At 43.2% G+C, this 144,179-nt stretch overlaps 2 protein-coding genes, 2 long non-coding RNA genes, 1 other non-coding gene and 1 pseudogene across 11 annotated transcripts in view; 3 read left to right on the top strand and 3 right to left on the bottom strand.

Moving 5' to 3' along the window:
* The window catches only part of NYX (nyctalopin), a 26,086-nt gene extending 2,369 nt beyond the window's left edge, over nt 1-23,717 (bottom strand). Inside the window, exons 1-3 of the mRNA XM_025276412.3 lie at nt 22,793-23,717; nt 22,367-22,444; nt 1-1,661 (exon numbers count right to left, since the gene is read on the bottom strand). The exon at nt 1-1,661 is cut by the window's left edge and continues 2,369 nt beyond it. Coding sequence (XP_025132197.1) covers nt 250-1,661; nt 22,367-22,403 — 1,449 coding nt within the window. The 5' untranslated portion in view covers nt 22,404-22,444; nt 22,793-23,717 and the 3' untranslated portion in view covers nt 1-249. The remainder of the gene's footprint in view (nt 1,662-22,366; nt 22,445-22,792) is intronic.
* Nucleotides 10,220-10,897, top strand: LOC102391264 (annotated as a pseudogene).
* A 14,901-nt stretch (nt 23,718-38,618) lies between the features above and the next one.
* Nucleotides 38,619-83,457, bottom strand: LOC123332013. The gene is made up of 4 exons (XR_006548843.2): nt 82,453-83,457; nt 72,105-72,161; nt 70,603-70,646; nt 38,619-38,795 (listed from the first exon to the last, which is right to left on the bottom strand). It is a non-coding gene; the product is annotated as an uncharacterized LOC123332013 (long non-coding RNA).
* On the top strand, nt 83,457-106,440 carry LOC112582121. Of its 5 annotated transcripts, XR_006548842.1 has the most exons (4): nt 83,804-83,945; nt 84,154-84,267; nt 85,453-85,587; nt 98,916-99,304. It is a non-coding gene; the product is annotated as an uncharacterized LOC112582121 (long non-coding RNA). The 5 variants fall into 5 exon arrangements; XR_003106701.3 differs by lacking the exons at nt 85,453-85,587; nt 98,916-99,304 and adding an exon at nt 89,050-90,048 and having other exon boundaries at nt 83,457-83,945; XR_003106700.2 differs by lacking the exons at nt 85,453-85,587; nt 98,916-99,304 and adding an exon at nt 106,178-106,440.
* Nucleotides 106,441-108,756: 2,316 nt separating this feature from the next.
* DDX3X (DEAD-box helicase 3 X-linked) lies at nt 108,757-123,607 on the bottom strand. Of its 3 annotated transcripts, none has more exons than XM_006048699.4 (17): nt 123,450-123,607; nt 120,622-120,679; nt 119,045-119,092; nt 117,211-117,343; nt 116,083-116,238; nt 115,903-116,002; nt 115,127-115,262; nt 114,116-114,201; nt 113,845-113,943; nt 113,576-113,736; nt 113,119-113,263; nt 112,894-113,038; nt 112,531-112,712; nt 112,321-112,438; nt 111,887-112,040; nt 111,508-111,647; nt 108,757-111,327 (listed from the first exon to the last, which is right to left on the bottom strand). In XM_006048699.4, the coding sequence occupies exons 1-17, from the start codon at nt 123,492-123,494 to the stop codon at nt 111,248-111,250; spliced, it is 1,986 nt and encodes a 661-aa protein (XP_006048761.1). In that variant the 5' UTR covers nt 123,495-123,607; the 3' UTR covers nt 108,757-111,247. The 3 variants fall into 3 exon arrangements, with proteins under 3 accessions (XP_006048761.1, XP_006048762.1, XP_044793377.1); XM_006048700.4 differs by having other exon boundaries at nt 111,508-111,644; XM_044937442.2 differs by having other exon boundaries at nt 119,045-119,089.
* A 20,097-nt stretch (nt 123,608-143,704) lies between these two features.
* Nucleotides 143,705-143,777, top strand: TRNAG-CCC. The gene has a single exon. It is a non-coding gene; the product is annotated as a tRNA-Gly (tRNA).
* The last annotated feature ends 402 nt before the right edge of the window (nt 143,778-144,179 follow it).

The raw sequence follows: 144,179 nt of genomic DNA, 5'->3' as shown, positions 1-144,179 counted from the left end.
CTTTTTCAACTGATGCTCATGTGACAAGAGCAGAAATCCATAAACCCCACCCTCCCACACAGGGTATTTCCCAAGGTCCTCCTCTTCCCAGGTCACCTCTGATGGCAGACTGGTCCTTCCATCCTTCGCTGAAACTTCCACTCCCTGCCCCCATCCTGTGCCCCTCTCCCCACCAACCACCATCCAGCCCAGTTAACAACCTCCCCTCTGCCCCGCCAAGGCAGTCTGGGCCACCCTGGTGTGGCACAGTCAGTCCCTCTGGAGGACAAACAGCACGTGCTGGGCCACACTGAGCAGGAGACCAGAGCCCACGAGAAACGGGGTCTTGTGGCCCGAGCCGCCTACCCCGAGAGAGGGAAGGCTGTCGGACAGCGAGGTGTTGACCGGCCCCTTAGTGGTATTGGCTGCCTCCGCCACCGGGGCCCTCGGGGCCAACAGCTTCGAGAGGAGGCTGCTGAACCTGCTCACTGTGGTGGCCGCCGGCTCTGGGGATGAGCCGGGACTGGAAGCCGTGAGGTTCAGCTCGTCAGGGTCCACACAGAAGCCTTCGGAGGAGCGCCCGAAGGCCACCTGGCGGAGGTCGAGGCCAGCCACCGAGCCCGGAGAGGCGCAGGGCACGTCAGCGGTGCGCCCAAAGCTCTCCATCCAGTCCCGCAGCCACTCCAGGCGGCAGTCGCAGCGCCACGGGTTGCGGAAGAGGAAGAGGCGGCCCAGGAAGAAGCCGGGCTGGAAGGCAGCCCAGGCAAGCACAGTGAGGTGATTGCCGTTGAGATGCAGGGCCAGGAGGCCCGAGAGGTTCTGGAAGGCGCCCTCCTCCACGAAGGCGATGCGGTTGCGGTCCAGGTAGAGCAGCTCGAGCTCGGCCAGCTCGGCAAACCAGGCGCGCACCACGCGGCCCAGCGCATTGCCGCCCAGGTTGAGCGTGCGCAGGCGGCGGAGGCCGAGGAAGGCATCGGCCGGCAGCGCGGCCAGCAGGTTGTCGTTGAGCAGCAGGTGTTCCAGGGCGCTGCAGTCGCGGAAGGCGCCGCCGTGCACGGCGCGCACGCGGTTGCCCTGCAGGCTGAGCGAGCGCAGGCGGCGCAGGCCCAGCAGCGAGCTGGAGGCCACGGCCTCGATGCGGCTGCGCTCCAGGTGCGCATGCGTCAGGTTGGCCAGGCCGCGCAGCGCGCCGGGCACGCGGCGGAACAGGTTGTCGAAGGCGGCGAGCTCGCGCAGAGCGGGCAGCTCGGCCAGAAGGCGCTCGGGCACGCTGAAGAGGCGGCAGACTGTCAGGTCGAGGCGACGCAGGCGGCCGAGAGCGGTGAAGGTGCGCGCGTGCAGGTAGCGCAGGTCGCCGTTGTGCGCCAGGCTCAGCTCGGCCAGGCGCGGCAGGCCCTTGAAGGCGCCGGGCGTGATGAAGGACAGGTTGTTGTGGCGCAGCGACAGGCGGCGCAGCGACGGCAGCGTGCCAAAGGCCCGCTCGCCCAGGAAGCGCAGGCCGTTGCGGTCCAGGTCGATGGAGGCCGCCTCGCACGGGAACTCGGCCGGCACCCTCAGGAGGCCCGCGCGGTCGCAGCGCACGGAGCAGCGGCGCTCCACGCTGCTGCAAACGCAGGCGGCCGGGCAGGCGTTCACGCAGGTGTCCTCGGCAGCCCGGGTGCTGGGCAGGCCGAGGACCATCGCTAATGGGGACGGGGCGGGGAGGGAGGAGAAAAGACAGAAAAGGCAGCTGTCAGCCACAGGATCTCCCCAGGTTGGATCCTATCCCTCCGCGTGGCGGGATGCAGCCATCCACCAAGTTCTCAAACGTCCCGCGCGGCACTAGTTCCACCTTCCAGACCTTACTCAGGTTTTCCCACCCATCATGTCCTTTCCCTTGGCTTTCCAGTTCTGTTCATCAGCAAAACTCAACTGGAATCCGGCACCTGACCCCACCCTAACTACTCTTCTCCTGCCTGTATGATCGCTTGTGCTCTCCTAGAATAGGGCCCAGGAGGCTCGTTGTCTGCATGCATAGACGGACCTGAACAGCATCACTGTGATCTCTGCTCTAGTCTTGTGCTGCCCAGTCCCTAGCCCCTAGCCACACTTGGCTGTTGAACATTTGAAATGTGACTAGCCTGAACTGAGGTGTGCTCAAAGTGAAAAATACACACCAGATCCCAAAGACTTGGTAGCAAAAGAAGGTATTTTAAACATTTTTTTTCTTTTTGGCCTGGGAGACATGCAGGATCTCTGTTCCCTGACCAAGGACTGATTTGTGCTCCCTGCAACTGGAAGCACGGAGTCTTAACCACTAGACCACCAGAGAAGTCCAAAAAAAATTATTTTAACTATCTCATCAATTTTTATATTGGTTACATGTTAAAATGATACTTTAGATATATTGGCTTAGCTAATATATTAAAATCAATAGCAGTGGTTTCTTTTTACCTTTTTTATTGGCCTGCTTATAGAGAATTAATGGCAACCCACTGCAGTATTCTTGCCTGGAGAATCCCATGAGCGGAGGAGCCTGGTGGGTTACAGTCCACTGGATCGCAAGGAGTCGGACACGACTGAGCGACTTCACTTGCACTTTCTTTCACTTTCAGAGAATTTAAACATGTGTGGCTTGCATTATATTTCTATTGGTGCTGCTATAGTCCCTCCCACCATAAGAATTCAATTCCTGAAAACCCCTACTGAGTAAATTAAGCCTCATGAAGAAGGGAGAATTAGGGACTTCCCTGGTGTTTCTCATGATGTACTCTGCATATAAGTTAAATAAGCAGGGTGACAGTATACAGTCTTGACGAACTCCTTTTCCTATTTGGAACCAGTCTGTTGTTCCATGTCCAGTTCTAACTGCTGCTTCCTGACCTGCATATAGGTTTCTCAAGAGGCAGGTCAGGTGGTCTGGTATTCCCATCTCTTTCAGAATTTTCCACAGTTTATTATAACCCACACAGTCAAAGGCTTTGGCATAGTCAATAAAGCAGATGTTTTTCTGGAACTCTCTTGCTTTTTCCATGATCCAGCGGATGTTGGCAATTTGATCTCTGGTTCCTCTGCCTTTTCTAAAACCAGCTTGAACATCAGGAAGTTCACGGTTCATGTACTGTTGAAGCCTGGCTTTGAGAATTTTGAGCATTACTTTACTAGCATGTGAGATGAGTGCAATTGTGCATCATGAGAAACGCTGGGCTGGAAGAAGCACAAGCTGGAATCAAGATTTCTGGGAGAAATATCAATAACCTCAGCTATGCAGATGACACCACCCTTATGGCAGAAAGTGAAGAGGAACTCAAAAGCCTCTTGATGAAAGTGAAAGAGGAGAGTGAAAAAGTTGGCTTAAAGCTCAACATTCAGAAAACGAAGATCATGGCATCTGGTGCCATCACTTCATGGGAAATAGATGGGGAAACAGTGGAAACAGTGTCAGACTTTATTTTTGGGGGCTCCAAAATCACTGCAGATGGTGACTGCAGCCATGAAATTAAAGACACTTACTCCTTGGAAGAAAAGTTATGACCAACCTAGATACCATATTGAAAAGCAGAGACCTTACTTGGCCAACAAAGCTCCATCTAGTCAAGGCTATGGTTTTTCCAGTGGTCATGTATGGATGTGAGAGTTGGACTGTGAAGAAAGCTGAGTGCTGAAGAATTGATGCTTTTGAACTGTGGTGTTGGAGAAGACTCTTGAGAATCCCTTGGACTGCAAGGAGATCCAACCAGTCCATTCTAAAGGAGATCAGCCCTGGGTGTTCTTTGGAAGGAATGATGCTAACACTGAAACTCCAGTACTTTGGCCACCTCATGCGAAGAGTTGACTCATTGGAAAAGGCTCTGATGCTGGGAGGGATTGGGGGCAGGAGGAGAAGGGGATGACAGAAGATGAGATGGCTGGATGGCATCACCGACTCGATGGACATGGGTTTGAGTGAACTCCGGGAGTTGGTGATGGACAGGGAGGCCTGTGCTGTGATTCATGGGGTCGCAAAGAGTCGGACACAACTGAGCAACTGAACTGAACTGAACTGGTCTTCCTACTGCAGGGGGCATGGGTTTGATCCCTGTTGGGGGAACTAAGATCCCACATGTGATACGGCAAGGTCAAAAAATGGGGTGGACAATTAGGGACTAGATTGGGAAAACCTATCAATCTTTTTCTCTAACGGTCACTATACGTAAGCCATAATGACAGCACACTAAATAAACTATCATCTCACACATCTCAAAAAGTACTTATGGACACTGTGTGGTTAACTTCCATTCACCAGCCTTTGTTCTCTAGAGCCTTTTTTGCACATTACAGGAAAGGACTGGTGCTTATAAATTAATTTTGTTCTGAGCATTTGAATGGAAGATCAGCTACAGACTTCCAAAGCCCTCCAGGTGGCTCGCCCCCTGCAGGAAAGCAGAGTGGCATGGCCTGCTTCCATGTGGTAGCCAGAAGTCCTAAGCCTCATCTTGAGTTCCAGCAGAAAAGGCAGCATGGAGGATGCACAAGTTTTATTCTCTGGACAGGACCAGCTGGCAAGTGGGCTCTGCTCCACCTGAAATTCTTGCAAGAGGAACAAAGGTACCCAGATGTAAAACCTGACCACTGTTATTCAGAATTTCTACCTGTCCTCAGCAGCATTCCCCAATTCCTAGCAAACACCCTGACTTACCACGCAGTCTCTGCCACTGTGTACACATTACCCTGCTTTGCCTAACCAAGCCTTTGTGGGAACCTGAAGGTGTGGCCACAGAAGGAGTGTGTTGATATGCTTGCTGCTGCCTCTGTAGCTTTGCTCAGCTTCCAGCTGTCTTTTCAGTACATCTGTTATGGACACTCATGTTTTTCTCAGCTGCCAGGAAGGGGATTCAGCCCTGTGAGACTTGGCTAGAGAACACTCAGCCCTTTGAGCAGCCCTTGAGTTGTACCCTGTAGCTAGTTCAACATTCTAATGTTCCAGAGACTTCGCTTTCCCTTCTCCCAAAGAAGTGTGAACTAGACACCAAGGTTCCAGCAAGGTTCTTGGACCCTGTGCTGGACTTGGCTGTAAATAGGGCAGCAGCTGGGCGGGACAGACACCCTGTTAGAGAGACAGGGCCAAGAATACAACCTTAACTCCAGGCATTGGCTGGACAGAGGCCGAACCTTTTTCTATTAACTCTTCCAACTGGGTCAAGCAGAGGCATCAGGTTTCCTTACAAAGAGTCCTTCATTCTACTCTCTTCTCCTTTCTAATTAAGGGAAGTGCACTCTCAACAATATGACTCATGTTTCTACTCCACAATAGATAATATTGTTCCAAGCGCACTGTATGGCTCAGTAAATATTTGCAGAATTAAATGGAATTGATGCCTTCCTCTGTAACAATTCCTGCTTGGGAATGTCATTTATTTTTAAAACTTTGTCAAAGAATTCATTGGATTATGACAGGATATATTCCATTTGTTTGTATAACACAAGAGATCAAATTTTTGGCTGTTTCGCTGCCAGTTTTTTTTTTTTTTAATACATGCAAAAGGTGGAGGTGAAACATTTTATTATATATCCTTTTTACCTTGTATATTTTGAGCCATATGAATGTATTACCTATTTCACAAAATAAAAAAAAATTTTTTTAACTTTAAACACTCAAGATGTTGTCACTATTAAAGACCTGTTTTCAACCTCTGAAACTTTGATAGCCATTATGAACAATAACTGATTTACTGGATTATTTAGTGAAGTTTAAACTGAATCAAGTAAATTCTTAGAACCGACAACCAAACTCCAGTATGGGTTTACCCAACATGAAGGCTAAGTGTATTCCTAGTGATCCAGAAAACAGGGCACCAAAACAAAACTTTATAAAATAGTAACATAGGGACTTCTGATGGTCAATGGTAAAGACCCTATGCTTCCACTACTGGGGGCTTGGGTTTGATCCCTGGTTAGGGAACTAAGATCCCCGTATGATGCACAGTGCAGCCAATAAATTAATTATTAAAAATAATAGCCGATGCAGGAGACGTGGGTTCTGTCCCTGGGTTGGGAAGATCCCTGGAGGAGGAAATGGCACCTGATCCAGTTTTCTTGCCTGGAGAATCCCATGGACAGAGGAGCCTGGCAGCCCACAGGCCATGGGGTATCAAAAGAATCCGAAACAACTTAGCAACTAAACAACAACAACAAAAATAGTAACATAGTTGGGCAAATTCTGCTTGCAATAATGGCAGGGTAGGCAATGGCACCCCACTCCAGGACTCTTGCCTGGAAAATCCCATGGACGGAAGAGCCTGGTAGGCTGCAGTCCATGGGGTCGCTAAGAGTCAGACACGACTGAGCGACTTCACTTTCACTTTTCACTTTCATGCACCGGAGAAGGAAATGGCAACCCACTCCAGTGTTCTTGCCTGGAGAATCCCAGGGATGGGGGAGCCTGGTGTGCTGCCGTCTCAGGGGTCGCATAGAGTCGGACACGACTGAAGTGACTTAGCAGCAGCAGCTTGTATCAGACTGACATTCCTACTGATTGCTAGTGTCAACTCTGGAAAAACATTTTTAAGAAATCATTTGAAATGGAAATCAACTATACTTGAATGGAAAAAGAAAAATCATTTGAAGGCACTTTTGGAAACAAACTTAAACAGGTGGCCAGAGGAGATAGGACCCTTAAATGAAGAGAAGCAAACTGGGTGAGAGGCACATCTAACTGGCTTTTCCTCTCAGGGCATTTTCAAGTCCACCCTGCACATGGGCATGCATGCTAAGTCACTTCAGTCGTGTCCAACTCTTTGTGACACTATGGAAAACCCACCAGGCTCCTCTGTCCATGGATTCTCCAGGCAAGAATATCAAAGTGGGTTGCCATGCCCTCCTCCAGGGGATCTTCCTAACCCAGGGATCGAACCCTCACCTCTTATGTCTCCTGCATTCGCAGGCAGGTTCTTTACCACTAGCGCCACTTGGTAAGTCTACTTGCTTGGCAGTAGAGCTCAAGCAGAAAGCAAGAGTCTTACTGGGCTGAGAAATTAAGAGGTCAGAGTGTATAGCAGCAGCAGTGGCCTGAGGAGGGAAACCATGAGAACGAGGGAGCTACAAAAGAGGTGCCAGAAAATTGGCACACAGACTCTCCTCACTTAGATCCTTGTTTGAGTCCTCAAGTGTGTGTGGGGGGGGAGATGACTCCAAGGAGCCAAGAATGGAAGGCCAAAAGCATTAAACAGAGATTTCAGCAATTTCCCAGTAATGGGAAACAGATTAAGAGTTCAAAGTCCACCAAGTTAGAAGGGCTTATAAAATACTTCCAGCTTTCCATTGAAACCCCAAAGGGTCACACCTTAGGAATAAAGACCATTTCCCAGGGCAAAGGGTAAAACTAAACTAGGCCTTCCCTAACAAAGACTGCAACCAAGCTTCCCATGGATCAAGGGGATCTGCCGGTAATTTAACCAAATGCCAGAAGAAAATTCAGCACGCTTCAAAGGAAGATAAGAGAATGTTGAGTTTCTGTAACTACTATCTACAATATCTGCTATACATGAAATACTACTAGATATGTGAAGAAGTTCCTCTGTCCAAAATGGACAAATCTAGTAGTAGTTGATGTATAGCAGATATTGTAGATAGTAGTTATAGAAACTAGATTCTCAGAAGCCTGGCAGGCCACAGTCCACGGGGTTGCAAAAGAGACGGACAAGACATACCGACTAAACAAGATTGTTAAAACAAGATGTGAAGAAGCAGCAAAACATGACATTTCTCAAGAGAAAAAAATACAGTCAACAGCAGCAGACACAGTGACAGCCCAGACATTGAAATTACAAAACAAGGATTTATTATAAATGTTAAGGAATTTATAGGAAAAGATGGGTATAATGGATGAAGACATGAGGAATGTGAATTTTAGAAGAGGTATGAATCAATTATATATATATTTTAAAAAGAGGTATGGAAACTATGAAAATGAACTTAATAGAAATCTTAGTACTGAAATAATTCCATATCTAAAAAATTTTTTAAATCATTGAATAAGAAAAACAGCAGACTAGACACAGAATATTCATGAATTTGAAAGAAGTCAAAATAAATTACCCAAAATGAAGCTCAGAGACCAAAAAAAAAAAAAAAAGATTGGAAAAAATATCCAGCCTCGATGACCTGTGGGACAATATCAAGCAATTAGACTAACGTGCATGTATTTGGATTCCCAGAGGAGAAAAGAGAATATGGCAGAAAAATAATTGAAGATAGTTTCCAAAATTGGGTTAAAAACACAAAGCTCGGCAAACTCCCAACTAATATCACACACACAAACACATTTATCTAGGCACATCACAGTCAAACTGCTGAAAACCAAAGTAGAAAATTCTTCAAAGCATCCAGAGAAAAAAGACACATTACATAGAGAAACATCAATTTAAAAATGATGCCTGGCTAATTAGCAACAAAGGAGCCATAATACAATAACATGATATCCTTTTTTTCATAAACCAGGAATGAAATGCATCTTAATTAAGTTATTCAACAATTTCAAAGTTTGCATTTAGAACCATTCACAGAGTTCTTTTTAAGCTATTAATTTCACACAAAGCAATGAAGACGTGTCTAGACAAATGTTCCTTAAAGGAAGTATCTTAAAACCTTTTCTGAAATGGCTATATATACTCTTGTGCCCAAACATAAAATATATTTTAAACTGCTGAAAGAAACGCAAAATCTGGCAACCTAGAATTCTATATCCAATAGAAATATCTTCAAAAATGAAGTAAAATAGATGCTTTCAGGTTAACAAAATCTGAGAAAATGCATCTCCAGCAGAGCTTCTGCAGAGCAAGAAATGAAGACATTCTTTAGCTTGAGGGAAAATGACACTAGATGAAAGTGAGATCCACAGGAAGGAATGAAGAGCCATGGAAATGGCAAATATGCCACTAAATATGAAAGACTACTCTCCTCTCACCTTAATTGCTTAACAGACAAGTGACTGTTGAAAACAAAACAACAATGTAATAATATGTAATGAAATATAAAATGAAACATTTACATATGTTTCATATGTAAATGAAAAATCCAACCATAGCATAAAGAATGAGAAGGGAAGTACACTAAATTGTACTCTCCGAAGGATCTTATGTTAGACATGAAACTGTATAAGATTTATTCAAAGTAGACCGTGATACAGACATGATGTAAGGGACAGCACCACCAAAATACCTGCCTGGGCCACAGAAACCATGCTGCAAGCCCACCTGGGTGCTGACTGCCTCTTGACACTTTTAAAAATGGGCATTGCAACGGTGGTGTGGATTCCATCAATTAAATGGAGAATGGGGAAGCAAAGGTTTTCCCCAAAACCTTTAATGTGGGTTTTTGTTTGGGGTGGGTTTTTTCCCCAGCTCTGGAGTTTTACTTTTAAATCTTAAATGATATACTGCAGGCCTCAGGCATAACAGGCAATGAGCTGGTGAAGAACCAATGGAAAAGTGTTCCACAACTCCCATGTTAGCTCACAGGCATCTGAATATATGTCTGTGGCCCACAGAAAAAGCTGGAGAAGATAGCTAGGGGATGCTGTATCAGCTACTGCAGCCTTAAAGTTGGTATCTCTTTGGACTTTAAAATTGTTCCCATGTAGCTTATTTTATTTTTGTTTAATCAAATAGACAAGAGAGTTTTTCCATGCCAGGGGGAGATGGGGACAGTAGAGCATGATAAATCAAAGATGCATATTGCAGCTCCTAGAAAATAAAAAAGAATACTGACTCCTACCTCACAGCATACACAAAAACCCATTTTAGATGGACCATAGATCTCAATGTAAAAGCTAAAATTATAAAGCTTCTTGAAGATAACACAGGAGAATATCTTTGTGACCTCATCGTAGGTAAAGATTTATTAGGGGGAAAAAAGCATTAATCATAAAAGGAAAAAAGTAATAAATTAGAGACATCAAAATTTAAAACTTCTGCTCTTTGAAAGACACTGTCAAGAAAACAAAAAAACAAGCACAGACTGTGAGAAAAGATATTTAAGGTATATTTATATATATCCTTTGTATATATCTCATAAATGACCTGTATTCAGCATTTGTAAAGAACTCTCAAAACTCAATAAGAAAATAGGCAATAAATTATAATAATTTATTAAATAAATATTAAACTAAATAAATATAATTTTATAAATAAGATTAAATAATAAAGTATAAGAAATAAATCACCCAATTAATAAGTGGGCAAAATATTAAAAGAAACACTACCAAAAAAAGATATACAGGAGACAAAGACATGAAAAGATGGTCAACATCATTAGTTGTTAGGGAAATGCAAGGTAAAATATTCACCTATTGCTCTCTCTTCCTTGGTGTGCTGCCTATAGAGGTGGCAGATAGCTCTTACTCAGCATCATGGCCACCTTCAGACCCCTCCTGAAGCCCAAGATCCCGAAAGGGGACCAAAAGGTTAATCCAGTACCAGTCAGAACAATGTGTCAAAATTAAGCAGAACTGGCGGAAACTGAGAGGCATTGACAACAGGGTGCACAGGAGATTCAAAGGCCAGATCTTGATGCCCAACATCAGTTACTAGAGCAACAGGAAAACAAGGCACATGCTGCCCAGCAGCTTCAGGAAGTACCTCATCCACAATGTCAAGGAGCTTGAAGTACTGCTGATGGACAAAAAATCTTACTGTGCTGAGACTGCTCACAGTGTCTCCTCCAGGAGCCTCAAGGCCATTGTGAAAAGAGCAGCCCAGCTGGCCATCAGAATCACCAATCCCAACACCAGCCTGCACAGGGAAGAAAATGAATAGACAGCTGGTGTGCACATTTTGTTTGTGCTAATAAAACCATAAAACTCAGAAAAAAAAAACAGTTACCTATTAGAATGACTAAAATTAGAAAGACTGACCATACAAAGTGTTGGAAAGCATATATAACTATATCTCTCTTATACTGCTGGTGGGAATGTTAAATGGTATAACCACATTGGAAACAATGTGGCAGTTTTTTTAAAAGTTAAACATATACCTGCTTTATGATCAGTTCATTCTACTTGTAGGAAAATAAAAGCACATGTTCATACAAAAGGCTAGAGCATGAATGTTCACAGTGGCTTTATGCATAATAAACCAAAGGTGGAAACAATACAAACACCCATCAAAAGTTGAATAGGTAAATAAATTATGATATATGCATACAATGGAATACTACTCGGTCATTAAAAGGAATAGATTATTGATATATGCAACATGGATGATCCTCAAGATAATTCTGCTGAAAGAAGCCAGACAAAAATGAGTACATGCTATATGATTCCATTTATAAAAAATTTTAGAAACAACAAATTGGTATATAGTAACAGAAAGATTAGTGGTTGCCTGGGGATGTGTGGGAAGGCATGGAGGGGCAGAAGGGAAGGATTATAAAGGGGCATGAATTTGGGGGGTGATGGATATGGGATATATTCATTGTCTAAGTTGTGCTGATAGTTTCACAGATCAGATCAGTCACTCAGTCGTGTCCGACTCTTTGCGACCCCATGAATCGCAGCACGCCAGGCCTCCCTGTCCATCACCAACTCCCAGAGTTCACTGAGACTCACGTCCATCGAGTCAGTGATGCCATCCAGCCATCTCATCCTCTGTCGTCTCCTTCTCCTCCTGCCCCCAATCCCTCCCAGCATCAGAGTCTTTTCCAATGAGTCAACTCTTTGCATGAGGTGGCCTAAGTACTGGAGTTCCAGCTTTAGCATCATTCCTTCCAAAGAAATCCCAGGGCTGATCTCCTTCAGAATGGACTGGTTGGATCTCCTTGCAGTCCAAGGGACTCTCAAGAGTCTTCTCCAACACCACAGTTCAAAAGCATCAATTCTTCGGCGCTCAGCCTTCTTCACAGTCCAACTCTCACATCCATACATGACCAATGGAAAAACCATAGCCTTGACTAGACGGACCTTTGTTGGCAAAGTAATGTCTCTGCTTTTCAATATGTTATCTAGGTTGGTCATAACTTTCCTTCCAAGGAGTAAGCGTCTTTTAATTTCATGGCTGCAGTCACCATCTGTAGTGATTTTGGAGCCCCCCAAGATAAAGTCTGACACTGTTTCCACTGTTTCCCCATCTATTTCCCATGAAGTGGTGGGACCGGATGCCATGATCTTCGTTTTCTGAATGTTGAGCTTTAACCCAACTTTTTCACTCTCCACTTTCACTTTCATCCAGAGGCTTTTTAGTTCCTCTTCATTTTCTGCCATAAGGGTGGTGTCATCTGCATATCTGAGGTTATTGATATTTCCCCCCGCAATCTTGATTCCAGTTTGTGTTTCTTCCAGTCCAGCGTTTCTCATGATGTACTCTGCATATAAGTTAAATAAACAAGGTGACAATATACAGCCTTGACGAACTCCTTTTCCTATTTGGAACCAGTCTATTGTTCCATGTCCAGTTCTAACTGTTGCTGCCTGACCTGCATACAAATTTCTCAAGAGGCAGATCAGGTGGTCTGGTATTCCCATCTCTTTCAGAATTTTCCACAGTTTATTGTGATCCACACAGTCAAAGGCTTTGGCATAGTCAATGAAGCAGAAATAGATGTTTTTCTGGAACTCTCTTGCTTTTTCTATGATCCAGCGGATGTTAGCAATTTGATCTCTGGTTCCTCTGCCTTTTCTAAAACCAGCTTGGACATCAGGAAGTTCACAGTTCACATATTGCTGAAGCCTGGCTTGGAGAATTAGGATATACCTTAAATATGTTTAATTTGTTATATATCAGCTATACCTCAATAAAGCTATTTTTTTAAAAAGATACTGTTTGTATGTATGACTTGTATAGAGAATATAAAAACTACTCCTATGAATGAAGAATGAGAAGACAAACTAAATAAAAATGAGTAAAAGACCAGAACACTTTACAAAAGAATTTATTAAGTAGCCATTAAGCACATGAAAAGGTGCTGTACATCATTAGCCATTAGGGAAGTGCAAATTAAAATTACAATCAGGTTCCCTACACACTCACTAGAATGGGTGACAACCCTAAATACTGGTAAGGATGTAGAGCAATGGGATTCTCTTATATCACTGATGAGAATGGAAAATATAATTCAATGACTTAGGAAAATTTTGACAGTATCTATTAAAGCTAAACATATGACTGTGTCCTAGGTATTCACCCAAGAGAAACGAAAAAGAAAAAATGTCCACATAAACACTGTACAAGAAAGTTCATTGTGGCTTATTCATAATAGAACAAAACAGGAAATTACTCAACAGCAGAGAAATAAATTACAACATAGTCATTCAGTGGAATACGACTCAGCAATAAAAAGGAACAAACTACTGACACAACAAAAACATGGTGAGCAAAAGAGGGCTGAAATAATGCATTCGACACGATTACACATACATGCAGTCCCAGAACAGACCTACCTGAAGTGGTTCTAGGAGCTCAACAGCACATGGCCTGCAGATGTATTCTACCCCCAAAGACAGCTGATATGCACAGGACACAGTGTGGGAAGTATGGCACCGTATGTTGTCCAGGTGATATAAACACGTCTACTACTTTTCAAATTAATAATAGTTTATGGGTTTCTTTTGCTCTTCCAACAACCAACTTTTAATAAGTATTTGCTCAGGGTAAAGTAATGCTCAAAATTCTCCAAGCAGGGTTCAGCAATATGTGAACCGTGAACTTCCAGATGTTCAAGCTGGTTTTAGAAAAGGCAGAGGAACCAGAGATCAAATTGTCAACATCCTCTGGATCATGGAAAAAGTAAGAGAGTTCCGGAAAAACATCTATTTCTGCTTTATTGACTATGCCAAAGCCTTTGACTGTGTGGATCACAATAAACTGTGGAAAATTCTGAAAGAGTTGGGAATACCAGACCACGGGACCTGCCTCTTGAGAAACCTATATGCAGGTCAGGAAACAACAGTTAGAACTGGACATGGAACAACAGACTGGTTCCAAATAGGAAAAGGAGTACATCAAGGCTGTATATTGTCACCCTGCTTATTTAACTTATATGCAGAGTACATCATGAGAAACGCTGGGCTGGAAGAAGCACAAGCTGGAATCAAGGTTGCCGGGAGAATTATCAATAACCTCAGATATGCAGATGACACCACCCTTATGGCAGAAAGTGAAGAGGAACTAAAAAGCCTCTTGATGAAAGTGAAAGAGGAGAGTGAAAAAGTTGGCTTTAAAGCTCAACATTCAGAAAACTAAGATCATGGTATCTGGTTCCATCCCTTCATGGGAAATAGATGGGGAAACAGTGGAAACAGTGTCAGACTTTATCTTGGGGGGCTCCAAAATCACTGCAGATGGTGATTGCAGCCATGAAATTAAAAGATGCTTACTCCTTGGAAGGAAAGTTATGACCAACCTAGATAGCATATTCAAAAGCAGAGACATTACTTTGCCAACAAAGGTCCGTCTAGTCAAGGCTATGGTTTTTCCAGTGGTCATGTATGGATGTGAGAGTTGGACTGTGAAGAAGGCTGAGCGCCGAAGAATTGATGCTTTTGAACTGTGGTGTTGGAGAAGACTCTTGAGAGTCCCTTGGACTGCAAGGAGATCCAACCAGTCCATTCTAAAGGAAATCAGTCCTGGGTGTTCATTGGAAGGACTGATGCTAAAGCTGAAACTCCAGTACTTTGGCCACCTCATGCGAAGAGTTGACTCATTGGAAAAGACTCTGATGCTGGGAGGGATTGGGGGCAGGAGGAGAAGGGGACGACAGAGGATGAGATGGCTGGATGGCATCACTGACTTGATGGACATGAGTTTGAGTGAACTCTGGGAGTTGGTGATGGACAGGGAGGCCTGGCGTGCTGTGATTCATGGGGTCGCAAAGAGTCGGACATGATTGAGAGACTGAACTGAACTGAAGCTTGCTATATCTTTTAATTTAATACGACAACCCTGCAAAGTAAGTATTATTCTCTTCTCACAAAAAAGGAAACTGAGGTCCAGGATAATTAAACAACACCAACCTTTGATTTCTGTCTTTTCCACTGTACTGTAGTATCCCTCACCCCCCACCCCTAACCTTTCTGAGCTTCCCTTTCTGTAACTGAACTGAAAAGCCTGCACTTCCTGACCCTGGAGGGCCCTTCTGGCTCTCATTTCCACAGCTGGACAACAGCTGTTGCCAAGCAACACATCTAAGAAAAAATACGCCACTTAGGGTCCTGTGTGTCTCTGTAGCCTTCTCCGAGTCACAGCTGTTTGGACTGCAGGTGAACATCTGACCTGCTGCTGCTAAGTCGCTTCAGTCGTGTCCAACCATGTGCGACCCCAGAGACGGCAGCCCACCAGGTTCCCCGTCCCTGGGATTCTCCAGGCAAGAACACTGGAGTGGGTTGCCATTTCCTTCTCCAATGCATGAAAGTGAAAAGTGAAAGTGAAGTCACTCAGTCGTGTCCAACTCTTAGCAACGTCATGGACTGCAGCCTACCAGGCTCCTCTGTCCATGGGATTTTCCAGGCAAGAGTACTGGAGTGGGGTGCGATCGCCTTCTCTGGAACATCTGACCTAGGTAGAGTTAATCAGAGCAAGAGCTAAAGACAAGCTGAGGAAACTAGTGTGCAGAGAACTAAACCGGCCCCGAGGATCCCAGAAAAGGAGATCAGGGAGACTGCAAAGCTCCTGGCCAGCCTTTAGAAAGCATAAGGCCCTGCTATAGCTATTTCTGAGACATTTCCCTGTTTCCATTTCAGAAACCTACTCAAACCATCTGTATGGACCAGTGCCCTTTTCTGGCTGGTCACCCACAACCTTCTAACTACTGTTAGTACATTTAGGGAATTGCCTATATTTTAAGTTCTGCCTCCTCAAGTAGAAACCAGAAACTGTCTTTTCTCAACTTCCCTTGCAGTTAGGCCCCAGGCATGTGACGTAGCTCTGCCAATCCCACACACCCAGCAAGGCTTGACTTCAGAACTTGGTGCCAGGCAGAAACTATTATCTGGCCAAGATGGTTCCCATGGTGGATTTCTGGCACCCGGCACCCAGCACGTGGTGGCCATTGGATCTTGCTGGAACTGCCCCCTACCTGATTTAGACATTGCTTCCGGGGGTGGACCTCCAACCAGAAAGTCTGGGAACACCTAGCATCTCTGAATAAACCCCTTCTCATCTTCAATGACCTGGAGTGGGTTCTAAGGTTTGCAATGCCATTCCTGAGCAACATCCTAAGTGAGACAGGTTCCCTCAAGTACCATCGCCTTCTGGTTCCTCCCCCTCCCCCCCTCCCAGAACCTCTTGAATTCTTCACCTTGAAAGAGAAAAAACAACTCAAACTTGAGACCAGGCAGCGCCTGTCAACCAAAACGAAGCTCTGTGCCATTCATCACCAGGAAATATAGAAAATGGAATCAAAAATTGTTTATGCTATCCCTGATTTTTTTTGAAATTCAAATGAAAAGTGGTCTCTCCTGGAATCAGAAGTGATCATTCCAAAGACAAATCTCCTTGGCTGTCCAGAGCTGAGTTCCATGGGAATACCTTGGCCAAAAATACATTTGCCAAATTAAAATAAAGATCACAGTGTGTGAGAAGAGAAAGTCAAACACTGGCAGTTGCTTAGCAATTTATTTTCCCCCATTGGAATTCTAGGGAAGGATCCATGTGGAAATCTGAAAAGTCTTCAGTGCTTTTATTCCCAGCCTGAGGTAAGGAGGGGAAGATGAGAAATTCAGCAGAACCAGCCTTGGCTCAGCCTGCCTCTGTCATAGCTCCCGTATTCCCGTGTGGGGGTTTTCCAGAGCATTCAGTCTGGAAACACTCACCCTGAGGCAGCGGCCTGTCACTCTAGATGTCTCATAAACTCTGATGACGCTGCCTTTTTTGGTTTTTGTTTTATATCTCAGTTTCCTCACCTGTTAACAGGTTGACAATTGTGAGGAACAGATGACTGGTAATGCTTGAAATAGCTATGAAAGCACTGACGCCAACGGCAGGTGCCATGAGCTGCTGTTATCACAAGATTAAACCTCACCAAAGGATCAGTACTTCAAGGACCGGGTGAATATCTGCCCAAGGGTGGAATACAAAATACCAAGTATGAGAATATTGAAGTTGTTACTACAAGTTAGACTGCAAAGGAAGAATTTAGAATGGTTCGCTACCTGGGCTGCATATTAAAATCACCTACGGAGCTTTTAACCAACTCACCAGACTAATTACATCAGAATTTTCCAGAGTGGAACCAGGTATCAGTACTCTTAAAGCTCCACGGGGAATTCCAATATACAGCCCAAGTCAAAAACCAGGGGTCTAGGTGGACCAACTTTATAAAGATGGGATTTGCCTCTGAGGTATAAAGTGTCACAGGGTATAACATAAATTTGGGCTTCCCTGGTGGCTCAGATGGTAAAGAATCTACATACAATGCAGGAGACCCAGGTTCAATCCCTGGGACGGGAAAATCCCCTGGAGAAGGGAATGGCTACCCACCCCAGTATTCTTGCCTGGAGAATTCCATGGACAGAGGAGCCTGGCTGGCTACAGTTCATGGGGTCACAGAGTTGGACACAACTGAGTGACTTAACACTTTCACTCACTTTAAACATCAAAGTTACCATATGCCCCAGCAGTTTCACTCCTGGGTGAAAGTAGGTGTTCTAACAAATACTTGTACACAAATGTCCCACAATAGCCCAAATATCGGAGAAGGCAATGGCACCCCACTCCAGTACTCTTGCCTGGAAAATCCCATGGGCAGAGGAGCCTGGTAGGCTGCAGTCCATGGGGTCGCTAAGAGTCGGACACGACTGAGCGACTTCACTTTCCCTTTTCACTTTCATGCATTGGAGAAGGAAATGGCAACCCACTCCAGTGTTCTTGCCTGGAGAATCCCAGGGACGGGGGAGCCTGGTAGGAGGCCATCTATGGGGTCGCACAGAGTCGGACACGACTGAAGTGACTTAGCAGCAGCAGCCCAAAGATGGAAGCAACAAATGTTCATCAACAGGTAAATGGACAAACAAAACATAGTCTAGCCACAGGGTGGAATGTTAATCTGCCATAAAAAGGAATGAAGTACTGACCCATGCTACAATATGGCTGAACCTCAAAAATATTGTGCTAAGTGAAAGCAGCCAGACACACAGGCCACATATGATTTCACTTATATGAAGTATCCAGAATAGTAAATCTATGGAGAAAGAAAGTGGATTAGTGGTTGCCAGGGGCTTAGAGGAAGAAAAGAGTGAGGAGTGACTGCTAAATAAGTACTGGGTTCCCCTTCGGGATGTGATAATGTTTTGCAACTGGACAGAGAGGAGAGTTTCACACCATTGTGAATGTACTAACTGCCATCAAATTCTACACTTTCCACTTGTTAACAGTTCATCTTCTGTTACGTGAATTTTACTTCAAACAACAACAACAACAAAATGTTATAAGCTCTCCCTGAATTGGGGAAAACACCGGAAATGGGTCTCTGCCTCAGTGTTCTGGTCCAGCCCCCAAGCTGCAGGAGGGCGGCAATGGCCAAGCTCAGATGCCCACAAAATGATGTCTCTTTTTTAATTTTTTAGAATGATGTCTTAATGCAGACCAGCTGAGGGATTTCTCTGCAGGTCCTCGGCTTTTCAAGTATGTGCTTTGGCCCCTTGAGGTTTGCTAGGAAAACAGTTACTCATGGAGTTTCCAACCACAGAATGAGTTTGAAGTGTTTCTTCGTCCTCATTGTTTTCAAAGAACTTGTGTCTCATGAAACCAAAATAGCAAGGGAAAATATGGTCCGTTTTCTGATTTCAGCAAAATCTCTTCAGCCACTTTGGCTCTACAAGTCATTCCCCTCTCCTGGAAAATGCGATCCCAACTACTCCAGAGACCAAGCCCCAGTGCTGGATGTTCAGAACCAAATAGGCTGAGAGAAGCAGAAATGCAGTGAGGGGGACCATCCCACGGCCTCTCATCTCACGGGGACCCCATAACTTGCTTCTCACATCATGCAGAGATTGTGACAGAAAAGAAAGGATCAAGGATTCACACTGCAGCTTTGCCGGACAGTGTGAATCATGGTGGGTGGATTGGTTGGTCTTCAGAGAGATGGTCTGCTGATGGCCTCACAGGCCCTGTGGATCTTGAGGTGGCGAGCTGTCCCATCTGAGGCAAACACTAGGCCTCAGAAAGTCCTCCAGGCCTAAAGATACTTGGCCCAAACTGGAAACAACTTAAATGCTCAACACTAGGGCAATGGATAAATAAACCAGTACACCCCAACAAGGGAAAATTACTTGGCAATCAAAAGGAAGGAGCTACTTCTCTATGTAATGACATCAAATCTCACACACATACTGCCCGGCTCTCCGCAGCACCTGGTCGATAACGAAGGATTTGTTCTCCTGGGGTGCAGCTGTTCTCTCTCTCTCTACATACCACCTTCCTTTTTTTAAGTCATGTTGATTCAGGTATAATTTACTTACAATAAAATGTCTCCATTTTAAGTGTATGTAGTTCAGCAAGTATGACAAACATAGACACCCGTGTAACCCCCACCCTAATCATGATTTAGAACATTCCTGCCTCCCAAAAAGTTTCCCCAGGCCCCTCTGACAGCAGTCCGCTTCCCATCCTCTGTTCCAGGTAACCACTGATATGGTTTTTGAAGTACAGCCTTGCCTGTTCTAGAATTTCGTGTAAACAAAATCAAATGGTTCTTTCAGTCAACATTACATTTGTGAAATTCAGCTCTGTTGTTCCAAATACCAGTTGACGATTCTTTGTTATTGCTCTGCAGTGTTCCATTGTATGAATGTACTGCCATTTGTATATTCAGTCACCTAGTGATGGACATTTGGATTGCTTCCAGTTTTCAACTCTTGTGACTAAAGCTGAGGTATGGACTCGGGTGCAAGTCTTTTTGTGGACATGTGTTTTCATTTCCTTTTTATATAGGAGTGGGATTGCCGGCTCATATGGTAAATTGTTGAGTTACCACCCAAGAAACTGCCTAACAGTTCTCCACAGTGGCTGAACCATTTTGCATTCCCACCAGCAGACTTTGAGAATCCCAGTTGCTCCACATCCCCACCAACACTTGCAACAGTCATTTTGATTCCAGCCATCCTGGTGGGTGTGAGGTGGCATCTCATTGTGGTTTGGGTTTGCATTTCCCCAATGACTACTGACATGAAGCATCTTTTCATACACTTACTAGCATTCTGTATATCTTCCTTGAAGAAATAGCTATTTAAAAATATTTGCCAATTTTTAAAAATTGGGTTGCCTTATTAACTGATTTGAAGAGTTTCATATATATGTGTGTGTATATATATACACACACATACACATATATGGACTTTCCTGGTGGCTCAGTTGGTAAAGAGTCCCCCTGCAATGCAGGAGACCCAGGTTTGATCCCTGGGTTGGGAAGATAGACTGAGAAGGAAATGGCAACCCACTCCAGTATTTTTGCTTGGAGAATTCTATGGACAGAGGAGCCTGGCTGGCTACTGTCTATGGGATGGCAAAGAGTCGGACATGACTTAGTGACTAAACCACTATATATGTGTGTGTGTGTGTGTGTGTGTGTGTACACAAATGCAAAAGTTTTATCAGATATTGTCATGATTCAAATCTTAGCAGCTTCACCCATTCAACAACCTAACCCTTATCAAGCACTCTGGAGACAGGAGGTAAATAAGACAGAAACCCTGGGCCTCATTAGACACTCATGGTTTAAAGCAAGCCTTTGGTGAAGACCCCTGTAAAGCAGGATAAGGAAGAGGTATATTGTGCTGCGGACAGCAGGAAGACCCTGCAAGGGTTGCCATGGGGTTGGGGGAGAGGAGAGGCCAGGAGACCTCATGTCCGGAGAATTTCTCTTTCCGTTTTGCTCCACATTTACCCTGCTATGAGCCACCTCTGATTCCACCATGACCTTGTTTTGTCAGGCTGATTCAGCCATTTTTCTCTAGCTGGGGAGGTGGAGTCCTATCCCTGCCTGCTTCTTCAGGAACATGTCATCTGTAATCCTGTGCCTTGTAGTCAGAGTAATATGGTCTGCGCTGCTGAGTGTGTTTTAAATGAAAGCGCCAGGGGATGTGGAAGACGGTCATTAATTTTAAGTGCGTCTATTGTTAGCAAATGATGTCACCGCTCAGCTCTCCAACTTGTCACAAGAAGTCTGGCTGTATTTCGGGTCTCTGCAGCAGGGACAGTTCCTGTTTGGCAGCATACCGGTTATGAATACTGTCTGCTTTCTGTGAGGAACAGGAGAGCTTTGGGTACAGATTGAAAATCATGTTGGCTCTTAGAAGCAAACATTCTGTCCCAGTGAGTCAATCAAATTTCATATCCTTTCTAGGTAGGAGAAATGGCAAGGAGCTGGCTGTTTGTAATTATATAAATGTCAACCTCTGTCCTTTGGAGTCTCCTCCAGCTAGGAAGTCATGTCCTATTTATCATACTGTTCCCTGTGCCTTGTTCCAATTTTTTTTTCTCATTTACTTATTGAGTCAGCCATTAAAGAATGTACATTTCTCAAGGACAAAGGCTATGCAATTCTCTCTCTCATGATATCCCTAGAGTGTATTGAAGGTACAGTGTGTACCTGTTGATTCCTCGAATAGAGCAAGCTCTACTTTTTGAAAAGGTGGAATTAAAGAGTGAGAAAATTCTATTATTGAATTCTAGAATTATCTGGTAACATTTTCTCTGTCAGCACAGCAGAGGCCTATTACATGGGTCGTTATAACCTCAAATAATTACATTCACTCGAGGGTCAGGAAAACAGATCCTTTGTCTAGATCATTTGCTGCAGAACTTAACAAGGGATTTTTCCTTGGGCTATCTGGGTTAGGTTGGAACAGCCAGAGCTGTAGAGACGTGAGAAAAAATTGGGGCTGAGTCTTCTTGTTGTATTAAAATCCATGTAACAATAGAACCAAAAAAACTTAGAAAAAAAATTCTAAACATCCCTAATCACATAATTCTAACATGATATGTTTCATGTCATAGTCTTCCTTTAGGAAGATGATTTTCTTAAGGAACTGAGTTTTTTTTTTTTTTATAAACTAAATGAGCTTAAAATAATGGGATTAGAAAACCACTGTAGTTTTTTGGTGATTACACCAGTGAATTCATATCTGAAATTAGAATAAGAAAACCACCAAGAGGTTATTTCATATATTTGGCTCAGGAAACAACAATGAAAAAAAAAAAAACCCACCTGCATTTTCCTCTCGTGCTCCATCCCCTCCCCCATGGTCACACATTCAGTGAAGCCTACTCAGAAGAATTGGTGCCCAGGTTCAGCTTTCATGGAAGCCACCTGAAGCCCATGGTTCTTAGGCAGAAGCCCTGCGGTTTCCACACATCTTCGAGCATCTTCTACAAGCTCCCCAACCCCTGCACCCACTGGCAGGTGTCTGCTAGGGGATGAAGGAGGGGGCCCTGGAACTCACCATGCAGCAGCAGGCTCAGCATCCCACAGCTTTCCATGTGCCTGCTGGCTTAGAACCACCCAGCTGTGGAATCCCTACCTGAGGGGAGAGAACACAGGTCACCGGGTGCCCAGGAGGGGTCACTGGAGAACCAGGTCACTCAGGCCCCTCCCTATACCTCCACTTCCTCATGAATGCCCTGCCTCTCCCCTTCTTCACCGCACACCTCTCTCCCCATCATCCTGATGTTGCCTTAAGAGAAACCAGTAACAACAGCCAATCAGACATGCCCCCCCTACCCCGCCAAATTGACAGCTTGGATCTGTTTGGAAACCCTTCCGTCAAGCTAAAACCTGACAGCAACTCAGACGGACTCACTGACAACCCAGCAAGGAAAGGACAGAGAGGAAACCCAGTGTTCCCACATGGTCCCCAAATGTCGCTTACCATCCTAGGGGTCTGCTTGATCCCGCTCCTCCTCCGAGGTGCCCTTCGGCTCCCCCAGCCCATCCATCTCCCGAATCAAGCAGCCACAGATGTTAAAAATGATTCGACAGAGAAGTAAAGTGAGGGCAGGGAGGATGGTGAGCAGGAGGAGAGGAGAAATAGTTGCTGGTGCAGGTTTGAGTACCTATTTTTCTTTCTCCAGATTTAATGGCAGGGAAATCCTGTATCAGATGAGGATTAACAGAGATGAAAGAATGTGTCTGCCTTTCGAATCACCAAAGCCAGTGACAGATTTTGCTGACACACCAATCAGCTTTATTCCCAGGCCTTGGCTTCTCCATCTGCCTGGCCCCTTTCTCTCCTTAAACCCTCCACAGACCCCGCCTCCTGCCCTGACCCTAGCCCCAGCCTCAAGCAATGAACAGCCAGAAACTGGCTTCCCGCCACCCAAATAGCATTATCAGCATTTTCAACAAGGATGTGTCATAGAACTTGGAGATGTGGGGAAGGGGCAGAACAGCTTAAAATAATGATGTTTTCTTAAAATGAACGCTGCTGCTTTCCTTTCTCTGTTGAGAAGCTGATGGCAGATGATCCAACAACAGACTGCCGTGGGCCTATCACCAAGGCTAGAGTCCCAGCATTGAAGTCGAGGCGATGCTTGCCCTCCCCCACCCAAGGCAGCAGGTCTGTGGCCATTTTCAGAACCTGGCTGAGATTTCCCAAATCCACCAGAACTCAGAGCGTGGCCTCAGACCAGCAGAAGCATCTGGGAACTGGTTGGGAATGGGGAAGTCTCAGCACCCCCACCCCAGGCCCCTAGAGCCAGCATCTTTATTTTAACAAGATTCCTATGCATGGAGAAGACTCTTGAGAGACCTTTGGACACCAAGGAGATCAAACCAATCCATCCTAAAGGAAATCAACCCTGAATATTCATTGGAAGGACTGATGCTGAAGCTGAAGCTCCAATACCTTGGCCACCTGATGCGAAGAGCCGACTTGTTGGAAAAGACTGGTGCTGGGAAAGACTGAAGACAGGAGAAGGAGACAAAAGAGGATGAGATGGTTGGATGGCATCTTTGACTCAGTGGACCTGAGTTTGAGCAAGCTCTGGGAGTTGGTGACGGACAGGAAAGCCTGGCATGCTGCAGTCCATGGAGTCACAAAGAGTCAGACACGACTTAGCGACTGCCCACCAACAACTATGAGCCCTAAAGCGGAAAGCCCTGGTTCAGGGGAGTGGTGGAGGGGCTCTGCTCAACGTGATGACAGCGGTTTAGGTGTCCCTGCATTCTTCTGGCCCCATCAGATCCACCAGGCCTGACTGTAGGGTCTGATCCTCTGCTCAGCAAGTTCCTCTGCTCGCCAGGTATCCATGGCAACCTGCCACATCCTGGCTGTCCTGGCCTGGAACCAGGCAACAGAGACTGCTGTGCCCTGGGGAATTGTTGTTTTCTTTGGGTCTTGAAAGTCAAAATATGGCTGCACTTGTCATAACCTCTGCTAGGAAAGAAACTATACTGGAGGATCCCCTCCCCCCAAAAAAATGAAGTCCCTATTCCCAGGAGTGGGCCCTCCCTGCTCAGGTGGGAGCAGTGGGCAGCACTACCCTGGTGACCACTCATGCTGGGGGCATTCTTGCAGACTTCTTTCCAAACCTTGGCCCCAAGAAGCCTCTGCTCTGCCACCAGCAGGCCACAGGCTAAAACACAACCCTGAGACCAGACTGTTAACACCTAATGACCATGGGCTGCGCTTTCCAGGTCCACCTTGCCTTCAGTCTTCAGCAGGCTTGTGGGCCTGGGGTTCTGGGCCAAGGGTCTCCCTGAGGAAGACTGCCTCTGCCTGTGAAATCAGACATTTCTCCTGAGTGCAAAGTAAGGAGCAATGAGAAGCCTGTCAGGCGAGAGACGAAGGAGGGCCCATTCACCGCACCAGCTAGTCACACTGACCGACTGGGGAACAAGGAGCCTGGTCATCAAAGACTAGTTCCCAGGGGGTTAAAAAAAAAAAAAAAAGGGCAAGAAGGGAGGGGGTGTCACAGGAAGTGCGATGGACTGCCGAGCCCCTGAGGAGAAACACCAGACTGGATCCTGTCTTCAGACAAGACAGCTCCCCGCCACACACACACACACACCGCCACTCGGAGGTGGGGGCTGCCTGCGCTGGCTCTCGGTCTTGATGCAGCTGGTGGCTGATGAGAGGGGCAGGAAAAGGGAGGAGGGGTGGGCTAAGTGAGCACGTGACATAGAGGCGCCCGGGATGCGGGGCTTTGCCTTTGCAGGTGGCCTTCTAGAAAAGCTTCCATCAGCAGTGGGGGCGGGGGAGAGCTCTAGCGTTTCTTTGTCATTCCTGCTGCATTGGTTTGGAAGCCGCCAGCAAGACTCAGCACGGGGCCGCTAATGAAAAGACAAAATTCGTCCACGGGTTCAGGGGTTCAGACTTCATCGGCCTCAAATGGGCATCCTCGGGGAGGAAGGGGGCGGTGCTGGATACTAAACCAGATTCTTTCCATTTCTCTGCTGCCGACTCCTGCTGGCCTGCGTGTACACACACAGACCGCAGGGAGACGAGACCATTGTGCAGGGTCAGCGCGCGCGGGCATGTTCAGCCTGGCACCGAGTGAAACAAAGCAAGGTGCCCCGTTGCATTTGATAGGAGGCGGGCGGATGAGGCAAACTCCCGGCCGAGCCCCGGAAGGAAGTCAGAGATCGCTTCCTTTCACGCTTTTAATGAGCCCGGACCCAACTGCAACATGAAATGGCGTTATGCTTAGTTCGGATCCCCCAAAGACAGATCCTGGGACAAGGATACAAATGAAAGTACTGGATTTGTGAAGCGACTGTGGAAGCCCCAGCAGGAGCCTGGGGAAGGTAGAAATCTATGGTGTTATCAAACAGACTGGCGCTGTGAGCCAGCAGAGCCTAATTCGCGGAGTCGAATGTGGAGCCTAATACACAAGCAAACGCTGCGAGACAAGACTGAGCACACGTCTCAGACCGATCTCCTCCGCAGGGCAGGGAGCTGGGGCACTTGTCCACCCACTCCCACCCTTGGTAGAGGGTGCTCCCAGAGGAGATGGGGAGCCACTTCTCTTCCAGCAGCCTCTGGCGAGCAGGCTAAATAATGGTGATGCACTGATTCCTAAAGAAAACGTCTTTCCAGGCTTTTATCTCTTGTAACAAATCAGGGGACTGGGGGAGTAATTAAGCTTCCCCGATTTGGTTGTTGGTTGTGTGTGCTCAGTCTTGTCCAACTCTGCGACCCCCACGGACTGTAGCCTACCAGGCTCCTCTGTCCATGGGATTTTCCAGGCAAGAATACTGGAGCAGGGACTTCCCTGGTGATCCAGTGGTTTAAGAATCCACCTGCCAATTCAGGGGACACAGGTTCGATCCCTGGTCTGGGAACTGAAAATCCCACATGCTGCAGAACAACTAAGCCCAAGTCCACAACTAGAGAAAAGCCCAAGTGCCACAACTAAGACCCAACCAGCTGTAAATAATTAAAAAAAAAAAAAAAATACTGGAGTGGGTTGCCATTTCCTCCTCTGGGGCATCTTCCCAACCCAGGGATCAGACCAGCGTCTCCTGCATTGGCAGGCAGATTCTTGACTACTGAGCCACCTTGGAATCCCTTCCCCAATTTGTCATTGATAAAGAAATGCTGATTGGGACTTCTCTGGCAGTCCAGTGGTTAAGACTTTGCCTTCCAAAACTGGGGGTGCAGATTCAATCCTGGTCAGGAGCTAAGATCCCACATGCCTTGCAGCCAAAAATAACCATAAAACAGAAGCAATATTGTATCAAATTCAATAAAGACTTTTAAAATGGTCCACATTTTTAAAAAATCTTTAAATTAAAAAAAAGGAAAGAAGTGCTGATGACCAAGGAGGCATGGTACAGGGAGGGGTATCAGGACTTTTGCTCTATGCAGAGCTGCCCTGGGATAGGCTGTAAGGTCTCACCCTCCTCTGATGGGTGAGGCTGCCCCTCAGGGACTCCACAGCTGGTGGCCTCACCCTCCATTGTGCAGTGATACTTGGAGGTGAAGCCTCTTGTTCTGAGAACACAGATTCGCCTCCCACCTTTCTACATCATGGTCACAATTCACAGACATTCCGACCCTGGATGGCCGGTCCTCAAGGCCTTTGCTCCTTTCTTTCTGAACTTCTTCACCCGCTGAAACCCCAGCCTTCCCATAGGCTTAGCACAAGTCACTACCTCCTCTAAGAGATGAGACCCTCTTGGCACCCTCCCTCCTTGCCCACAGGGATCAGCCCTGACCTTTGTACTGTTTCAATGGTCCAGGGCTGTGGTGTGGTCCCACTGCCGTAACGTCTGACAGTTACCACCCTCAGACTGGGCAAGATGAAGGACCAGGAGTCAAGGTGCCAAGGACATGCGCACAAGATTCTGGGTAACTGGGACCTCAGGACTCCGTGCCCAACAGATTCTGAACCCGATTTTGTTAGTCTATCCTCCTGGGGGTAGTCTTAAACAGCAGCCGTTTACTTGAGGACATGTGTGAGATAGGGCTTCTTTTGTGGCTCAGCTGGTAAAGAATCTGCCTGCAATTCAGGAAACCTGGATTCGATCCCTGGGTTGGGAAGATTCCCTGGAGAAGGGAAAGGCTACCCACTCCAGTATTCTGGCCTAGAGAATTCCATGTACTGTATAGTCCATGGGGTTGCAAAGAGCGACTTTCACTTAATGGACTTAATGGACACTTAATGTGTGAGAAAGGGCCCTTGTGGTGTGCAATGGACACAGGCAAGAAAGAGAGGGAAGCCATGCCACAGCCCTTGAGCAGGGGCACTCTCTCTGCCACCACGTCCCAGGTGAAAGTGAAGTCACTCAGTCATGTCTGACTCTTTGCGACCCCGTGGACTGTAGCCTACCAAGCTCCTCCATGGGATTCTTCAGGCAAGAATACTGGAGTGGGGTGCCATTTCCTTCTCCAGGTAGTGGTGCACAAATGTCTGCCAATAAAGCCCATGTGAGAATTGGGGGAACACGACAACTATAGAAAAAGACTGGGGCACACGACAGCCTTGGCCCCTGACCCCAGCTTTTTCTCTGACTTACTCTGTGGTCTCAGGACAGATGCCCCCGCTTCCTATGCCTTACAGTACTTGAAACTATTCCATAATTTAGTCCAGGCCATTATTCTTCAAGTAGGGAAACTAAGGCCCACAAAGGTTAAGTGACCTGCTCCCTGGGGTGACAGTGAAGTGGAGGTAGAGCTAGGACCCAGTCCTCCTGCCTCCCAGTCTCTGGGTTATTCTGGCACCCTAGTGAGACTGGAATACCATGGATCCCCATCTCCCTGGCCACTCCCGCTGCCTGTGCTCCAGGAAGGGGGAAAAGAGGAGGGAGCCCCTCCCCTTCTCGCCAGGCACCTCTAAACTACCTCCGCTGAAACCTTTCTGCGGCTCCGGCATTTAACTCCTTTGTTCTCTGTGAGCAAATCAGCCTACTTCCTCTCACTTCCAATTTTCCAATGGAAACTCAGCTCCTAGGGGCCTGGTTAGATCAGCCTGTGCTCAGGGGCCGCGGTTCTGGAACTGGGGGGAGCGGAGGGGCAGAGGAAACTGTGCCTTCATTCTGCTGACTGCCGGTGGAGTGACGTCGCCCCAACTGCAGGCCCAGACATAGTCAGGGTGCTCACACGCCTTTCCATCCTCCCCAGGGCGGAGGGCGTGCCACCGCGCAAATGGAGGTGCAAGTAGGCAGCGAGTCACATGTCTGGACGTTTCGGCCTAGTCCCTCCTTCCATCCCTCCCTCCCGGGGCGTTGGAGAACTAGTTCAGCTCGCTAACCCCGGTTAGCAACCACTCGTGACACGGTGGGGTTTTTTTCCCCTTAAGGTCACGTCCTCGGGAAAACTCTACAGCTCCCGCCCGCAACCACCGGCCCAACCCCCACCCCTCGGGGAACGAAGAGGCGGAGCCGCCGGGCGCTGAGCCCCGCCCCCGCCAAGCCCCGCCCCAGCCACTGCAGTCACCAGGGGGCGCTGAGGCTCCGGTTCCGGGCAGGGCGGCTCCCACTCCTCGGCCCCGCGCCCCCGCGGGCCACTCTCACCAGCTCGGCGAGGCGGGGTGGGGGCCCGGGAAAGTCCCAGGGCGAGTCTGTGCCGGAAACGTTAGTCACGCACCTGGAGCCGCAGAATATCCGGCTGGAAGGGATGCCAGGGCGAGGGCTTGACTTGTCAAAGGTCACACCCTGAGGAAGGTCACCCAGAGCCTTGCCCTCCTGACCCCGCCTTGTAACTCTGACGGTGCCTGGTACCGTGTTTGCTCATCTGTAAATAAGAGCTGGCTCAGGATCCCTTCCTGCTGTATCACTCAGCAAACGCTGCCCACTGCCCAAAGATACACCTCCTTGGAGCCTCTTATATTGCATCAAAAAGTGAAGTGAAGTCGCTCAGTTGTGTGCAATTCTGCGACCCCATGGACTATCAGGCTCCTCTGTCCATGGGATTTTCCAGGCAATAGTACTGGAGTGGGTTGCCATCAAAAAGTAGATCTCTTCATTTCCCAGTAAAAGGGGCCAGAGCTCCTTGAAGAAGTCTGTTTGCAGGTCTGGGGCAGGCAAAGTACATGATCCTGGAACATCTCATTATTTCAGAAGACAAGGCATCAGAGATATTTGAGTAGAAGGAAAGTTGAGTGGTTCCACTGGCCAAAGATGGGCCAATAAGAATAGTGACTATAAAATGAAATAAACAGTTTTGTTAAATCCATGACTTTGGAAGTTACTAGGGCATTTTTTTCCAAGGTGATAACTAAAGGGAAAGAATCAAGCATTTATCTTGCCTTTTCTTTTGTGGACTGTATTTCAGGATAACCAAATATGCTAGTTGATGGGGGAATGTTTTTTATTTATAAAAGAAGCACAGCTAATAAATGCAGAAGTGATAGAAGGAGGAAATCACTATATTGCAATGAAATCATGCATCCTACCAATCTTTCTTAAACATTCCCCCAAATGCCCCCCAGACATTAGGTACCTTTTGATGTGATATAATAGAAAATACACAGCTCTACCACTGAAGTCTGGAACAGAAAAAAAGAACCTGAAGCTAATCAAGCCTTCAGATCTAGCTACCATTTAAAGAAATGTGAAGGATGGAGAAATATGTTAAAAGACTCCAGAGATACAATAAGCTAAATATATAGACTGTGGAAAGTTCTACAGGAGAAATGAGCCAGTTTTCCCAATAAATTAATGGAGGAGGGGAACAAAGGAAAAGAAGGGAGACCTGTTAAGTAAAAGAGACAAGAGATAGTAGTTAATGGGAGTTCCCTGCTGGCCTAGTGGTTAGGATTCCAGGCTTTCATTGCCATGGCCTGGGGTTCAATCCCTGGTTGGAGAACTGAGATCCCCCAAGCTGCGAGATACAGCCAAAAAGAAAAGAAGGAGATAGTAGTCAATGCAATTTTGGGACAATTTTGAAACAATCAGTAGAAACTGAATACAGACTATTATATAACATTAAAAATTACTTTTCTGTTGGGTGTGATAATGGCATTATGGTTCTATTTTTTTAATTCTTATACATTAGGAAAAAATATAGAAGTATTTATGGTGAAATAGGGTATCTGGGATTTGCTTTGAAATACTCTCACAAAACAAGTGGCAGGGGAGAATTGAAACAAAAATAGCAGAAAGTTGATAAGTGTGGAAACTGAGTAATGAATACATGGGGTTGTCTCTACTTTTGCCTGTGTTTGAAATTTTTTCATAATAGCTTTTAAAAAGTATGCTCTTCATTTGGCCCTTTTCAGATATACAGATAAATATATCTGGTGGGAAGAAAATTTTGCATTTTTCTCTACATTTCCTTCTATGCATTCCTATCAGCTTTCCTACATTTCCTTCATTGAAAATGAAAACAATCTATAAAACGTGGAATAATTAGCAATTATGGCTTCCTTTTCTGATCTAGCACAGTTTCATACATAACCCAGAATTCAAAATGGTTAAACTATGGAGGAAACTGAGACTCAGAACTTCTGAGCTGTATAATCCCTTTGATTTTTGGTTTTCTTGGGTTTTTTGTTTGTTTAGATAACCTTAAGAAGCAGCTTATAATAAGTAATATTGAACTCCCAAATGTTCTGTTTTGGTTCAAGTGTCTAGCAAGTCAAGATGGGAACCAATTTGTGCTTCTCTCCTAAAGTTTGTCGGTGTAAGTTCTTGGTCAAGCAAAGGAAAAAGGTTGAACTTCACTACTGAACTGCAAGGAAGCAGCTTTATTCTACCCTCAAACAGGACCCTTCTCCTTGTGTTTCACTTTCCTCTTTTGTAAAATGGAGCTGTTTTACTTCTTCCTAGTAGAGTTATAAGAGCTAATTAAAGCCTGTGGAAGCACTTTTAAAGATCCTAAGATGTACGGTGCTTGAGAAGTGAAAACTATCATTAATATATTTTAATCATCACGTTAAATACCCACATAGACACACCCACCTCTTCTCCATTCAGGCCAATTTTTGCAAAGGGGTAATTAACAGCTATGATGTCATAACTACAGATGGCTGCTTTCATCCTGAAAGCTGCAAAGTTTCCAAATGCTTACTAACTCCTCATTAGACTTTTAAAACATATTAAATAAGTACAGAGTCCCCAAATCTGAGCGAAAGCATGCTGGCAACAGAAACCTTTTTCTTTGTAAACAGAGTAAATGAACATTGAAAGTAGCCATCTTTTTTGGTAAGCCTGCCAAAACCCGGAGGGCAGCAGTAATAAAATCAAATGCTGAGATTGCAAGTTTGGAAAAATCAGCTTGACTGCTTCCCAAGAGATCTCCAGAGACCTGTACCTACTTTTTTAAGTCTTCACCAAGAGGTGAGGAGCTACCGGAGTCCTGTCTTTTGGCACCTAGAAAGGGATGAGGGCAACTTTTCAGCCATTAAATGCCAAAGCCTCTAGGAAACAGCTGACAAGCGCTTTGCTAATGCAGACACCAGCTACAGTGATGCAGCTCTTTGAAATTCTAGTATAATGGTCTCAAATTCCCCTGTGATAGGAAGCCCCATGTCCTTTTCCAATACCTACAGGGATTCATGGGATAGTGGGGTGAAGATGGGTACATTTTACCTAGTGACTTCTGATTCTGATTTCTGGTTTGCTCAGAATTCTGTCACCCACACTTCACCTCTTGTTTTCTCTCCACTCCCTGTCAACCCTAACATGGAATAAAGCCCCTTGTCTTTGATGTCCCCAGAACACCACTCATCAAGGCTGTTGTAAATGTGTAGCAGATTTTGGCTGAGGACTTGGAGAGTTTAAGACAGAATGTACGTGGCTCTCATTCATACACTTATAGAAGGAAGAGGGATCCCTTCCAGGGCCTGAGAGTGGGCTCTTGTCTAATACTCGGAAATGAATTGTCTGAGGAGATACACGTGCTGACAAAACAAGAGACTTTATTGGGAAGGGGCTCCCAGGTGGAGAGCAGCGGGGTAAGGGAACTCAGGAGAACTGCTCTGCCACTATCGCTTGCAGTCTCAGGTTTTATGGTGATGGGGTCAGTTTCTGGGTTGTCTCTGGCCAGTCATTCTGACTCAGGTGCATGCATTGCTCAGCCAAGATGGATTCCAGCAAGAAGGATTCTGGGAAATTCATAGGACATATGGACTAGCATCTCATCTCTCCTTTTGACCTTTCCTAAATTCTTCCGGTTGGTGGTAGCTTGTTAGTTCCGCATTCCTTACCAGGGCCTCCAGTTTAAGATAATTCATGCAAGTGGTTACTATGGTGCCTGGTCAACTGTTTGCGACCCGGTGGACTGTAGCCCACAAGGCTCCTCTGTCCATGGAATTCTCCAGGCAAGAATATTGGAGTGAGCTGCCATTCCCTTCTCCAAGGGATCTTCCCGACTCAGGGATCAAACCCAGGTCTCCTGCATTGCAGGCAGATTCTTTACCGTCTGAGCCAACAGGGAAGCCCCCTTTCACTTTCATGCTCCCTGGCGAGGGCAGCGGTTTTAGTCAATGGTTCCCCTAATACTTCTTCCCTTCCCACACCCCTTTCCCCATCAAGGGCCTTTTCCCTTCCCTGGGCCTCTCTCCCACTTAGCTCCACCTCCAGTCACTGTGCGGGCCATCTCCCCCTTCTTTGTTCCTCTCCAGAGCAAACTCACCCCAGGTTCTCAGGCTTTTCTTATGCTGAGCAGTCTGGCTTTCTCTTTGTCTCATTCCCAGGTGGCCCCAGCCCTGCTATCTTTCTATAACCACAATGGCCCATTAGTTTGCTTTTCTAAACAAAGACAGTTCTCACCCAAGAATTCAATCCCAAGTCATTCAGGAATGCTTTTCAGAAATTAACAATTTCTGCAGCAATTAACAAAAAAAATCCACTCCCTTTGGTCAGCAGCTCTCACACTTTTTTGGTTTTCAGGACTCCTTTACACTCTTAAATTATTGAGGATCCCCAAAAGCCTTTCTTTGTTCATGTGGATTATATCTGTCAATATTTACTGCATTAGAAGTTAAAACTGAGAAACTTTCAAGATTTGTATTCATTAAAAAATAAGTTATAAACCCCACTGCGTGTTAACATAAATAGTACATTTTAATGAAAAATAGCTCTATTCTCCAAAACAAAAGCAAAAAATAAGTGAGAATGACTGATACATTTTTGCAAATCTTTCATGTCTGATATAATAGAAGACAGCTGGATTTTCTCACAGCTTCTCCCTTCAATCTGTTCTGGTATTAAACAACATGGACCTCTGGAAAACCCCACTGTATGCTCATGAGAGAATGAGGGTGAAAAAGGTAAATAACGTCTTAACTGTTATCAAACCAATCTTGGCTCCACTCTCTCACACAGTAAAGCCAGTTACTGATACCCGGTTGTGATGAAGGAAAATGTAGCCTTTCGCACAAGACGCAAAGCAAGGAGCCCAGGCACGTAATGCTCAAAAGGTCTGAACTCCTGGTGGCTTTTAGGGGAAGATTTTTAAAGATGAGGGAGACAGTTGCTGGGTATGTGACCACCTGGTTGGTCTGGGGTCTGCAAGCTTCTGGGCAGCTTACAGTTAACTTCTTAGTTGTAGAGCAGTTGGTAGAGCAGAGAACTGGAGGGAGTGAGCAGTGGCAATCCATAAATTGCTGGTTCAATTCCGGCTCAAAGGACTTTTTGTGATCTTTTGGGCTTCCCAGGTGGCGCTAGTGATAAAGAACCTGCCTGCCAATGCAGGTTAGATGTTTAAGAGACGTGGGTTTGGTCCCTGGGTCGGGAAGATCCCCTAGAGGAGGACTTGGCAACCCACTCCAGTATTCTTGCCTGGAGAATCCCATGGACAGAGGAGCCTGGCATTTTGCAATCCACGGGGTCACAAAGAGTTGGACATGACTGAAGCAACCTAGCATGCAAGCACCTGGTGGGTGTTTCAGTATCTGCAAAAGGCTAAAAGGATTTGGCTATAGCCCTTAAGGAGAAACTAAAGGTCCTTGACTTTGCTTAATGGCTAAACTATTATTCTTTTGTCTCGCTTGACTGTTTTTCTTTGTTTCTGCATTATCTCATTTCTCTGGTTAAATTTATTCTTTGGAACTTGGGGAAGGTCTAGGAGGCTAAAGTTTTTCTACAAACAAGAGGACATGGTGGTGGGGGGTCTGTCCCGGGAAGGCCTTTTAGGACCCTGCTTAGTTAAAATTTTGTTCTCATGGGACCTTTTAAAGGGTTTTAAGGCTACCCAGAACACACTTTGAGAACCACAGTATTACAAATGTAAAGACATTTATTATTTACTTAATAAGAGATCTGAGGTCGTGGGGCTCAGGGTTGGTTGAACAGGTAACACCTCCACACGCCCTGGTGCCTTCCTACCTTCCATTCCCCCACTGTTGCATCTTGGCTTCTCACCTTCAGGCTTGTTGCAAGATAGCAGCTGTGGCTCCAGACATTAACTTCATGTACTTTTCAAAGGAAGGAATCAGGGCAGTGCACTCAGGGAAGTCACCACCTTCTCCTCATCTCTATTTCTTACCAAGAGAAATTTTTTTGCCAGAAAGTGCCCAGTAGACCGCTCCTTCACATGGCTACTCTTAACCGCAAAGGAAGATGGGAGACTTGAGTCTCTGGAGATAGGGCATAAGAGGGCTGTGATAAGCTAAACTCAAAACTCCTTGTCCCGTGAGGCTAGGCGCATGCATGCTTGCTAAGTCGCTTCATTTGTGTCTGACATTGTGCAACCCCATGGACTGTAGCCTGCCAGGCTCCTCTGTCCATGGGATTCTCCAGGCAAGAATACTGGAGTGGGTTGCCATGCCCTCCTCCAGGGGATCTTCCTAACCCAGGGATCGAACCCACGTCTCTTACGTCTCCTGCATTGGCAGACGGGTTCTTTGCCACTAGCACCACCTGGGAAGCCCCAAAGAAAATCAGAGTACTGTTAGCGATTAGATGGGGAAATGGCTGCACGATAAGCACAAAACAGTGCTACCACTCACTCTTAAACTAATGATATTTCTCCCACTATAAGGAATAAGGAAGTGAAATGTGCAGTGGACCCAATACTATTGGCAGAGACTTGTCAACTTAAAAAAAAAAAAAAAAAAAAAAGCACATGAGAGTTGCAAGTTAAGTTTTATTTGGGGCAAAATGAGGGCTGCAGCCCGGGACACAGCACCTCAGATAGCTGAGAAACTGCTCCAAAAAGGCAGAGAAAAAGATAAGTATATAAGAGATTTTGATGAAGGGGGAATACATGCAACCAAGGACATATTTTTCCAGAAGGTTTCTGATAGGGCCCACATGGGGTCTCATTGATCAGATGGCTCATTATGTCGACCTTACAAATGAAAACTAAAATCACAGTGATCCGTGAGACTGACCGAATTGTCCAAATGGCATCCTGTTATCTCGCTGGCGCTTATCTTCTCAAAGCTGCAAGACCACCAGATTCCAGACCTCCAGCTACGTGACCATCCCTTCAGAGAATTTTTCATTGGTGGGGTCCTTCTTAAAGGACTCCATCAGAAAGGGAGAATGCTGGTTCTCCTTAAGAGCCAGTCACCCGCTCTTTTCCCTCTAATAAATTTCCTTTTTCTTGCCTGACTGCCCGGCTCGCTCTCTTTTTCTCTGCACTCGCCTTACAGTTTCTACTAGTCTCATGACACCTTCACTAGTCATGAGAAACAGTCATCACCATGAAGGACTTTAGTGCTTTTCTATATATGAGGAGATACAAGAATTGGGCTCATAAAATCAGTCCTGAAAATATCTGACTATTTGAGGACCTGTCTTGCCATTTTTTCCTCCAGCACAGAGTGCCTCAAGTCTGCTCTCCATTCTGAACTCTGACTTTCAGGGGGTTTTGAAGGTCAGCAGCTGCAGCAGCGCATGACGTAATCGTTGTAGAGGTAGATGGCAAGTACCCATGACAAGTGCCAACTTGCAGTTGACAGATTCAACTACAAGGCTTGGATTTCTAGTAAAAATGGTCTCATGGGAATCTCTGGTTAACTTGAGCTACCAAATTGGGTAAAGGCGCAGAAGTTCAGTTCAGTTCAGTCACTCAGTCGTGTCTGACTCTTTCCAACCCCATGGACAGCAGCATGCCAGGCTTCCCTGTCCATCACCAACTCGCGGAGCCTACTCAAACTCATGTCCATCGTGTCAGTGATGGCATTCAACCATCTCATCCTCTGTCGTCCCCTTCTCCCACCTTCAATCTTTCCAGCATCAGGGTCTTTTTCAATGAGTCAGTTCTTTGCATCAGGTGACCAAGTATTGGAGTTTCAGCTTCAGCATCAGTCCTTCCGATGAATATTCAGGACTGATTTCCTTTAGGATGGACTGGTTGGATCTCCTTGCTGTCCAAGGGACTCTCAAGAGTTTTCTCCAGCACCATAGTTCAAAAGCATCAGTTCTTTGGCACTCAGCTTTCTTTATAGTCCAACTCTCACATCCATACATGACCACTGGAAAAACCATAGCCTTGACTAGATGGACCTTTGTTGGCAAAGTAATGTCTGCTTTTTAATATGCTGTCTAGGTTGGTCATAGCTTTTCTTCCAAGAAGCAAGCGTCTTTTAATTTCATGGCTGCAGTCACCATCTGCAGTGATTTTGCCCAAAAGTGCAGAAAGGCTTTGTTATTTTTCAAACAGTAAGGTGGATGTTAAATCGGACATGAAAATCCTTCATCACATAGATACCCAAGGCCATCTTTAAAGTCATTTTATGAATATCATATCAGAAATGAGTTCTCTTGTGGTTTCCTTGGTAAGATTTTTCTGGAAACAACAGAACTCTACACTAAAGATTAGCATAAAGATTGAAGAGTATTCTTTCACTTGTGGATTATCAAGCAAAGCTACGGCCCCACATAATTCTAACTGAAGGGTGTCCACAGGTGATGAGCCACAAATTTGGAGATGCTCAGCCAATCTTTTGGGAAATATCCATTAAATAGACTTGGAACATATAAATAAGAATGTTATTGGGATTTCCCTGATGGTCCAGTAGCTAAGACTCCGAGTTCTAAATGCAGGGGTCCAGGTTCAATCCCCAGTCAGGGAAGTAGATGGCACATGAAGCAACAAAGCTCATAAACAAAAAACCATCACAGCCAAATGAGTAATTTTTAAAAGGAAATTATTCATTGTTTTTCTTTAAAACTCATCTCATTCTAGTAGCATACAACACAATAAAATAAACTGAGTTTCAACAATGAGAATCTTTCTTCCTCATTTTTTTCTAACCAAAGTGATGAAATTCCACAGGAAGGAAAAGAGAACATAAAAAATAAACTGAAGCTACAGTTAATGCCTAAAATTCATGATATAAGGTTACATATTGTTTTTAGAGGTGACTTTAAAATATGACACAACTGTCAGAAGTCCCATCAGTGATAGAAATGTGATGATTTATACAACTCTACTCTTTCTAAGGGAAATATTCTCCTCAGGCTCACACATATATACACATGTCTGTGTGTATGGTCAGTTGCTCAGTCACGTCTGACTCTTCTGCGATCCCATGGACTATATAGCCCAACAGGCTCATCTGTCCATGGGATTTCCCAGGCAAGAATACTGGAGTGGGTTCCATTTCCTACTCCAGGGGATCTTCCCGACCCAGGGATCAAACCTGCATCTCTAGTGTCTCCTGCATTGGAAGGACGTATTAGGAAAGATTGAGGGCAGGAGGAGAAGGGAGCAGCAGAGGATGAGATGGTTGGATGGCATCACTGACTCAATGGACATGAGTCTGAGCAAACTCTGGGAGATAGTGAAGGACAGGGAGGCCTGGCATGCTACAGTCCATGGGGTCACAAAGAGTTACACATGACTGAGTGAACAACAATAAGAGGTATTGAGAATGTTGCATTCCAGCTTAAGACTGGGGCTTTAGAAGCACTAGACTGTCTTAGCTAATATTTGGGGATTATATTGCCCTCTTCTCTGAGGCCAGGAATTTTTTTTTTCTTAAGTCAATAAAAATTTTGCAAACTAAAAAAAAATTAAAATAAAAAATTAAAAAGGCAGTTCACTGAATGTTAAAAGAACAAAATGTAACGATTTGTTGCCTATAAGAGATGCACAAAACAAAAAAATCAACAGACTGGCACTGTAAGAGGATATTTCTGTGTGAACAGAAGAAAAGCTGGGATTACTTTTTGGTAGCAGATAAAGCAGGTCCAACAGCAAAAGGCAGCACAATGAATAAGTAAGGTTGTTACATAATGGCCGAATATACATTAAATTATGAAAATTGAAAAATACTGAATGTGTGTGTTACAGAAACCATCGCAAAAAAGTCAGGAAAAGAAGAGAGACAAAAAGCACACAAAGTCAAGAAAAAATAGAAAGCAAACATTATTTTAATTGGAACTCTCAACATTCCATTTCAGGAATTAATAGACAAAGAATATATTTTAAAATACTACATGATTGAATAACTCATTCAAAAATCTTGGCAGCCCGGGCGGTGGGGGGGCGGGGTGCTGGTTCTCACTATGTTCCAGGACCTCTGTGCTACATGCTAGAAGGCAATTCCATAAACGGCATGAGTTTAACAAACATGTGGGGAAATGAATATAGTCTTCTCACAAATGTTCATAGGTTATATAATTTGCAAACACACATATGAAAGACTATGACCATATATTGGATCACAAAGACTCTTTCTCTGATTGAGCACACATTAATGAGTTAATGCAACTTACTAGGTTTGGTATTTGCAGAAAGGCAGAAAAGACTGCCCACCAAATGGTCAAACCACAAGGCTCTACAGTTTTTAAAAATAACAAAAACAAAATGCCGATCACATAGGAATGTTTTGACACAGTTAAATGCTCTCTCTCAGGAAGTGCTTGACTTACACAGGAAATCCAGAACATATGTAGTGGACATCTGTTGTTTTTGCCCTGCCCCATTTCTTCTCCCTTCTGGTAACAGAGGTCATATCTTTCTCTGGGGAACGTCCCTTCCCCCACTATGCATGACTTTGGTGAAACTGTCAATCCCCTGGATCCGCAAAGGGGAGGTGACCCAAGTGGCCAGAGTAACTCATTCTTCTGAAAATAGTGATTGTCCTAATGGGCATGTGATCCACACAGGCCAATCAAGAGCCCTTTTCAAAGACTGATAAGGACACTGGGGAGAAGGAATCATGGTAAATTCTCCAGAACTCTGAGGGTTAAGGAGAACATAAACCTTATGATGCTGGTGACCATCTCAGTTGCTTTCTGTAGAGAGTCTACCTGAGGTTGAAATCTACACACACAAAAAACCACAACGATATGGGAGCAAGAAGGCAAGAAGCCTAATGATAGTGCTTAGACCTCTGAATCCAGCCATGCCTGAGGCAGGTCCAGTTGCTAGAGCCAAGAAATTCTCCCCCTCTTTAAAAAAAAATTTGTGGCATAATATATAGAAATGGTATGGACCTAACAGAAGCAGAAGATATTAAGAAGAGATGGCAAGAATACACAGAAGAACTGTACAAAAAAGATCTTCACGACCCAGATAATCACGATGGTGTGATCACTCACCTAGAGCCAGACATCCTGGAATGTGAAGTCAAGTGGGCCTTAGAAAGCATCACTACGAACAAAGCTAGTGGAGGTGATGGAATTCCAGTGGAGCTATTTTAAATCCTGAAAGATGATGCTATGAAAGTGCTGCACTCGATATGCCAGCAAATTTGGAAAACTCAGCAGTGGCCACAGGACTGGAAAGGTCAGTTTTCATTCCAATCCCAAAGAAAGGCAATGCCAAAGAATGCTCAAACTACCACACAATTGCACTCATCTCACACGCTAGTAAAGTAATGCTCAAAATTCTCCAAGCCAGGCTTCAGCAATATGTGAACCATGAACTTCCTGATGTTCAAGCTGGTTTTAGAAAAGGCAGAGGAACCAGAGATCAAATTGCCAACATCCGCTGGATCATGGAAAAAGCAAGAGAGTTCCAGAAAAACATCTATTTATGCTTTATTGACTATGCCAAAGCCTTTGACTGTGTGGATCACAATAAACTGTGGAAAATTCTGAAAGAGATGGGAATACCAGACCACCTGACCTGCCTCTTGAGAAACTTATATGCAGGTCAGGAAGCAACAGTTAGAACTGGACATGGAACAACAGACTGGTTCCAGATAGGAAAAGGAGTACATCAAGGCTGTATATTGTCACCCTGTTTATTTAACTTATAGGCAGAGTACATCATGAGAAATGCTGGACTGGAAGAAACACAAGCTGGAATCAAGGTTGCCAGGAGAAATATCAATAACCTCAGATATGCAGATGACACCACCCTTATGGCAGAAAGTGAAGAGGAACTAAAAAGCCTCTTGATGAAGGTGAAAGTGGAGAGTGAAAAAGTTGGCTTAAAGCTCAACATTCAGAAAATGAAGATCATGGCATCCGGTCCCACCACTTCATGGGAAATAGATGGGGAAACAGTGGAAACAGTGTCAGACTTTATTTTTCTGGGCTCCAAAATCACTGCAGATGGTGACTGCAGCCATGAAATTAAAAGACGCTTACTCCTTGGAAGGAAAGTTATGATCAACCTAGATAGCATATTGAAAAGCAGAGACATTACTTTGCCAACAAACTTTTGTCTAGTCAAGGCTATGGTTTTTCCTGTGGTCATGTATGGATGTGAGAGTTGGACTGTGAAGAAGGCTGAGCGCCGAAGAATTGATGCTTTTGAACTGTGGTGTTGGAGAAGACTCTTGAGGGTCCCTTGGACTGCAAGGAGATCCAACCAGTCCATTCTGAAGGAGATCAGCCCTGGGATTTCTTTGAAAGGAATGATGCTAAAGCTGAAACTCCAGTACTTTGGCCACCTCATGCGAAGAGTTGACTCATTGGAAAAGACTCTGATGCTGGGAGGGATTGGGGGCAAGAGGAGAAGGGGACGACAGAGGATGAGATGGCTGGATGGCATCACTGACTCGATGGACGTGAGTCTGAGTGAACTCCGGGAGTTGATGATGGACAGGAAGGCCTGGCGTGCTGCGATTCATGGGGTCGCAAAGAGTCGGACACGACTGAGCGACTGATCTGATCTGATATCGAACATAAAATTTACCATTTTACCTAAAAGGGTAGGATAGGGTGGGAGGTGGGAGGGAGATTAAAGAGAGAGGGGACATATGTATACCTATGGCTATTTCATGTTAATGTTTGGCAGAAACCAACACAATATTGTAAAGCAACTATCCTTCAATTAAAAACAAATGATTTTTTTAATTGAAAATAAATAAAATACTAGTTGAATGGCATTAAGTACACTCACATTGTTGTGCAACCATCCAGCACTATCCTTCTCTAGAACTTTTCCATCATCCCAAACTGGAATTCTATACCCATTAAATAACAACATTAAATAACAACTCCCTTTCTCCGCCCCCCCCAATAAATTTCCTTTGAGGTTTAAGCTGTTTTGAGTTCAATTCCTGTACCTTTTAACCAAAAGAGTTGACTAATACAACTCTGTAAGTGAATACTTTTTAAGCGATGAAAACACAACACAAAATATACAATTGTCACATATAACAAGAACTGTAAAAGTATTCAAACTCTTTGACACAGTAATTTTATTCTGGGGAATGTAACCCAAAGAACCCTTTGCTACACACACACACACACACACACACACACACACAGCCCATTTTAAACAAAAGCTCTCAAGCAAGTGGTAATAGTGAATTATGAAAACAGCACGGCATTCAGCAATATGAGTGACAACTAAGCAAAATTTTAATGACATGTGCACCACGTGAAAACATGAAAATGTTCACATAAAGGAATCTGAAGTGGAAAAAGCAATCAAAACAGCAGGCATGGGACTTCCCTGGTGGTACAGTGGTTAGGACTTCATGCTTCCACCGCAGGTGGCCTGGGTTCAATCCCTGGTCGGGAAACTAACATCCCACAAACCGTGTATGGCCAAAAGGAAAAAAAGAAAGAAAGAAAGAAATAGCAGGCATGCATATTTGGTAAGTGTAAAGGGATGAAAGACTTGAATACACACTTCCCAAAAGCCCATGTAAAGTTGTTCAACTTCATTAATTAGCAGGAAATTATTACAAATGATAACCATAATATGACTTGATAATTATATAATAAAAACCATACCACTTCACACCTACCAGAATGGCTCAAAAGACAATACCAAGCATTGGTAAGGACATAGAATAACTGAACTTTCCTACACTGTTGCTGGAGTGTATCGAATTGGAAAACTGTTTGGCGGTATCCATTCTACTCCTGGATGTACGCCCAAGAGAAATTCACGTACTAGAATGTTCGAAGCAGCATCATTCCTAACAAGCCCAAACTGCAAACTATTAGAACACACCTCAGGAATACAACTGATCCGTTAAGTGGTGGATATTCACACAGTGGGATACTATATGTAGGAGTCTGCAATCTATAACCTGCAGGTCAAATCCAGCCTGCTGCCTGTTTTTGTAAATAAAGTTTTACCTGGACACAGACATGCTCATTTGTTTACCTTCTGTGTAAGGCTTTTCTCATCAGCAGAGTTGAGTAGTTGTAATAGAAACTATTAATATATGGCTCACAGGTTTAAAATCTTTATTTACTCTCTGCCCCTACACAGAAAATTTTGGCTCTAAAGCAATGGGAATGAATTGCAAGTACACACAATGAATGAATCTCACAGACTATTGAGCAAAAAAAAAAAAAAGACCCAAAAGAGCACACACTGTAGTTGGTTGATTCCATTTACATAAGGTACAAAATCAGGCAAAACTCTTTAATGCTGTTAGCAATCAGGACGGTGATTATCTCTGGGGAGGTAGTATCTGAAATAGGGCATGAAGGGGGCTTCTGGGGCTACGGTCATGTTCTGTTTCTTGTTCTAGATGCTGTTTGTGAATATTCTTCCACCTCAGCACTTATGATCTATGAGCTTTTCATAATACATTAAGTATAAAGCTGGGTGTATATTATGCATTCACCAGCATAAATTTTAAAAGTATAAAAAGACCATTACTGAAATTTGAAAAATTAGGAAAAACTACATGCACTAGGTTGTTTCCATGTCCATCAGCAGATCAGCAGATAAAAAAGCTGTGGTACATGTACACAATGGAATATTACTCAGCCACGAAAGGAACACATTTGAGTTAGTTCTGATGAGGTAGATGAACCTAGAGCCTAATATACAGAGTGAAGTAAGTAAGAAAGAGAAAAACAAACATTATATATTAACACATATATATAGAATCTAGAAAGATGGTACTGATGAACCTATCTGCAGGGCAGCAATGGAGAAGCAGACATAGAGAAGAGACTTGTGAACACAGTGGGGGAAGGAGAGGGAAGGACAATTTGAAAGAGTAACACTAAAACATACACATTCAGTTCAGTTCAGTTCAGTCGCTCAGTCGTGTCCGACTCTTCGCGACCCCATGAATCGCAGCACGCCAGGCCTCCCTGTCCATCACCAACTCCCGGAGTTCACTCAGACTCACGTCCATCGAGTCGGTGATGCCATCCAGCCATTTCATCCTCTGTCATCCCCTTCTCCTCCTGCCCCCAATCCCTCCCACCATCAGAGCCTTTTCCAACGAGTCAACTCTTCGCATGAGGTGGCCAAAGTACTGGAGTTTCAGCTTTAGCATCATTCATTCCAAAGAAATCCCAGGGCTGATCTCCTTCAGAATGGACTGGTTGGATCTCCTTGCAGTCCAAGGGACCCTCAAGAGTCTTCTCCAACACCACAGTTCAAAAGCATCAATTCTTCGGTGCTCAGCCTTCTTCACAGTCCAACTCTCACATCCACACATGACTACTGGAAAAACCATAGCCTTGACTAGACGAACGTTTGTTGGCAAAGTAATGTCTCTGCTTTTCAATATGCTATCTAGGTTGATCATAACTTTCCTTCCAAGGAGTAAGCGTCTTTTAATTTCATGGCTGCAGTCACCATCTGCAATGATTTTGGAGCCCAGAAAAATAAAGTCTGACACTGTTTCCACTGTTTCCCCATCTATTTCCCATGAAGTGATGGGACCGGATGCCATGATCCTAGTTTTCTGAATGTTGAGGTTTAAGCCAACTTTTTCACTCTCCACTTTCACCTTCATCAAGAGGCTTTTTAGTTCCTCTTCACTTTCTGCCATAAGGGTGGTGTCATCTGCATAGCTGAGGTTATTGATATTTCTCCTGGCAATCTTGATTCCAGCTTATGCTTCTTCCAGCCCAGTGTTTCTCATGGTGTACTCTGCATATAAGTTAAATAAGCAGGGTGACAATATACAGCCTTGACGTACTCCTTTTCCTATCTGGAACCAGTCTGTTGTTCCATGTCCAGTTCTAACTGTTGCTTCCTGACCTGCATACAGGTTTCTCAAGAGGCAGGTCAGGTGGTCTGGTATTCCCATCTCTTTCAGAATTTTCCACAGTTTATTGTGATCCACACAGTCAAAGGCTTTGGCATAGTCAATAAAGCAGAAATAGATGTTTTTCTGGAACTCTCACTACCATATTTAAAAGAGTCAGTGTGAACTTGCTGTATGACTCAGGGAGCTCACACCAGTGCTCTGTGACAACTAGATGGGTGGGATGAGGTGGGAGGTGGGAGGGAGGTTCAAGAGGGAGGGGACATATTTTCCAGTCCAGTCCAGTATTCCAATGACTGATTCATGTTGATATATGGCAGAAACTAACATAATATTGTAAAGCAATTATCCTCCAATTAAAAATAAATTACATGTACTGAATGTATTGGTACTATCTCAGATTGGATCCCGGAACAAAAAATGACAGCGAAAAAACTGGGGAAATCCAAACAAAATCTGTAGTTTAGTTAATAGTAATGTACTGGGACTTCCTGACAGTCCAGAGGTTAAGACTCTGTGCGTCCACTGCAGTGGGTGCGGGTTCCATCTCTGGTCGGGAAACTAAGATCCCACATCTTAGCACAGCCACACGAACACAAACAAAAGTAACGTGCCAATGTTGTTGGTTCCTAAGGCACCATGTACATTATGGAAGATGCTAACATTAGGGTAAACTTGGTGAGGGGTACATGGGAATTCTATACCAGCTTTACAACTTTTCTGTAAATCTAAATTTATCTCAAAAGAAAAAAATAGTTTTTGGAAAAACTATAGAGCTAGCAACAGTTCACAAATGTTTTGGTCTCAGGATGCCTTTACACTCTTAACATTTATTGAGGATCCCCAAAGAGCTGAGGCTTGTGTGAGTTATATCTATTAATATTTACTGTATAGAAATTAAAACAGAAAATTTAAAAATAAATATTCATGGGACTTCCCTGGTAGTCCAGTAGTTGAGAATCTGCCTTGCAATGCAGGGGACATGGATTTGATCCCTGGTGGGGGAATTAAGATCCCACCCAAGCCACAAAGGAAAGATCCTGCAGGACCTGAGTGCAGCAACTAAGACCTGATACAGCCAAATAAATAAATAAACATGAAAAAAAGTATTCATCAATTCATTTAAAATAAGAAACCTATTACATAGTAACATAAATCATATTCTTTTATGAAAAAAAACTATGTTTTCCAAAACAAAATTAGCCAGAGGAATGGCATTGTTTTACATGTTTGCAAATCTCTCAGCTATTGCATAAAGAGGACAGTGGATTCTCCGAGCACTTCTCCTTTCAATCTTTTGTGTTAGCAAACATATTGCTTGGAAAATGCTGCTGTACTTTAGGGAGAGAATGACAGTGACAAATGCAAACAATGCCTTAGTCTTATTATGAAAATAGTTTTAAATAGGTGGGATTCCTGTACTGGGCTATATAGGAATGGATTAAATGGTAAGATTCCTTGTTCAATAAAATTGCTTCAATTAGATTTTTTTTTATGTTAAAAACAAAATCTCCTGCAGGAAGCGATTAATAATTAAGCATCGCTGCCAAGAGGCCAGCAGCTCCTGTTTGAGCTTGTGTTTCTGCATCTCTCCTGCAACAGAACGGAGGCTCCTGCCCTGGTTGCCAAGGACACGCTGTCCCGGCTGGAAAACCCTGATCACCACATTGGCTCCAGCAGATGTCCACGCAGGGTTTTTTAATGCCATGCTAAGTGGCTGGGGCCGAGGTCATGCATGGGAGGAAGGGTGCAGCCTGCTCAGGTTTTTGGGGGGGGCTCACACCAGAGCCCTTGTCTCAGGGCTGCAGTGCACAAGCATGCCCAGGCTTGCACACCACGCTGTCAACAGGGTACCACTGGCCAGCACTGCCTGCCCAATGCTGCCTTCTTTCTATTGGTTTCTTCTTTATATCAAGTAGATGTGATTTTGCACTTTTTATTGAAGTATAGCCTGGATATGGGAAAGTACACCTATGATAAGATACAGTTTCATGCATTTCCACAAACTGAGCACAGCCCTGCAGCCCTTACCCCAGAAGCCTGGGCCCCGCCACCCCCAGCCCATCCTCAGGCAGAACACCTTGCTGGATGGCTACTTTCCTAATTTCTTTTTTTTCAATCAGCTTTTATTTTATTTTATTTATTTTTGGCTATACTGGGTCTTCCATGCTGCAAGGGCTTTTCTCTAGTTTTGATGCGCAGGCTTCTCACTGGGGTGGCTTCTCCTATTACCACGCACAGGTTCTAGGGCGCTCAGGCTTCAGTAGTTGTGGGTTCTAGGGTCTAGAGCACAGACTCAATACTTGTGGCGCACAGGCTTACTTGTTCCACAGCACGTGGGATCTTCCCAGATCAGGTATCAAACCCATGTCTCCTGCATAGGCAGGCGGATTCTTTACCACTGAGCCACCAGGGAAGCCTGCCACTCTCCTAACACCATAAATTCGTTTTGCCAATTTCTATAAACAGAATCAACTGTACCTATTCTTTTGTGTGTGGCTTCTTTTGCTCAGGGTCTTATCTGTATAAGTATCCGTGTTATTACATTCAGCGTAGTTCATTCATTTCCACTGCGGGATAGTGAGTATTCCATTGTATGATTATACTGCAATTGTTTATGCATTCTCTGAGGACATCTGGGCTATTTCCAGTTTGGGGCTACTGTGAATAAGACACCCATGAACAATCCTGTAGGAATCTTTTTGTGGAAACATTAGCTAGTTTTAAATGTAAACTTACCATGTTTTTCTTTTTTTAAACCCAACAGTACAGGTTATAATGTGAAAAGCAGAAATTGCTTTTCTCTTCTCTGCTTCCTTTCAATGCTTTTTTTGTAAGCCTTATTAAGTTTCTCCTTTCAGAAATATCTTGAGCATCTAAATACTTATGCATACAAATGAGATCACTCTTTTGGCACTTGGGTTGGGTTTTTTTTTCTTGAACAATTATCTTGGAGATTGTATGAGTCATGATGTGCTGGAATATGCTGAAGTAATGAAAAGTATTCACAATCTCGGTGATTTAAATTTCCCCCCTCCTACTGCATGTCTAAGCTGGGGAAATAAGAGATTCATGCTCATTATAGTCACTCAGAGACCCAAGCCCCATCCCAACATTTGTGTCTGTTACAGGGAAGTCAATTCTGACTCCATGCTGGATCTGATACTTTAACATTTGTTTCCCATTGCTTTTGCTCACTAAAAGGATACTGTCCATATATAAGGCCTACCTTGGGGAACCCTGACCCTCTGCCTGAATATTAAACAAAGTGCCTTTGTTCAGGACCCTGTCCACCTGTGGATGGCTACAGGAAGGAAGAAATTAACACATCTGTTTCCTGAGGCTGGCCATTCCAGGAGATATTTGCAACATTAATGGCCATTTTACTTTACTTCCTCACATCCCCGCATCTCTGTTCTATAAAGAACCTGGCATCCAGACCCTGATAAGATGGTTAAGATATTAGTCTGACATCTTCTTGGTCTGCTGGTTTTCTGAATAAAGTCAGATTCCTTGCCTAAACACCATGTCATGTGGCGAGCAGAGCTTGGACTTAGTAACATGTCCACAATCACTGGGGCAGGGAGAGGGGATATCATACACCAGTACTTAAGGTGTTCACACCAGAAGGGACATATGTCATTTTTGCTTACATATCATTGGCCACAATCTTACCCTGTGTATAGCGGGGGGAGAAGGATGGAAATTTGGGGGGAACTTTTTTTTTTTTTTTGGCCACACTGCAGTTTCCCAACCAGGGATCAAACCCAGGCCCTTGGCAGTGAGAGTGCGGAGACCTAACCACTAGACTGCCAGGGAAGTCCCTCAGAGCATCTTTAGTGACTACCACGGAGATCTTTTCACATCAGGACCTAGAGATCTACCTCGTTCACCCACAGTTAACATGTACCGCAAATGTCTTAACCAATGCCTCTCACTGGGCAATATAAGCCATTCAACAATAAATGTTCTTTCACATTTATCTTTACCCACTTGTTTCAGTATATCAATAGGCTAAATTCCTTGAAGGAGAATTGCTGGCTCAAACAGTTTGTGCACCTTTAAACTGTACTTTGTTGTTGTTGCTTATTGTTTAGTCACTAAGTCGTGTCAGACTCTTTTGTGATCCCATGGACCGTAGCCCTCCAGGCTCCTCTGTTCATGGGATTTCCTGGGCAAGAATACTGGAGTGGGTTGCCATTTTTAATTCCAGGGCATCTTCCTGACCCAGGGATCAAACCCACATCTCCCTGCATTGGCAGGTGGGTTCTTTACCACTGAGGCACCAGGGAAGAAATATTGCCTAATTGTTAGATCTGATAAAATTATCTCCTGAAGGAGTTGCCAATTTACACACAGATCAAGAGAGAATGAGAATTTCTGTTTCCACCATGTCCTGGTTTTGTCAAACTTTTAAATCTTTGACCATTAGATAGGCTGATATTGGCATTTTAATTTGCATTTCTTTAATTAGGATTTATATTCAGCATCTTATTGCATGCCTATTAGCCACTGATATTTCTTTTTCTGTAAATTACCCGTTCTTGACCTTTGCTCATTTTCTATTGGGTTACTGGTCTTTGTTCTCATTGATTAGTAAGAGCTCTTTATGTATTCAGGAAATATGCCTATAATCTGATATGTGTATTTCAAGATTTTGGGGGGTATGTATTATTTTTTGTCTTTTTAAAAGATTTTTCATTTTTTTTTAATTATGAAAGTATGATAACACATTTATAGGAGAGTTGGAAAATACAGAACAAAGTTACCAATAGTTCCACTATATATTACAATTATTTTTTAACTAAATTAAGATTTTTAGTTGCAGTTTCAATATCAAACTCTCAAAAATTATTTTTTATCTTTAGGTATGGTATTTTTGTTTACAGAGACATTTAAAATTTTATATTGATCAAAACTACCAGTTTTTGCTTTGTGAATTCTGGGTTTAGGAACTTGTTTTAAAAAGTTTTCCCCAATGAAAATATTTGTTTTAACCACCCATGTTTCTTTCTAAAACATTTATATTCTTTTATTCTTGGAGATCTCTCTCTTCAAAGGACAGGACTGGTGTTACTAAAAATCTGTTTCTTGAAAAAAGTGGGTGGATGAATATTGTACTGAACACTTATTTTGCATTTCAACTGCCCCCTACCCCCACAGGCATGTTGGGCTCTGAAACTCTTCATAAATTCACTCAATTCTTTCTCCAGGAAAATATCATTACTGGCCTAATTACAGATATTTCACTTGGAAAAAATTGACCTGAGTCAGCAGGAGCTGTTCCTGCCTCCTTTCCAAATCTTGTTTCCTGCACACAGACACCATAATTATAGGACTGAGTTGAGCTGATGGAACAACCACAAAACTGGCAAGATAAAAGGAAGCTCAAGAAAGTTGAGGAGGGCTACTTTGTATTCCCTTTTTCCTAGGACTGAAAACTTCAGAAACCCACAAACTAAACGCCTATGATACCTAAATTTAAAGTAAAAGGAGCAATTCTCACATGTACATAAAAATGACATAAAATTCTGGCTTCAACTTGAGCAATAGTTGGCTCACAAAATTAAGTAAGATTCTTCTTTTTTTCCTCCATTCATTTATCTCTTAAGTACAGACTTCCAATACACAATGAATCCTATCTAGATTTTTTTTAAACCCTGCTACTGCTACTAAGTCGCTTCAGTCGTGTCCGACTCTGTGTGACCCCATAGACGGCAGCCCGCCAGGCTCCCCCGTCCCTGGGATTCTCCAGGCAAGAACACTGGAGTGGGTTGTCATTTCCTTCTCCAATGCATGAAAGTGAAAAGTGAGAGTGAAGTCGCTCAGTCGTGTCCGACTCTTAGCGACCCCATGGACGGCAGCCCACCAGGCTCCTCCATCCATGGGATTTTCTAGGCAAGAGTAATGGAGTGGGGTGCCATTTTAAACCCTAGCAGGTTACACAAAGTTGAGTTACAGTAAAAAATCACAGAAGATTAGAGTGGGTTGTGGGCAAGTGTCTGCCTTATATCTGAGGAAATCAAGTAGAGTTGTCAGATAAAGTAGAGGCCGGCCGCCCAATAAATTTAAATTTCAGGTTAACAGTGCATAGTTTTTTAGCATATTTCAAATATTTCATGCAGCAACATGGATGGACCTAGAAATTATCATACTAAGTGAAATAAGTCAATAGGAAAATATATGATATCGCCTATGTGCAAAATCTAAAGAAAATGATACAAATGAATTTATATACAAAACAGAAACAGACCCACAAACATAAACGTATGGTTACCAAAGGGGAAAGGAAGGGAGGGATAAATTAGGTGTTTGGGATTCATATGTACACATGACTAAATATAAAATATTAATAGATAACCAATAAGGATCTACTGTATAACATAGGGAACTATATTCAACATCTTATAATAACCTACATAGTGGAAAAGAACCTGAAAAAGAATATATATGTATATGCATAACTGAATCACTTTGCTATATACCTGAAATATTATAAATCAAATATATTTCAATTAAAAAATATTTCATAGAGTGTGCTTATCCTAAAAATTTTATTCATTGTTTATTTGAAATTCAAATTTAACTGCCTTTTGTATTTTTATTTGCTAAATTTGGCCAAGTATACTGCCAAGGACCAGAGTACAAAAGGAGGCCCCTACACTATATGTCTAAAGACTAAGTTATACACCCAATTAGCAAACTGTTCAATAAAATATGTTCTATTCTCCTATCTTGACAAAAACACCCTCACAATGACAAAGTTGATAAATATATATGTAAAGCTATGATATTTTTTGTATGAATGAGTCAATAAAATATCAAAAACTACTGAAATCAGTTATGTTTATGTATGTCTGTGTATTTTCTGAGCTTCAGTTCAGTTCAGTCGCTCAGTCATATCCGACTCTTTGAGACCCCATGGACTGCAGCACGCCAAGCTTCCCTGTCCATCAACTCCCAGAGCTCGCTCAAACTCATGTCCATTGAGTCGGTGATGCCATCCAACCATCTCATCCTCTGTCGTCCCCTTCTCCTCCCACCTTCAATCTTTCCCAGAATCAGGGTCTTTTCAAATGAGTCAGTTCTCCACATCAGGTGGCCAAAGTATTGGAGTTTCAGCTTCAGCATCAGTCCTTCCAATGAGTATTCAGGACTATTTCCTTTAGGATGGACTGGCTGGATCTCCTTGCTGTCTAAGGGACTCTCAAGAGTCTTCTCCAACACCACACTTCAAAAGCATCAATTCTTCAGCGCTCAGCTTTCTTTATAGTCCAACTCTCACATCTATACATGACTACTGGAAAAACCATAGCTTTGACTAGACAGACTTCTGTTGGCAAAGTAATGTCTCTACTTTTTAATATGCTATCTAGGTTGGCCATAACTTTTCTTCCAAGGAGTAAGCGTCTCTTAATTTCATGGCTGCAGTCACCGTCTGCAGTGATTTTGGAGCCCCCCAAAAAAATAAAGTCTGTCACTGTTCCCACTGTTTCCCCATCTATTTGCCATGAGGTGATGGGACCAGATGCCATGATCTTAGTTTTCTGAATGCGGAGTTTTAAGCCAACTATTTCACTCTCCTCTTTCACTTTCATCAAGAGGGTCTTTAGTTCTTTTTCACTTTCTGCCATAAGGGTAGTGTCATCTGCATATCTGAGGTTATTGATATTTCTCCTAGCAATCTTGATTCCAGCTTGTGCTTCCTCCAGCCCAGCATTTCTCATGATGTACTCTGCATATAAGTTAAATAAGCAGGGTAATATTATACAGCCTTTATGTATTCCTTTCCCAATTTGGAATTAGTGTCTATTGTTCCATACAGATTTCTCAAGAGGCAGGTCAGGTGGTCTGGTATTCCCATCTCTTTCAGAATTTTCCAGTTTGTTGTGATCCACACAGTCAAAAGCTTTGGTGTAATCAATAAAGCAGAAGTAGATGTTTTTCTGGAACGCTCTTGTTTTTTCGATGATCCAATGGATGTTGGCAATTTGATCTCTGGTTCCTCTCCTTTTCTAAATCCAGCTTGAACATCTGGAAGTTCACGGTTCATGTACTGTTGAAGCCTGGCTTGGAGAATTTTGAGCATTACTCTTCTAGCATGTGAGATGAGTACAATTGTGCGGTAGTTTGAACAATCTTTGGCATTGCCTGTCTTTGGGATTGGAATGAAAACTGACCTTTTTCAGTCCTGTGGCCACTGCTGAGTTTTCCAAATTTGCTGGCACATTGAATGTGGCACTTTCACAGCATCATCTTTTAGGATTTGGAATAGCTCAACTGGAATTCCATCACCTCCACTAGCTTTGTTCATAGTGATGCTTCCTAAGGCCCACTTGACTTCACATTCCAGGATGTCTGACTCTAAGTGAGTGATCATACCATCGTGATTATCTGGGTCATGAAGATCTTTTTTGTATAGTTCTTCTGTGTATTCTTGCCACCTCTTCTTAATATTTTCTGCTTCTGTTAAGTCCATACCATTTCTGTCTTCTATTGCACCCATCTTTGCATGAAATGTTCTCTTGGTATCTCTGATTTTCCTGAAGAGATTTCTTGTCTTTCCCATTCTATTGTTTTCCTCTATTTCTTTGCTCTGATCACTAAGGAAGGCTTTCTTATCTCTCCTTGCTATTCTTTGGAACTCTGCATTCAAATGGGTACATCTTTTCTTTTCACCTTTGCTTTTCGCTTCTCTTCTTTTCACAGCTATTTGTAAGGCCTCCTCAGACAGCCATTTTGCTTTTTTGCATTTCTTTTTCTGGGGGATGACATTGCCTCCTGTACAATGTCACGAACCACCATATCTAGTTCTTCAGGCACTCTGTCTATCAGATCTAATCCCTTCAATCTATTTCTCACTTCCACTGTATAATTGTAAGGGATTTGATTTAGGTCATACCTGAATGATCTAGTCGTTTTCCCTACTTTATTCAATTTAAGTCTGAATTTGGCAATAAGGAGTTCATGATCTGAGCCACAGTCAGCTCCTGGTCTTGTTTTTCCTGACTGTATAGAGCTTCTCCATCTTCAGCTGCAAAGAATATAATCAATCTGATTTCGGTATTGACCATCTGGTAATGTCAATGAGTAGAATTTAGGTGATGTCCATTTGTGAGTTTAGGGGAATAATAAAATAAAGGTGTTCATAATCATATATTAGCATATATATATATACAGTTTAAGTTTTATTTTATTGCCTTCATTTACAAAGTCACAAATTATACTACTATAATTTAAAAATTCACAAAACTAGTATTCTGTTGATAGTAATTATCTAAAGGATTTTACTGAAGATGTGTTTTAGAAAAAATTTAGTCTCTCTCCTATGTTTGTCTTTGATGCCCACACTATTACCACACTCACAACACTTCTGACACCTGAATTTCTTCTTCCAAGGATTTCCCTACCAAGCAATTCTCTGTGACACCAGCTGGGTGGGTATCCTACAATTCAACTCAATTCTGACACCATCTACCTGGAGATAGAATCAGATCCTACAAGTTAAGGGCTCAGTCCCACAAGACTGCCCCACCCTCAACTTCAGATGCCAATTGCAAGCCCAGGTTACTGCCAGTACTTCTGACCATCTGGCTATAAATTAGAGGTTCCCATGACTCCTTCCTCGAATTTGATTCATTTGCTAGAGTGACTCATATAACTCAGAGAAACGGTTTATGTACTGCTTACCAATTTATTATAAAAGGATGATAAGAGATACAGATGAACAGGCAGATGGAAGAGAGGTGTAGGGCAAAGTATGTGGGAAGGGGGTTGGAGCTTCCAGCCCTGTCTGGGTGCATCACTCTCCCCAAATCTCCATATGTTCACCAACCCAGAACTCTCCCAAACCCAGTATTTTGGGGATTTTTATGGAGGTTTCCTCACATAGGCATGGTTGATTACTAGCTTAATTTCCAACCCCTCTCCCTGCTTTGGAGAATGGGGGATGGGACCGAAAATTCCATGCTTCTAATCATGCTTTTGTCTTTCTGGTGATCCAGTCCCCATTCAGGACCCCACCAAGAGACACCTCATTACAGCAAAGGACCCTGGTATCACCAAGTAAATTCCAAGTGACTTAAGAGCTCTGTGTCAGGAACTGGGGCCAAAGATCAAATAATAGAACCAAAGATGCTCCTAGTGCTCTTATCACTTAGGAAATGACAAGGGTTTGGGGAACTTTGTGCCAGAAACCAGACACCGAGACCAACATATGTATTTTCTATTATCTCACAAGATGTAATTGCATTAAAATTGTATACATTTTAAATATATTTACACCAAATTTTTAAATTGGGCTTCCCTGGTGGCTCAGACGGTAAAGTGTCTGCCCACAGTGTGGGAGACCTGGGTTCGGTCCCTGGGTTGGGAAGATCCCCTGGAGAAGGAAATGGCAACCACTCCAGTACTCTTGCCTGGAAAATTCCATGGATGGAGGAGCCTGGTAGGTTACAGTCCATGGGGTCGCAAAGAGTCGGACATGACTGAGTGACTTTACTTTCACATAGCAAAAATCAAAATATTTAAACATTTTTATATGTTTCAAAAATATTTTTCTCATAAAGTATTCAAAATTGTGTATTAAAATTCAATGGCAGTGGTTGCCAAGGGATGGGGTGGAGGAAACGGGGAGTTAGTGTTTAATGGGTACCGAGTTTCAGTTCTGCAAGATGAAAAGAATTCTGGAGAGGGATATCGATGATGATTGCAAAACAATATAAATGTATTTAATACTACTGAACTCTACACTTAAAGCTAGTTAAGGTGGTAAATTTTATGTTATATGTGTTTTACCATAATAAAAACATTTTTAAAGAAATTGGAAATATAATCACCAGATACCAAATTTTTATCTGAATTATTTAAATAAAGACATTTTAATTTGTTTTTGAAAGATTAATTAATTACTACATATTTTACAACAATAAAACAATATAAAAAACATTTCACACATTAGGTTGAAACCTACATATACAACAAATTAAGAGTAATATAAATTTTTATATTATGTTTTAAAATATAAAAATAATTTTAAAATAAAATTATTTATTACTACTTATATATTAAATATTGTTCAATATTTGATGATGTGCCTCAGCTGCTATATTGTGAAAATCGCTTTAATTCCATGAGTACGTCCAGAACCATGCATTGGAATTCTAAGAGAAGCAAGAAAATGGACACTCAATCACTGGGGCAATGGGTTATACTCATGTGATATTCAGTGACAACGTCCTTTCTCTTACCAAGCGCTTCAGTCCCTCAAACCTTCCTCCACATGTTCTGAAACACTCCCTACCTCTGGAGTCTTCAGCAGCCCAACCCACAAATCTCCACAGCATATGGCTCTGGTCACCTTTTTATTTTTTGGCCTCAAGGCTTGTGGGATCTTAGTTCCCTGACCAGGGATTGAACCCACGCCCTCAGCAGTGAAAGCACAGAGTCCTTCCTAACCACTGGACCACCAGGAATTCCCCTCTGGGCTCCTTTTGTTTGAAGGCCATGGGTTTCCTAAACACCAGTCAGTCTTGGGAGTGGATGTTCAAGGTCACAAGCCAGCCTATGCCAATGCCCACTAGCTGATCCTAAGCCAAGAGGTGCTTATGTGCCTGTTAATAAGTAGGTTTTCATGACTTGCCATGGGGCTGTCTGAAATGAGGGGCACAGAGCCGGGGCCCCACTACTCTAGATCCAAGGATGGTACTGGCTGTGGGAGTACCACAGATTAAAATGAATTCAAGAAGCAAGTAATCATTCGGACCCTTGGCAAGGGTAAGTTTGACAGGTTTTTCTCCCGTTCTACAAACATAAGGAAACAACCATGCTTTTGTAGAAAGCTTGATTAAAGTTAAATGTCAACCAGGCAATAGCTAGTGGGGGTTTGGCCACATCCACCCAAAGCCTGAAGACAGGTGACAAGAAAGCCCCTCACAGAGGCCTTCCCTGTTTCCTTCCCTCCCCCAGGTAGGGATAGAGTGGGGACCTCGTCTATAGTCCCTAACCCCACGGATGCCATTTTCCCCCTCCAATGGAAGTAATCCTCGCTCTTCAATTTGAGATCAATTTACAAAATATTCAAATTTCAAATGTCAAGGCTCTGGGGCTTGGCAACCCGCCAGGAAGGGGCATGAGACCTGAACTTTGCCTTTCCAGCTAACTTGAGTGTTCCCACTCTGCCTGCCTTCTTCAGCAGTTGTCAAGTTCCCGGCTTCATCTGGGCGTGCCCCATCATACCAGGGCCCCGCCCCCAGGCAGGGGGTTATATAACCCTCTCTGTGGTTCCAGTGTGGACAAAGGGGACCCCTCCTACACTGTTGGTGGGAGTGTCAGTTGGTGCAGCCACTATAGAAAACAGTTGAGAGGTTTCTAAAAATAGAGTTAATATATGATCTAGCAATCCCACCCCTGCATATATCTAGAGAAAACTCTAATTCGAAAAAGATACATGCATCCCAGTGTTCATAGCAGCATTGTTTACAATAGCCAAGACATAGAAGCAAACTAAATGTCCATAAACAGATGAATGGATAAAGAAGATAGGGTATATAGATATACAGTGGAATATTAGCCATAAAAAGAATGAATTAATGCAATTTGCAGCAACATGGATGGACCTAGATATTATCATGTGAAGTGAAGGAATTCAGACAGAAAGATGAATACCATATGATTTCACTTACATGTGGAATCCAAAAAATGCTACAAATGAACTTATTTACAAAACAGAAACAGACTCACAGACATAGAAAAACTTATAGCTACCAAAGGGGAAAAGGGAGGGTAAGGGAGGGATAAATTAGAAGTTTGATTAGCAATATACACACTGCTATATATAAAATAGACAATAAGGTCCTACTGTATAGCACAGGGAACTATATTCAACATCTTACAATAAACCATAATGGAAAATAATCTGAAAAAGAATATATATATCCAAATCACCTTGCTATACACCAGAAAGTAATACAACATTGTAAATCAACTATACTTCAATAAACTTTTTTTAAAACATACAAAAAAGAACCATCTCTCCTATTCCTTTGAGCAAGAAGCTGAAATCTTCAACCAAAGAAAAATCTGCAATAGACTTCTCACCTGGGGAGGCAGCTGCTAGTCTCTTACCCCATGCCTCCATTAAAGAGGCTGATTTTCATCATTATGCATTCTCATTGAGGCTTTTTTTTTTCATGAATTTTTAAACATAAGCATTCATATGTCTTTCCTGGGATTCCCTGGTGGCTCAATGGGTAAAGAATCCACCTGCAATGCTGGAGACCTGGGTTCGATCCCTGGAGTGGGAAGATCCCCTGGAGGAGGGCATGGCAACCCACTCCAGTATTGTTGCCTGGAGAATCCCATGGATACAGGAGCCTGACAGGCCAGACCATAGGGTCGCAAAGAGTCAGACACGACTGAGTGACTAAGCACACACATGGCACATTCATATGTCTCACACACATACACACAAAATCTCAAAAATGACTGCAGGGACTTCCCTGGTGGTCTCCGTGCTCCCAACACAGGTGGCCCAGGTTCAATCCCTGGTCAGGGAACTAGATCCCACATGCCTAGATCCTGCATGATGCAACAAAGATCCAAGATCTCATGTGCTACAGCTAAGATGTGGCACAGCCAGATAAATAGAAATAAATAAATAAATATTAAAAGAGAGAGAGAGAACATAGAAGAAAAAAAATAACGTGGATGGGAAAGTGAGGAGGCTGGTTTGACACATGTGAGGTGGCAGAGCCCCTGGATGTGGTGAAATAGCTAATGGGTGACTGGAGATTTCAGTTGAAGCTCCAAGGAGAAGTCTGGGATACAAGCGCATCTATCATCTGTGTCTATTGGTCAGATAAAATTTGGGGCCAAAACATACTCATACATTTATATTCCCACAGACAGCACAGTAATTCTGTGACTGGGAAGGACAACTCCTAGGACTTATGTGATGTCACAAGGACAGAAGCAGAGTTGTTGAGAAGAGTAGTTAGCTGAGGGGGCTGAAAATAGAGTTTCGTGGCAGAATCTGACCTCAGGTTTGCAGACTGCAGGTTCAACCCCAAGAAGTCAGGAGACAGAGGGGAACTGAGGGGTTTAAGATAAGGCAGAACACGAACACTAAAGACAACTTAGCAAAGTCTCCTCAGAAGGTTAGAGGAATTGTCCCAGATGACTCAGCAGAGCATCTTAGTTCATCAGTGACTCAATTCTGTCTCCCAAATTCTGGTCCCAGCTTTCCTGTGAATCCCCTAGGTGGCTGTTGGTGTCTTTGTCTTTCAAAGGAGCGAGTGGGCAACTACTCTAACCTAGAGAATTAATAGGGCTTCCCAGGTGGCACAGTGGTAAAGAACTCGCCTGTCAATGAAGGAGACATAAGAGACCTGGGTTCAATCCCTGGGTCAGGAAGATCCCTTGGAGGAGGGCATGGCAACCCACCCCAGTACTCTTGCCTGGAGAATCCCATGGCCAGAGGAGCCTGGCAGGCTACAATCCATGGGGTCCCAAACAGCTGGACATGACTGAAGTGACTTAGCACACAGAGAATTAAGAAACATGTAAATGAATATATTTAACATATAAAAATTATTCCATTTCATTGGAATAATGACTAATTGCCCATTTTAAAAGGGTTTGTTAATAAATGAGTTGGCGATGGCTTTCCTGGTGGCTCAGTGGTAAAGAATCTGCCTGCCAATGCAGGAGACATTGGTTCGATCCCTGGTCCAGGATGATCCCACCTGCTGTGGAGCAACGAGGACAATGTGCCACAATGATGGAACCTGTGCTCTAGAGCCCGAGAACTCTGACTACTGAAACCTGCGTACCCTACTGAAGTCTAGAGCCCCTGCTCTGCAACAAGAGAAGCCACTGCAATGAGAAGCCTGTGCACCACAACTGGAGAGGAGCCTCTGCTCGCCACAACTAGAGAAAAGCCTGTGCAGCACGAAGGCCCAGAAGAGCCAGAAATAAATAATTTAAAAAAAATCAGTGAGTCACCAGTATGCAATGTACAGGACGGGGACTATAGTCAACAGCTATGTAATATCTTTGTATAGTGACAGATGGTAAGTAGACTTACCATGATGGTCATTCTGTAATGCATAGAAACATTGAATGACTCTGTTGTGTACCAGGAACTAACATAGGGTTGCAGGTCAATTATATTTCAAAACCAAACTCACAGAAAAAAAACATGATCAGATTTGTGGTTCCCAGGGGGATGGTGGGAGGGGGAACTGGATGAAGGCAGTCAAAAGGTAACACGTCCAGTTATAAGTAAATACTAGGGATGTAACATACAATATGATTAATATAATTAACACTGCGGTATGCTATATATGAGAGTCGTTCAGAGAGTAAATCCAAAGAGTGCTCATCACAAGGAAAAAAATATTTTTTCTTTTTCTTTTATTTTGTATCTATATGACATGATGGATGTTCACCAAACTTATCATAGTAATCATGTCATGAAGTATTTAAGTCAAATCATGCTGTACACCTTAAACTTATGCAGTGCTGTATGTCAATCGTATCTCAGTAAATCTGGAAGAAAATAAAATAAATAAAATAGGGTTTGTGGCATAAGCTTATGTACAGAGTATTGAAATTATTTCATAGGTTGGGATGGAGACTTAGGTGGAGGATGAAACAAACTAATCCCAAATCAATTCAGAGTTAAATCTACCTCCTGTTCCTTCCTTTCCTCATTCTCAACCATCATCCATTTGACTTCATCCTGTGGCTTCCCTACCCACCCCCACCCCCCGCCACAAAAAATAAAGCTGCGCTGCTCTCTCCAGCTTCCAGAATGGTGCCTGGCACAAAGTAGGCGCTCAGCCAACAGTCACTGAATGACTGAACTGATTCTCTGAAAGTGTACTGGAATCAGATTCCTGATCAAGAAGAGTTACATCCTGCTCAACAGAAGTTTCTCTTTTTTGTCCCTTTATAATTCTTTTTTTAGACGATAAAAGCCATTTGGAAAACTTGAAAAGTTTAGAAAAGTAGAGAATTTGGCAGCAGCAGAAAAGTTATGAAGAGAAGAAATTCTCTGACATCTTACTACTCCAGACTACCACAAAACATATGAAGGGTTTTAGGATTTGGCGATAGTGGTAAAGAAACCACCTGCCAATGCAGGAGACTTAAGAGACATGGGTTGGATCCCTGGATTGGGAAGATGCCCTGGACGAGAAAGTGGCAACCCACTCCAGTACTCTTGCCTGGAAAATCCCATGGACAGAGGAGCCTGGTGGGCTACAGTCCATGGGGTTGCAAAGAGTCGGACATGACTGAAGTGACTTAGCACATGCAGTAGCAGGAACACAATTAATCAAGTAATCTGTGTTCAAAATTGAAATATTAGAGATAGAGGCAAAAAGGGAAGAGGGAGGAAACTGTAGCATACTCAAAGGAGAATGGCTCTGGTGCTGAACTTTTTTTTTTTTTTTAGGTGCTGAACTTTTAAAGAAAGCAGTTTGCAGTTAGCAGGGCTGCTGGGACATTCCTCTGAACTGCCTGGTAGCCTGGGGCCAGGACAAGGTCTGGCCCCGAGGTAAGACCACAGGCCCCATGGCACACGTCTACCTAAAATGTATACATCAAAATTTCAAGTCAAAATGATTTAAATTATGCTGAAATTTTATTAATTTGAAAATTTAAGTCTTGGTAAATGCTTTTATTAAATACATAACTTTTTGCATGATTAGTGTTCAATGCCCATCCTGGGCTCTGTAGTAGAGCTAACATTGTGCTTCCTTCGCATTAAAAATGTGTGTGTGTAGCTATCATATGTATTATAGATTTAAGAATAATACAAATTTTGTAATGTCTCATGGTGTTCCTAGTCACTATGCGATACCTCTGGAACCATGAAGATAAGCAAGAATACGGACATGCAGTATCAGTGGGAAATGCTACTTGGTTATATGTGAATCTTGCATTCATGCTCTCTGGAAGGAAGGGTGTGACAAGTCAATTTGCCTTTTCTTTCACCTCAACTTTCTGCAGCTCAAGTCCTCCTGGCCCTCTGAAGCAGTGGCCTCTCCAAGATCAGAGGAAGCACAGCCCGCAAACCCTAGATGTCCATAAATAGTTGCCTTTTGTTCTGAAAATACAGTGTGAGCTACAGCACAGATTCAATTCCCTGGGGCCTGAACAGACCTTGAATCACACCAGGGGCTGTCCCACAAAGGGCAGAACTCTGGGCTCAGGGCTCTGGCGGCACTGACCACTGGATCCCAAGGCAATCTCTACCAGGCACATTCTTCGAGATCTCATGGTATATGGCACCCTCCTAAGCATGGAGCCCAGGGCTAGGTCCTGTTGCCCATGTCCCAGGACAATATTGGATTGGGACCTCCCTTTGCCGCCTGAGGCAAAGGAGATCAAACCAGTCCATCCTAAAGGCAATCAGTCCTGAATATTCATTGGGAAGACTGATGCTGAAGCTGAAACTCCAATACTTTGGCCACCTGATGTGAAGAGCTGACTCATTAGAAAAGACCCTGATGCTGGGAAAGATTGAAGGTAGGAGGAGAAGGGGATGACAGAGGATGAAATGGTTGGATGGCATCACCGACTTGATGGACATGAGTTTGAACAAACTCTGGGAGTTGGTGATGGACAGGGAAGCCTGGCATGCTGCAGTCCATGGGGGTCGCAAAGAATCTGACATGACTGAGCAACTGAACTGAACTTGCTGCCTGGGGCAGTAAAAGACTGTGGCAAAAAAAATAAAAGAACTTCCAGTCTATATTTAAAATGGATAACAAACAAGGACCTACTGTATAGCTCAGGGAACTCTGCTCAATGTTATGTAACAACCTGATTGGGAAAAGAATTTGAAAAAGAATAGATGTATATATATGTATAACTGAATCATTTTCCTGTACACCTGAAAATAATACAACATTGTAAATCAACTACACTCCAAAAAAAAATTTTTTTAAGGGAAGCTAACCTTGTGTAGGGATGCAAAAGTAGGTGATAAAACTCTTGGGTTTTTTTTGTAACTAGCAGAAAAGTCAGGATCATGGTTACTTCTGGGCAAGGGAGGGGGCTATGATTTGAATGAGAAACATGAAAAGGTTTCTAGAGTGCCTGGCAAAGCTCTGTTTCTTGAGCTGGGTGGTAGTTAAAAGGAGCCCAACACTTTGGCCACCTGATGCAAAGAACTGACTCATTTGAAAAGACCCTGATGCTGGGAAAGATTGAAGGTGGGAGGAGATTAATATATTAATAAATTATTATTAATTTGTTAATAATAAATTATTAGTAAAATAATTCATTAAGTCTTACATTTGTTTTGCTTGTGTCTGTGTGTTAGTTTATAATAAAGAGGGTTTTTTTTAATTAAAAAAAAAAGTTTCACAAACAAACAGACTTCACCAGTGGTCCAGTGGCTGAAACTCCACACTTCCACTATATGGGACATGGGTTCAATCCATGGTCAAGGAAGTCCTGCACAGCGCACAGTGCATCCCAAAAAAAACATTTGCCATATAATCTACAAGGACTTCATTTTGCTGTTCTTAGGACCCAGAAACCCTCAGTATAGTTCTTAAAATTTCCAATCTCTGCTATCTGTTGCAGCCACACCATTTATGCAGATGTTTTCCAGATGTTGATCATATGTTCTGGCTATTCTTGAACAATCCTGATTTTAAAAAGTCTGTCTGCATGTCATTGCAAATCATCATTTCCCCCCTAAATTCCAGGATCTTGATGAATTATACATGAAGCAAGTCATTCAGCATTTTTTGAGATAGTAGAGCTGAAAAAAAAAACCCACTTCACACAATCATTTGCAAAGTTGAGCTCACAGTGACCCACATTCTGTTGAGGGAAGATGGTGTGTGCGGTGCATTTCTTGTCAGAATGCCCGTGGGCAAGGGGCCAGGGTAAACAAAGGAACGGTTCTCTGAGACATGTCCACCTCCATGAGGTACAGCAGTCAGCATCCAGGGACCAAAGATGGTAGATGGATTGCTACTGAAGTAGGAGAAGCCAGAGGGTGGGCTTGCCATTGGGGCCAAGGATGGAAAGTAAGGTGAGCAGGCAAGTTTCCAGGTTAGAAGCAGAGGTAGAACAGGGGCATGGGCAGAGGGCAGGGCAGGAGTAGGGATGTGTGCAGGAGCAGTGGCTTTCCTTGCTAACCATCCATCTTATGGGGGATGCAAAAATGACCTAGTTTATGGGCGGCCCCATCTCTCTGCCATCTGCCCTCCCCGACCCCTCAAGCAGCTGAGTAGAGCAAGGAAGAATCAAGCTGCTTCAAATTTGTCTAAGGAAAGACTTGGGTGTTTTCCTGGGAAGAAAAACAGGTTTCCTCAGGTGCTCCTGATCCACCTCCTCTTTCCACAGAACATATTAACATGAGTTAGCACGATCTCTGCCACAACCCAGTACTTCCTCCCCTGTGTTCTGCTTCCTATCTGTAGTTGGTAGGCTGTTCTGGTGGGAGGTATCATAATCCCCAGAACCTGTGACTATGTCACCTTATGTGGCAAAAAGGACTTTGTAGACATGATCATCAAGTTCAGGATCTGGTGATGGGGAAATCAGCATAGTTTATCCAGCTGGACCCAGTGTGATCACAAGGGTCCTTCTAGGAGAGAGGCAAGAGGGTTAGAGCTGGAGAAGGTGATATGTGATGTTCAGTTCAGTTCAGTCGCTCAGTTGTATCCGACTCTTTGAGACCCCATGGACTGCAGCACGCCAGGCTTCCCTGTCCATCAACTCCCAGAGCTCGCTCAAACTCACGTCCATTGAGTCGGTGATGCCATCCAACCATCTCATCCTCTGTTGTCCCCTTCTCCTCCCACCTTCAATCTTTCCCAGCATCAGGGTCTTTTCAAATGAGTCAGTTCTCCGCATCAGGTAGCCAAAGTATTGGAGTTTCAGCTTCAACATCAGTCCTTCCAGTGAATATTCAGGACTATTTCCCTTTGGATGGACCGGTTGGATCTCCTTAGGGACTCTCAAGAGTCTTCTCCAACACCACAGTTCACTCAGCTTTCTTTATAGTCCAACTCTCACATCCATACACAACTACTGGAAAAACCATAGCTTTGACTAGATGGACCTTTGTGGGCAAAGTAATGTCTCTGCTTTGGAATATGCTATCTAGGTTGGTCATAACTTTTCTTCCAATGAGCAAGCGTCTTTTAATTTCATGGCTGCAGTCACCATCTGCAGTGATTAATGATGGAAGCAGAAAAGTGAAAGTGTTGGTTGCTCAGATGGGAGAGAGATTGAAAGATGCTACATTCAAGGCTTTGAAGACGGAAGGAGGGGCCATGAGCCAAAGAATGTAGGCAGCCTATAGCTGAAAAAGGCAAGGAAATCCATTCTCCTCTAGAGCCTCCTGAAGTAAGGTAGCCAGCACCCTGATGTCCAGACTTCTAACCTTCCAAACTGTATGATAAATGGGTGTTGTTTTAAGTCAGCAAGTTTGTCATCACTTGTTACAGCCACAGTAAGAAAGTCATACAGGGAGTAAGGGATTCCCAAGTGACAGTGGTGTTTAAAAAAAAAAAACCACCTGCCAATGCAGGAGACTTAAGAGATGCAAGTTCAGTCCCTGGGTTGGGAAGATCCCCTGGAGGAAGGCATGGCCACCCACTCCAGTATTCTTGCCTGGAGAATCCCACGGACAGAGGAGCCTTGTGGGCTATGGTCCATGGATCTGCAGAGAGTCAGACATGACTGAAGCAACCTGGCACACACATACAGGGAGAAAGGGGGGTAGGCCCTCGATGAGCCAATTGAGGCAGGGAGTGGTGGAAGATACTGTGGGGTGACTGGACAGGGGTCACCAACAGTGGAATTCTCCAGGGCTAAGGAAGCCTGTGAGCCTGCATGGCCTGAGAAAGTATACTTCAGCTTTTCAACAAGAAGAGCAGAGGCAGTAGGAGGGAAGAGAGTCTTGGGTTATTTTCTCTGATCATCTTCTTGAAGCCCAATGTCTGTTGGTCATATTTCCCTCACCCCCTCATTGTAGGGTTTCCCATTGGCCTTTCTTAAAGCTGACAGGCACTGTGTCCTTCTGGGCAAGGAGAAGCCCTGCTAGATATTAACTGGCAGCTGGCATTATGAGTTGGTCTCAGAGGCAATAGGGATGAAAGCTCTAATGACCAAGGAATGGAATGTTCTGGATATAGGGAGGTGAATTGGCAGGTTACCTGGATGATGAATCGGCATGGGGCCACATGAGTCATTCAGTCTAGCTATGGGGCATGAATTAGAAAGCTGTGGTAACTCTTGACCAGTGACAGAAACTCTGGAAGCTTCAATTCCCTGAGCTAGGAAATGGACTGAACATGGTACCCACCTCACAGGGTCATGAGGGACAGGGAGGCCTGGTGTGCTGCAGTCCATGGGGTTGCAAAGAGTCAGACACATCTGAGCAACTGAACATTGATGACACAGGGTTGAAACTAGGCTTAAGGAGCTAAGCCATGGGAAACAGTGCAGTGCTGGGCACACAGAAAGCACTCAAGGAAGGTTATCATTATGTAAAATTGCAGCCTCAATTGGCAATCAGGTAGAGGGTGGCCTGCAGAGGTGGAAAGGCTCTTTGGTAAACAGGGTAAAGGGAGGTCTACTGAGTGCAGGCTGTGAGGTGTATCAGATCGTGCTGTGACATGGATGAAGTGGGTCCATGAGGAAGTCCAGCAGGCAGATCCCCACAGATGTTCAGTGATCAGGAGCAGATGTCCCAACCCGTCCTGGGCAGGGACACATGCGTGGGGCTGGGGGAGAGGTAAGGGAGCAGGTCATGGTCCACACCCTGAAGGGCCACAGCCACCTCATCCCTGTCCCTATAACATGATGCACGCCTCTGCCCTGGTGAGGAGTGGCCTGGAAGTCCAGTTCTGGGGTCCATTCTGGGGCCAGGCCAGCGTGGGGGCCCCTGCAGGAAGCAGCTAGAACAGAAAGAGCCGGTGGCAAGGTCAACCTGGGTGTGTCCTGTGAGCTCCAGGTCTGAGGTAACTGAGATCCTTCAAGCAGACCAAAGGGTAAGAGGAAGACTGGACCTGAGAGGGAACACACGGCATCAGGAGCTGGGGTGGCGAGGGACAAAGTCCAGTGGGAGGCTGGGAAGCCTTGGGCAAAATTCCTCACCAAAAAAAGGTCAGGGCTCCCAGGGAATCAGTTGGGCTAACTTTGTCAACAGTTTCAGGCTGTTTAAAGAGTTTGAGGAAACCTTTGAGGAAACGTTTAAATGCAATTTTGCATTTCAGTATCAAAATGAGTGCAAAAAGGCATGAGAAGAACATGTAGGTTTTAACATGTTGAACTTGCACTGTCTGTACTCAGTGGAAAAGTGGCGTAAATGTCCTTTTACAGTGGGAAATCTGACTTCACGAACACAACCAAAGAACCATCAGTTTCCTGCCAGTTCTGCAACTTCTACTGTGTCTGTGAAGAAAATTTTCATGAAACTATTCTGTTAAAATGGAAGAGTACTTTTATAGTCAAATAAACAGTTGTCTTTTAAATAGCTCACCCCATTACCTAACATAGCCATGATTTCAAATTGTACTAAACATCAATTTTCACACATTTAATACCAGTGTTTTTTATCAGCACTAACAAAAAGCAGAACAATTGTGGAAAAGTCTTGTTCCAAAGCCTCTTAAGAATTCGTCAGTGGTATTGAGTGCAACTTTCTCTCTTAGAAAGACTTCTCTAAATTCAAACATGAAAAGTTGTTCCTATCATTACTAAATTATTTCATGAAAATATAGTTAACGTGAAAGTCCCTGAGCTTTAAGATTCTTTTTTCCTGTGGGCTATTTTAAAGCCTTTATTGAATTTGCTACAATATTGCTTCTGTTTTATGTTTTGGTTTTTTGGACAGAGAGGCAGTTGGGATCCTAGCTCTCTGCAACCCCTGCATTTGAACGGGGACTCTCAACCAGGGGATGACCAGGGAAGTCCCAAAGACTCTGAACTTTACATTTTATTGTGGTAGTTAACTGAGCAATTACATAAATATTTGTATTGTTATGAGCCATAAAGGACATGCTACTGAAATCCCTGGTGTGTCTGCTCAAAATAAAAATATAAATATTGACTTTGGAAAACCAAAACTTACAAAGTCACAGCAGAATTTAGAAGAAAAACTTCTGAAATTTTGTAGCTCCTAGAAATGAAATTGCTAATGACAGTAAAGGCAAATCTTAAGAAGATCTATTGTTTATTCTAACTCAATTTGGGGGAAAATAGCCTTGAAAAGGAGTGTCTGCAAAAAACATGAAATCTTTTAAAAATCCTCCTTCCTTCTATATCATAATGTGGCCTCATCCTTCTTTATTTCTCAGTGAGAACAGCAGTTAAACATTAACATGGAATGGCTGGAGGTTCCCAAAGATATGTATCACAAGAAAACAAAAATATCCATCCTTTCACTTCTACAGAAGTGAGATTGTTTGGCTGATTATCCAGTTTGAGGGATCTGAAAAGTAATTGACCTCTGAAAGGGTAAAACCTCTCCTAAGAATTCAAATTAAGTATTCAGGGACAGGTCAAGAAATGTTTGAAACTTTAAAAGAATACACAATTGTTGAGTAGGCTGAGTTCCTCAAACAAGTCCGTGCAGATGCACATGAAAATTGCAGGAGACAATTATTAAGGACAGCTTAGAGACCTGCCCACTGATCAATGCTCCTAGTCTGTATGATCTTGTTGTAAAATCCATAAAGCCAAGTACTAAGTTTTTCTTATTGAAGAGGAATACCCAATACCTAGAATAGTGCCTTGAATTTGGTAGCTCCTCAATAAACATTTATGAAATTTACCAAAAAAATAGGTGAATGAAAAGTCAAGGCAACTATAGACGCCACGAAAAAAATGGTGTGGCAGAAATTATTTCCTACCTCCTCAGTGGCCATCCCTCTTTCTTTGCTAATGGAACTGTAACTTTGTTTAAGTATAGGTCAGTTTCATCTATTTCAGGAGTGTTGGGACTCCTCTATGTCCCCCAGAGGGAGACTATGCGTGTGTGTTAAGTTGCTCAGTCGTGTCCACCTCTTTGTGACCCCATGGACTGCAGATAGCCAGGCTCCTCTATCCATGGGATTTTCTAGGGAAGAATACTGGACTGGGTTGCCATGCCCTCCTCCAGGGGATCTTCCCGACCGAGGGATTGAAACCAAGTCTCCTATGTCTCCTGCCTTGGCAGGTGGGTTCTTTACCACTAGTGCCACCTGGGAAGCCCAGAGGGAGAATAAAGTGAAAGTGTTAGTCGTTTAATTGTGTCCAACTCTTTGGGACCCCATGGACTGCAGCCCACCAGGCTCCTCTGTCCATGAGATTCTCCAGGCAAGAGTACTGGAGTGGGTTGCTATTTCCTACTCCAGGGGATCTTCCCAACCCAGGGATCAAACCCAGGTCTCCTGCATTGCAGGTAGATTCTTTACCATCTGAGCCACCAGGAAGCCAGAGGGAGAATACTGATTAGTAAAAGCCAATCATGCTAATTTATCCCCTTTGATGGTGACTGGTTTACAAATAAATAGGTGATATAATACTGGTCAATGAGACCCAAGAAACCTGCTGTGAAGTTTCTAAGAAAACTCTCACACGTAAGAAAAGGACAAGAAGGACTTCCCTGGGGTAAAGAATCTGCCTGCCAATGCAGGAGACATGGGTTCGATCCCTGATCTGGGAAGATCCCACATGCCACAGAGCAACAGGTCCATGCGCCACACTACTGAGCCTTTGCTCTAGAGCATGGGAACCGCAACTATTAAGCCCATACAAGGCAACCTGTGAAGCCCACACATCCTCCACAGCAAGAGAAGCCAGGAGAAGCCACTGCAATGAGAAGCCCGCACACCGCAACTAGAGGAAAGCCCATGCAGCAACGAAGACCCAGCACAGCCAAAAATTAATAAATAAATTAAATAAAAAAAAAAGAATGGACAGGAAGACAGAACATTCTTTCTTAAATCCAGCTGATGTTCTGTGACCCTTGCAGCTGCTGCAGCCCCCCTGTGACCATGCAGAGACAAGCCAGGGGACCAAAGCCAACAATTAACACAGCAGAAAAATGGAAAAGGCTTGGAACTTTCCTGATACTGTTGAGTTAGTCGCTAAATTAACCAATCCTGGAATTCCCAAGCTCTGGACTTCTTTTATGAGATGACAAACCTCACTATTGTTGAAGTCATTTTAAGCTGAGTCTTCTGCTACTTGTGGGGAAAAAAACAAAAAACATCCCATGAGGCTGATGTTATTGGTTGGCTACTCATTCCTCACCTCTTTTTTCACTATAGAGAGTGAAAATGCAGATACTTGCTTTTCCAGCTTCCCTTACAGCTGGGAGTTTATGTGACCTAGTTTTGGCCAATGAGATATAAAGGAAAATCCACTTGGAGTTTTGAGAAAGGAATCACCCCCTCTCCAATCAAAACAAAAGAGAGAGGTATGGGAGGAGAATTTTCTTTCTCTTCTTGTAGAAGTAAAACTGAATATGAAAACCAGGACACAGGATGGCAAAATGGAAGGAGGGAAGGGACTGGGTTCTGATGATACTGCCAGGCCTTTGAACCAACCCATTGGCCCTGCTACTTTATACATGTTAAGAAAGTATGGGGAAAAAAAAAAGAAAGAAAGTGAGAAACAGCCTTGTGGTTTAAGCCACTGTTGGTGAGATGGGTTTTCTATTACTTGCAGCTTAGTGTATCCTTACTGATATATCCACATTTACAGAGCTGTTGAGTCAGAAAGGAAGTGTGGCTGTGAAGCACAGTCTAGCTCAGCAGTGAACATTTGCATGGCCATAATAATGTAAACAGTGACTTGTTTTAATCAAAAACTTAAAAAAGAACTCTACTGGGGGGAGCAGAGGGAAGGGAACAAATGGGATCAGGGTATCTGAAAAGGTCCAGTCCTCATCACCATGATAGCAAGCAACAAATAACATCTAAACTTTAAAAATAAGACATACCTGGTGGTCCAGTGCAGGGGGTACAGGTTAGATCCCACATGTGACTTGGCGGGGCCAAAACCAAAATAAAAAAAAACAAACACATAGTGGCTTAAGTGTATTAAAAATATGGAGAGATACATCAGGAGAAAGAAAAAACTGAAAATATCTGCTTTGGTAGAAAAGTGAAGGAGATAGGAAAGGCTGGGGCAGAGTGATTGCCCTGATTTATTATGAGCCTTTCAGTTCAACTTGACTCTAAGAAATGAACACATATTCTCTGATAAAATCTTGAATTAATTTCAAATCAGATAATGTGCAAAAATGTTACAGATTTGGAGACACGTTTCACTGATCAAACCATGTCAAAGAGAAACTAACCAAAAACATGAGTAACTACATGAGAGATTACTCATTAACACGCTGTGTGCTGTGTTGTGCTGGTCGCTCAGTTGTGTCCGACTCTTTGAGACCCCATGGACTGTAGCTTCCTCTGTCCATGAGGATTCCCCAGCAAGAATACTGGACTGCGTTGTCATGCCCTACTCCAGGGGACCTTCCCAACCCATGGATCAATCCCAGGTTTCCCACATCACAGGCAGATTCTTTATCGTCTGAGCCACCAAGAAAGCCCTTAACATGCTTAGGTGTCTTCTAATAATTACAAAAATGGATGGACGTCACAAAGACTAGGCTGTTAAGGGTGTATGGTGATATGTATTTGTAATAAACATAGGAAATGTGAAGACAAAACCTCCAATTTTGATTTCCAGTTCAAGGCATCAATTTATCAGTTTACTGATACTAGTTTTGTGCATATCACATGCTTAGTCTAATACCCGAATCTCTTTGAATCCCTGTAGTAAAAAGCACTCAACATCCCAGCTGGGGAGCCAAGAATAATCAATAAACATAAAGCACAGAACAGGGTAAGAAATGAATGAAGAGGAGTTGATAAGTGAGCACTGGTAAAGTCAGGCATGGCCTCTGGGCAATGTGGGTTTGACTTGAGCTGTAAAGAATGAATGGTGTTTCTGGATGCAGCAAGGAGGAGGGTGGGGTTCCAGATAAAATACATAAGACAAAGTCATTAAGGTAGGAAAGATCCTTAACATATAAAGAGCTCTTCTAGGTACTTCTCTGGCAGTCCAGTGGTTGAGAATCCTAGCTTCTCCTGCAGGGAACAGAGGTTTGATCCCTGGTCAAGGAATTAAGATCCCACATGCCAGTGTGGTGTGGCTCAAAAAAAAAAAAAAAAAAAAAGAGCTCTGTTAATTAAAAAGAGAAAAGAAAAAGACCAGGAATCCAGTAGTAAAAGGGGCAAAGGATATAAGCAGATGTCATTCACCAAAGAGGGGGGCGAAAAACCCACAAAGAAATGCAAATGAATCTTAAACACTGAAAAGATTCCCAGGCAAAGAAAGAGAAATATCCAATAAATTCCATTTTCATCTCCCACATTTTGCTTACATGAAAAAGATAATTCAGTGTGTGGCAGGCAGAATTCTAAGATGGTCACCCACCTCATGGTATACCAGCAGTTCTCCCAGTTCTTCACTCATACACTCATCCAGATGTTGCTGTGAAGAGATTTTGCAGATGTAATTATGTTCCCAAAACAAGTGACTTTTCAGGGTAATCTGGATAGGTATAACCTAATCACATGTGTCCTTTAAATCTAGGTCTAGAGGTCAGAGACAGGGAAGGCAGAGATCCAAAGCACAAGATTTGATTTGTTGTTGTTCACTTAATATTGGGGTCGGGGGGTGGGAGGCACGAGGCAAGGAAGGCGGGCAGTCTTTAGGAGTTGAGAATGGCCCCCAGCTGACAGCCAACAAGGAGAGGCAGACCTCAGTCCTACAACCATAAGGAACTGAATTCTGCCAACAACAGGAACAAGCTTGGAAGCAGATGTTTCACCAGAGCCTCCAGATAAGAACTCAGTCTAGCCAACACCTTGATTTTAACCTTGTGAGACCCTGAGCACAGAACTCAGCTATGCCATGCCAGACTTCTGACCTACGGAACTGTGAGCTAATAAATGGGTGGGGTTTTAAGCCACCAAGTTTGTGGTAATTAGAAAACTAATATGCTGTGTTTAAAAGGGTGTGGAGAAACGGGCTGATTCATTTCTCACTGGCCGGCATGTAAATAGGTATATCCTCTCTGGAGGGCAAGCTGGCAATATCTATGAAAATTGAAGTTACTCATCCATTTGACCCAGCAACTCCACCTTTAAGGATTCATCCTACAGATGTACTCACACATGTGCAAGAAGATCCAAAACAACAACATACATTGCAGCATTGTTTGCAACAGCAAGTCTGCCACCTAAATACCTATCATAAGAAGACTAGCCAAATACATGATGGTATGGCCCCCAAAATGCAACCATTCCAGATACACTGATGTAGAAACAACATCAGGAATTATATTTAGGCAAAAATGCAAGGTTTAGGTGGTATGCAGAATGCTACTATCTATATAGGGGCCCCCAAAGATATACAATCAGATCTGTTGGTAAATGCACAAGATATTTTGGGGATATACCCAAGAAACCAGTCCCAAGAACACTTTGGGGAGTGGACCATGTGACTAGGAGACAGAGGAAAAAGTAAGGCTGTTCCCAGGTTACCTTGGTTCTCTTGTGTGTGTTACGTGTTCAGAAAAAAATACAAACGGGAGAACAAAATGAGCTCTGCCCTTGTGGGTACTTAAAGAGAATGAAACGGTTTCATTTATTTGTTTTGCCTTCCTCCTTCAAAGGAGGAAAGGGAAACTAGTAGAAGCAATGGAAGGAGAGACTTGCCCTCTCTTCAACTGGCTCTTTCTCCTTGGTATGAATGGTCCTCAGAGAGGCAGGCCCCTGGGCTAGAAAGCAGTTACTTGCCTAGCACGGTGGCCAGTGAGCTCAGCATCCAGCATAACACTTTCACACAGAATGGAAGGCTATATTTCTTGTTGGTCTTTTTATTTTTTTCTTTTTAAAGTGATTTTATTTATTTTTACTTTTGGCTGTGTGGGCTTTCTCTAGTTGTGGCTGGGCGGTGGGGAGGGGGGGCCACTCTCTAGTTGCGGTGCATGGGCTTCTCATTGTGGGGGCTTCCCTTGTTGCGGAGCCGGCGGGCTTCAGAAGTTGCATGATGTGGGCTCAGTGTTGCAGTTCCTAGGCTCCAGAGCACAGGCTTGGTATTGAGGTGCTTAGTTGCCCTGCAGCATGTGGGATCTTCCCAGACCAGGGATCGAACCCATGTCCCCTGCATTGGCAGGTGGATTCGTAACCACTGGACCACCAGGAATGTCCTATTTGTTTGTTTGTCTTTGTTCATGTGTTTTAGTTCCCCAACCAGGGATCGAGCCCATGCTCCCTGCAACGAAAGTGCTGAGTCTTAACCACTGGTCTACCATGGCATTCCAGGGTATGTTTGTTTTTATTTTCTCCCTCCCTTCCCCCACTGACTATGTGTTTCATCTCTGAATCCTCAGCTTCAAGCAGTATACTGGCACACACTTTGTGCTCTAAAACTGTTTACTGAATGCATGAATGAATGAATGAATGAATGAACAAGCTTGGAGTTTATGTTACTGAGTACTAAGGGAGAAGACTGATTTTTGAGGTGCTAGGATCAAACTACAGTGGCTTTGAGTGCCAGAATGAGTTGTCTACTTGAATCATTTGAGGGAACAGCTTTCACACTTAAAAATTGGCAGAAAACACAGGTGTTTGAAATCAGAAAAATCTCAAAACCACTTGGCAAATGAGGCTGTGCCGTATCTATGTTGTGTCACGAGGATGAATATTATTGCATGAAAAATGGCTGTCATTTCTGTGATTTCTTGAAGTACCCGAGAGCCTCAGAAAATGATATTCCCACTCTTCCCTTCTCAACCAGGGCTTCGAAAAGCTATCCATCCACAAGTGGATAAGACCCTGTGCTTCCAATGCAGGGGGCCCCCTGGCCCACATGCTTCGAGGTGAGGTGGGGGAGCCTCGGCAGGAAAAATGAAAGCCATCTCCAAACTTCCCTCTCAGTCCAAATAAAGATGCTCTTTTTGGTTTCCTTTTTCAGTTCAGCTGGAAAGTAACACCCGTGCCACAACTGAAATGACCCCAGACAGGAAGAACAAGAAGGGGCAAGTGATGTGGAAATCAGGGGTTGTATGCACAGCCACTGCCGTCCTCCGGGAATTGCCCAACATGCCCTCCTGGGCCAGGTCGGGGATGAACCAGGCAGGCCTGGCCACGGAAGTGACCTGCCCACCTGCCCTTGGGCACTCCCACGGCCTCTGCCATGCTGGCACCTGGATCGGGCCACCCTGCCCAGGTTGCCATGGTAGTGGATGGGAACTGAGTTGCTCCCATGTCCTCTGGCCCCAAGCCAGGACCAGGCTCCCGGCTGACAGGGAGCACTCCCTGGGGCTGTCGCCCGGCCCTGACTCACCTGTCCTGGCACCGATAGGTGTGGCCTGAGCAGGGACTCTACCAGTAAGGACCTGGGTGGCCTCCAGAAAATGAGCACCTGCTTTCCTGTTAGCCTGGGATCCAGCCAGAGTGTTCCGGGCCCCTCAGAAAAGTACACTCAAGGGCTGGACACCTCAGTCTGCCTACCCTAAAATGTAAGGCAAGCGTCAATATCAGAAGGATAGATAAAAGGAACACAATTCTTTCCACAGGGATTAGCCTGACTTGGCCACCCAGTACAGACGGGGCAGCCCAAGTACTTATGGTGTTGAAGCCCTGGCCTGCCCTGGCCTTTTTTTTTTTTTTTTTTTTTTGGCTGCACGGCATGCTGGATCTTCATTCCCTGACCAGGGATCAAACCAGAGCCCCCTGCATTGGAAGGTGGATTCTTAACCACTGGACCATCAGGGGAGTTTAATGAGATAGTTACTATTATTTGAAATTTACTCTTGGGAAGATTAAAACACAGAGAGGTCATGTGACTTGCCTACGTCACATAGCCAATAGCGGCAGAGCTAGGATTTAAACCAGGTTCTGGTCTCACTCTGGAGAAGGCAATGGCACCCCACTCCAGCCTGGAAAATCCCATGGACGGAGGAGCCTGGTAGGCTGCACTCCATGGGGTCGCTAAGAATCAGACACGACTGAGCGACTTCACTTTCACTTTTCATTTTCACGCATTGGAGAAGGAAATGGCAACCCACTCCAGTATTCTTGCCTGGAGAATCCCAGGGACAGGGGAGCCTGGTGGGCTGCCGTCTATGGGGTCGCACAGAGTCGGATATGACTGAAGCGACTTAGCAGCAGCAGCAGCAGCTGGTCTCACTCAGGAAATAGCCATGTGTCTACAATTGTATAGGCTTCCCTCTGATTGTTTTTCTTCATTCTCCATTAGCCAATCTCATGCTAAATTCCCCTTGAAACTCGGACTTTGCTCTTCCCCCTCCAGTCCCCCATCCAGCCCCAGGCCTAGACCCCCACCACTCATTTCTTGATTCCTGCCCCAGCTTCTCAGTTGGCCTTTTACTGCCAGTCCTTGCTTAGAGTACACTTTTACACAAAATCTGGGCTACCCCTCCTAAAACCCTGCTTTCTGTACATCATTATAATCATCTTTGGCTCTGCATCTTCGCCTGCAATGCATCCTGTATTCAGGGAGAACCTCAGCCCACACCCGCATGTCGGTCTGCACAGACCCCCAACCAGCACGTGCCATGCACATTCCCAGGCCTCATTTCCCAGCAGAACACATTCTTCTGTCTGCATAATCCTGTCTCTCCTCCAAGGCTCAGCTTAGTTCCCTCACCCTCCCCCCGCCACAGGCCACCCTGGCCCACAACTGTCCTCTCTCTCCACAATTGTGCTGTTCTCTAAGACCACACGGTCTGATCCTGAATTGTCCCCTAGGAGACCCTTATGTTTCCCCAGTGTGACTGTGAACTCCTCAAGGACACATGTGATGTTGAAACAAGGGGGGAGGGTGCAGGGCACAACCTTTAGAAGAATGACATAGCTGTTGAGGATACACAAAAACTGGTTAGGCCCAAGAAGGCAGAAAGTAGGTTTCCAGTGGACCTTAAGCCTTATTATACTCTCATCGTTGGAGAAGGAGATGGCAACCCACTCCAGTATTCTTGCCTGGAGAATCCCAGGGATGGAGGGGCCTGGTGAGCTGCCGTCTATGGGGTCGCACAGAGGCGGACACGACTGAAGCGACTTAGCAGCAGCAGCACACTCTCATCATAATACATTTTGTGTGTGTTCAATCGCTTTAGTCGTGTCTGACTCTTTGGGACCCCATGGACTGTAGCCCCCCAGGCTCCTCTGTCCATGGGGATTCTCCAGGCAAGAATAGTGGAGTGCATTGCCCTCCTCCAGGAGATCTTCCCAACCCAGGGGTCGAACCAGCGTCTCTTATGGCTCCTGAGGGTTCTTTACCACTATCGCCACCTGGGAAGCCCTCGTAATACATTCAGTTCAGTTCAGTTCAGTCGCTCAGTCATGTCCGACTCTTTGCGACCCCATGAATCACAGCACGCCAGGCCTCTCTGTCCATCACCAACTCCTGGAGTTCACTCAAACTCATGTCCATCGAGTCAGTGATGCCATCCAGCCATCTCATCCTCTGTCGTCCCCTTCTCCTCCTGCCCCCAATCCCTCCCAGCATCAGAGTCTTTTCCAATGAGCCAACTCTTCGCATGAGGTGGCCAAAGTATTAGAGTTTCAGCTTCAGCATCAGTCCTTCCAGTGAACACCCAGGACTGATTTCCTTTAGGATGGACTGGTTGGATCTCCTTGCAGTCCAAGGGACTGTCAAGAGTCTTCTCCAACACCACAGTTCAAAAGCATCAATTCTTCGGTGCTCAGCTTTCTTCACAGTCCAACTCTCACATCCATACAGGACCACTGGAAAAACCATAGCCTTGACTAGACGAACGTTTGTTGGCAAAGTAATGTCTCTGCTTTTCAATATGCTATCTAGGTTGGTCATAACTTTCCTTCCAAGGAGTAAGCGTCTTTTAATTTCATGGCTGCAGTCACCATCTGCAGTGATTTTGGAGCCCAGAAAAATAAAGTCTGACACTGTTTCCACTGTTTCCCCATCTATTTCCCATGAAGTGATGGGACCGGATGCCATGATCTTCATTTTCTGAATGTTGAGGTTTAAGCCAACTTTTTCACTCTCCACTTTCACCTTCATCAAGAGGCTTTTGAGTTCCTCTTCACTTTCTGCCATAAGGGTGGTGTCATCTGCATAGCTGAGGTTATTGATATTTCTCCTGGCAACCTTGATTCCAGCTTGTGTTTCTTCCAGTCCAGCATTTCTCATGATGTACTCTGCATATAAGTTAAATAAGCAGGGTGACAATATACAGCCTTGACGTACTCCTTTTCCTATTTGGAACCAGTCTGTTGTTCCATGTCCAGTTCTAACTGTTGCTTCCTGATCTGCATATAGGTTTCTCACCCACCAGCACCATGACAGTTCTGAAACAGAGCAGGACCCCATGGTCTTTGCTCCCCACCCCCCCCAACCCGCGCCCACCCATGTCTTCTGCCTGCCTTTTGTCTGTGGAAAATTTCAAAGAATTAAGTTTAATCAGAGAAATTAGAAATGCAGAAACAAAGGAAAACAGTCAAAGGAGACCAAATAATAATAACGTAATCATTAAGCATAGTCAGGCACCTTTAGTTCCTTCTCAAGGACTATAGATTTTGAGCCACATCCTGTGAGCTGTCTTAGCGATACTAAAACACCAGGTGGAGAAGTTAACTACATGATGACCAGATTGTACCCAGGACATGAGCTGCCACAATTCTGAGAACTGGCCTCAGAGAAATGGGAACAAGTGGACCCTGGAACTGAAGATTAACTCTACCTAAATCAAGATGACCAATTTCGAGATGACTGTCAGAGCTGACTGTGCTGTTTCTGCACGTAGCCCCTCCTTTTGACTGTAAAAGTTCTTGTCCCACTGGTTGCCAGTTGGGGGGTGGGGCGGAGAGTCGGCCTTTGAACAGACGTCAATCCTGACCCCGCCCATCAAGCCTGTTGCCGGCATCTGAAATAAAGCAAACTTTCGTTTCCACCAACATGGCCTGTTTATTAGCTTTTGAGCAGCGAGCAGCCAGACCCACACACTCTTTCAGTAACAGTGCCAAGGCCAAAAAGTGGGCAGTGATCCGGCTCCTGGAAATACCTGCCCCTTCCTCTAAAGAGTTGAAACAATTCTCCCACTCATTAACCTAGGAAATTATCCAGTCCATAAAAACTAACCACCCTGTATTTCAGGGCCTCTCACCTTCTGAGATGGCCCACACTCCATCTGTGGAATGTGTTTATCCCAAGGCTGTTCTTGCCTTTTGAGAGGGACTGAATTCTGTCTATGAAATGTGTATCTCTCTAAATAAATTCACTTCTTACGTATCACTTTGTCTCTCACTGAAATCTTTCTGCAACATCAAGAATCTGAAAACCATAATTCCAAAAGATACATGGAGCCCAGTGGGTTATTTTTGTTTGTTTAAATATTTATTTGGCTACACCAGGTCTTAGTTGTGGCACATGGGATCTTTACTTGTGGCATGTGGGATCTAGTTCCCTGACCAGGGATCGAACCCCAAGCCTCCTGCACTGGGCACACAGAGTCTTAGCCACTGGACCATCTGGGAAGTCCCATAGCCCAGTGTTTGTTGCAGTACTATTTACAATAGCTAGGTTACATGGAAGCAACCTAAATGTCCACCAACAGAGGAATGGATAAAGATGTGGTACATATACACAATGGAAAATTATCAGCCGTAAAAAGGAACAAAATTGGGCTATTTGCAGAGACATGGATGGACCTAGAGATTGTCATAGAGTGAAGTAAGTCAGAAAGAGAAAAATATCATGTAATAACACGTATATGTGGAATCTAGAAAGATAGTACAGATGAACCTATTTGCAAAGCAGAAATAGACCCAGACATACAGAATAAATGTATGGACACTAAGGGGAGAAAGGGAGGGGTGGAATGAACTAGGAGATTGACGTTAACATATAAACACTACTATGTATAAAATAGGTAACTAATGAAAACCTGTATAGCACAGGAAACTCTTTAAAAAATGGGAAATACATCTTCAATTTATTTAATATCCACACAATGGGATACTACTTAGCAATGAAGAGAAATAAACTATTTCTACCTGTAACAACAACAAAAAGAACCTGAACTTCAATAAGTCCTGAGATTAAGTGTGTGATCTCAATTAAAAGACAGGGGGTGGGGGGGCGCTTCCCTAGTGGCTCAGTGGTATAGAATTTGCCTGCCAATGCAGGAGACACAGGTTCAAACCCTGGTCCAGGAAGGTCCCACATTCTGAGGAGGAACTAAAGCCTGCGCACCAAAGCTAGAGAGTAGCCCCCGTTCTCTGCAACTAGAGAAAAGCACATACAGCAATGAAGACCCAGCGCAGTTATAAATACATAGAATTATATCTTTTTAAAATTATCATTTTAAAAATAAAATAAAAGATATATGGGGGGATTCCCTGGTGGTCCAGTGGTTAGGCCTCCTCACTCTCACTGCCAAGGGCCTGGGTTCAATCCCTGGTCAGGGAATTAAGATCCCCACAAGCCACACAGCCCAAAAAGAAAAAAAAAAGACTTCCCTGGTGATCCAGTGGTTAAGACTCCACTTTCACTGTAGGGGGCGTGGGTTGCATACCATGGTGTGACCCCCAAAAATAAAAAAAGATTGGGTTCAAGTCCCAATCTGAGTTGTGCAGTTTCAAAGTCATACATTTCCTTGTAAATCACTCTCTCGTTTAGGGTACTTTACTAAAAGGGCAGTTACACAGATCCCATCTTAGACTTGCTTAACCAGAATCTCTGAGGGTAGGCTCGGGTGTCTACATTTTTTTTTGGTAATAGCTTAAGTGAGTTATAGGGCTTCCCAGGTGGCTCAGATGGTAAAGTGTCTGCCCGCAATGTGGGAGACCTGGGTTCTATCCCTGGGTTGGGAAGATCCCCTGGAGAAGGAAATGGCAACCCACTTCAGTACTCTTGCCTGGAAAATTCTATGGACGGAGGAGCCTGGTAGGCTACAGTCCATGGGGTCACAAAGAGTCGGACACGACTGACTGACTTCACTCATTTTGAGTGAGTTATACCTTACGTACCATAAAATTCACCTTTCTTTCTCTTCTAGTTTTATTGAGATCTGGTTGACAAACAGTGCTGTAGAAGTTTTTAGGTCTACAGCATAATGATTTGGCTTACGTAAGTCATGAAAATGATTACAAGTTTAGTGAATATTCCTTGTGAGGAGAAAATTCACCCTTTTAAAGTGTACAAGTTATGGTTTTTAATATATTCACAGAGTTTTGCAAGCGTCACCACTGGCTAATTTTAGAACATTTTCATCACCCCAAAGGAAATTCCATACCCATTAGCAGTCACTCCCCATTCCCCTCTTCCTCCAGCCCCTAGCAACCACTAATCCACTGGTCTCTATGGATTTATTTATTCTGGAAATTTCCTTTAAACAAAATCATACAATGTGTGGTCCTTTGTGACTGCTTAGCATTAAGTTCAGAGAAGGCAATGGCAACCCACTCCAGTGTTCTTGCCTGGAGAATCCCAGGGACAGAGGAGCCTGGTGGGCTGCCGTCTATGGTGTCACAGAGTTGGACACGACTGAAGCAACTTAGCAGCAGCAGCAGCAGCATTAAGTTTTCTAGGCTCATCTATGTTGTAGCAGGTGTCAGTATTTCATCCCTTTTAATTGCTGAATGATATTCCACTGTAGGGATAGACCACATTTTGTTTCCATGCATCTTTTGCTGGATATTTGGCCTGTTTCCACTTTTTGACTACTATGAATAATGCAGCTGTGAACATTTGTGTACAAGTTTTTATGTGGACATAAGTTCTCACTTCTCTGCGGTAGACACTAGAATTGCTGGGTCATGGGATAACTCTTATGTTTAACTTTTTGAGGAACCTCTGAAGTCTTTTCCACAGCAGCTGCACCAACAATAAATGAGGGTTCTAGTTTCTCCACATCCTCGCCGTATGTATTTTTAACACATTCCATGGGTATGACAAAGTTTGAGGTGCTAAATTCTGGAAGCCCTGCTTGTCTACCATCCCAAGAATTACCTGGGACTACTTTGAGGTGTTGGGTGGCCCTGGGTGAATGACCTTCTGAGACAGGATAGAATGGAGCTGGGCACAACCTCTAAACGAATGACATGCCGTTGAGGATACACAAAAACTGGTTAGATCCAAGAGGGCAGAAGATTTGACTTCCTGTGGACCTTGAGCCTTATTACACACTCGTAATATATTAGCATATGCTAAATGACATAACCTGGAGAAGGCAATGGCACCCCACTCCAGTACTCTTGCCTGGAAAATCCCATGGACGGAGGAGCCTGGTGGGCTACAGTCCATAGGGTCGCTAAGAGTCGGACACGACTAAGAGACTTCACTTTCACTTTTCACTTTCATACATTGGAGAAGGAAATGGCAACCCACTCCAGTGTTCTTGCCTTGAGAATCCCAGGGATGGGGGAGCCTGGTGGGCTGCCGTCTATGGGGTTGCACAGAGTCGGACACGACTGAAGTGACTTAGCAGCAGTAGCAGCAAATGACATACCACAGACACCATGACAGTTACTAGGCGGACCACAAAAGGCCAAAAAGTGGGTGGGGGCCAAATCCTGGAAATCCCTGCCCCTTCCCCAAAATAGTTAGAACAATCCTCCCATTGTTAGCTTATGAAATTACCCAGCCCATAAAAACTAACCACTCACACACACAGACAAGCACACACAGCCTCTCCCTTTCTGAGACGGCCCACGGGCTATCTGTGGAGTGTGTATCTCTCAGAAAATCTACTTATCAGTTTGCCTCTTACCGAATTCTTTCTCGCCAAGACTCAAAGAACCTGAGCTTCTTTAAGTCCTGAGACGAGGTATGCAGTTTCAGCTGGAAGATTTGGGGTTCAAACCCCTTTCCTAAGCTAAAGATTGTAGGTTCAAGTCCCATCTGCGGTGCGCAGTTTCACTTCCACAGAGATCCCCAGATGGAGGTGATGGAAACAGCATAACCAGGAGCAAAAGCATGGCAGCCCAGGTGCTAAAACTAAAGGCCCAAGAAATGAGGGCTTAGAGATATTTAGGAGGAAGTAGCTGCTCTGGGGGTAAGGCCTGAGACCCAGCCAGGTCCTGACTCAGCCTTTGTTTTGCTGTTTGTGTGTTACTGGGTCATTTAGCCTCCGGGGCAGGCCTCTATTGTGTAAAAACAAAAAACAAAAACAAAAAAAAAACGAGGATGGCATTTGCTCTCCATCCTCACCCCTGCTCCCCTCCCCCACCCCAAGAAGGATGCTGTAAGGTTAAAATTGGCTAATTGAAAGCATCTGGTGGTAGTCCCGGCTCACTCCTTTGCTTGATTATGCTATTACCTCTGTCTAGTCCTCAGGTGGGAACCGGAGGGCATGGTCCGTGGGCCAGGGGGTGCCACAATTTTCCAAACTGATCTAGCAGTTGTGATTCCTTCGGCGTGCTACAGCCCTGGTTTAAATCCCCGCCCCCACAGCTTTAAAGGACTAAAATAAACAGGAAGTTTCCGTTTCACCTCGCTCTCACTGAGGCTTGGGCAGCATGTGGTTTTAGCTGTCCAGTTCCGTAGCTCTCTTGAAGGACCTTTCAGGCCGAGGTGTGGCTCCTTTGTACTCAAAGTAAAGCGTCCTCTTTTTTGTTTGTTTCTGCGGGGTTTTTTTTTTGTTTTTTTTTTTTTGCCTGTATGACTTCCTATCCAGAAATGATTCTAGTCCCCTCTCCCCTCCACACACATGGAGAGAAAAGGTGCTGAAATCATAGGGTTAGAATTCATAGCAAAGCCCACCGCCCCGGATCCTGTGGCAAATCCACATGCAGCTATTTGTGTAGGACTCTGACAGCTGTTACTCAGAAGCATGGTTCCTGAGAACACAAAGAACGTTTCTTTGAACCAAGTGAAACCTTAGTCCCTGGAACAACTGAAGGGTGTTTCCTTGCCTTGCCGGCGCAGGCTCCCTGTGGGGTGGGTCAGAGTCAGCCGAGACCCGGCTTTTCTTTGTCTCTGGGTTTGTTACCGAGTCCCAAGGAGGACTCAGCCAAGGCCACCGCATGTCAGTCAAATGGTGGAGGAAGTGGGGGGTGGAGAACTGCTGTACACGGCATCAGAGGTTATGTTTCCTCTCTGCCATGTCAAGAACAGCAGACCCCTGCTAGAAGTCTACGTGGAAATAGTCATTGAGGATAAACAACTGTTCACAGCTGACAGCCATCACGGATCAGCCCCGACAAGCCTCCCTTCTCCTGCTTCCTGGAATTGTATTCCTTGGCTGGGAGAGGAGCAGATGGTGTAAGTTCATTTGCAGCTTTGGAATGAAGGTTTTCCCCTCTCCCACCTTTTTAAATAGAAAAACGAATGGATTCCACACGGGCTGCTGCCCAAGTCTCTGCTAAATTTTATCAAGCCTCTGTATGGTTCTCATGTCGCCTCGTGATCCAGATCTCAGTCATAAATAAATAAATAAGCCCATCGGAACCTCTGATCCTTTCCTTCCCAGAAATCGGATGAGTCACCAGCTCCTCAACCTCCCACTTGCAGAAGCCAGCGAGAGCGGAGCTGCAGAAGCCAGTGAGAGTAGAGCTAACCGGACTCTGCCCTGAGGGAGAAGCAGGTGAGGCCTTTGCCCCCTGCCTGCTCGGCAGTCTTCTTGCCTTTCCAGAATGGGGTTCCAGTCCCAGGAAGGGGTAGGGGAGCTCTGTTCGTGACTGGAAGAGTCAAGAGGACTTCTAAGAGGGCCAAGAAAAAAAACTTCCCAGAGTTTTGAGGAAATGAGGCCACCCAGGTTTTCGGGATGTGTCCCCAGCACCGTGTCCTAGGGATAGAGGCCGTTCAAGAAAGGGCTTTGAACTGGAGGGAGAAATCCATGGGGGAGCTCGTGGTACACCTTTTTTTAAAAAAAGAAATTATTTATATTTATTTGGCTCCATTGGGTCTTAATTGCCTGCAGCACAGTTGCATCATGTGGGATCTTTCATTGAGGTGCACGTACTCTGTCTAGTCACGGTGCTCTCTCTGAGGCATGTGGGATCTGAGTGCCCTGACCAGGGGTCAAACCCACAACCCCTGCACTGCAAGGTGAATTCCCAACCACTGGACCACCAGGGAAGTCCCCAAGGTGCACCTTCTATTCCCTCGAGCTTGCCTAGGGTCAGCCCTCCAACTTCATCCAGTCCCAGACCAGGCTGGGGGGACAGTGAGAATTGGACTCTGAATGCATCCACACTGACCTTCCAGAAGCTTCGGCTGGAGGCACTTTCCAGGCCTCACTCCATAGCATCATCAGTGGACTGGAACTGCCTTGTTCCTTACCAGGTGCCCTGCCCACACAGTTTGGTGGGTTGGAGTCCACTCTGTCCCCAGGGGGCAGTTTCTAGTCTGGCACTAGCGTCCCCCCACCTGGCGATGATAACCCTCAGACTCTAGGGCATCGTCCAGAATGTTGATGGTTGGGAGATGGCTCTGGAAAATGACCAAGGTTAAAAAATAACTAAACAGTGCCTCCCATCCTGCCACCCCAACTCCCTGCCTGGCTATATGTAAAGGGGGACAGAGCCTCCTGTTTCAGGAATTTAATTCATTGGCTAATGATGCAAGCTCAAGATAGAGGGCCTCTCAGCCATCCCTCTGCCCTGAGGGCAGTGCTGTCCTGCCTCCAAGGAGGCAGTGGCACTTGGCAGGTCTCCGTGTCTCAGGCTGATGTTCCTTTGCTAGCCTGAGGTTGTCAATGAAGATAAAAGAAGATAATGTAGGGGAACTCTCAGGACTGCTGCAGTGTTCTATAATTTCATCTACCCAGGTGTAGACATGTGGCAGAATTCATTGAGCTGGTCACTTAGGATTTCTGCACTTTGCTACATATAAATCATATATCTGAAAAGAAGTATTGTTGGACTGAGAAAGAACAGAAAAACAAGACAACAGATGTGCAAAGGTACTTTGTAAACCATTGGTTTCATGGATTTTTAAAACTTTTTAGTGAAGTATAGCTACTATCCTGACTTCTAATATCAGGGATTCGTTGGTCTCCCTTTGAGCTTCATATAAACAGATCATACAGTATGAACTCTTATGCTTGTTTGTCTTTTCCCTCCATATGATGAGGCTCATCCATGTGATACCAATAGCTTGTTCATTCTTGTTACTATATAGTATTCAGTTGTGTGAAGACACACCCTTTCTCTGTTCCATGTTGGTGGCAGGTATTTGGGTAGTTTCTAGTTGGGGGCTGTTCCAGAGTGCTGCTGTGAACATTTTTATCTTTGGGTAGACAACCATTTGCCTTTCTATTGGGTCTATACCTAGGAGCGGAATTGCTAGGTCAGAGAATGTATATATTCAGTTTGGGTAGATATGTATTGTTGATTACTAAAGGACAATCCTGCAGCGTTCTCTTCACCAAAATAATTCAACATACAAAGCTTTAAATGAGCCCCTTACATCGATTTCACATAGAAAACGGTCACCTACCACCCCAGCACCATTCTGCAGCTCAGTATTCGTGCCAGCAGCGTAGATTTACTTGTCTAGCCTCTATCCTTACTGCTGACATCAGTGGACACCAGTGAAGCTTGTTCAACAAGGCCCCATTTCCATATGGCACCATATCGAGGGTTTAGGGTTTCAACATATGAATGGTGGGGACAAGGTCGGGCAACAGTTCAGCCAGGAAAATCCTGTTCATTTCTGTGCTGGGTCAGAGTTATGGAGGAGACAGGTATGGGGTGGGAGGCAGGCCACCTGAGCGTGGCCAGGGCAAGACATGGAGCAGAGAGGAGTTTTCCAGTAGGAGGAGCGGCTGTATAGCCTCCTTTCTTCCATTAGCTGGTGCTTCCCAGGTGGTGCTAGTGGTGAAGAATTGCAGTGGCCTGCCAATGCAGGAGCCACAGGAGATGAGGGTTGGATCCCTAGGTCAGGAAGATCCCCTGGAGGAGGAAACAGCAACCCACTGCAGTATTCTTGCCTGGAGAATCCCATGGACAGAGGAGCCTGGTGGGCTATGGTGGCAAAGAGTTGGACACAACTGAGTGACTGAGCACACACACACACACTTAGCTGGTTCACCACTGTGTCCCCAGCATCTGTAAGCAAAAGCTTTGGCACGCAGTATATGCCCCATAAATGCTGCTTTTAGAATCTATTTTTATGGGAATTCTCAGGCATACAAAAACTGAGAGACTAGTGCAATGAGCTCCTATATTCCTATCACCCAACTTCAACAACAATCATCATCTGGCTCATCTAATATCACCTACCAGCTGTCAGAATCAGCATTCTAAGGACAGCAAATAGTATGTAAAAGACACAGAGACATGAAGACTACATGATGTATGTGTTCAGCCTCCAAAGGGTTAAAGGGTGACCACATTCAGGAGCTTCCCTGGTGGCTCAGAGGTTAAACTGCCCACAATGCAGGAGACTTGGGTTCGATCCCTGGGTCAGGAAGATCCCCTGGAGAAGGAAATGGCAACCCACTCCAGTATTCTTGCCTGGAGAATCCCATGGACGGAGGAGCCTGGTGGGCTACAGTCCATAGGGTGGCAAAGATTGGACACGACTGAGCGACTTCATTTTCACTTTCACTTTCACTTTTCAGATTCAGGAGTAGAATCCTGGGGGAGTGGTGGTCCCTGTGACTATTCCATCTATGGCCTGCATCGCCCTGATCTCATCTTTTCCCACAACATATACTGAGAGCCTACCAAGGGCCATCCCTGAGAGGGGTCACAGGGCAACTCCACTTCTCTGACTGTCTAGGGAGAGAGACCAATGGGGGGAAACTAGCAATATGCCAGGATAGTTCTCGGACAAGGAGGCTGTAGGCATCTGACCAGGCTTGGCAGTCAGGAAAGGACTCTTGGAAGGAGTGATATTTTGTGATGGCTATTCTCCATTTGCCCCCAGATCCATTCTGTGTGCTTGGAAGCTAACCTTTAACAGACTTCAGCAACCAAGCTCCCTTGCCTCTCTGGCTTCTAGGTGGTCCAGCCCATCAGAAGAACAGGCAGGAGATTGAGGTGGAAAAAAAAAAGAAATTAGAGTCTCCATTCTTCTTTGTTTTATGCCCCACTGTAGTTCTGGCAGTTCCAGAACCATTTGTGGCCATGGCTTCTGTCAAGTGGCCCCTTTTCATGGCTTCAGCTCTTGCCAGAGCATCATTGCCTCCACCTACCCCTTCAGATCTATGGATGTTAATGGCTTCCTGCTGTTGCTAGTTGCTGGGTGCCTCAATGTCCCCTGTTAATTCCTTTCATCCTGCCAACACCTTTGCAAATGGTCCCTTCAATTAAAAATATATATCTCTGACTCCCCTGCTGGTCCAGTGGTTAAGAATCTGCCTGCCAATGCAGGGGACTTCGGTTCTATCCCTGATCTGGGAAGACTCCACATGCCTCAGAGCAACTAAGCCCGTGCAGCACAACTTCTGAGCCCATGTGCCACAACTACTAAAGCCCGAATGCCCTAGAGCCTGTGATCCTCAACAAGAGAAGCCACTGCAATGAGAAGCTGGCGCGCTGCAAGGAAGAGTAGTCCCCACTCGCTGTAACTAGAGAAAGCCCACGTGCATCAATGAAGGCCCAGCTCAGACAAAAGTAAATTTTTAAAAAATCTCAAAAGTTCTGCATCAAGAAAGTAAGGAAGTGCTTGCAAAAGGATGGACGAATGTTGAAAGGGCACTGGAGTCCACCTTTTATTCCCCCCACCCGCTGTTATTTATTTTTTTTGGCCGGGCCATGCAGCTTATGAGATCTTAGTTCACGACAAAGGATTAAACTTGCACCCCCTGCAATGGAAGCATGGATTCAACCACTGGGGCCACCGGGGACATCCCCTGAAAGAGCTCTTAATGGCCAAAGTTAGAACAATTTGAAGAACAAAATAAATAATGACAGTATTGAATTATATACTATAGAATAAAATAAATACCTGGGAGTCCATACTAATAGTAATAACTGAATTAATGAATAAATGGGACTTCCCTGGTGGTCCAGAGGTTAGGACTCTGCACTTTCACAGTCGAGGGTGCGGGTGTGATCCCTGGTTGGAGAACTAAGACCCCACAATCCAAGTGGTGTGGGCAAAACAATAAATAAATGAGGGAGAAGGGACAGCTCTTCCTTGCAGGAGAATTCCAATTAATAAATGTAAAAGGAATGAGGGGAAGTACAAACAACACACAACACAGTAATAACAGTGGCGGGCAAGATCCACTGATGGATGCTAAAAGCCGAGAGCAAAAGTGTGAAGGGAAACAGGACATGCACATAGTCTCAAACTATCTTCTCCAAGATATTTATTAATAACAAAGGAGGAAATAGTAAATTTCAATGGAGAAACAGCACAAACCACCTTAACATCATCAGTAACGAGATACATTAATATCCTGTATCCCCAGATACGGTGAGAGGAGCATAGCATCATTTCTGTGGATTCTTGCTAAAAATGCATAACCTCAATCTAACCACAAGAAAACATCAGACAAACCTGAATGGAGAGATGTTCCACAAAATACATGACCAGTACACTTCAGAGGCATCAAAGAAAGACAAGGGAATACTGAAGAACCATCAGAGATTGGAGGAGACTGAGATGTAAGGACTAAATGCAATGAGGAATCCTGGGTTGGATCCTAAAACAGTAAAAGAATATTGGTTTTTTTGAAAAGGTGAAATTTGAATTAATTTCATAGATTTTTGTTTTGCTATTGTTCTTTATTTTTTATTGAGGTAATATTGGTTTCTAACATTATATGAGTTTCATGTGTGCAACATTTCTACTTCTGTATACACTGCAGTATGCTCACCACCAAAGTTTAGCTTCCGTGTGTCATCCTATAGGTGATCCCCTTTACCCATTTTGCCCTTCCCCAACCCTTCCCCTTCCTCTCTGGTAATCACTCCTTGGTTCTCTGTATTTACATGTTTATTTTTGTTTGGTTTGTTTGTTCATTTCTTTTTTTGTTTTTTGGACTCCACAAATAAGTGAAATCACACAGTACGTGTCTTTCTCCATCTGACTTATTTCACTTAGCCGGATACCCTCAACATCCATCCAGTGTTGTCATAAATGGTTAACAGTTTATCTTTTTTACGGCTGAGTGTTGATTATTATATTAATCAGGTTGTACATTACATCCCTAGGTATTTACTTATAACTGGTAGTGTGTGTGTACCTTTTGACCACTGTCATCCAATTCCCCGTCCACTCTACCTGCTGCTTCTGGCAACCACAAATGTGATCTCTCTTTCTATAAGTTTGTTTGTTTTTGAAATATAATTGATCTACTACACTGTTAGTTCCTATTACACAACATGGTGATTTGATATTTCAAATGATGATTACCATGGTAAGTCTAGTTATCGTATGTCACCATACAAAAATATTACATAGTTATTTTCCCCACACTGTGCATTTCATACCTGTGACTCATTTATTTCACAACTGAAAGTCTGTACTTCTTAATCTCCTTCACCTAATTCCTTCCTCTCTCTACCGTCTCCCCTTTGGCAACCATCTGTTTCCCTGTATCTATAACTCTATTTCTGTTTTGTTACGTTTGTTCATTTGTTCTGTTTTTAATTTTTAAATTTATTTTATTTAGCCATTCTTTTTTTTTTTTTTGGCTGTGCTGGGTCTTTATTACTGCATGCTCTTTTCTCTAGTTGCAGTGAGTGGGGGCTAATCTCCAGTTGTGGCGCAGCGGCCTTTCATTGCGGTGGCTTCTCTTGTTTCAGAGCACAGGTTCTAGGCCACTCAGGTTCCAGGAATTGTGGCATGTAGGCTCAGGAGTTGCGATTCCCAGGCTCTAGAGCACAGGCTCAACAGTCGTGGCTCACAGGCGTAGTTGCTTTGCTGCATGTGAGGTCTCAGACGAGGGATCAAACCCGTGTCTCCTGCTTTGGCAGGTGGATTCTATACCACTGAGCCAACAAGGAAGCCCTGTTTTATTTTTTAGACTCCACATACAAGTGAAAACATGCAGTAGTTTTGATTTGCATTTCCCTAATAATTAGTGATGTTGAACATCTTTGCATGTGCCTATTGGCCATCTGTATGTCATCTTGGGAAAAATGTTTACTCAGCTCCTCTGCTTATTTTTTAATTGGGTTTTTTGTTGTTGTTGTTGCTGTTGCTAAGGCTCACAGTTTACTAAATAGCATCACACTGAGCTTAAATTCCTGGTTTTGATCATTGTATTGGGTTGGCCAAAAAGTTCGTTCAGGTTTTTATGTACGATGTTAGAACAAGGAGAAGCTGAGTGAAGGATATGCAGAAAGTCTTTGTCCTTTTTTGTGTGACATTTTTGTAAATCCAAATTCAAAATAAAAACTTAGGTTCTGATTCTGGTTAAGATGATGGAGGAATTACTTTCAATCCTGCTTCTCTCACTAAATGCAACTGAAAATCCTGGGCCGAGTGCATGAAGCACCTTATTTGAGGACTGTGAAAAGAAAATGGTAGCAGGTAGACTGGGGATATATATCAGAACTCAAAGAATGGCCAATCCAGTGGTGAGATTCCTAGACTTTTTTTTTTACCTCCCATATCTCCTGGCCTGGATTAAGACAGTACAAATCCCAGAATTGTATACCAGATGTGGAGTGAAAGATATTCACATAAGTGTTCTCTTTCTGGTTCATAGAATGGGAAGGGGAGCCCCAAAGGATAGAGAAAGTGGAAAAATACCTTTTTTTCCTCCAACTCCAAACCCCAAGCAAGTCCCACTTTCAAAGCTACAGTCCCATGGCAGCAGCAACGGCAACAGTGGCTGAGCAGGTACCTAAAATTTCTCTCCAACCAAAGGAATTCTAACTAGAGGGACTGTGGTACAAAGAACCTCAGGAAATCACTGTTGCTTTTTGATTGTTTTGTCCTCCTTCAGCTTGACTTGAAAACAGATGGAGGAAATTCCCGGGAAGTCCAATGGTTAGGATTCCTCGATTTCACTGCCCATGGCATGAGTTTGGTCCCTGGTCAAGGAGACCCTACAAGCCACACAGCCAAAAAAATGAAATGATGACTTCCCTGGTGGTCCAGTGGTTAAGAATCAGCCTTGCAATGCAGGGGATACCGATTCAGCCCCTGGTTGGGGAAGATCCCACATGCCACAGAGCAACTAAGCCCATGTGCCACAACTTCTGGAGCCCTTGACCTACAACTACTGAGCCCACGTGCCCAGAGCCGGTGCTCCGCAACAAGAGTAGCCACTGCAATGAGAAACCCACACACCAAAACTAGACAGTAGCCCCCACTCTCTACAGCTAGAGAAAGCCCATACACAGCAATGAAGACCCAGCACAGCCATAAATAAATACATATTTTTTAAAATTAAAAATGAAATGAAAATTAAAAGAAAGCAAACTCTGTCACAGGAGCTATATGGCAGAGCCACGAGGCTAAGGCCCAGGCTTTCTAACCATAGGACCAGGATGGGGATCCTCTTGGAGCTGAGGAATATAGAGTGATTGCAAAGAGAAGGGAACTTGAGAAAGGGATCGCATAAAGTTGTGCATAAAGTCCTGGACTCAAGCCCAAGCTCCAGATATATGGCCTTGACTCTAAAGAGTCAATACTTAAGATTTTGACAGCTAAGCTACGGAGCACAACACTGTCTAGTCTAGCATGCAGATTGGCTCCTGGGTGGCCCACACATGGAGAAGATCTGAATAGCCCTGCAAAATGTTTCAAAACTAAACTGATATTGGAACCACAGCCTACAAAAGAAGAGAGGTCAGAACTTGGTGCCTAAACCCACCTGAAAGAAACAAACAAAAAAATCAACATTTTCCATAGAATCTAAGCAAGACTCACTGTCTGATAACATAATAGTCAAATGTCCAGGATATAACATGCCTTGGCATATGAAGAACCAAGAAAATCACAATAACTCACAAGGGAAAAGACAATCCATATATACCAACCCTAAGGTGCCCAAGGTGTTGGAAATATCAGGAAACACTCTAAAACAGATATTATAATCATGCTCCAAGGAGTATGAGCAAATACTCTTGGAATTATAAAAAGTGTCAGTAGAAAAAAAATAGAAGCTACAAAAATAAACCAAGTAGAAGAAATTTTAGAACTTAAAAATTAGAATAACTGAAATAAGAAATACAAATTTGCTGGATGCGCTCAATAAAAATGGAGACAACAGAGAAGACTCAGCGACCTTGAAGATACATCAACAGAAATTATCTGATCTGAACAACAGAGGGAAAAAGTTTTTTTTTAAGTGAACAAGGACTTCCCTGATGGTCCAGTAGTTAAGAATCCACCTTCCAATGCAGAGGACTCAGGTTCCATCCCTGGTTGGGGAACTAAGATCCCACATGCCTCGGGGCAACTGAGCCAGTGTGCCACAACTACTGAGCCTGTGCACTGAAACCAAGACGCTACACAGCCAAAAAATAAAGTTAATTACTTAAAAAAAACAACGAACCAACATCCAGGATTCGACCAAAGGTGTAAGATTCATGTCATTGGAGTCTGAGGTGGAAACGAGAAGAAGCATGACGCAAAAAAATAGATGAAGAAATAATATTGGAAAATTTCCCAAATTTGAAGGAAGACATGAGCATAAAGATTCAAAACGATTGAAAAAAAAAATTATAAACTCAAAGAAATCAATCCCAGACACATAACCAAACTTCTGAAAAGCAAAGAAAAACAATTAAAGCAAAGAAAAACAATTCATTGCATACAAAGGAATAATGATTCAAATGACTAAATATTTCTCATCAGAAACCATAAGGCCAGAAGTTTAAAAATAACATTTTTAAGTGCTAAAAAATTTGTCAACCCAGAATTCTATATCTTGTGAAAATACCTTTCAGAATGTAGGCAAAATAAAGACATTTTCAGATGAAGAAAAGCTAAGAGAATATGCCACTGTGAGTCCTACTCTAAAAGGAAGTTCTTTAGACAAAAAGTAAATGATACCAGAAGGAAATATGAAATTTTACAAATGAAGGAAAAGAAATAGAAATGGTAAGTATCTGAGTAAATATGATAGAGTTTTTCCTCCTAAGTTCTTTAAAATACATATGACAGTTGAATGCAAAAATTGTAGCGCTTCCTACAGGAGTTTTAATGTACATAGATGTAATACATACAATAACTAAAAGGTAAAAAAGAGTAAATGGTCTTATATGATGGTAAGGTTTCTACACTCCTTTTGGAGTAGTAAAATATTAGTGAAAATTTATGTATATGTACATATCCCTAGAGCAACCATTTAAAAACTATATAGTGGGGGACTTCCCTGGTAGTCCACTGGCTAAGACGCCAAGGTCTGACCCCTGGTCAGGGAACTAGACCCCACATTCCACAACTAAGACCTGGTGCAACCAAATACATAAATAAAAACCTACACAATGAAATATAGTAAAAAAAAAATCCAATTAATAAATTAAACTGAAATGTTTAAAAATATTCCCATAACCCAAAAGAAGGCAGAAAAGGAAAAACAGGGGAATAAAAAGGCATGGGGAAAAACAGAAAACAAAATAATAACATGGTAGTTCTAAATCTAATGTATCAATAACTACATTAAATGTAAGTGATTTTTTAGTGTAGATGGATTAAACTCTACAATAAAAAGACAGAAATTTACAGGATAGATTTCTTAAAATGACCCAACTATTTGCTATCTGCAAGAGACTCACTTTAGATCTAGGCATACAAATAGACTGAAAGTGAAAGGATGGAGAAAGATATTCCATGAATATAGTAACCAAAAAGAGAGTAGTCAATCATAGAAGGCCAAATACTGTATGATTCCACTTATGTGAGGAACCCGGAATAGTGAAATCTGTAGAGACAGAAAGTAGAACAGTGGTTGGGGGAGGGGGAAATGGAAAGTTACTGTAAGGTACAGTTTGTTTTGCAAGATGAACATTTCAGGAGATGCATGGTGGTGATGGCTGCACAACAACATGAATGAACTTAATACCAGTTCAGTTCAGTTCAGTCGCTCAGTCGCGTCCGATTCTTTGCGACCTCATGGACTGCAGCACACCAGGCTACCCTGTCCATCACCAACTCCCAGAACTTGCTCAAACTCATGTCCATTGAGTCGGTGATGCTATCCAACTATCTCATCCTCTGTCGTCCCCCTTCTGTTCCTGGCTTCACTCTTTCCCAGCATCAGGGTCTTTTCAAATGAGTCAGTTCTTCGCATCAGGTGGCCAAAGTATTGGAGTTTCAGCTTCAGCATCAGTCCTTCCAATAAATATTCAGGACTGATTTCCTTTAGGATGGACTGGTTGGATCTCCTTGCTGTCCAAGGGACTCTTTACCAGCTGAGCCATCAGGGAAGCCCTAGTCCAAGGGACTCTTAAGAGTCTTCTCCAACACCACAGTTCAAAAGCATCAATTCTTTGGTGTTCAGCTTTCTTTATAGTCCAACTCTCACATCCATACATGACCACTGGAAAAACCATAGCTTTGACTAGACAGACCTTTGTTGGCAAAGTAATGTCTCTGCTTTTTAATATGCTGTCTAGGTTGTTCATAGCTTTTTTACCAAGGAGCAAGCGTCTTTTAATTTCATGGCTGCAGTCACCATCTGCAGTGATTTTGGAGCTCCCCCAAAATAAAGTCTGTCACTGTTTCCATTGTTTCTCCATCTATTTGCCATGAAGTGATGGGACTGGATGCCATGATCTTAGTTTTCTGAATGTTGAGTTTTAAGCCAACTTTCTCACTCTCCTCTTCCACTTTCATCAAGGGGCTCTTTAGTTCTTCGTTTTCTGCCATAAGGGTGGTATCATCTGCATTATTTATTATCATCTGAGTTTATTGATATTTCTCCCAGCAATCTTGATTCCAGCTTGTGCTTTATCCAGCCCGGCATTTCACATGATGTACTCTGCATATAAGTTAAATAAGCAGGGTGATAATATACAGCCTTGCTGTATTCCTTTCCCGATTTGGAACCAGTCTGTTGTTCCATGTCCAGTTCTAACTGTTGCTTCCTGACCTGCATACAGATTTCTCAGGAGGCAGGTAAGGTGGTCTGGTATTCCCATTTCTTTAAGAATTTTCCACAGTTTGTTGTGATCCACACGGTCAAAGGCTTTGGTGTAGTCAATAAAGCAGAAGTATATGTTTTTCTGGAACTCTCTTGCTTTTTCGATGATCCAACAGATGCTGCCAATTTGATCTCTGGTTCCTCCGCCTTTTCTAAATCCAACTTGAACATCTGGAAGTTCACGGTTCACGTACTGTTGAAGCCTGGCTTGGAGCATTTTGAGCATTACTCTGCTAGTGTGTTTGATGAGTGCAATTGTGTGATAGTTTGAGCATTCTTTGGCATTGCCTTTCTTTGGGATTGGAATGAAAACTGACCTTTTCCAGTCCTGTGGCCACTGATGAGTTTTCCAAATTTGCTGGCATATTGAATGCAGCACTTTAATGGCATCATCTTTCAGGATTTGAAATAGCTCAACTGGAATTCCATCACCTCCACTAGCTTTGTTCGTAATGATGCTTCCTAAGGCCCACTTTACATTCCAGGATGTCTGGCTGATGTGAGTGATCACTCCATCATGGTTATCTGGGTCATGAAGATCTTTTTTGTATAGTTCTGTATATTCTTGCCACCTCTTCTTAATATCTTCTGTTTCTGTTAGGTCCATACCATTTCTGTCCTTTATTGTGCCCATCTTTGCGTGAAATGTTACCTTGGAATCTCTAATTTTCTTGAAGAGATCGCTAGTCTTTCCCATTCTATTATTTTCCTCTATTTCTTTACATTGATCACTGAGGAAGGCTTTCTTATCTCTCCTTGCTATTCTTTGAAACTCTGCATTCAAATGGGTATATCTTTCCTTTTCTCCTTTGCCTTTAGTTTCTCTTCTTTTCTCAGCTATTTGTAAGGCCTCCTCAGACAACCATTTTGCCTTTTTGCATTTCTTTTTCTTGGAGATGGTCTTGATCACTGCCTCCTGTACAATGTCATGAACCACCATCCATAGTTCTTCAGGCACTCTATGAGATCTAATCCCTTGAATCACTCCCACTGTATAATTGGAAGGGATTTGATTTAGGTCATACCGGAATGGTCTAGTGGTTTCCCTACTTTCTTCAATTTAAGTCTGAATTTGGCAATAAGGAGTTCATGATCTGAACCACAGTCAGCTCCTGGTCTTGTTTTTGCTGACTGTATAGAGCTTCTCCATCTTCGGCTGCAAAGAATATAAGAATATAATCAATCTGATTTTGGTATTGACCATCTGATGATGCCCATGTGTAGAGTCTTCTCTTGTGTTGCTGGAAGAGGGTGTTTGCTATGACCGGTGCGTTCTCTTGGCAGAACTCTATTAGCCTTTGCCGTTTCATTCTGTACTCCAAGGCCAAATTTGCCTGTTAACTCCAGGTATCTCTTGACTTGCTACTTTTGCATTCCAGTCCCCTACAATGAGAAGGACATCTTTTTTGGGTGTTAGTTCTAGAAGGTCTTGTAGGTCTTCACAGAACCATTCAACTTCAGCTTCTTCAGCATTACTGGTTGGGGCATAGACTTGGATTACTGTGATATTGAATGGTTCACCTTGGAAATGAACAGAGATCATTCTGTCGTTTTTGAGATTGCACCCAAGTACTGCATTTCAGACTCTTTTGTTGACTATGAGGGCTACTCCATTTCTTCTAAGGGATTCCTGCCCACAGTAGTCGATATAATGGTCATCTGAGTTAAATTCACCCATTCCAGTCCATTTTATTTCAGTGATTCCTAAAATGTCAATGTTCATTCTTGTCATCTCCTGTTTGACCACTTCCAATTTGCCTTGATTCACGGACCTAACATTCCAGGTTCCTATACAATATTATTCTTTACAGCGAACCAGTGAACTCACCTAAAAACAGTCAAGATGACTAATGTTATGTTTATGTGTATTTTCCCCACAATAAAAAAAAAAGTGTTATTAAATTTTTTTAAAGAGAATGAAAAGCAAGTTACAGACTGCAGAGAAAATATCTGTAATGCACATATCCAACAAAGGACTTCTATCCAGAATAAATCAATAACTCTTCAGTTCAGTTCAGTTGCTCAGTCGTGTCTGACTCTTTGTGACCCCATGAATCGCAGCATGCCAGGCCTCCCTGTCCATCACCAACTCACTCAACAATAAGAAAACAAACCAGTTTTTGAAACAAGCAAAAGATTTAAACAAACAGAAAAAATATATATGGTAAATAGGCACATGACTAGATGGTCAACATCATTAGCAATTAGGGAAAAGGAAAACAAAAGCACCAGGAGATACATAGTATTAAAATAGCTAAAACACATTACATATAGAATGGATAAACAACAAGGTCCTACTGTATAACACAGGGAAGTATATTCAATATCCTGTGATAACCCATAATGAAAAAGAATATAAAAAAGAATGTATACATATGTATAACTGAGTCACTGTGCTGTACAGTAGAAATTAGCACATTGTACATCAACTATACTTCAACAAAATAATTTTTTAAAATAAAGAGATGAAAATTTAAAATGTATAGGGAAAGAATGGCTAAAATTTAAAAAAAAAACATACTGACAACAGCAAGCGCTAGTCATGCAATGACATGGAAGGGCAGCTACTCTCAGATGGGAGTTCACAGTGATATAGCCACTACGGAAAACAGTTTGACAGTCTCATAAATTAAATGTGTACCTATCACATGACCCATCAATCTGACTTGTAGACATTTACCTGTAGAAACATAGAACTTATTTTTGCAGAAGAAGTTGTATAGGAATGTTTATATCAGTATTATTCATAATCACCAAAACCTGGAGACCATGCAAATGCCTTTCAACATGTGAATGGAGAAAAGAACTGTGGTACATCCATACAACAAAATATTTGCTCAGCAATAAAAGGAAAGGAATGATCTGTTAATGCATGCAATAATATGATCACATCTCTAAGGTGCGCTGAGTGAAAGAAGCGAGTTTCTAAAGGTTATATACTCTATGGTTTCATTTATATACCATTCTAGAAAAGACAAAACAATAGTACTAGAGAACAGATCAGGGGTTGCTGGGGGGTTAAGGGTGAGGGGAGGGTATGACTTATAAAATAATATCTGTTGGGAGCATTTCAGGATGATGAGACTTTTCTGTATCCTGATTGTGGTGGTTACACAGGTCTCTACACATGTTAGAACTCAGAGCTGTACACCCCTAAAGAAGTCAGTCTTACTGTATGTAAATTGTTTTCATGTTGCCAAGTGTGCTTCTGGGTTTGTTTTTTTTTTCAGACCCCAGATGGATCCAATCACTAAAGAGATTTGGAGGATGTAAATTAGCCAGAGGAAGGGGAAGAAGAAGTGTTTCTCACAGAACAGCATGTACAAAAGGCAGGAAGTGAGACAAAGACCCGGCAGGATCAGAAAAATAAAGATGGTTCAGTGTGACTGGAGTGGAGGGGATGATGAAAAAAACTTTAAAAAGAGATAGGAAAGATGAAGCAAGAGCCATGCGATGTCAACACATTAGGAATCTGGGTTTTCATGAGGGCAACAGGGACCCACTGGAGTTGTGGCTCACAGGCTTAGTTGAAAGTGAAAGTTGCTCAGTAGTGTCCGACTCTTTGTGACCCCATGGACTATGGAATTCTCCAGACCAGAATACTGGAGTGGGTAGCTGTTCCCTTCTCCAGGTGACCTTCCCAAACTAGAGATCGAACCTAGGTCTCCCGCACTGCAGGCAGATTCTTTACCAGGTAAGCCACAAGGGAAGCCCAGTGGGCTTAGTTACCCCTCAGCATATGGGATTTTCCCAGACCAGGGATTGAACCTGTGACCACTGCATTGGCAGGCGAATTCTTAACCACTGGACCACTAGGGAAGTCCAGGGACTTTTTTTTTTTAAGTCTTACCCATCACCCAACTTCAACAACTATCACCTCATGGCCAATATTGCTTAATCTATACCCTGACCCACTTTCCCCTTTGAATATTTTGAAACAAATCCCAGACATCATTTCATTGTTAAAAATGTATCTCTAAAAGGTAAGGAGCCCCTCGCAAAAATAACTGCATCACCATTGTCACACTTAAAACAAAAAGAAAAACTACTGCAATTCCTAATATCAGGGTGCTTACAAGAACTAGCAAGGTCAATGACTCAAAGAGAGAATTTTATCTTTATCATCTGAGCCACCAGGGAAGCCCTTAAAACAAGAGTGATGGTCATTATCACAAAGTCATTGGCTGTGGATGACTTGCTATTGGTTTTTCCATGTAGCAGGCTCACCTCTGTCCTAGTGGAACAATGATGACACAGTATCATTGCTCTCCATATCCCTGGGAGGAGTGTGTATATGTGTGTTGTCTTTTTAAAAAATATACAGCTAGAGTTTTAAAACCAGGAACTTTATAATATTTGCAGAAGGGTCATGTAAATAATATCTCCTATGATGGAAAATATTTGTGTCATGAGAGATCATTGGATGTGCCCTTTTCCACTAGCATACAAGTTCTTTTATGTCTCAATTTTTTATTCAGAAAAAAATTAAACCTGCCGAAGACTTACAAACATAGCAGCCCAAAGGATGGAGAATGAGATACACAGGGATTTATGTTTCTTATGTAAAAAGAGGTCCAGAGAAAGACAGCTCAGGCTGGGGCCCTGGCCTCACCGGGTCATCTAGAATACAGGCCGGCTCATCTTCCACTCCACCATTGTCAGCATATATTTTTGTCCTCCTGGTTGCAGAAGAGTTCCTGCCTCTCTGGGTGTTATGCTCCAAGTTCTAGGAGAGGAAAAAAAATAGAGCCAAAAGTCTTCTCATGAGGTTTTGTTGGGGAAGGGGTTCTCAGCTCAGGGACTTTCTACCTACATCTCATTGACCAGAACTGGGGGATAAGGTGATTCAAGCTGCAAGGGAGGCTGAGGAGCCAAATATTCTTAGAGAAGTACATCCATCCTGAGCCAAATTGGAGTTCTGTTAGTGAGGAGAGTGGAGAGGGATGTGTCACCGATGGGGAGAGGATGGAGGCAGAAAGACAGCTGTTTCTGTGGTCTGAGCTGAAGGCAGCAAGGAAGGGAAGGGACCACAAACGTGAGCAGTGTTCAGAAACGATGAGGCAGCTTTGGGTGACCAGCTGGTGGAGAGAGGTAGTGAAGTAAGTTGTCAGGGTGATTCTGAGCTTTCTACCCTGGGAGAGTAGAAGAAGGATGGGGGCTTTGGGGGTGGGGTTTTATTTTTTTGTGACAGTTGTGACTGTTTACTATGAGATATCCACTGATATCGTGGAATCATAATATGACACTTTACATACATTGTCCCCTTAATTATCACAAAAAAGTATAAGGGCAGGTACTGTTATTCCTACTTCACGCTAAAGAAGCTGTGATTCAGAGGTTAAGGTACTTGCTAAAGGTCACAGTTAGTGGGGTGGTCTTCTCTCGCATATAAAGAGACATCTTAGTTTTAGAAAGTAAAAGTGGTTTCATGCTATAGATCCTTGCATGGAGGGAAGGCAGTAGGGGAGGATGGCCCTCAATATACGAGTGTCACGGTAACCAGGAAGCATCTGGCGAGCACGTACTGCATCTAGTGACCAGGAGACAGTGGAAGCACAGCCCCCTGTCCCGAACTAGCTGGAAGTGCAGCCGAAGAAGAGTCATCAGCCTCAGCGGCTCCTGCCGCACCTTTCCTAGACAAGAGACTGGCCCAGGGTCCTGTCCGAGATTGCACATCTCTCCTTTAGGGCTTGCGTGGAACTTTAATTAGTTAGCTAGCAATGTCAGCAGAGAAGGCAATGGCACCCCACTCCAGTACTCTTGCCTGGAAAATCCCATGGACGGAGGAGCCTGGTAGGCTGCAGTCCATGGGATCACTGAGGGTCGGACACGACTGAGCGACTTCACTTTCACTTTTCACACTCATGCATTGGAGAAGGAAATGGCAACACACTCCAGTGTTCTTGGCTGGAGAATCCCAGGGACGGGGGAGCCTGGTGGGCTGCCGTCTATGGGGTCGCACAGAGTCGGACACGACTGAAGCGACTTAGCAGCAGCAGCAGCAATGTCAGGGTAGGTCTCTCCGAAGAGGCAGCATTTGAGTTAAGACCTGAATGAGGAGGAGACAGCCATGAGAAGAAAGGAGGATCTAGCCGAAAGGATGATGTTGGCATGGTTAGGGGTTGGAATGTTGGTATGATATTAATAGGAGCAGAGTGGTTGGGAAGTTTGGAGGAACCTAATCAGGTAGAGTATTAGAAACCATAAAGGAGGCAGGGAGACCAGTTAAGGAGGCTGTTAGAATAGTTCTGGTGAGAAAGGAAGTTATCTTGGACCAAGATTTTAGCAGCTAGGAAATATAGCGGAAGAAGATACTCCATTTATCAGATCAGATCAGATCAGTCGCTCAGTCGTGTCCGACTCTTTGCAACCCCATGAATCGCAGCATGCCAGGCCTCCCTGTCCATCACCAACTCCCGGAGTTCACCGAGACTCACATCCATCGAGTCAGTGATGCCATCCAGCCATCTCATCCTCTGTCGTCCCCTTCTCCTCTTGCCCCCAATCCCTCCCAGCATCAGAGTCTTTTCCAATGAGTCAACTCTTCGCATGAGGTGGCCAAAGTACTGGAGTTTCAGCTTTAGCATCATTCCTTCCAAAGAATTCCTTCCTCCATTTATAACAGTGACAAATAATAACATAAAATACCTAAAAATAAACATCACATGAAATGTATAAGATCTTCATTTCAAAAAAACCTAACAAATATTTAGACCTAAACTGTCATTTAAAAAAAAAATAATAAGCAAGAAGCATCTATACTCCAATAAAAATTAAACTATAGAAAATAAAAATAAGCAAGAAGAGAAAAATTAAACTCTAAAAGAACATTGAAGGCAGTAGTAGATATTAAAGATATTAAACCATATCACAAAGCCTCAGCAATTAAACCTATGTGGGTCTAGCACATGACATAAAAGGCCAGGGTTAACACAATAGAAAAATTTCAGAAGTAAGTCCATTGGTATAATGGGAGTTTCGTATCTGATAATTGTTAACTCTGTTGGAGGCTGTTAGGTACCCTCCCAAATACATTCACACCTTCTTTTCTACTAGTAGAATGTGCCCAGCTAAATTACAATTCCCAATCTTCCTTGTGGTTAGATGTGGCCATGTGATGAAGATTTTGCCAAAATGGCATGAGTAAATGATGTGTGCCACTTCTGTACTGACGCATGAACATATTGGTTAGTGTGCCTCCTCTGGGTTCTTTGTCTTTTTTCAGCTTATCTATAATGCAGCTTTATTTGAACCACACAGATGAGGACAATGCCCTAGATGAGGGGTTCTCACACGTAAGGGCATCAGAATCCCCTGGAGGGCTTGTTAAAACACAGATCACTGGACCCCATCTCCACTGTTTCTGAGTCAGCAGATCTGGGGTGGGCCCCAAGAATTTGTATTTCTAACAAGTTCCCAGGTGATGTTGATGCTGCTGGAGTAGGGACCATGTTTTGACAACTACTGCCCTAAAGGCAGAGGAATAAAATGGAAGGAACTTCAATCCGAATGACTGAGGGCAACAGAGTCACCTACTGACCTATGAACATGAATTCTGAACTGGTAGGTAAGAGAAATCATTACTACCTTGTTTAAGTCATTGCATTTCAGAGCCTCTTTGTTACGACATTTTAACCCTACCCTAACTAATACAGCGTAGAAAAGACAGATATTTCAGTAGATGGTAACTGGGTCAAAAAGTACAAAATGTTGGATCTATACACCATTATCATACAACAAGATGAACTCCAAATGGATTAAAAAATTAATATATAAAATATAACCATAAGACATAGCCATAAAAATAGACATGTAACTATTATAAAAGAAGAAAACAGGGACTTCCATGGTGGTCCAGTGGTTAAGAACCTGCCTTCCAATGCAGCGGACGTGGGTTCAATCCCTGAATGGGGAACTAAGATCCCACATGCCCCAGGGCAACTAAGCCCAAGAGCTGCAGCTACAGAAGCCAGAGTGTCAAAACAAAGAGCCAGCCTGCTGCAACTAAAACCCAATGCAGCTAAAAATAAATAAAATAGTTTTTTAAAAAAGAAGAAAACATAAGAGGAATTCTTTGATAACATGTTGGAGTAGGGAAAAAATAGGAAAAAATGTGGAAAATATATGCTTCAATTAGTATCTCCAGTACTACATTAAATAATTGTGAACTCTTCTGGTGTTTCCCCATCAACTGTGATGCTGGAATAATGTTAAAGAATCTGCCTGCCAATGCAGGAGACACAGGTTCGATCCCTCATCCAGGAAGATCCCACATGCTGTGGAGCAACTAAGGCCATGGGCCACAGCTACTGAACTTGTGCACTGAGCCTGAGAGCCACAGCTACTGAGCCGGGGCACTAGAGCCCATGCTCTGCAACAAGAGCAGCCACCGCAATGAGAAGCCTGCAGGCTGCAACTAGAGAGTAGCCCCAGCTCACTGCAACTAGAGAAAAGCCTGCACAGCAACAGAGACCCAGCACAGCCGAAAATAATTAATTAAAAAATAGAGAATCCGGGAGACAGGGCATTATGGATAATGCATTAATAGATGAGAGAGGGGATCCCCTGGTGGTCCAGTGGTTAAGACTCCTTGCTCCCAATGCAGGGGGCCTGGGTTCAATCCCTGGTCAGGGAACTAGATCATATATGCTGCGACTAAAACCCCGTGCAGCCAAATAAATAAATATTAAAAAGCAAAAAAAAAAGATGAGAGTGCTAGGTTTTTGAAAAAGGCAGAAATAGATGCTGCTAAGCTGCTAAGTCACTTCAGTCGTGTCCGACTCTGTGCGACCCCATAGACGGCAGCCCACCAGGCTCCCCCGTCCCTGGGATTCTCCAGCCAAGAACACTGGAGTGGGTTGCTATTCCTTCTCCAATGCATGAAAGTGAAAAGTGAAAGTGAAGTTGCTCAGTTGTGTCCGACTCTTAGCGACGCCATGGACTGCAGCCTACCAGGCTCCTCCATCCATGGGATTTTCCAGGCAAGAGTACTGGAGTGGGGTGCCATTGCCTTCTCCGAGAAATAGATGAGAAAGGCACAAACAGAAGACTGGTCCTTAAACAAGAGCTCTCCATACTTCCTCTACTAGAAAGTAATAGAAAGCACGTGAGAGGAGAAAAAGCACAATAAGGCCAGGGATGATGCTAGTTCCTTTCTTAAGCTTTTAAGTAGATCTATTATCAAAACACAGCCTTATCTTCTAGTGCTACACACTTCTATTTTGGCTGCTTGATGAAAACATAGTAACCCTGTAGCTATGTCTAACTTATTGACATTACCATTCAAAACAAATCTCACTAGTTGTTTGATCTCCCCTAGTAGATTCTCAGCCCAGGTGGCATTAGTGGTAAAGAACCCGCCTGCCAATGCAGGAGACATAGAGATGCGGGTTTGATCCCTGGGTTGGGAAGATCCCCTAGAGAAGGAAATGGTAACCCACTCCAGTATTCTTGCCTGGAGAATTCTATGTGCAGAGGAGCCTAGGTGGCTACAATCCATGGGGTCGCAAAGAGTCAGACATGACTGAGGGAGTGACACTTTCAAGTCCTAAGCAGGTAATGAAGGACAGGGAACCCTGGCATACTGCAGTCCATGGGGTAACAGAGAGTCACGGCACAACTAAGCAACTGAACAACAACAAAGTCCTAAGCAAGAAATGAATAAGATTACTTGAGTTGCTGTGCTGCCAGATTTTAGAAATGACTTTAATTAAAACAAAATAATTTTTATCATCATCCTTAAATCCAAATTCCCATCTCAGGATATTCCTTGTTTGGTAAGAAACCAAAACAAAAAATAGTGTGAAGTTTCATTTTATAGATTTATACTTTAACTCTGAATTTGGAGGCAACTTATACATGTCCATGCAAGAAAATGAAAAAAGTCAGAAAAGAAAAAATGAGTAGGTGAAGATCCAACTAGGGGTAAATGCCACAGACCTTGAGGGTGGGGTTGGGGGGGCGGGTGGAGAGTGAAATCATGTAGTTATCACACTGTTCAGAAGAGAAAAACATGTTTTTTAGAAGCAAAGCCTGTTTGTCACACTGATACCTGAGATAAATTTATCCCACAGGTCCTCTTATAAAATAAACTGTTAACACTGTAGGTCTCTTTGAAATCCACAGACTAAACAGGAGCATGAATTGCACTTGGCAGCTTCGGGGCCCCTTGTGAAAGAGAAGCTCTGCCTAAGTGTATGCCAACTAAAGAATGTCTACAGGAAGACACCACAGCACATTCCAAGGACACAGTTCCTTGACAAAAACTGCCATTAAATTTTTAAGTGTTATTAAAATTCTGGAACATTATGGTAATTAAATCCCAAGCATGCTGATAATGAATATTGAAATAAGACTCCAAAGTACTCTCAAAATAATGAGTTTTAAGATGAAACTGAAAAGGTGTAAGGTTTCTTCCAAGTTTGGGATTAGCTGAATATTGCCATTTTGGAACAGGCAGTTACTAACTTACTTACTCGTCTCTCCCTAACAGGTACCCTTCCAGAAGATGCTTACTGGCTCAGAACAGGAAGGCCTACATGAAATTTATACTTGCAGTTTTATGGTAATCTTCAGCAGGAGGGTTGATCCAAAATACCCATACTGCCATGACTAGCAACTGGACTCCTTAATATTCTTGCATGAATGTTCTCCACAAAATGTGGCATTTCATAGATACACTTGTACCATGGACATGTTCCAAAAGAGAAGTATGATCCTAGGATAAATAAATAGGAGTGTTCCATGTAAAAAGTATTAGATAATCTCCCATTAGCTGGATATTCTGAATTCTCGACTTAAAAATAAGTTTTAGCACTAATTCAAAAAGATACATGCACCTCAATGTTCAAGCATTATTTACAACTGCCAAGATAGGAGAGCAACCTAAGTGTCTATCAACAGATGACTGGGTAAAGAAGATGTGTATATATAAACAATGAAATACCATGCAGCCATAAAAAAGAATGAAAATTTGCCATTTGCAACAACACAGAGGGACCTGGAGGACATTAGTGAAATAATTCAGAGAAAGACAAATACTGTATGATACCACTTAAGAGTCTAAAAAATAAAACAAACCAGTGAATATAACAAAAAAAAAGAAACAAACTCACAGATACAGAGAACAAGCTAGTGGTTACCAATGGGGAGAGGGAACGGAGGACAAAATAGGGGTAGCAGACTAAGAGGAACAAATATGTATGAAATAAATATACAAGGGTATATTGTACAACAAAGGGAAAATAGCCAATATTTTATAACTGTAAACGGAATAGAACCTTTAAAAATTATGAACCACAATTGTATACCTGAAATATACAATTATACCTCAACTAAAATTACACACACACACACACACACGGGCTTCCCAAGTGGCTCAGTGGTAAAGAATCCACCTGTCAATGCAGGAGACTCAGGTTCAATCCCTGGATCAGAAAGATCCCCTGGAGAAGAAAATGGCTACCCACTCCAGTATCGCCTGGCAAACCCCATGGACAGAGGAGCCTGGCAGGCTACAGTCCATAGTGTCACAAAGAATCAGATACAACTGAATGACTAACACTTTCTTTTTGGGGTTGTGAATAATACTAATGCATATTCGCACACAAGCCTAAACTCTAAATTCTTTTCCTAGACAGAATTGCTAAGTCATATAATTCTGTTTAAGTCTTGAGACACCTCCTTGAAGTAAATGTGTTGACCTATACTGTTTTCTCTAAAAAACATTTCCACAAGAAATATTCTTCCACAACACAATTAAACATACTATGTCAAAATAATCTTACTTCTGGAATTACTCTAAAGACAACCTAGTCAGATATAGGTAGGGGAAACAGAGGAGAAAATAATCAACAATGAAAACAAGAAATGGAAGTCACCAAGAGGAATCAAGATGGCCAGGAGAAATATCAATAACCTCAAGACATGTAGGTGACATCACCCTTATGGCAGAAAGCGAAGAACCAAAGAGCCTCTTGATGAAAGAGTGAAAAAGTTGGCTTAAAACTCAACATTCAGAAAACAAAGATCATGGGATCTGGTCCCATCACTTCATGGCAAATAGACGGGAAACAGTGGGGAAGACTGACGGACTTTATTTTCTTGGGCTCCAAAATCACTGCAGATGGTGATTGCAGCCATGAAATTAAAAGACATTTGCTCCTTGGAAGAAAAGCTATGACCAACCTAGACAGCATATTAAAAGCAGAGACATTACTTTGCCAACAAAGGTCTAGTCGAAGCTATGGTTTTTCCAGTGGTCATGTATGGATGTGAGAGTTGGACTATAAAGAAAGCTGAACACCAAAGAATTGATGCTTTTGAGCTGTGGCGTTGGGGACGAGTCCAAGAGTCCCTTAGACTGCAAGGAGATCCAACCAGTCCATCCTAAAGGAAATCAGTCCTGAATATTCATTGGAAGGACTGATGGTGAAGCTGAAACTCCCAATGCTTTGGCCATCTGATACGAAGAACTGACTTATTGGCAAATACCCTGATGTTGGGAAAGATTGTAGGAGGGATGACGACGACGGTTGGATGGCATCACTGACTCAGTGGACATGAGTACGAGTAAACTCCGGGGGTTGGTGATGGACAGGGAGGCCTGGCGTGCTACAGTCCATGGGGTCGCAGAGTCGGACACAACTGAGCGACTGAACTGATCACCCCAACCCCAAATAACATTCTTGATCTGTAAGTACTTATTGCACATATTACTAATGCATTTTTAAAGCCAATTCATTACTGCACTGTTCAATCATCCTATGTATCAAGTGCTTCCAAGAATAGTTTCCACCCCTCCATCCATAAATTTCGAACTATAATCATAAACTATGCATCACCAAGGATCTTTTGGATTTCCATCTATTACAAAAATCCTTTTTTTCACTGTATTCCAAACTAACACCATCTTCATCTTTTATTAACAAAGCAGGGTAATTCTGTATCCAAGAGTTATTTCAAAATCAGCACTGGATGGCAACCCCAAAAAATTACATCTTACAACTCTTCAGGCAAGACCACAACTTTATTTTCACCTAATAATAAACCACAATTGACAACAACAAAAGAGACTGTGCAGTTCAACTTTTATTTTAATAAAATCAGAATATGCACAGCACATGCAGTGCTAGCATCTAAACTAATACAATAAGCAATTACTAAAGCTACAGTGACTTGAGGTTCAATCTTTACATTCAGCAAGTTTAACGTCATTCTTACATGATTTTTGAAACCTTATTTATTAACTGAAAATATTGCTTGCTGATAAAACTTGCTCAAATGCTATCGCTGAATGTACAAGTCACTGATTATGCCAATACAACAAAGATAACCACATGTTTCAGGATTGCAATGAGCCAGACATTCACTGGAAAAAAAAAATACACACAACGAAACAAAAACACACAATATTTGAATATGGACACTTCGTATCAGTGTTTTGAAGTGTTTCATTAATATCTTAAGACGAGTGTATCAAAACCTTGGCATGATTTAATTTAAAGTCGCCAATTTTGTTTTTACTAACATCAGAAAGTTATGGCTACACTGCCAATGCCGGGTCTGCTTAATTTGACTTAAGAGTTTAATATGACTTAACATTAAAAGCTCACACTACCCCGAAATATATAATTTCACGCATACGGTGACATTCAACATTCAAGTGCCAGTGTTTTTGTACTGTCTTTTGGTCAAGTTTCTTTAAACTTTCAAAGAATCACTTTTAGGCTTACAAAAATAAATATTTGTCAAAATGTTCAATAAATATTACATAAAACTAGCAGCAAAAAGTATCTAGAAATCTGTCGTGTGCAAATAGTTTTCTTCCCAACTATCATTCCCATGGTCCCAAATAAATTTTAGAATCTAGTCCCATCCCCTTCCTAGACAAGCTGCGTTCAACAATCTCCAAGAGACAAAATAAGATTGGAAGTTTAAGGACACGCACACAAGACATATATATAAAATTCTCTGAATGTGCAATAAAAGAAGTACTTTGTAAAAAGTTATGGGCAAAATGTACAAGGGCCTAAACCTAGACTAATTGAAATAGCACCATAACAAATGACCTCAATACTGTCAAGTGCACCTACTTAATAAAAGTTTTAGAACAAGGCACAATACACTTGAAAATCTATTGCACTTTAGGAAATTTTTGCCATCTTCCTATGCCACTGTAAAAAGATTGAGCATTTTGATCACCGCATTCTGGCCACAAAATTAGCACAGAATTCAAAAGTGGCAGAGGCATTTTAGTGGTGGACAATGCTCATCTTTGGCCAGATTTAGCATAAACAGACTATAAATACAATGGAAACCTATGCAACTAAAACTGACTAAAACTGCACTGTGTAGCAGAATTGACACCTTGTGCAGTTATGTACATATTTCCAACCTGTGTGATCTCAAAGATTTCAGTTTGTTACTCTTCTGGAGCCGTTTTTACAAAGTCTATAGTAAGCCAGTTTAACATCTCAACGCAGCTTGAACAGAGTAATATGAATCGGCATTTAAAAGAAAGCCTGCTGCATTTAATTCTTCCTGTTCATACCCTCTTGACCAAAAAACATCAACACTAGCATGCGTTATTAGACCAAAAATCATCCAGGGCCCTAATGAGGGCTGGTCATTGCTGTGGTCAGCCATTCTACCATTTCAATTTCACTTATGGCAGGCATTTAAAAAGTCTAAGTAGATGAATTCTCCTAAAACCCTATCTCAAGTTATCAGACCTTTAAACTTTCCCTGTAATAGTATGCCCACATTTGGCTAGCTCATAATTAATGATCTGCCTAAACACTGAAAGAGGAATTGCTGTATTTACTTGCATTAACTTTGAAAACAGTGCTTTGAATGTATGCATGTATTCATACATCACCTCATCATGACTGGAATGGCTTGTTTAAAGACTATCAGGTTCTAAATACCTATCCAGGATAGAGTGAGCAAATCAGAACTTTAACTTAATACAGTTCGCCACATTAGAAACTAATTCCATTAATATGCTTCAAAGACATTTGTTGGTTTCCCCCAATCTGCAAGTATCAAAAAGCCCTAATGCAGGCTACTGCATAAGTTTTTTCCTTATAATATTTATGGATGAATCGATGATTCCTGTTAAGTTGTATCACACCTGTGTGCCAAGGTTTGATTTTAGCCCAAGTTCAGTAAATTTATTTTGTCAAAAACAATTGGTATCTTGAGCATTACTGAGCCAACAGGACATCAAAATAAAAAGTTGTCTAAAGTTAAAGGCACAGTACATTAACAAACAAATGATCCTCAGTCACAAATTATAAATGCAGTTTGGGATGGGGGTTGGGAGGGGAGTTAATCCAAACTACAGCAATGAAATCTTCAAACCACCTTCTGAACAGGGCTGCTGATTGTTCCTTTCGACTCTTCATGTGACCTTGAGCTCCCTTAAAAAAAAAATTTCAGTGGAGAATCACAGCTGGTAATGTACTGCGAGTTCTTGAAGCTACACAAGGTATAGTCTGGCTAAGTTACATGTGGTTTCCATATTAGCTTGTTTGGCAGGGTGACCTACTGCAAAGCAGGTTCAGTTACCCCACCAGTCAACCCCCTGGGAGTTATAATTTCCTCCATATCCATCACTGTTGTAAAAGCTTCCATAGCCACCTAATGAGAGATTAAAAAAAAAAATTATTAAGTCATCCATTGTGTAATACAATCTTTCCCTTCTTTAAATATTTTGATGTAAAATTACAAAAAGCAATCTACAGGGCCCAATATTTTAAATTACGCTTTGAAAAAGGGCAAAAACCTCCCCAAAGGTATGAGGTTAAAATTTAACATTACCTCCACCAAACCCTCTGCTGCTTCCATGGCCGCCTCCACCACTGCGGCTGCTGCTGGCGCGGCTGCTGCTGAAGCTGGAACTGCTGCCACCACTACTCTGTCGATAGTCTCTGGCACCAAATCCTCCACTGAATCTACTACTATAAGGACAAATTGTTAGTTTACATAAAGATTACCCAATTCTTGTTAAAAATTCCCAATGACCAATTTCCGATTTTCCAGTTCAAGCAATTCCACCCAGCCCTTCTTTTCTGTCACAGGAATTTTATAAGGCCTTAGCTGTGAAAAGCTGACACTGAAGGTCACTTAAATAACCTTAAAAATCACACCCCTCTCCATTATACACATTATTTAATAATACACATTATTTCTATCTCACCTTTTGGATCGTCCACGACTGCTACCCTTGTAGTGGTGTTCATAAGCCATGTTTTCTAACCAAGATGGCACTTCCTGTTTAGCTTCAACAAGAAGATCCAACAAATCCTTGGTAATATTTATGTTCCTCTCATTAAAGAATGAGGTGGCAAGGCCTAAAACAGTTCCAAAAAGTACATAAATTAAGGTCTTCCACAGAGCAGCACAATATTCTTACTTTCATATTAGAATATTAAGTAGAATAATAATTTTTAAAAAGGATAATTTGCTATTTGTTCTATGAACAAACCTTGACTCACCCCCGCGCCACTTCTGATATTTTAATAGCATTCCTTGAAAATCAGAGTTCATCTAAGACCCTGAAAAGTTCTTTGCTGTAAGAATCACACTGAAGATCAGAAACCACCAGATCATCGTAAGTAACCACACACTTACCAAGGTTTCCTACACGTCCTGTACGGCCAATGCGATGTACATATTCTTCAATATCACTTGGCAAGTCAAAATTGATAACATGTTTCACATTTGATATGTCCAGTCCTCTTGCTGCTACCTAGAAAATAATTTTTGTTACCTATGGTCCATTTAAAACAAAGTAAATAGTTGAACATGCTGACCTAAAAAATAAGATTAAATTTTACATACTGCTGTAGCCACGAGAATTGGGCTTTTTCCTGAGCGGAACTGGTGAAGGGCCTCTTCTCTATCTCTCTGAGATCGGTCTCCATGGATACTGGTACAAGCATATCCTTCATGGTATAAGAAATCCTCCAGAGAATCTGCACCCTTTTTGGTCTCCACAAACACTAAGGTCAGTGAATCTTTGCCTGAAGTTAAAATATCACAAGGTTTCAGTCACTAATAGTGGCTTGGTTCTCTTTGCACTTACTAAACTTGCGAATAGAGGCAAATAGACTGTCTCAACAGAATGTACTGGATGAGAAGGAAAAGCACTAAAGGTGATCCAAATAGATTACCTAAGCCACCAGACTGATGCTAAAATTATACCTGTTGCATTTAGAAGATCAAGCAGAAATGACCGTTTGTCTGACTCTTCAACCCAAACTACTTTCTGTGTTATGTTCTCAGAGGTAGAGCCAACTCTTCCTACGGCCAAAAAGATATATTCATCCAAGAAGTCACGAGCAAGCATCTGAAAGAAAAAAATTACTGTTTTATCATCTATTGAGAGAAACAAATTCCTAAGTAAGAAAGATCTGCAGCAAACAATACCTGTATTTCCTTAGGGAAAGTAGCACTAAACATCATAGTGTGGCGAACTCCCTTTGGTGGCATAGTATCTTGTTCAACGATTCTACGTATCTGAGGTTCAAACCCCATATCCAACATCCGATCAGCTTCATCTAACACCAAGTACCTGCCATGAAAAAAAATCCAACTTAGAATTTGAAGAGAAAAGGTAGTTTCCATTTCTATAAGCACAGTTAATTATTCATTCAGGTAGTTTAGTTCCTCACACCATACAATCTGACCCACATACATAAGACACAGCACAGCATCTCCCCCACTAAATCGCACAGCCAAATTAGCTCTTATACTTGACTCTGGTCTCGGTCTGGTCATTCTTAGCCTCTACTAAAATCACTTAAATTAAAATTACAATGAGCTAACTTTTTATAAAAGTTGGAAGACTAAAAAATGCATTTCACACATTTAAAAATTAACATACTTGCAGAAGTCTAATCCAATTTTTCCTCTTTCCATCATATCCACTAGACGTCCTGGAGTCGCAACTAATAAATGGCATCCACGTTCTAAGTCTCGAATTTGCTGACCAATATCAGCACCACCATAAACCACGCAAGGACGAACTCTAGATCGGTATGAAAACTATAAGCAAAGAAAAATTTACTAAATTTAAGACCAAGATTTTTACATGGTCATAAAACACTTCATCAGAATCAATGAGAAGGCCAATAACCTGAAAGGCATACTTACTTTCCTGGCTTCCTCATAGATCTGTACGGCCAATTCTCTAGTTGGTGCTAACACCAAAGAGATTGGGTATTGTTTGCGGCGCCCGTATCTTCCATTTTCCTAAGAAATAATTTATTAAACTTGTTAACATCCTCTCTTATAGGTTCATTACAACATAATCCCCTTCTGCAATTTACAGATTACATGTAAATGCTGTTACTAATTATACAGATTAGAATGCAAGTCTTACTGTCATTTAGAAAGCTTTCCCATTTTATACAGAAATATTTACCTTCATGGCCCTCAGAGCCTCACCGGGACCATCAGAATAAATCTGACTCAAGATGGGCAAGAGAAATGCTGCAGTTTTTCCAGACCCTATTTTAAAAAAAAAACATATTCATTTAACCACAGAAAAACTGGCTTATTACTTTTGAACATATATTGGTAGATGATGGTGTTTTAACTGCCCAATTAGTAATCTCACTTTAATTCCCAAATTAAATTTCTAAAAGTAGGCTAATTTTAAAATACGATCAAGTGATGACTTTGATCAACCTGTAATAGGAGTTAGCAAACTATTTATCTTTATAAATAAAGCTTTACTGGAATATAGCTGTGACCAGTAATTTACATATCATCTATGGCTGCTTTTCATACAACAGTTGCAGCCCCATTGACTGTAGCCCACCAGGCACCTCTGTCCATGAGGATTCTACAGGCAAGAATACTGGAGTTGTCATGCCCACATCCAGGGGATCTTCCCAACCCAGGGATCGAACCCTAGGTCTCCTGCATTGCAGGCAGCCACTAGGAAGCACTTGTGTAAAGAGAGCAGGAATTCTCTCAAAACTGGTGTCCATTTCTAACACTTCCTTGTAGGTACTGTATATACTGATAGGGAGGTACTTTACCCATCAATGAACCTTCTTTTGGCCACATTTCCATGGATCACATGCTATTCTCTAGCTTTCTCTAATTTTCTATAGTCCTCACTTCCCCACCACTACAATCACAAAAACCTATCCACTTGTTACAGTAGTATCAGGCTCATGACTTTCTATAGGCCATCCCTAAGATACCCTAATTAAAGCACTAGAAGTAATATAACCAAAAGACTAAGACAAAAGAGATCCATCCAGCTACACCTTACCAAGGTGTACCAGTCAGGCTACATACAGGACTCAAGCTTCCTCATGAAACTTAAAATGCTCCATGAGTATTTTCCTGGTATTGGTTTTTATTAGAGCAAGCCAAGTCAAGGTATTCTTGACAACTTTTTACTTTCATCAAGTCTGCTTACCTGTTTGGGCACAGGCCATCAAGTCTCTCTTCTCTTTGATAATAGGAATAGCATGCTTTTGCACTGGAGTTGGGCGAGTGTAACGAGTAAGCTCAATGTTTCCCATAATAATTTCTCCCATCTCAACATCACTGAACTGTCAAGAAATTCATCAGGGTAAACAAGCAGAAATGCTATCTGGAGCATTTTGTTTCACACAAATACAATGAGGGGGGGGACAACTATCAACCAATTTGAACTTTCAATTTGCTTTATAGTAAAAGTCATCATCTTACACATTCTGAGGAAAAACAAAACCAAACCACTCCCTAAGCTTAACCTACAATGGAAAAGTTTTGGGTTCTTCCTATGTTTGACCCACTTACTGTTTCTTTTTATCCCCAATCTTTTGCCTTGTTTATTTCAACTCTCAGCTTCTTGACTATTTACTTTTTAAGTTAGTTTTTATAGGCATACAATTACTTTACAATGATGTGTTAGTTTCTACTGTACGGCAAAGTTAAACCAGCTATATGTATACACATCCCCCTTTTGGATTTCCTTCCCATTTAGGTCAACACCCGACCCATTTTCTATTTCAAATCATTAGTAATGGTAACACCAAATTCACTGTCCCCCTTTCCACAAACCAATGAGGCAGGTTTTTAAATTAACTTTAAAAAACTGTCAAGATAAAGCAGGCAGTCTACGTATGTCTTTAGGAAGCCCATCTCATCTTGATGTGCTGTGAAAAGATCTACACTTCCCTGTCTTAAAGGTCATGAAAAAATACCTACACTTTCAATGTGTGGAGGACAGTTGTTGCCTGTTGCCTCAACTGGAATGTCATCATATTTTTCAAAGTTAATCCCAGTGTTGCCTCCAGAAAAGAGTTCTCTGAAATCAGAAGATTGTTAAGTTTGTTACACAGAGCTGATAAGGCTTCACCACAATTAACATACATTTCAGAAACTTACTGTTCCAAGCGTTCACTTGGTGGGAGTGGTTTTGACCAATCATCTTCATCTGATTTGTCACACCAGCGACTATTTCCACGTTCATATTTGCCAAAACCACCTCTGTCACCACGGCCGCCAATGCCATCATAGTCACCTCGTCCACGATCATCAAACCTGAACAGCACAAGCAATTAATCAAAATCTTATTTAACCATTATCAGATTCCTACCACTAGAACTGTACCTGGAGAAAGGTTCATTATGGCTAATTTCAAGGATGTCACCAGTCCAATTTGGGCTTACTTTTACTTGACAAATAAGGCCCTCTAACCAGACTATACCATTTATATAACTTTTTTTTCTAAATTCAGTATCTTCCTTTATTATTATATAGCCGATACATGTTGAAATCAAGAATCAAATCTTTGTACCTGAAACATAATATTGTAAAGCTACTACACTTCAATAAATATATAAATAAAAACCCTTGGGCAATCAGTCTTATATGTGAAACCAGCACATTAACTTACACCTTTAAATGTTTTCATCCAAATATTTTTAGTGTTAGAGAAAAAAAGGAAAGTATCACACCAAATATCAATTGTCCTGGTTACATTAGGATGCTACTTAAAGGACAACTCACCTGTGTGACAGACTTTGGATAAAAGGTAGAAAATAATCCTTACCTGAATTAAGATGTTTTTAGTTTTAGGCCTGTTTTCGAAAAAGCAGGACACAGGACTAACCACAGCTATTAGGCGCATGAGGTCAGTTCATCACACTTGTGTAATCAAAAATATAAGGTTTAAAAATTGTCATAGAATATCCACAAAAATGTCAACCAAATTAGGCCATTCACTAAACTTACTCTTTTAAGTAGAATACATAAAATTAGAGAAATGTAAAAATAATTGATTTCATTATGCCAAAGGGCATATTCTTATTCTCATTTCGGTGTAATAAGTTCAATTTAGTAAAGACTTCTTACAGTTTAAAAAACTATGATTAAAAAGACATACTTAACATCCCAACAGGTGGTCCACTAAGGGGGAAAGATAATCATGCATAATGGTCAGGGTACAGACCAATTTCTAAATTGTTTTATTGTACACATGCAAGAAAGGCAAGAAGATAATAAATCACTTACCTTCCCCTTGATCCACTTCCACGATCACTGAAGAAACTAGACTTTCCTCTTGAATCACTACGGGAACCAAAACTGCTGTATGCATCCTTATCTTTACTAGAACTCCACCCTGAACTGTCTTTATCATAGAATCCTTCAATTAAAAACAAAAGCAAACTCATTTTATTGTAGTAATTAGAAAATGACACTACTTTAAAACATGATTTCTATGCTTCTGAGTTTGAAGCCCTCTAATGACTAATCACATCTCTGGACCAGAGGGACAATGGAAATATTCCTACCATGGTACTAGAACATACTATACGCTGAACAAAACAATCAAGTCTGAAAATGTTCTGAATGAATACAACTTCTAAAAGGTCAGTAGGTTTGCCTTTAACACAATGACTATGGTCTTGTTACATGACCATCACAATTTAATTTCATTTTATAGGCATGAATGAGTTTACTAGGAAAGAGCAATCATTATCTCTATGTTTCTTAGAAGTGATATTCATTTAAAACATTAAGAAATTTACTTGGTTTAATATAGTATTTCTTGGTTTCAATAGTAAAAAGTTTTTAAGAACAGTGCTCTGTTTACATGCAATACATAGTTATCAGATGAGAATTAGGAATACCTAGAAAAGGAAAATCCTGATACACTCAGCGTAGACAGGTTCCTAGGGTATAGCTATAAACATTCAGCAAGAGGGGATGACAAAGGTGTAAATTAGCCCAACAGGTATATGGTTTAAAGACAAGCAGAGGATTTAACTAGCTTCAGTGACATTTTATTAAATAGTCAGAGATAGTTTACAAGTTAATTAGGTTACTTTCCTTCTCCCTTACGCCTCTACTAGCCCAGTAATTAACAGCCTTAGCTACCAATAAAGAGCTGAGTTAGATTTCTAAGACCTATTTCAGCTCTAACTTCTATACGATACTGTCTCTTTCCCTGCATTGATTCCTATCATTGCAATAAGGCAGGAAAAGCACTAAATACACATGGGGGTCAATTTCAGCTAGTACATTCTAAGGAATGAGAATCTGACTCTACAGTAACCAAAAACAATGATGTGACAGCTAAGAAATAATATAGGAGTTCTTTTAATATTTTTGGCCCCATGGCATGTTTTTAGTTCCGTTCCGTTCCATGGCAGGATTTTAGTTCCGTTCCCTAGATCTTATATTCCATGTATTGTCTTGGATAGTGAACCTAATACAGACTACCTATGAATATAGACAAATGACAGCAAATCATGTGCTCCTGTGGACTCTCCACCCTTCCAATCCTGCTTTCTTTATCCAGTATCTTCCCTCTTCATGACTTTTAGTTTTCCTGACCTTCCCTTTTCCTCCAAAATCTCAGATCACCTATTTAAATGAAGCAGTTGAAGCCAAAGAACCACTCCCCTCTATCAGGAGCATGCCTGATGTTTGTTAACTATTCCCCAATAATCCCATTTCATTTTGGCACCTCTGCAAGACAGAAATAACTGGATTGTTATCACTGTGCAGCAGTTTTTGTTTACACAGTAGGATCCCCACTCACCTTTTTCAAATTAAACTCATGCTGTTAATGATTACATACAAAGAGGTTAAGCACAAGACTAGTGAAATTGTACAAAACCATGCCCTTGGCCTCAGAAGAGTGTGACACAGGAAATGCAGAGATTTCCTCTATCTGACATTAGATGAGTTTTTCCAAGCAAGTAAGCCCTAGTATCTGAAATTATTTTGACAGTAGGAGAGACGAGCACACGGTTCAGACTCCGAGGTGTCTCACTTTCCCTAAGCTCCAATTTTTAAATGCAGCAATAATTAAGTATACCAAGTTGCTCAAAAAACTTACCTTTAGTAGCTTCTCTGTTCCTTAAGTGAGGAGGAATATAGCGCCCTTCTAAAAGAAATGACAAAGTTAAATTTCACATTCCAAAAAACTTAAAAGCTTTTTACCAAAATTTGTGATGCTAAAAAAGTCCTGGAAAGAAAAAATTTAAATCTCTAGTCTTCTAGTCTGGTCTACTTCTATTTTAAATAAGTTACTGCTTTAATACGATGAATTTTAAAAGGGGAAGGAGAACAGATTTGAATTGAATTGGAACCTAATAGTTGAAATCTACGAATAAATTTAATTTGCCACTAGTGGTCAATTTAACACACTATTTTTACAACGTCTGCTATGATTTCAGAGAACTGTCATAAACAACAAGAGTTGCAGCATTGTTACTGCAATAATCTAGCAAACACATAACAAAAATATTAACAAGTCTCTTATGGAGCATAAGTTATTACTGTTAACCTAAATCGTGTATCTAGTCACTAAGCTTTTTTGTTCCTGCTCTGGTTAAATCCAAAACATATGTACATACGTAATATGGGAAAAGCTGCAGAGTGAAATGATTTCAAGTAATTGTGGGTTTTGAGACTTGCACTGTTTAAGGACAGTCAACTGTTGTTCTGTATGCAAATAAAAACACAGCCTAGACTATAGGTGAGAACAAAAGCAAGTAATATATATCCAACTAAGTAACATCAACTTGCTTTATTACTAGTTAATCTGCAATTTAACCTCTTCACTTCTGGGTTGAATTAAATATTAAAGATCTCCATTAGAATGGTCAGTTACTAAAAGATTCTTAGCCTGACAAAGTGAAATTCAAAACAAATACCAAGTAACTGTGCCCAGTGAGGCCCTTCCTGCCTAAAAATAAATATCCCTTAACTATGCAATAAACAGAGCTTGAAGAAACAGTGCTTTCAGACATTAACACACTCAATATACATATTACATTTTTTCTTTCCGTTAATTCAATAGGAAGAGATCTGAGCTGAAGCAGGTCTACTGCCAATAATAAACCACCAAGAGCCCCTACACCTTAATCTTTACCATGCCTCAAAAAAAACCCTTTCAAGAGAAAAAAAAAAACTTTTCAAAAAAAAAAAAAAAACAATTCCTCATTTAAAATCCTAACTACCACTTCAAGATTCATTATAGCTTTGTTCTATTAGTAATTCTCATGTTTTTCGTGGGAAAGGAGTGGCTGTACCTGATGAATGTGAATATTCTTTATTCAGTTTAATTCCAGTAAATTCACTCTTAATAGTGAAATGTACATTCCCACCACCTTTTAGCTGTGTTCAGGATTCATAATGGACATAATCAAACTCCATAATTTGTGTGTTGTATAAGGTCCTTAACGATTTTTTTCACTCAAGAAAACTCCTCATTATCAAAAGACCCAACGCTACCCACGTTCTTTACACAGTAAAAACTGGAAAGGAAATTCCTAAATTTTAAATAAATCCAATTAAACATTAAGTTATTATGGTTTTAATACTCAGTAACAACATTGTAAATCAACTATATTCTGACAATTTTTTTAAAAAGCTCTAATATTCAGTAAATGCATAAAATATTTTACTTACTGCTGGCTGTACTTCCTCCACTCTGATTATCTGAAGAGTTCAGGTCTAGGCCAGCAAACTAGAAGAGAATTAAATTTTGGTTAGCAGCCCATGCGCAGAAACATTACACTAAAGGAAAACTTAATGGAACTCTTAAGGAGAATGTGACTAAGAATGTGAGCAAACGCAAAATACTACAGTACTACAGTATACACTGCAGAAGGTACCTAACCAAGATGGTGGCGCTATCCAGGAGAAACCGGGTCCAAATTCATAATCAAAATGAATTTTCCCTGTAACTTTTTCCATTGTAAAAGTTCAAAAAATTTAAATTATTTTAAAATGTCAAGTAGTCAGTGGATTCGTTTTAGCTCCAAACATTTGGAGATGTTTTCTACTTGGAATTATTCTAAACCTACAGAGCACACCTGAAAAATATTCAGAACAAAACTTGTATCGACCATTTCTTAGTTTTCATTTCTAAATACGGCAACTAGAGTACCACTCTTCAGAACAAAAATTTACAATATAACCACTACACAACCATATTAAATACGTACCAATTTATTTTTCCATTTTCACAGTTAAGCTGAGAACACTTCGGACATAAATGGCACGTTTTACTGCCTTTTATCTCCATTTCTACCCATCCCTTTACACTGGTAACTTAAAGCCTCTACATTCTAAAAAAAGCGCTTCATCGAATTCTGTAATGACTAAACAAACTATTTACAAGCAACGAGGAGGAAACTATGCGCCAAAAGCAGTATTTCATTAAAAAAAAAAAATGTAACCAGCCACACGGCACTATTGCCACGTGTTTCCAATAAAGCACGTTTAAGTCCTCTGTTAAAAGCTTAAAATTATATATTATCGAGTTGCAAGCATCAGTGTAATCATTGAAAACTGGAAGATGCTAAATCTTAAAGAAAAAAATGAATACGGTAACACTTTGGAGGCAGCTCGTTTCCTAACTTCTATTAACAAAACGCTGCGGTACTTTAAGGCACAAAAACTTCCTTTTTGTACTTATTGCAGTACGTTTTGTTATTAATTTTACACTTGGCAAAATGAACTACGTAGAGCACTTTAAATGCTACTGTAAATTGCTAGGGTGACATAGAGCACTTTAAATGCCACTGTAAATTGCTAGGGTGACATTAATGCAATTTTCTCAGTTGTGAATTTGCTTGCTGCTTAATTCTAACGACTGCGTATTTTTTTTCCAATTATTTCGATTTCAAATTTTATTTCTGCTTATAATCTTAAATAGGTGCCGGCACCACCTGTATGTTAAATTTTAAAACTGGGGATTGGCCATGTTCTTGATAACCAGATTTTTTTTTTTTTTATGTCTCTGCTCCATTTAACACGGAACATGTCAGCATTTGGAAGATTTATTCTGATTCATTAATGGAAAAAATGCTCTCCCCCCAGATAGCCGAGTCCCTAAAAAATACTACACACGACTGAAAATCTATTAACAATTCATTTGTGTCACTCAAGTTCGTTTCAGAATTCTGGAGCTCGCGGTACGCAGAAGTTTACTTAAAAAGCAACAAAACATCGATTGAAGAGCTTTTCTGAAGCGTGGTGCCACTGTTGCTGAGGGATGCAGACTTCTGCCATCTCCGCCCAGAACCCCTCCTCTGCGATCACGCGCCCTCCCGTCCTCTACCTCTAAACCCTTACAAGAGGGGTTCCAATTAGACGACAAATCCGGGGCCTCCGAACGATTTCAAAATTTTCACAAGCAGCAACAAGTCACCAACAAAATTCTTTATTTCTTCCCAAGCCACATTCCAGGCGTTTTTTCCCAGGCCGAGCCCCGCACCAAACGTCCCCAACCTGAGGACACTGGTACACTCCGTGGTACCTCCCAAAACGACGAGTGGCTCGGAGCAAAATCTCCAACACTGACTATTGCGAGCACGTGAGGCGGAGCCGGCCGTGCCGGGTCGCTAACCTCCTCGCCGCGTTCCACCTCGATCTCCAGAGCCCGGCGCCACCGCGCATGCAGCGGCCCATTCCTCCCTCCTCTCCATCCCCACCCCCCTCCTCCTCGAATCTTCTGCGTCACAAAACTTTCCACTCCGGAAACGCGGCCTCGCGGGCCACGGAGCCGAGGCTGCGGAAACCGGGCTGGAGCGAAAAAAAAGCCCCGGGGAAGGAAACCCTGGAAGAACAAGATGCGCATCCATCCCCGTTTCCGGGCCCTCGGCGGCCCGTCTTCCCCCGCTCGGGGGGCGCAGCGCCGCCCAGCCACCCGACACCACACAAAGGAGGCCGCCGCCATTACCCCGAGCGAAGGCCACCCCCCGCACCGCCCCCTCCCACATTCCAGGGCCGCGTTCCACCTCCCGCTCACACGCGCGTGCACACAACACAGACACGCCAACGTCGCCTGGGTCTCCGACAAGAATCCGAGCCGCGCACGCCCGAACTCTCAGGGCCATAAAGGTCCCCTTTCGCGAACCTCCGCGCCGCGCCCCTCCCCCCTCCCCGCAACACCCATGGGTCACAAGTCAAGTCGAGGTTCGCGCGTGCGCGACTCCGCGAGAACGCGCGCCCCCTCCCCCTCCGCCCGCCTGCGCACGCACACACAAAAGCCGCCATTGTGCTCTGCCCGGGGACAATACCGCCGGCCAAGCTGGGGCCCCTGCGACAACCACAATCAGCATTCCCGTCACCTTCCCGTTCCCCCACAGCCCCGGGGCACTGACACTCGTTAGCCTGAGGGACCCAGAAAATGGGAACTGAGGGTACCATGTAGCACTGCGCCACAAACCAGGTTAGATCGGGGGAGAGATTCCTGCAGCAACAATCCCGGTAGGCTCCTTGCGGCTCACCTGCTGGTCCAGCCCGAGCGCATTTTCCACCGCCACATGACTCATCCCTGAAGAGTACCGAGAACTCGGAGTCTTCCGCTGCTGAGCTTATGTGTTGGGTTCACCGCGAAGGCCCTCTCACGGGAGAACTGCGGCTCTGAAATGCACGGCGCGGCCACGGATCTAATATACCCGCTCGAGTGACTGCTACGTCAGCACGTACGACGTGTGCCCGCCCTCTCGTGCCCGCCCTCTCATGCCCGCCCTCTCACACCCGCACTCCTCCCGCCGCTACGACTTTTGCCTAGCTACTGCGCGCTCGTTTAGTCCTAACCTCGCGGGATTTCCTAGTCGGTCGCGTCTGCGGGCTCGTCGTCCTACCTTGGAACTCAGCGCTAAATGCTGTCCTAGATCGCTTGAGTGCCACTTCCCCTGTCCTCCGCTATTACCTTTTCTCAAGCCTGGGAGGTCTCGAGATCTCGCGAGACCTCATCCCCTCCCATTTTCCGCCAGCTAGGAGACCTTAAAATATAACCTAGACCTTTTTCCCCTTTTTTTCCCAACGTCCTCAGTTTTCACTGTTCCTTTCTTTCTAGGGAGCACTCGTTCCTTCTCTCTCAGTCCCCTAGACTTTGAAAGGTTGTGCGATTTCTCCAAACTAATCAGCCCATGTATTTTCCCGGGCAGAAGCCCCGAGATCCAAGTTTGGCAATGAGGGGCCCGAAGCCCAGGGGAGAGGGGGTCACGTGACCGCAGGTGCCAAATGCGGAGGCCATTTTGTGGAGCAGGAAACCGTGGTTTTAAAATAGAGTGCTCGGAATCGGGGGGAGAAGAGGGGAAAGAGGGAGGGAGGAGACGGGAAGAGGAGCAGGGGAGAGGAGAAGGGGGGAGGGGGAAAGAGGAAGGAGGAGGGAAGAGGGCGTGGGGGGGAGGGAGAAGTGGAGGGGCGCTGGCGGCGCGCACGGGTGGTGGGACACTAGTTGCCTAGGCAGCGGGTGCGCCGCCTAGGAATGCCATAGCCCCTCGGTTCCCACACACACCTCCGACTCCCCCACCAAGAGAGCGCGCTCTGGCGCGCGCGTCCCCGCCCCCCGCAGTTAAGAAACAATGAGACAATCGCGCTGAACACGAGCGGGTGGTAGCGCACCCTCTTGGGACCCCCGCCCTCCGCCGGCACCACAGCTCCATTAGGCCGTAGGTTTTCTACTGCGGGGCGTCCAACGGCTCAGGGCCGATGGCCACCACCGGCGCGGTGCTGCTTCCCTCAAAGCCAGAGGACTCTGGGGATGGAGAGCCGTTCTCCTAGGGAGTCGGAGGCGTTTGTGGTTGGGCGCAATCTGGGCCTCCCGAAGAAAGTCTACCGCATCATCAGCCTGGGTTCAGGGTGACCCCGGGCCACTGCGGTGGATGGGCACTGGCCGGAATGGGTCGGAGACACCCCTTATGCTCCCCACTCATAAGCAGGCGACCTCCGGTCCCAACCTCAGTGCCACAGAACCTTAAATAGAAGAAAATGGGTTGACTAGTGAATCCCTGGCTTTAAGCGAGCGGCGGCACATACATGGTTCATAGAAACGTTTTTCTCTTTTCTGACCCTCAGCCTGACAGAATTAAATAATATACAGGGTTTCCAACCATCCCCCCAAAGGATCTGCTTCTGCCAGAATTCAAACAGCTCGTTCACATCACGTACTTGTGCTTTTCTCTTCCAATTTTTAAAATTTAAACAAATTCTAACGAGATAGGGAGATAAAATAACACTTCTGTCCTGGGCAAGTTGCTTAACTGCTTTAGGTTTCGATTTCCTCTATAAAAGGAGTTGGACTTTTATGACATGACCCCGCGAAAGACCAAATTCCTTTTTATAACAACTATTTGGTAATGTCCCCTTTAACCAAATAGTACACCACAGATAATATAACCTAACTTAACAACACACAATTTCAAAAACGACCTAACTGGAGAATAAAAGCAAAATAATTATAATAAAGCAATATATTTTAATATATGAATGCTCCCACACAGGGGCACTAAATGATGATAGTTACCTGCCTAGCGCAGTCACAAATGCAAACTGAAAAAAGTGTTTTCACAATTCAAGTACCATAAAGAATGTTACATTGGTGACCTTATTTTCCAAAATGGCAAACTCTTGGTAATGTTTGAAACAAAAACACGATAGTCTTCCCTCAAGTGATAGTTTTATTCCTAGAATTCAGTGTATATCGAAACTGGGTAAAAATATTTTTGTTTATAGGTAAAATATAGTGTTAGTTCTAAGCTTATATCATGATGAACTGTTTTTTCCGTTGGGTCAATTTTTCTCTGTATGGGACAGTTCAGATTTGAACTGTCAGATATTAAACTATTCAGCTATTGTTAGAATATCTAGCAAACCTGGTCTCTGCTCACTACCTTTAGTAGCCCTTGCCAATCATTGCAACAGCCAAAAAATATATATATATATATTTTCACAATGCCCCCTTGAGAACTATTAAGCTTAATAATGATCATTAAGGTCCCTTTCAGCCCTATGAGCACGGGTGAGGTGAGTTTTCACTTGGTTTTGCTTCCTTTTCGTATGGATCAGAGTAAACATTTGAAAGCCCAGAGTTCCGACAGTTCAAACTGCATATGGCAACGATGGGATGTTCTGAGTACCCAGGTTCTGGGCTTTATTTTGCTTTTAAGTAGAGCCATTTAAAGGGTACTGCCATGGGAGTATCTAAAAGAATTAAAATATATAGCTGTTTCCCGTTTTCAATTAACCCCTGCTCACGGGCATTCTCAGTTCAAACCACTGGCATGTTTTGTTAATCAATTTGTTATCATTGGAATATCAATTTGGAAAGGAAGCAAAATAAACATAAAGCTTTGTTTTCAAACGCATTCATTCTGAAAAAGGATGGGCGCACTTGAGGTAGCTAAATGAGCCAACTTTCACAACACCCCGAATGACTTTACCTCTAAGCAGATATTTGCATATCTTTTCCATTAGGCCCTTTTTGTAGGTTTTATTTTTGTTTGGCCACACTGTGCGGCTCGCTGGATCTTAATTCCCCAACCAGGGATGGAACTTGCACCCTCTGCAGTGAAAGTGAGGAGTCTTAACCACTGGACCTGGACGGCCAGGGAAGTCCCATCACAAGGCCCTTCTTTGTGAATTTTATTTGAAGGGACCTGGGTCGGGAAGATTTCCTGGAGAAGGAAATGGCAACCCACTCCAGTATTCTTGCCTGGAGAACCCCATGGACGGGGGAGCCTGCTGGGCTACAGTCCATGGGGTCACAAAGAGTCGGACACGACTGAGCGACTTCACTTCACTTCAAAAATAGTTAGGAAAAGCTGAAACCAAAGAAACTTTTTTCACATGTTCCTTTTCTTACATTCCCAGGCATTGTTAAACTGAGCACCCATACTGAAACAAATATACTATTTGCACCACCCCGGCTCTTGGCCCCTCCTCACCCCTCCATCGGGAGCAGATCGCCTGCCCTTCTAACTGCTTACAAGATGTGTAACTCGGGGTAACTTACTTGACATCTTAGAGCCTCAGGTTCGTTGTCTATAAAGTTAGAATAAAAATAGTTTAGTTTCTGCCTCAAAACGTGGTTGGGATTCAAGGGCTCACGCATGAAAGGAGTGAGGATATTTCTGTATCTATCTCTCCGTTGTCTCAACTACCCCAGAAGAGTAGGTTGCTGGGCTCCAAGAGCACTCGCTGTTAAGTCTCCACTGTAACACTCACTGTGTTGTACTGCAGTTGGGTGTGAGCCCACGGAGGGAAGGGAACTTGTCCCACCCCAGGACTGCACAAGGTGTGGTACACACAGAGGCCCAATAGATGTTAAAGATGAATGAACAGTGCAGATATCCGGCCTCAGCAACATATGGGACATGTTACATCCATTATTTTGCTTCCACACATGGCTTTAGGAAAATTTCATCACCACTCTCTGAGACTAAGATAGACTGAAATCACATTATCGTGATGCAAATAAAATAAAATGTCCAAGTAGCCTAAAACCTCACAGATAATTACAGTAGTCTGCAACTCGAAGAAAAGCAGTAATAAGAGGAATTCCAGGAGACAGAAACCTCAGAGCCTTTAATCAACCTCATGATTGCCAGTCATTTTTCTGCAAGGTCCAGGAGGCCTTTTGGGTCCAACTGACCCACACTTCACTTTAGTGTGGATGGTGAATAAAATTCAAGGAGGGCAGAACTCCCCTATAATCAGAACGATAATTATAGGTGTAGAGTTAAAGCTGTTGCCTAGTGAGTCTCCCTTTATGTTTTAAAGTGTAATTGCCTTTTTGAGTGTTTGTTTGTTTGTTTGTGGCCTCAGATACAACTGGTTAAGCTTCTAATGCCAGATGATTTACAGTAATTAAGAAGATGTTACTATGAAGGCAGATAAAAGTTCTAAAGGGAAAAGAGGAATCCTAGGCTCTAGGATATTGTTGTACACTTTTATTCTCCAAGGATGAGAGCTGGTACATACAAAACCAGCTTTGTTTTAGGCAATTATTATACTCCCCAACGGGCTTCCCTCAGTGGTAAAGAACCCGCCTTTAAATGCAGGAGACGGAGACATGGGTTCGATCCCTGGGTCGGGAAGATCCCCTGGAGAGGGAAATGGCAACTCTCTTCAGTATTCTTGCCTGGGAAATCAAGCGGACAGAGGATCCTGCAGTCTACAGTGCACAGGGTCGTAGAGAGTCAGACACGACTTAGCGACTAAACAACAGCGTACTCCTAAATAGCAGATCTGGCCTGGAATCTGCTTTCCTTTCACAGAGATGGCAAGATTAAAAACAAAATTATATTGGAGGGCATCTTCTCTACAACTAACATTGCTAAAAATATTTTCAAACAGAAGAATCCAGTGTCCTTCTGCCTTCATTCATGCGAAGTGATTGGGCAGTATTAGGACTAAATAACAAAGAAACCTTGGGTAGAGCTGCCTTGCTTTGAGAGAAAAGACAAGAGGTCTTGGAAATACAGCAAAAGGATCACAGACCTTCAAAATTCCTTGCTGTGTCTTAAGTAATAGGGGCATTTTTAGCAGTTTCTCTCTCAGACGATAAAGAACTTGGCCATGACCTCACAGATATGGCTGAATAGCCGTCCTTGTGTTGGAATTACAATCATTTCTCTGTATCCACGGGGAATTGGTTCCAGGATCCCACTCAAATCCTCAAATCCTCAGATGCTCAAGTCTCTTATATAAAATGGCATAGTATAACCTATGCGTATCCTCCCATATACAGGCAGACTTCGGAGATTTCAGGTTCAGTTCCAGGGCACCACAATAAATCGAATATTGCAATAACCCGAGTCATACACTTTTTTTTTTTTTTTGCTTTCTCAGTGTGTATAGAAGTTATGTTGGGAATTCTCTAACAGTCCAGTGGTTAGGACTCCACACTGTCACTGCTGAAGGCTTGGGTTCAATCCTTAATCCCACAAGCTGCGCGGCCAAGCTCCAAAAGGAAATTAGTTATGTTTACACTGTACTGTAGTGTATTAAGTGTGCAATAGCATGTCTAAAAAAACGGACATACCTTAATTTAAAAATACTTCATTGCTAAAAATGTTAACCGTCATCTGAGCTTTCAGAGTCGTACTCTTTTTGCAATAGTAATATCAAAGATCATTGATCACAGATCACCATAACAAATGTAATAACGAAAAAGCTTGAAATATTGTGACAATTACGAAAATATGATGCAGAGAGATGAAGTGAGCAAATGCTGTTGGTAAAACAATGCCCAGAAACTTGCTCCATGTGGGCTTGCCACAGACCTTCAATTTGTAAAAAACAAATTATCTTGGAAGCAAGGAGAAAGAGATGTGCCTGTGCTTGACACCATCTCTTGATTACTTATAAAACCTAATACAATATAAAGACTATGTAAATAGTTGTAAATAGGGCTTCCTATGTGGCAATAGTGGTAAAGAGCCCACCTGCCAATGCAGGAGACATAAGAGACTCGAGTTCGAACCCTGGATCCCAGGAGGAGGGCATGGCAACCCACTCCAGTATTCTTGCCTGGAGAATCCCACGGACAGAGGAGCCTGGCGGGCTACAGTGCAGGTCCGTGAGGTCCAAAGAGTAGGACACGACTGAAGCGACTTAGCAGGCACACATGCAAAAATGGTTGTAAATACAATGTAAATGAAAAGTGAAGCAGTCGTGTCCGACTCTTTGTGACCCCATGGACTGTAGTTTATCAGGCTCCTCCGTCCATGGGATTTTCCAGGCAAAAGTACTGAAGTGGGTTGCCATTTCCTTCTCCAGGGTATCTTCCTGACCCGGGGACCGAACCCGGATCTCCCTCATTGTAGACAGATGCTTAACTGTCTGAGCCACCAGGGAAGTCCTTGTCACAGGGCAAATTTAAGTTTTGCTTTAGGAACCTTTATGCAGTTTTTTTCCGTGAATATTTTCCTTCCTCGGATACAGAACTCGAAGATATGAAGGGCCAACTGTACGTACTCTGAGCTTCCTGAAATTAATTCACTTTCCCCTACTCCTTCCGATTTAGTGATTATTACTCTCATTGCCCTACAGACCTTGATAGCTAGTAGGTTTAATCATTTTTAAAGTTTTTAAAATCTTTTCAAAAAAATAAAAATCTTTTCAATGTTTTAATTTTTATTCTTTCAAAGACGTCTTGTTTTGACTGTAATTTTGAGATTAATAATAAGAAATATATACAGCATTTGGTCTTTGACCTTGTTCCTGGCACAGAGCTCCTAAAACCCTAGGAATTTCCTGTGACGGGAGTGATTAAAGGTCTTTTGTTATGTTAATGAGGTGGCTTTGTGAAGGCTGCTAAAGATGGGGGCTCGTTGCCAGAGAAGGCAATCACGTGATTAGAGGGTGGGAACATTCAATCCCACGCCCTCATCTCTGGGGAGAGGAGAGAGGCTGGAGAGTTCAATTGTTCGGTCACTCAGTCGTGTCCGACTCTTTGCAGCCCCACTGCAGCATGCCAGGCTTCCCTGTCCTTGGCTATCTCCCGGAGTTTGCTCAAACTCACGTCTATTGAGTTGGTGATGCCATCCTCTGTCACCCCCTTCTCCTCCTGCCCTCAATCTTTCCCAGCGTCAGGATTTTTCCCAGTGAGTCGGCTCTTCGAATCAAGTGGCCAAAGTATTGGAGCTTCAGCTTCAGCATCAGTCCTTCCAATGAATATTCAGGGCTGATTTCCTATAGGATGGACTAGCTTGATCTCTTTGCAGTCCAAGGGACTCTAAAGAGTCTTCTCCAGCACAACAGTTAGAAAGCATCAATTCCTCAGCGCTCAGCCTTCTTTATGGTCCAACTCACATCTACGTGACTACTGGAAAAACCATAGCTTTGACTGTATGGACTTTTGTTGGCAAAGTGATGTCTCTGCTTTTGAATACGCTGTCTGGGTCTGTCATAGCTTTTCTTCCAAGGAACAAGCATCTTTTAATTTTGTGGTTCCAGTCACTGTACGCAGTGATTTTGAGGCCCTCTGGGGAGGGGAGAGAGGCTGGAGAGTGAATTCAATTACCAGTGGCCAATGATTTAATCCATCATGCCTACATAATGAAACCTCCATGCTGCTGCTGCTGCTGCCAAGTCACTTCAGTCGTGTCCAACTCTGTGTGACCCCATAGATGGCAGCCCACCAGGCTCCCCTGTCTCTGGGATTCTCCAGGCAAAAACACTGGAGTGGGTTGCCATTTCCTTCTCCAATGCATGAAAGTGAAAAGTGAAAGTGAAGTCGCTCAGTTGTGTCCGACTCTTAGCGATCCCATGGACTGCAACCTACCAGGCTCCTCCGCCCATGGGATTTTCCAGGCAAGAGTACTGGAGTTGGTTGCCATTGCTTTCTCCGGAAACCTCCATAAACACCCAAAAAGACTGGTTTCTGAGAGTTTCCAGGTTGGCGTGGAAGCTTGTGACCTTTTCCCATAGCTTACCCTATGCTCTCTCTTTCATTTGGCTGTCTCTAAGTTACATCCTTTCATAATAAGTTGGTAATCTAGTAAGTAAAATGTTATTTTGAGTTCTGGGAGCCACTCTGGCAAATTAATTGAACCCTAGGCGGGGCTGGGGGACAGGCAGGGGTATTGGAGCCTCCATTCTATAGTCGTGTGGTCAGAAGCGCAGGTGACACCTGGATTTACAATTGTTTTCTTAAGTTGGGGGAGCCACAGTCTCCTGAGACTGAGCCCTTGGCCTGTGGGGCCTGCTTCTGCAGGTAGATGGTGTCAGAACTGAGTTGAATTGTAGGACCCAGCTGGTGACAGAGAATTGCAGGGTGATGTGGGAAAACAAACATTCATTGTGATTGGAGCCAGAACTGTGCTGTCCAGCCCATTGCTCTATTGCTATGCTATGCTAAGTCGCTTCAGTTGTGTCCGACTCTGTGTGACCCCATAGACAGCAGCCCACCAGGCTTCGTCATCCCTGGGATTCTCCAGGCAAGAATACTGGAGTGGGTTGCCATTTCCTTCTCCAGTGCATGAAAAGAGAAAAGTGAAAGTGAAGTCGCTCAGTCGTGTCCGACTCTTAGCGACCCCATGGACTGCAGCCTACCAGGCTCCTCCGTCCATGGGATTTTCCAGGCAAGAGTACTGGAGTGGGGTGCCATTGCCTTCTCCCATTGCTCTATTAAGAACTACCAAATCTTGTTCCTAGATAGAACCGTGGAGCTTCTGTGAATTCTCCCTTCACACTGGCCATTCTAATATTATAAAGCAAAAAGGCAGGGAAGATTCATCCTGGAAATACAGTTTAATTACAGACAGTCTGTGTGTCACCACATACACAGGGCTGGTGACTCCTCCTGGGATGTGGAGTCCAGAGAAGGTGCTTTGGAACTCTTTGTGTTCTCTGGGAAGCTAAAGAGCTGCAGGTTCAACGGTTTTCTGGGTCTATTTAGAAGCACTATTCTAAGTGCTTCAAGTGTAATTAGCTCATCGAATTCTCACAGCAGCCCTCGAGGAAGGTACGGTACTCCACCCCAACCCCCGGTGTACAGATGAGAGGCCCCGGGACTTGCTGTGGTTCGCACATAAGGCTAGTAAGGCTAGTGAGATACCAGAGCATCTCAGACCCCTCAAACTCAGACAGTCCTATAGCGGACAAAATGACTTCCTCCTACGGTCTTTATCTCAGATAAGAGCATCATCATCTCTTAAGATTTAGACTTAAAACCACTGTGTCTCTTCTCTCCTCCCTGCTAACCATAAACAGTCCCTTTCTCTTTTCTACTTTATGCCTCTCAAATTGGTCTCCTTTTCTCACTGCCAAGTTCAAGCCTTTTTTTTTTAACTTCCACATTAGTAGTGAGCATTTTTTTTTCTTTTTTGCATTAGTGTCAATGTAAGAACAATATACATGTTTATAAGCTGTCTTTTCCCACAAGAGGAAAAAAAAAAAAACAAAAAACACTATCTTCTCCCAGATGGTTGGAACATGGCTCAAGCCTGCTCTTGATTATCCCAGGAGCTTCCTCACAGCTTCTGCTCCCTCCCTCCTCTCCCCTCTACCCAACCCTTTACAGATCTGCCAGAGTTTTCTTTTTCAGAGTCCTAGTGTGCCACTTCCCTGCTCAGAAACCTCTAACACCTCCCATTGCTTCCAAGGGCCTTCCTGACCTAGCTTGCTGCTCCCCACCATTCCCCACCCCGCTTGTGCGCCTTGCCCCCTGCCGAGTGTCTCCAGCTCCTTCCTGGCACTTTTCGCCTCTCCGCTGCACTGTGCAGTACTCTGAACAGACTCAGACTCTGTTTTTCTCCACCTCTGTTCCTTCTGTTCAGTGTTTCCTCCCCACGAAATGTTCCTCCTCTGTGTTCCCGCCTCTCAGATCCCTACCTGAGCCTACACACAGATACAAGCACACCTGCATGCTCCAGTGCAGCCTACGATGTGTCCACTTTGGCTCAGCCACGGTACCCAGGTATTTGGTCAGATCCAATCTAGGCGTTGCTGGGAAGATACTTTTCAGGTGAGAATAACTTTTAAGTCGGTAGACTTTGAATAAAGCAGATAATCATAGTCCATAATGTACATGCATGCGTGCCTGCTTTGGTCGTGTCTGACTCTTTGCGACCCTATGGACTGTAGCCTGCCAGAAGAAAAAGGCTTTTGCAACAGCAGCCCCTCCCTGGGTCTCCAGCCTCTCAGCCCACCCTGCATATTTCAAACTTCTGAGCACCCACATCACATGAGCCAATTCCTTAAAATCTCTCTCTTGATAGATAGAAAGACGTATCAATAAAAAAGACACATACACAGAACCTTATTGGTTCTGTTTCTTTGAGAACTCTGCCTGACACAGTTTCTGCCTGCTCTGTGCTCCCGCGGCCCTTTCTCTGTTTCCATTGCTTCCTGTCTTGCGTAACATACATACATGTGTACGCAGGTCAGTACCTCCATGGGTACATGTCCACTGAGGGCAGAGACACTTTCTTTTCTGCAGATCTCCATAGAACCCAGTGCCTCTTAAAGATCTTGCTTCACCCAGAAAAGAGATGCCCCAAACCAAAGAGAGAACAACTGGGGAAATGAAGGGCTTGAATAGGGCAAAGGGGAAATAACCAACCCCGAAAGGAAACACACGGGCCGAAGGTTATAACCTCAAGACTCCTCAGGGCCAGACAGGCCCAGTGGATGAAGGAAGACAGCCAGACATAGTGGGGGACATGGTGAAACTGGAGGGGCGACTCCATGCGGGGCCTACTAATATTTCCCTAGAGGAATGCAGGCCCAGGGGTGCCAGGTTTTTCCAGAAAGGCTAGCCACCCAGACTTCTGTGTGAAATGCCCCAATCTTACAGTGTGTGCCTAGAAGGTTTCAGGCTATTGGTACTGTTCTATTTGTTAAGCGGGGTTGACGGGTACGTGAGGGTTTGTTTTTCCTGAGTCTTCTTGCCTCACAGATGTTCGAAATACCCATTTCTGTGCATTGCAAATTAAACTGAAAAATCTGTAAACCGTTTATATGAATTCAGTCGTGCCAGCAGACCACCCATCTGTGTCCTCTGCTGCAGGTTAGTTTGTTGTTTTGCAAAACTCGCAGATTAAATGAAGCTTTGTGGCTATATACCTTCTCTTGAATAATAATTGGATTAGTTAAGCGTTACTTTGGGCTGAAAATAGAAAAAAGGCAGCACTGCTGTTTCTTCCACAAGAATTGCTCTATGAAAGGAAAAACGTTGCAGCTCACTAACTGCCACCCACTCCCTCTCTGGAATGTTTTCGTATCTTTCATATGTTACCTTTTGCACAACTTTATCTTGAATAGAAGGATATTAATTATACTGCACAAACCAAACTCTGACTCCAAGCATATACATGTCCCTCTTTGCAGCTTTGATGAAGTCTGTATGTGTGTGTAACAGGGCACAATTTGTACTCAGCGTCTGAGAGAGAGATCTAAATACTAGCACCATGGAGATAGCTCTGTCTTTGCTTCCAAAAATGTTCAGCCTGTATTTTGAATGAAGCAACTATGACTCCCTTGCAGCTGGGAACAAGTTACTTCACCATTCTTCGCCTCAGTTTCCTCATTGATAAAATAAGAATAATGAGAGCCATCTCCTAAGTATCATGTATGGGTGATAGGAAATTATTTTATCTGGCTGGAGGAAGAAAACTACAGAGAGGGAAAAATATCAAATCAAATTGTTATTTTAATCATTCTGTTACCAAGCCAAACTTGGGTCTACTCCCCTGAGTACAGTAAAGCCAATCTACTGACAACCAGGTTGTCATGAAGGAAAAGTGTGGTATTTATTATAAGGCTTTATACAAGTCATCTGGGCCAGCTAGTGCTGAAAAAACCCCAACTGGGTTTCAGAAACTTTCTTTTTTTACTTTTTTTTATTATGGAAAATTTCAAACGTACACAAAAGTGGAAGGACTAGTGTAATAAATCCCCATGGGGGATTAGCCTTGAGAATTATCAACACATGGCCACTCTGATCTCATCTATCTCATTCTCTTGTCCCTTCTTCATGTATTTATTTTCAACTGGAGGATAGTTGCTTTACAATATTTTATTGGTTTCTGCTATATCTGTTGTTTTTTAACAGTAGGTCCTTTTGTTTGTTATTTATTTTAAATAGCTGTGTGTGCATGTCAATCCCAAACTCTAATTATCCCTCCCCACCAGGTAACTATAAATTAGTTCTCTATGAGTCTGTTTTGTTTTGTAAATAAGTTCATTTGTATCGCTGTTTTTTTTTTCTTCTTAGATTCCCCATATAAGCGATATCAAAAGGTATTTCTCTTTTTCTGTCTTACTTCACTCAGTTTGTAACAGGAAAGTATTTTTAAAGGACAGGTGAGGGAGGCGGGTTGCAAGTCTGTAATCGTCTTATGCACAGTTCTCTGATTGGCTGATGGTGAGGTAGCAGGGGGATGTCACAGGGGTTAACATTATCAGTCCTTAGGCTCCAGTAGGCCTGGAGGCTATGTGCTCAGGGTCAGTAGATAACATAATTCCATGTGGTGGAGAGTTTTCACATCTGTAAAACAACTCAGATACTGTTATCTGGGTATCACCTTCCAAAGGCCCCATCTCCTCCTCCGGAGAGGAGCCTAAAGCTAAGGATACAGGGGAGGGGCCTACCCCAGGAATGCCCCATAAGGTCCTGTTGGTTACGATTCAAAAGATGTTTATTGAACACCATGATAAGAGCTGGATGTGAGGGGGTGGCAAGTTTAAAACATGGCCTCTGCCTATGTATGACTGAGTCCCTTTGCTGTTTACCTGAAGCTATCACAACATTGTTAATCAGCTACACCCCAGTGCAAAATAAAAAGTTTTTTTAAAAAGAAAGAAAGGATGCTAGATTCGAAAATGGCCTCTGCAATCATAGAACTGGGGAGACAAGACATACACACAAAGAGTGATTAACCCAACATGAGGCAATATGTGGTAAATGCCTTCTAGACTGTGAGCTCTACTGCTGGGCCTGCATTCTGTTTGTCTTGTTAAATGTGGACCAAATAAATGAGTCCAGGGCAAACTGGCGGGCTGTAGTCCATGAGGTCGTAAGGGGTTGGACGAGACTGAGTGACTAACACTTTCTTTCAAATGAATGACTGGTGCCAACAGTGAAAATGAAAGTGAAGTCGCTTAGTCGTGTCCTACTCTTTGCGACCCCGTGGACTGTAGCCGACCAGGCTCCTCCGTCCATAGGATTCTCCAGGCAAGAGTACTGGAGTAGGTTGCCATTTCCTTCTCCAGGGGATCTTCCTGACCCAGGGATTGAACCCAGGTCTCCTGCATTGCAGGCAGACACTTTAACCTCTGAGCCACCAACAGTACAATAGCTCTTCTAAGAAGGAAGACACCTTAGTGGGCTAGAAAGTTCCAGAAGCCTTCAAAGTTGCAGCTTGAGTCAAACCTGGAGATGTGGTTAGGATTCAGATATGGTTAGGATCAGAGGGGAGGGGAAAGGCGTTTCTGGTGGGGGTAGCTGTGGGGATGAGGGAGAAGAAAAAACCTAGTATATGGAAACTTGTGGGCAGGGTGGGGTAGAAATGGCCAGGGAATTTTTTGAAACAGTGAGTTTTAGAAACAATGGTTGGAGGGGACAATTTGATCATTTATCAACAAAACAGAGCAGGAATACAGCGGTGAATAAGCAAGACTTCAGTCCTTGACGTCATGGAGTTGGCCATCCATTGACTATGGTGTTTAAGTTTAGACAAATGGGGGAGACTAAAAGGTAAGAAGAAAAAAAGAAAGGTAGGTTGAAGCTGATAATGGAAAATGAAGTATTTGGACTTTATTTTGTAAGCAGTGGGGAGAAACTAAAAATGTCTAAGCAGGGAGTGCCAGGAGGAACTGTTGCATTTGGGATGTAAATCTATTGTTGCTTTCTTAGCTTGTGCTGCCATCACAGAATGCCGCAAGACTGGGTGGCTTATGAACAACAGACGTTTACTTCTCATGCGGCTGGAAGCTGAAAGTTCAAGATAAAGACACCAGCAGATTTGGGGTACTGTAATGTTCTGCTTTCTGCTTCATGGAAGAGACCTTCTTACCATGTCTTCACAAGGTAGAAGAGACGAGGGAGCTCTCAGGTCTCTTTTATAAGGGCACTGATCCCATTCTTGAGGGCTCCACCCTTAAGACCTAACCACCTCCTAATGCCATCACATTGGGGATTAGGCTTCAACACATGAATTTGGGAAGACACAAACTTTCAGTCTAGAGTGTACAGGATGGGTTGGGGCAGTGGGCAGAGAAGCTGAAGCTGGATATGTCAAGTGTCCCCACACCAAACTGAAGTAGGAATAGGAAGAAAGGGAGAATATAAGGGAGCAGCGTCACCAAGGGAGAATTTACAGAATGAAGTCCTGATTAGACATAAGAACAGAAAGCATTCTCACGTTTTCAGCCTCAAGTATTTGTTATAATGATAATTTGATCAAGCTTTCTACTTAAAAGATTCTTGACCTAAACCACTGGTTCCATCCTTTTTTTTTTTTTTTAATAAGATTTTTCTTTTGTTTTGTGTTTTTGGCCTTGCCTGCTATGCACAGCCATCTATGGGGTCGCACAGAGTCCGACACAACTGAAGCGACTTAGCAGCAGCAGCAGCTATGCACAGCTCCCTGAACAGGGACCAGGGATCAAACCCTTGCCCCCTGCAGTGGAAGCACTGGAAGCTGAGTCTTCACCACTGGACCACCAGGGAATTCCAAATTTGATCCTCTTCTCTCACTTAAGAATCCCTAAAGTGTTAGCATTAGTCGCTCAGTCATGTCCAACTCTTTGTGACCCCATGGACTGTAGTCCGCCAAGCTCCTCTGTCCATGGGATTCTCCAGGCAAGAATACTAGAGTGGGTTGCCATTCCCTTCTCCAGGAGATCTTCCTAACCCAGGGATCGAACCCTGGTCTCACCACATTGCAGGCAGATTCTTTACTATCTAAGCCACCAGGGAAGCCCCTAAGAATCCCTAGGTTCCTCCCAAATGTGTCACTGGACATACTCTTCTAGGTCCCTGGGGAGGGAACATCATACTTTACTAGGAATATAGGCCACTGCATAATAAATCTTGTCTTGCCTTCTTTGAAGAGTCAGTGCAAAATGAGGCAGCTTGTCATGTGAGTCCAGTCCTTTAAGCTTCTTGGGTGACGTTGCTATATTAAGACCAAGGACTGTTATGCAACAAGACCCAGCTACACCTTTCCTTGATGCCGGAACTTCTTAGTGAAGACCACCTGTTGAACTAACAGGTGTCATTTTATTTTTGAAAAATGATCACATCCAGGGGGTGAATTCTCCATTAATCTCATAGGATCTCAGTTGGAGTATTAGTCAGTGGGGGATGTGGAAAGAATATTCTAGAAAATGAATGAGTGGTAATTTTCATGAGAAGAATAGGTGGAAATGTTTTTACAAAATATACCCTGACCTACATATAGCTAGAATAATACTAGGGTTTCAACTCACCCATAACTGACAGTCCTTGAGAAGCTGTGTGAAAAGAGGCAAGCAAGGATCGGTGTTCCCACCTCCCCCGGTCAGAGCAAGTGCTCTATCTTGGGCTCCCACAACCTGCTTTCCATCCCTTACCACATTCCATAGAAGGCACAAGCTCCCTGTCCCTGTCCTTGCTAGATTATGGACACCTAAAGGCAACTGTACTTTATTCCTTTTCACATCACGAGGACCTGACTCTGTACCTGAAACATAGTAAGTGTTTAATAAAAACTTTGGATGGATGAATGGGCAGACAGATGGACGAAATATGTACATGCTCTTATTTGGCATGGAATACAGGGTAGGCTGGGAGATCACTGTATATATATTTTTTTAACTTTAAAATGAAACCACGTCAAAATTTCAAACTTTACTCTGCCAAATACCCTGGTAAGAAGAAGAAAAGACAAGTTAACAACTGGAAGAAAATATTTGCCAATCATACATCTTACAAAGTACTTGTATCTGTAATATATAATTTTAATGATAATAAATAATACAATTAGAAAATTGGCAAAAGACATGAACAGATATTTCACTGAAGAGAGTATACAGATGGCAAATGAGCACATGAAAAGTTGTTCAATATCATTAGCCATTACAGAAATACACATTAAAACCACAATGAGATAGTACCATACACCTATCAGAATGGCTAAAATTTTTAAAATTCTGACAACACCAGATGCTGGAGAGGATGTAAAGAAACAGAATTTCTCCTATGTTGCTGCTGGGAATGTAAAATGATGCAGCCACTCTGGAAAACAGTTGGGCAGGTCCTTTTAAAACTAAAAATGGATTTACCATACAACCCAGCCCTTGCACTCAGGCATTTTTCCCAGAAAAAATGAAAACTTATTTTCACACAGAAACTTGTATAAAAAGTTCATAGAAGCTTTATTTGTAATAGTCAAAGACTGAAAGCTACCCAAATGTCCTTCAGTGGATGACTGGTTCAACTATGGTACATCCATACCATGAACAGACTATACCATAGAACAAACTATTGTATTATGGGCTCAATGTTTACGGACTCACAAAGTTGATATGCTGAAACCCTAATCCCTCCCTGCTCCAGTGTGATGGTGTTTGGAGGTGGGCCTTTGGGAGGCTATTAGGTTTAGATGAGGTTTGGAGGATGAGACCCTCATTGTGGGATTGGTGCTCTTATAAAAAAGAGGAAGAGATGCCAGAGTGTGCTTGCATTCGCTCTTCCTCCCTCTCCCTCCCCATCACCATCCTACACCCAGAGGAAAGGTCAGGTGAGGACACTGCAAGAAGGCAGCTGTCTGAAGCCAGAAAGAGGGCCTTCACCAAGAACCCAATCTGCCATACCTTGATCTTTGACTTCCAGCCTCCACCACTATGAGAAATACATTTCTGTTGTTTAAGCCGCTCAGCCTGTAGTACTCTGTTACAGCCACCTGGGCTAGGACGTATTGTACATATCACAACAAGATGGACATATCTTCAGGGAATTATGTTGAGTGGGAAAAAAAAATCCAGTCGCAAAAGAGTGCATACTGTATGACTCTGTTTATATAACTTTAATGGAATAACATAATTCTACAGATGGAGAATAGCTTCGTATTGCCAGGGGTTCAGATGGGGGAGATGAGAGGAATGGGTGTAGCAATAAAGGAATAACCCGAGGGAAACTTTTGGAGATGGTAGAACTCAGTGTCTTGATTGCAGTGGTGGTTACACAAAGCTACACACGTGATAGCTTTTTGCACAGAGCTCCCCCCGCCCCCCGACACACGCACAAATGAGTGCATGTAAAACTGATGAAATCTGAATACAGTCTACGTATTGTACATTTCCAGATTTTAATTTTGTACTAAGTTGTACAACTTCCTGTGAATCTATAATTATTTCAGAGGTTAAAGTTTTTATATACGAACATAATATTGTGAATCACAATATACTTCAACTAAAAGAATAATTTTTTTCTAGTTAAAAAAAGATTGTTTTCTAAAAACACCAGTTAGCATTTCTGACTTGCAACCTTGTTTTTTTTCTTTATGTATTCTGTCTCTTTTAAATACTGCTTCTTGCACCATGATTTGTGAGAACTTTGAGGCAATTAAAATATATCTAGAGGCTTCAAAGTGAAAGTGAAGTCGCTCAGTCATGTCCGACTCTTTGTGACCCTGTGGACTGTAGTCCACCAGGCTCCTCCGTCCATGGGATTCTCCAAGCAAGAATACTGGAGTGGGTTGCCATTTCCTTCTCCAGGGGATCTTCCCGACCCAGGGATCAAACCCAGGTCGCCTGCGATGCAGGCAGGCGCTATAACCTCTGAGCCACCAGGGAAACCCAGAAGCTTCAAAGGTGCCTTTAAAGTTGTAATCCTTTTGTTATTGTTTTGTGGTGGTAACAGTGGAAGTCGATTTCTTTCTTTTTTAATTTCTTTTAGAGGCCCAACGCCAATCCCCTCCTTTCCTTTCTTCCTGGTTAGTGAAATCATTATCGCCTTCCTTCTTGGTAAGCTCTTCTGAAAAATGTTGGCTGAAGTGTTTTCTGATGATCCTGGAAGATGATTAGAGAGTGTCCAGAGATGTAAATTAGTCAGTGACATACGTGCTGAACTTTCCTTTTGTCATTTCCCCCAAAGGTTTATTGGACAATCATATTCTTCAATTAGCTTAACTTTAATAGCAGGCTGGGCTCCTTACTTGGTGGTTAATTAACCATCACAAACTTCTGTTATTTCTTGACCTCATCACAAGGACAACTGGAGAACTGTCTTGTCCATTCAGGCCGCTGTAACAGAATACTCAGACTGAATATCTGAGACTGGGTGACTCAGAAACAACAGACATTGATTTCTCACAGTTCTGGGGGCTGGAAGTCCAAGATCAAGACGCTGGCAGATTCAGTGTTTGGTGAGAACCCATTTCCTAGTTCCTAGATGATCATCTGCTTCTGTGGCCTCATTTGACATGAGGGGCTTGGGAGCTCTCTGGGCTCTCCGGGCTCTCCTTTATTATAAGGACACTAATCCCATTCACTGTGGCTCTGCCCTCATGACCTCATCACCTCCCAAAGGCCACACCTCCTAATTTCATCACCTTGGGAATTGGGATTTCAATATTAGGAAGAACATTTCTCCCAGGTCCTCCAGGGACTCCACAGGGGTTGCATGGTGAAGCAGAGAGAAAAGAAAGGCAAGTCCCCTCAGGGAAAATATTTCTTGAGAAAGATCTGGGAGTCTGTGTCTATAGGGGTGGTGTCAGGCCTCTTCTTGTTCTGCTTCCACGTTCCCTGCCATTGGCCGTTGGGCCTTGGGTCTGCACTGCTTGTATCTTCGCCATGCCCTTGGGGACCCAAGAGAAACCAGCTATCACAGTCCAATTCACAAGCTCCTTTGTCACTTCTGAGTCCCTCTTCTGTGCAAGACTCCTTGGCGGTGCTGACCATAGGGTTTATGCCACACAGGTTTTTTTTTTAATATTTTTAAAAGTTTTTTTTAAATTTATTTATTTTTAATTGAAGGATAATTGCTTTACAGTGTTGGTTTGATTCCTGTTAAAGATTTTTTTTGACATGGACCATTTTTTAAGTCTTTATTGAATTTGTTATAATAATGCTTCTGTTTTATGTTTTGTTTTTTTTGGCCACGAGGCAGGTGGGATCTTAGTTCCCTGACCAAGGATCCAACCTGTACCTCCGGCGTCAGAAGGCTTTACTACCGGACCACCAGGGAAGTCCTCGCACAGGATTTTGAACAAAGCCTTCCAACACACAACCAAGATGTGTTACATCCTCTGAGATCAAACCAGTAAAAGATCAGAAATATTTGGTCTTAATATACAGGGCGTCCATAAACTCTGGAAACAAAGATGCTTTTTTTTTTTACCTGATGATGTCCTGATGACATTCTATACTTTTGCCCCTTTCCATTCTGGATGACTACCCTGTATAGTTAGCTAGGGTGTGACTCAGTTACACCATGAATGGAGCTGTTTTCAGTCCGGCTATTTATAGTATCTGTGTGGGTTACCTGACTCTAAGCTACTCAGTTTCAGGACTTCTAACTCATAGATTCATTCATTAGGCAGACATTTTTGAGTACCATCTGTGTTTCATGACAGCGTTCCAGGGAGAAGGAAGAAAGCAATTCCCATTGATTATCTACCCTGTGGGTGACACTGACCCCTGGACAAATTCTTTGTGTCTTATCAGCTCCATTAACATAATTAACATGTTCCTTCTTCTGAGAGGAGGGAATTGGTGAAACTGGAATCTCTCTGTCAGCTCAATGACTGTGTTGTTCTGACTGCCTTCATGTGTGTAATTGTTCAGCGTTGAGTCTACCAGCCTCGTCATCATCAACAACAACAATCCTGTGAAAACTCAGCAAGAAAACGACTGCTCTGCTAAAGTCGTTTTGCAGGCAGAGTGCCCAGATTGTCTTTCTTTACTGAGTTCTTTAAGCCAGTCTCTGAAAAACACCTGTACTGTGTTCTATGTCTCCAGAAGGACCCAGTTCTTAGGAAGAGATCCTGGAGAAACATGATTTTAACTAAGAGCAGTGAATTGGTAGCAACCGGAAGCTGTTTTTCCAATCAGCTCTGGAACATTGGCCCAGAGTTACTTCCCGGGTTCCACCAGAATGCTACCAGTAGCTAATGTTACCTTTATTCATTCAAGAGGCTCGTGATTGTTATTACTTATTTTCCTTAATTGTAATCACAAAACTTCCAATCTAGCAAAGGGGGCCCACAAGTAAGATCCAAGAAGAAACTAATTGAGGTCTAAAAGCTGAGGTATAGGGACTTCCCTGGTGGTCCAGTGGCTAAGACTCTGCATTCCCAATGCAGGGGGCCTGGGTTCAATCCCTGGTTAGGGAACTAGATCCCACATGCTCTTAACTAAAGATTCCACATTCTGAAACTAAGACCCAGTGCTGCCAAATAAATATTTTTTAAAAAAAAAAAAAGAAAAATGCATATCTTAAAAAAATTTTTTTTAAATAAAAGCTGAAGTATAAATGCTGGGGAGATTCTTGATGTTCCCTTGTGCTGAGCATGCAGAAGGATGAGTCAGCACATCCTCATGGGAGTAGACAGTAGTTTGGAACTGAAATTTTGGTGCACTTAGGAAACTGGGGCTTAATCTGGGTGCTAGTTATGTACTGTTATATAAAAGACACCCCAGGGACTTCCCTGGCAGTCCAGTGGTTAAGACTCTATGCTTCCAGTGCAGGAGGCATGGGTTCAATATCTGGTTGGGAGATTAAGATCCTGCATGCC

The sequence above is a fragment of the Bubalus bubalis genome, chromosome X (assembly GCF_019923935.1).
Source record: "Bubalus bubalis isolate 160015118507 breed Murrah chromosome X, NDDB_SH_1, whole genome shotgun sequence".
Taxonomy (NCBI): domain Eukaryota; kingdom Metazoa; phylum Chordata; class Mammalia; order Artiodactyla; family Bovidae; genus Bubalus; species Bubalus bubalis.
This window is presented reverse-complemented; position numbering and strand designations above follow the sequence as displayed.

Coding starts and splice junctions, on each gene's coding strand:
- DDX3X (XM_006048699.4), bottom strand. CDS start 123,494: ATGAGTCATGTGGCGGTGGAAAATGCGCTCGGGCTGGACCAGCAG. Junction 114,202..115,126: donor GATGGCCTGTGCCCAAACAG/GTAAGCAGACTT, acceptor TTTTTAAAATAG/GGTCTGGAAAAACTGCAGCA. Junction 111,648..111,886: donor AGTCGTGGACGATCCAAAAG/GTGAGATAGAAA, acceptor TTGTCCTTATAG/TAGTAGATTCAGTGGAGGAT.